General features: G+C 43.2%; 1 protein-coding gene across 1 annotated transcript; it reads left to right on the forward strand.

Moving 5' to 3' along the window:
- The first annotated feature begins 18,633 nt into the window (after positions 1-18,633).
- On the forward strand, positions 18,634-107,733 carry LOC145398471 (uncharacterized). The gene is made up of 3 exons (XM_080271347.1): positions 18,634-18,901; positions 21,858-21,962; positions 107,648-107,733. The coding sequence occupies exons 1-3, from the start codon at positions 18,634-18,636 to the stop codon at positions 107,731-107,733; spliced, it is 459 nt and encodes a 152-aa protein (XP_080127473.1).
- Positions 107,734-144,179: the final 36,446 nt, after the last annotated feature.

The raw sequence follows: 144,179 nt of genomic DNA on the forward strand, positions 1-144,179 counted from the left end.
CGTAACCTGAATTAAATCATTTGGTGGGGCCAGGAGAAAAATAAACATGTTCTGCATACAGCGTCATGGTACGGAAGGGGTTAATGGACATTGCTTTTTAATCCCTTATCTCAATAATATCTGTTGTACCGCAAATTGAACAAAATCGCCTGAGCTCATCGTGAATAATATGTCCAGGACTTTTAGGATTCTGATAAGGGATTAATGGAGGCTGATTCCAGCATCTTCAGTATACTCTTTTCACTTTACTTGGTCCAGATTTTCGTCCTTTCGCAGCTCATTTCACGTAGTTCTGGACGCATAACCAAGTGAAGTATCATACATATGGCCGTACACTTGCTGCAATATGTGAGGCGTGTGGCTGTGTGAATATTTTACAGTCAGGCCAAACGGCTGGGCTGGCGTGAATTATTCATGCCTCTTGAGAACCACTCATATGTAGAATAGACAAAAATGCATTTCAAATTGAGGATTTATTGACTATCCGTCGAATACGTGAGCGAGGCTTCGTATGTGATATAAAACCGTACGTGAAGGCAGGCTTTTACGCTCTGTACACTCTTATACCTTGGCAGTAAATGTTGGACAGCTCGACTTCAAGCATGGAAACGTGGAAGGGTTCGAAAGGGATACAGGTGGGTGGGGAGGAGTGGAGGGAAGCAACACTACGCGGAAACAGAAGTCCTACGCCCTCCCCCCCCCCCTCTCTCTCTCTCTCTCTCTCTCTCCACTGTCACCTCATATTACCCTCAATTTCAAGACTGCCCCTCCATCCCATCCCCCACCACCCCATCTTACACAGGCTTTCTCATCTCAAGTTCCCAGCATTTTCTTTCCTTACATTCCTCTCAATATTCTCGCCAGTATCTCTCTCCCATCGTCGAAAGCTCATTCCAGTATCTTTCACCTCTAGTTACCAAAGTTTTCTGCATTCACATTTCCTTCGTCACATCATATCTCTATCACTTTTTATATATTTTCTCTTTTTCACCTCAAGCTTCGAGCATGTTGTTTATATTTTGCTTCTCTCTCATCATTTTCTTTACTAAGTTTCTCTTCCACCATCTGTCGCGCATCCAGAGCCTTCTGTATTCAGTCATTTTCGTGTTACTCGCCTTCAGTGTTATGTTTTACAGCTCCTACCAGAGTCCCTCTTTTCATCCCTTGTCACCAACATTTGCCGTATTCCACCTTCCCCTGGTCATTCGTCTCACTTAGTTTCTCCTTTACTTTCTGTAATTCTTTCCAGTAAATTTCTTTTCACTGTTAGCCTCCAACTTTTTTATTGTACCCTTCTCTTCTCATCACTTGATCTCTCTCCCACTTTCTGCAGCACGGCTCTTCCTGGTGTTTTTCTGTCTCTATCGTCTAACATTTTCTGCTAGTCCATTCCGCTTTCCTCAGTTCATTCTCATCAGTCTTTTTCTCTGTCAGCATTTCACAACTCTCCCCGGTATATTTCTTTCCACTTCCAGCCTCCTAAATTTTATATCCTCAACCTTCCTTTCATTATTTTGCTCACTCTGTTCCTATCCATTTTCGTCAAGTAGACAAACAGACATACTGACAGAGAAAGACAGAGGACGGAATAAGTCACAGGGAGATAATGAGGGAGAAATAAAGAAAGAACGAGAAAGAGAGAAAATGAGAGGGAAGGAGGGGAAGCCAACAGCCTGCCACTCGTGAGAAGTTTTGCTGGACAAGTACTAAAAAACTGTTGCAAAATTTCTGAAACGACGCATTTGTGGTGGAGGTGGTGGTGGTTGTGATGGCTGTTGTTGTGGCAGGTGTTGTGGTGGTTTGGTGTGGTTGTGGTGGAGGCTGTGGTGGTTATGGTGGCTGTTTTTGAGGTTGTTGTTGTGGAAGTTGTGATGGCTATTGTGGTGGTGGTGGTTGATGTGGTTGTGGTGGAGGTGGTGGTGATTATGTGGTGGAGCTGGTGGTGGTGGTGGTAGAGGTGCTGGTGGTTGATGTGGTTGTGGTGGAGGTGGTGGTGATTATGTGGTGGAGCTGGTGGTGGTGGTGGTAGAGGTGCTGGTGGTTGATGTGGTTGTGGTGGAGGTGGTGGTGATTATGTGGTGGAGCTGGTGGTGGTGGTGGTAGAGGTGCTGGTGGTTGATGTGGTTGTGGTGGCTGTTGATGTGGTAGTTGTTGTGGGAGTTGCGGTGGATTTTGTGATGGTTGTTGATGTGGTTGTAGTGTTGATGGTGGTTGCAGTTTATTGTTATTGTTGTTGTGTCTGCTGCTGCTATGTTTTTATAAATAATTGGAAGCGGCAGTGATGATTATGGCGCCTTTAGTTCCCTTGATGTTGTTGTTGTTGCATTTGTTGTTGCTGTTAGTGCTTTGTGTGTGTGTGTGTGTGTGTGTGTGTGTGTGTGTGTGTGTGTGTGTTTTTATGTATAATTTTGAAAGTATGTTTGTATGTCGGCGTTGTAGGTATGTATGTTGCGATAGTGTAGGTGGAAATTGTATTCATATAACGTACAGTTCCCGCGGTGGCAATTGAGGGAAAGTTTATGGCAGTTGTTGTGGCGGTAGTTACGAGGAGCTGCTGTGGTGGCGACAGTCGTGGTGGTGGTGTGGCAAAGGTGTTATCACCATCAAAAGTTCCCTCGCACTTCCCACCCGCCTGTGACAGTAGAAAATTTTGCGTTGTTTTTAAAGCACACACACACACACACACACACACACACACACACACACACACACACACACACACACACACACACACACACACACACACACACACACACACACACACACACACTGAAAATTATGGACGGGAGGACGCAATGCTGGAAGGGGACTTTCCGTGAACATTTTGCTCGTGATGGTGCAGTTGCGACTTGTTTTTTCCTTTACACTTCAAACGCTGTGCCAGAATTCACTGTGCCCTTGCTGAGATAATTATTAACTCCTTCAGTATGACGATATCTTTGCAGTTTGTTGTTGCCGCCCCCAAGAGAATCGTAAGGATGGGGTCGGAATTATAATACAAACCTACGGCTCTCTTAAACTCAGTCTGCTTACTGGTGTGGGAGTGTCCTGAAGAGCGGAAACGTGACTTTGACTCTGAACCGCGAAAGTTGGCCTCTCAAAGCACATGCATACTCCCCACTGCATACTGAATAAGCTGAGAACTCCACTGAATAAGCTGAGACCCCATTAAGCTTGTACGGAATGCTCATTACACCTCACTGGCAAGAAGTTAAATAAATATATGAGAGAGAGGGATGTGAACTAGGTATAGGGCAGCGAATTGGCAGGAGACGGCGACATGGAGGCGATTTGTTTGTGACCACCCCATACGGTATTAAGGCGTCAGGCTACAGCTAGATAGATAGAGAGGATGGATAAAATTTGTTTGTCTATCTGTCTGTCTGGGAATAGATGAAATAATTCTCTCTCTCTCTCTCTCTCTCTCTCTCTCTCTCTCTCTCTCTCTCTCTCTCTCTCAAACACCACTGCAGTTCATCCCGGGTTTATCATGGCCCTCATTCCAGGTCATTATCCCTCATTCCCTTGGGGTCGACTGGGGTCAGGGAGGGAGTGGAGAGGGATATAAGGGATTTAGCGGGGGATTTAAGGGAATGGGAGAGGTTGAGAGGGATTCAGGGAGTTTTATGGAGTTTAAGGGAGTGTGGGAGGCATTTAAGGGAATGTGGGAGGAATTTAAGGACGTTGATGAGGGATTTAGAAGTGTGGGAGGGATTTAAGGGAGAATGGGAGGGATTTAGGGGAGTGGAGGAGGGATTTAGAGGAGTGTGGGAGGGATTTAGGAAATGTAAAGGGATGTAAGGGAGATTTAGAGGAATTTAGGACATTTTTAGGAATTTAAAGGTGTGTGAACAGAATAATATAAGGGAGTTATGGGATGGGGGATTTAAGGGCGTGTGAGAGAGATTTAAGGGTGTGCAAGAGGGATTTAAGAGATTGTTCGCGAGATTTATGAGGCAGGGAGGAATTTAGGGAAAAGAAATGGATTTGGGGAGGTATGATGGATTTAAGTGAGTGTGGTAGAGATTTAAAGAGTGGAAGGATGAAGTACGGGAGAATGGAAGGAATGGAGAGCGAAATAGAGGAAAGTGGGAGGGTACGGGAGAGGTTGACAAGAGGAAACTGGATTGGGAACGTTCGGGGTTTTATGAGAGGCAAAGAGGAAGTGGAAAAAAGTGGCCGGAGTTGAGAGGGAAGAAGGAATGGGGGAGTATGGAAATGGTGAGATGAAGTGTGTAGCGTGAGGGGATGGAAGGAGATGAAGTGTGTAGGAAGTAGGACTGCAGACGGAGATTGAGGAAGAAAAAGGGAGTGCAAGAAGATATGGAAGAAGCCGAGAAGGAAGGGAGAAATTGTATGAAGGAGGGGTACTGCGCAGGAGGCCAAGGAAGTACAAGGAAAAGTGAGAAAGAAAAGGAAAAATCGAGAAGGAAAATGGGAATTGGTTGAAAGGCCGTGGAGAAGGAGAGGGTCGCTGGTAAGTGGGGTGGAATGAAAGCATCGTGTTGGGGAAAATGAGTCAGATGGGAGGCAAAATTTCCATAAACTGAGAAAAGGGGGCTAGGGAGTTGATGGAAGAGAGAGAGAGAGAGAGAGAGAGAGAGAGAGAGCAATACAAAGGGAGGAAACTGGCGGTGGAGAGAATAATTTTAGAGTGAGTGAACCGAGCCAGAGGAAGAAGCAGGTATATTAGATTACAGCAGCATCAGCCCTCTCCCTCGCTCTCACTCACTCTTGCACACACACTCTTGCTCATTTCCCTCACTCTCACTTACTCTCACTCATTCTCTTCCTTACACACTCTTACTCACTTTCCCTCGCTTTCAATCTGTCTCACTCACTGTCATACTCAAACACTCACTCTTTTTCACTCACTCTCTTGCTCATTCACCTTTATTTTTCCTCTCTTTCATTTACTTTCACCTTCTTTTTTGCTTACTTTTCCCTCGCTCTCACACTTACCCTTTCGTGCTCACGTACTCTTACTCTTGCTCACCTTCCCTCGCTTTCACTCTCTTTATTTATACTTTCTTCCCGACTCTCCCATTTACTCATTCTCATACTCTCACTTTCCTTCGGCTTCCACTCTCATTTACCTTTCAGTGGTCACTCATTCATTCGCATTTAGCCTCCTTGTCTTTTTCTCACTTTCACGCACTGTCTCACTCCATTTTATTAATTAATTGTTAGTCTCTCTTCCTCCCGCTCACTCTGCATCCACACTCGCTTTCATTCCCACACACTTATTTTCACTTATATCCACTCACTTTTGCATCTTGTCTTTACAACTCACACACACACACACACACACACACACACACACACACACACACACACACACACACACACACACACACACACACACACACACACACACACACACACACACACACACACACTGTAACTCATGGTCGCTTGCTGTCATACATTTTCCCAAATTCTCATGCATTTTCTCTCATATCCTCTGACAATTTCACCTGGTTTCTCACATATTCATTCAGATACATTTTACCTCATTCCCAGTAGTTTTCTTACACTCTTACACCGATATCTTGCTCTCATTGACCCTCTTTTCCTTTTTACATGCACTCACCCTCCTCACTCACTCAGCCTCCCTCTCTCAGATTCTCGTCAACACCCTTTCTCACACACTCACCTTACTTTTCATTTACTCTCTCTGCTATCCCTTTCATTCTCTCTTTCTTCCCTGTTCGTTCTCAAGCCTCCCTCTTATGCTCACATGCTCTAATCCCCTTCCTCGCTCTCACGGAAGCTGTTTTTTTCTCATTCCGTCTCAGTTTCCCTTGTTTTCATGAAAAAAAAAAAAACTTTCATTTGTTCACAGTCTCTCCCTCAGGCTGGTTTCTTTATTTTTCCTCTCTCTCTCTCTCTCTCTCTCTCTCTCTCTCTCTCTCTCTCTCTCTCTCTCTCTCTCTCTCTCTCTCTCTCAATATCGCCATTTATCAGTTCATCAATCAATTCTGTTCCTCTTCCCTACATGTACTTATCGCTCCTCCATCTCTCTTATGCTCTCCCTTCCCATCCCAATCTCCTTCATCTGTTTCACGCTTCTCCTACACTCATCTGCCCCCTTCATCATTATTTCCCACCTGCTCGCCCCTTTCTCTCACTCCCCATCTCCATATCAACCCTCTTCCTCCATGTCTTGCACATTCATTTTCCATTTCCTCCCTTTCGCCCCTCCATCACAGTCTCCATATCCATTCCTGTCACTTCCCCTGTCACATTCCCCCTTTTCATTTCCACCCTTTCCTCCTCTCATACACTTCCTCTCTCTCTCAAACTCCGTTCCCTCCTGTCTCACACTCCCTGTCTCTTTCACTCTATCATACTCCCTTTCCACCCCTTTCTCTCTCATTCTCACAGATTTCCACTCCTCCCCCTTCACTTACACCATTCCTCCTCTCTCACACTCAGCCTCTCCCACCCCATATCAACCCTCTCCTCCTCCCCTTCCCCAGAAGAGGTGCTCATAATAGAGTTTGCATAACGATGTAGGGCATACATTACAGCTGTCGCCACCAGGTTGTAATATTATGTGTCTGCTGCCGCTGCTTCACTGCTCTCTCTCTCTCTCTCTCTCTCTCTCTCTCTGTCTCTCTCTCTCTCTCTCTCTCTCTCTCTCTCTCTCTCTCTCTCTCTCTCTCTCTCTTGCACCCAGAATAACAAAATACATAAATAAAGCGTCCCCAGTGCTAGGAATTCAGTCTCCCCCACTACGACCGGATCGATGTGTGCGAATAATAGATGGCTGGACGGAAATATTGACATCGGCATCACTCGTTTACAGTGCTTCACAATTTCCTCACCATTTTCCTGTACGTATCTCAGTATTAACCCAATTTCCCATTTCATCACTGTCACCTAATCTTACCCAGCTCTACTAAGTGGTAAGTGGAGGCGATCAATACCCATTCACCTAGCACAATCGTTGGTGGATCTCCAAAGAATGATAAGGCAATGATGCCCCGTAACTCTAGAAGTCAATTACTGCCTTGGGATTTAACTACAATATATAGCTATAAATTAGACGTTCTGGGGATCATGTGAGTCAGGGTATTCGAAATGGATGTTGCTCTTATGGGTCAAAGTCCGAGATATGGTTTGCATCTTTCTGCTCTCAGGGGTATGATCATCACCATCATCTTCTTCCTCTTCACCATCATCTTCTTCTTTTTCCTTCTTGCTCTTCTTTTTCTCGTCTTCTTTTTCCTCACCTAAGATGCGATGTCTCCCTTACATTTTAACTGCCTAGTCCTGAACACCTACGTTCATGGTAGACAGGGGCAATGGCGATTTGGATGATAGATGGTTGGTCAGAGATTTCATTAAGTAATACCTTTTCTAAGTCTGTTCTGTTTTCTTTTTTCCACGCCTACCACCCCCACCCCCTTCTCCAGATAGGTGTGCCTAAGTCATAACTCTTCCCTCTGTGACACTATCGCCTTGACCAGCCTGCCTCTCTCTCTCTCTCTCTCTCTCTCTCTCTCTCTCTCTCTCTCTCTCTCTCTCTCTCTCTCAAACACCCAGTAATCTACGCTTCAGGCTTAATTATAAACGCGATGTAATGGAGTTTCCTGCACTATCGCTTTACTCATGAACTCTCTCTCTCGCTTCCCTTCCTGGTAATTTATATGTGGCCCTGTTATTCAGCGAAATGGCATTCAGATATTGCCTAAAACTCACATACATTTTACCATCATCATCATCATCATCATCATCATCATCATCAAAATTATAGGCGTCCGAGGCGTGGGGTTAGGGGTCGCTCAGCTCCTTAAGACTAGGAAGATGTGTCTTTTTCCAGGCAAAAGTTGATTTTTCTAGGCAGGTCCTTCTGATGGTACACTGGTACTTTTAAAATGATTTATTGTTAAATCTCTTATCGTCGTATTATTAATAAGGTAGCCTAATATCGTTAATTTATTTATGTCAGCTTGAGATTTCAACCATATTATTCACGTTTGTCTTACATATTTAGTAGTCATTATTAAAAGATCTAGGCAACTTCCAGTATTTTCAGGACAAATCCCATCCTTCCTCATAGTGAAATGCTTTCTTATGCTTATGACCATCATACTGACTTCTTTTCATACCTGCAGGTGGGGTGAGGTAGAATTCAGAAACAGGTAAAACCTATAGAAGTGAGGGAGCTACTAACAGGAGCACAGAGCTTTTAAAAATGAGTGCGATCCAATTCTCGTCGTTAGCGTTTGGAGTGTATTTACTGTGGGTGATGGAACGACACTGCCGAATTGTTCAGTGAATGGAAAAAGTAATTATGGATATACAGTTTGTCCGCTGGTATACACAGTTATACTGTACTTGGCTTACTAATAATTTTGAAAACTTTAAAGAAATTATGATACGAACCAGAGAATAGCAAAAGAGTTTCATGGGGTAATATGAAGTAATATCGAATGAAAAAGAAGAAGGAGAAGAAAAGAGAGGTGAAAGTCAGATATATTTAGAACTGAATACACAGACCTTGGCTTTATTTAGGCCTAGCTTAATGTGAATATTTCATTAATTGCTTAGCTCCAACTTTTTCTGTCAGTCATTAGTTGTAAATCCATCCCATAGTTCCGCATTCTGAAACATTCGTATCGAACATCTTTATCTAATTTATATGACTGGTTCTCAGCCACGAACTGAATACCCAGCTATAGTGCTTTTGATCTAGCCTGAAAGGATCCCTACCCCTTTTCACTCAAGTGTAGTCAGGATGAGGGTTGATTTAATTAGTAACCAGGGAGACTCATTCCTTCCTCTTAACTATGATTCATCGGATTTTATGTTAACCACTTGCTCTTTCAGTTGTGAGAGTGACCGAATTTCGTCAGGTGAAAACGAACGAGCTATGATAATCGTAACCCTGTAAATCAGTGAACCACGCTAGTAAATTTATCCTGTGTCCTTAACTGTAGCCTTACTTTCCTGTATATACCAACCCTGGCCCTCATTCGTATCAGACAAGAAAGCTGACGGCCACCTCTTCCTTACTATTTTATTTTTGCATCGTGTCTGATATATTTACAAAGTATATCATTATTAAAATAATATACATGCCATACAAAAGGATGCTGAGGTTTATTTTACAGGTACAATAAAAAATGCTAAGGATGAGGTGCTAGGAAGCCATCTAAACTCGCGAGACTATCACCCCTTGTCACTGTGATTTATGCCCCAATCTGTAATACCAGCCTGTAGCCCTAAATATAGCCCGGACCTTCACCACATGCTGCGTCCTACTTCTGTACTACACAGTTTTATCCTTCACCTGTCATTCTGTACCACACTGTTTTTTCCTTAACCTGTCGCACTGTACCGCACAACTTCATCCTTAATTTGTCGTCCTGTATCACACAGTTTTATCATTAACATGCCTTTCTGTACCACACACTTTTATCCCTAGCCAGCCACTCTGTACTACATATTTTTATCTTTAACTTTTCGCTCTGCTGTGTACCCCCAGCCATTACCTACAACCTGTAACCTCGACTAGAGCCTGGATCGTGTTGTTAGGGGATCATAGTTTAGTCGGTACGCCATAATGTTTATCACGGCCCACCTGAAACTACCTTGGCTGGGGAGAGGGGGATGGGAGAGAGGAGGGGATGGAAGAGGGGACAGGGCAGTGAGGACGGCAAAGGACGGAGGGACGAGAGAGAGGAATGATTAGGAAAAGATTGAGCCTGAAACCGGGCAGGAGAGAAATGGAAGGAAAGAAAGACAAAAGGAAAAATAAAAGGGGGAGGGGGAGTTTAAAAGAGTGTCTGGGTGGGAGGCGAACGCTGTGAGGAAAGAGAAGGACGGAAGAGGAAAACAGAGGAAAGATGTAACAGAGAATTGTTACAAGAGTAAGGGGAAAAAAAGAACATCATAATCATCCTGACTCCTTTTGTCACCCAGTGATGGAGAGTTATTAAATTCAGTAATGCGGCCAGACATTTACAAAACAATATCGAAATTAAAGAATGGCCTCCATCTCACAAACAATGCTAAAATGATAGTCTTATGAAACACGTGCTTGTGCGTTCTAGTTCTGGATGATGGAACTGAAATTCGGTGGATCTGAATGTTGAGTAAATGGATATATAACCAGTTTGATTGGGAATTGTGCCGATAGTCTGCCAGTTTTAGTTTGGTTATCCTACTAGTGGAACCTGACAACTCCAATATTAATGAGAAGTATGGTTAAAATGGTAATGACGGTGACAATGATGATGAATATAATGACGATGAATACTCCAAAGTGAACACATAACTCACAGAGATACAAGCCTAGTCGATGATGTTCCGCAGCTGGGAAAGAGACGTCAGGAGGAGGGATGCAAAAGCGGCCACGGTCAGAGGGACAGAATTAATGAGGTTTATGAAGGAAGATGGAGGAACAGAACAACGAAAAGCAAGGGAGAAAAGGTAGGGTAAAAGCGTTCAGTACCAAAGGATGAATGTAAGAAAAGATGCAAAAGATATTACAGGAAGGCCACCAAATGGACTGTGAAAGAAGATGGAGAAGAAGTGACGAAAGGCATATTAGAAAGAAATGGGGAAACGACGCTTGCGAAAGGATAAATGGAGAAAAGAGATATTTTATGGATGCAGAAGATACACAGTCAGGCCGCCTAGTGAAGTTAATGAAAGATGGAGAACAGAACGACGAAAAGCACAGGAGAAATGGAAGGTAAAACGTTGTATACGAAGGGATGAATGGGAGAGAAAGTTTATGGGGGGAAATGTTTAGAAGTGTGACGGAAGCGAGGCTGTTTATGACCGGGTGGGAAGGGACGGGAAAGGTGGAGAGGAGGACATACAGCTTCGGTCTGGTGTCTTTCTATCTTTCATCCATAAGACAAATAAACACATGGACATAAACTCTCATAAGTACATACACAGAGAGCCGTATAAAGACCTATACTCACGCTCACGCCGACACACACACAAACACACACCCTTATAAACATGCACTGACACAAGTACACATACAGAAATACATTAACACCTTTCTTCTTCTTCATGTTTCTCTCTCTTTCTCTCTCTCTCTCTCACACACACACACACACACACACACACACACACACACACACACACACACACACACACACACACACACACACACACACACACACACACACACACACACACACACAGAGGCAGGCCTAAACATACACAGGTATATCAGTAAGGCGTGAAGCAGTGTGGGAGCCATAAACCTGTGGCTGGCTCCCTGCGGTGTCAGGGGTGGCCTTAATATGATATAGAGCCACAGGGTGAGAGGCATGGGAGTCGAGGGAGAAGTGGGGAGATGGAGAGCGGGAAAGGTAGGTTGTGGGAGAGAGAGGGAGAAGCAAGCTGTGAGGGAGACAGAGTATGGAAAAAGCAAAAGGAAAGGGGAGACTAGGAAAGACGAGGTGAGGGTAATGCAGTAAGAAGGGAAGGGGAAATGCAGGGTATACAGGAGAGTCAGAGTGACAGAGGGAGAGGGGAAAGAAATGAGAGGATATAGAAGCCAAAAGGAGACGGCGAGGAGAGAAAAGAAGGAGTATGGCAAATGAAAAGATAGGTAGAGAGTGAGTGGGGAAAAAATATCGAATATTGGTGATCGATGTAGGTGGAGGTGAGAGGCAAGACTTTGGAGAGGGGATAAGGGGGATGGGATGGGAGTGACGTGGACTTGGTGACAGGGCAAGGCGAAATGAGGGAGGTGCAGAGGTGGTGGTGAGAGGTACAGAGGTGGTGGTGAGAGGTACAGGGGTGATGGTGAGAGGGGGATAGGAAGTAGGGTGAGAGGAAATGGGAGTTGAGAAGGTCACTGGTGTTTACTTAGCAATGGTGGACGCGTGGGCACTGTGGATCTGTAGACACAAACATCACTAGCACTTCTCACACCACACTCCTTGCACCCAACCACACTACACTACCACACCCTCACTTCTCCACCACCATACCACACCACAACCACATACAATCACATCATACCACAAAACACCACCGGATTCAAACCTCATTACATTCATACCACGCCATCACACTCACCAACATACACCTTATCACCACACTCACACCACACGACAGCACTCACGACTCATCACACTCACACTACCATACCACATCACGCTTGCACCACCATACTTAGATCTCATCACCACACTCGTTACACCTCACCACGTTCATCACTGCACCACACGCACAACTCATCACACACACACACACACACACACACACACACACACACACACACACACACACACACACACACACACACACACACACACACACACACACACACACACACCTCATATTTCACCTCGACTCAACCGCACATTAAATTTACACCCTACAGCGTACATCACCATCACATAAACACGCACCACACGCCTCACCTCAATCAAATTATTCCCCCCCCCTCTCTCTCTCTCTCTGACACACACACACACACACACACACACACACACACACACACACACACACACACACACACACACACACACACACACACACACACACACACACACACACTTATCCCTTCACACAACCTTGCGTCTGGGTTAATGGATGTGTAACGAGTGACAGGAATAAAGCGAGTCCTTGCTTCTGCTAAATCTCTCCTTTATCCTTCCCCCCTACATCCCTTCTTTCCTTCCACATTTATTCGTCACCCTTCTCTTCAACATCCTTCTTCCATCCTACGCATCTCCTTCGTCACTCCATCCTACATCCCTTCTTTTCTCTACCTTCCTCCTTCATCCCTCCCTCCCCCCCACATCCCTCCGTCACTCGTCTGTCTAATTTCCCATCTGTCCTCCTGCATCCCGCCTTCATCCCTTCCTTCTCCATCCTTCATTCACCTCCCTCTCTTACTCTTCTCTTCCACTCCTCGCTTCTGCATTTCTCCTTCACCTCTCCCTTCTACATCTCTTCTTCCTTCCTTCACCCCTCCTTCTTTAAACTGGTCTTCCCTTCTTTATTCTTTCTTCACCTCCTCCTCTTACTTCTTTCCTTCACCTTTCCCTTCTGCATCTCTTCTTCACTCCTTCACCCTTCCTTCACCCGTCATTCCTTCCTTCACAGCACCCTCATGCACTCTGTCAGTCCCATGCACTCTCCAATTTGCCTGTCTTTGCATTTTTATTGCTTCATTCCACCAGTCTTTTCTTCTTTTCCAGGCCAATCTCTCCGTCCCTTCATTCTCCCCAATCCACTTTCCCTGGCCCTTTCTCTCTCCCCTGTTCTCTGCTATATTCGTCTGTGTCCCATTCTCTTTCCCCGTTCAGTTCTCTGCTGTCTTCATCTCTGCTTTATTTTCAACGTTTTTCGTCTCTTTCCCATCCCGATTTTCTTGTCGTCTCTACCCCTTTCGTTTTTCTCTTAAAATTCTGTCTCCTTCATAGACACTTCATTCCCTGTTTATTTCATCTCTTGTACCTTCTCTCCTTCCTTTGTCTTCTTCCTGTTTCCTGCTTTCTTCGTCTCTGTTTTATTCCGTGCTTCTATTGCATTTGCAACATTCCCTCCTTTCGTCCTTTTGGCTTCGTTCTCTTCTTTCTCCTTCGTCAACGGCGTCCCCCCCCCCTCTCTCTCTCCCTCTCTCTCTCTCTCTCTCTCTCTCTCCCCCGTATATATATACTTTTGTCCCGTATATCTTCTTTCCTCCAGTCTTTTCTTTCCTCTTCATTTGCACCATTTTTTCCTCTTTCTTTTTCCTCCTATATATCTTTTCATCTTCATTTCCACCATATTATTTCTATTTTTCTTTTCTTCCATTCACTTTCTTCTTTCCTTTCTATTTCCTTTAGATTTTCCGTATCTACATCTTCTTCCAGTCCTCTTTGCACTTCCATATTTTATCCTTCAATATTTCTTACCTATCTATTTCCTCTACTATTATTTCTAATTTCCTGTTTCCAACACACGCTTCCTTCCAGATTCTATTCTCCCGGCTCTTTCTTCTTCCTGTTTATTTCTCCTCACTTTTTTTCGTATTTCTGTTCTCCAGTTCAGCGTATTCTGCTTTCTTTCTTTCCTCTTCCTTATTTTCTCTTCTCATTCTCCGCTTCTCTTTATCTTCTTTCCATTATTTCCTCTTCCTTTTCTCATCTCCTTATTCCCTTTTCATTTTCACTCCCTCTTCATTTCTCTCCTTTTCCTCATTGCCCTTCATTTCTCCCCTCCTCATCCCCATTTCCTCTTCTTTTTCCCTTCCTTATTTTCTCTCCGGTTCCATATATCGTCTTCACTTTCTCTTCTCCTAAGACCGTCATCATTTCTTCCTCCTTCTGGTCCTGCTCCTCCTCGATTTGATGTGCATTCGGTTTAATCTTTTCCTCAGTCCCCCTTGACATTCCCGTCATGTCTATCAGTTACTCCTTCCTTCCCTCCTCAGATCTTTCATTTACTCGTCTTTCATCTGCCCCATTACTGCTGTCTCTCTCTCTCCCTCTCTCTCTCTCTCTCTCTCTCTCTCTCTCTCTCTCTCTCTCTCTCTCATTCCTTCAACATTCTTCATTTCCTTCTCGTTCTATTCTTTATATATTTTTATTTCCTTCCATTCCTTCTGTTATCCCTTTACCCTGTCAGTTACCATCCTCCCAATATTTCCTCTTCCTGTTAACTGATCCTCTCCAGACACACCGACTGATTTCTCTTCATTCCCAATATATTTTCATGTCTTCCATATTTCCCTTTTCCGTCCTCTTTCTTCCATTCCACCATTCTGATTCCTTCTCTCCTCTTCTCATTGCCATCAGTATCTTCTCTCTTTCCTCCAATTGTCTTTCTCTTCCCTTCAAATCCTCCTCCTCCTCTTCATCCTTCTCGTCTTCTTCATTTGACTTGCTTCATTTTCTCCATATTCCTTTCTTCTTCCTTCTTTCCTTCATTTTTTTTTTCATTCTCACTTACTCCTTCATTTTTCAGTTCTCTCCAGTCTTTCCACTAGTCTCTTCCTTCTTTCCTTTTCCTTCTTTCCCACGATTTCACATTTCTTTCCTCTTTAATTCAGCCACATCATACTCCTTCATTTTTCACCTCCACACAACTTACCTCTTTCCACTCCACACTCCTCCCTTCTTTCCTCTTCCCGTCATAGAGTTTCTTCTTGCCTCCTCCTTTCACGTCTTCCTCAAACTTTTCCTCAACTCTTTCACTTCCGCGTCTTCCAATATTTCCACGCCACTATAAATATATTCCTTTATACTCCTTTCTTCTTTACTCATCCCAGCATTTTGTTAATTCATCTCCTTCAGTATCTTTCTTCGTTTCACATCCTTTCTACAATACTCTGTGTACTTTCCTTCTTCTCTCTGTTGTCTTCCTGGCTTCTTCTTTTTCATCTTTACGCTGCTCCTCCTATTCCTCCCTACCTCTTCTTCCAATTTCTTCCTCCCTTTCCCTGGATACTCCATATTCTTTCCTTTTTCTTTTCTTTTTTCCTTTCGCATCATATCTTCCCCCTTCTCACTCCCCGATCCTCCTCCCTTTTGAGCTGTCCAGCCGCCCAGTTTTTCCTTCCTTCCTTCCTCATTTCTTATCCTTTTTCCTTCTTGTCCTTTCCTTTCCTGTTCATATCCTCCAGCTCATCTCCCACCCTTTGAACTGCAGCTTTTCCTTCCTCCATTCCTTGATTTTTCTTCCTTCTTTCCTTCCTCCTCCTCCTTCCTTTTCTCTTCATATATCCCCCAACTCATCTTCCACCCTTTGAGCTGCCCGCCCCCCAATATTTCCCCGCCTCTATAAACAGATTCCCGAGCCGTCATTAATCATTCCAGGCCCCGGGATTTATGGGATCAGATTCTCTTATGAAGGATTTATAGGCGGCTGGAGTGGGTTGGGGTGGGTTGGGGTGGGATCGGGGTGTCTTCATACCTCCTTTCTGCCTGCATAATATAGTACAAACTTATTATTACTACTCACCATTCAAGAGTGAGAAATGTCAATTTAAGGCCAGGTTTGAGTCTAAAGGGCTTAATAACGATATTCATAGGCCCTTTGACTACGAAATGTCTCCCCCAAAGCTGAATAAAATCGTGTGGCGGTAACAGGAACAAAATAAGACTTCACCGAACTGAAAGAGAATCAGTGCACTAAGATTGTTCCGTGTATTTAACCCTTTCATTAGCGTCTGCTTTTATATGTAACCACTTCAGAGTATTACATATTTTACTAATTAATTATTTCTACCTCCACGCCACTATAAATATATTCCTTTATACTCCTTTCTTCTTTACTCATCCCAGCATTTTGTTAATTCATCTCCTTCAGTATCTTTCTTCGTTTCACATCCTTTCTACAATACTCTGTGTACTTTCCTTCTTCTCTCTGTTGTCTTCCTGGCTTCTTCTTTTTCATCTTTACGCTGCTCCTCCTATTCCTCCCTACCTCTTCTTCCAATTTCTTCCTCCCTTTCCCTGGATACTCCATATTCTTTCCTTTTTCTTTTCTTTTTTCCTTTCGCATCATATCTTCCCCCTTCTCACTCCCCGATCCTCCTCCCTTTTGAGCTGTCCAGCCGCCCAGTTTTTCCTTCCTTCCTTCCTCATTTCTTATCCTTTTTCCTTCTTGTCCTTTCCTTTCCTGTTCATATCCTCCAGCTCATCTCCCACCCTTTGAACTGCAGCTTTTCCTTCCTCCATTCCTTGATTTTTCTTCCTTCTTTCCTTCCTCCTCCTCCTTCCTTTTCTCTTCATATATCCCCCAACTCATCTTCCACCCTTTGAGCTGCCCTTTAATATTTCCCCGCCTCTATAAACAGATTCCCGAGCCGTCATTAATCATTCCAGGCCCCGGGATTTATGGGATCAGATTCTCTTATGAAGGATTTATAGGCGGCTGGAGTGGGTTGGGGTGGGATGGGGGTGTCTTCATACCTCCTTTCTGCCTGCATAATATAGTACAAATTTATTATTGCTACTCACCATTCAGGAGTGAGAAATGTCAATTTAAGGCCAGGTTTGAGTCTAAAGGGCTTAATAACGATATTCATAGGCCCTTTGACTACGAAATGTCTTCCCCAAAGCTGAATACAATCGTGTGGCGGTAACAGGAACAAAATAAGACTTCACCGAATTGAAGGAGAATCAGTGCACTAAGATTGTTCCGTGTATTTAACCCTTTCATTAGCGTCTGCTTTTATATGTAACCACTTCAGAGTATTACATATTTTACTAATTAATTATTTCTACCTCCGGACGATTGTATTCAAGTGTGGAAAAAGCTCTTGCAGGAAAAGGATAATCGAAGGCTGTACTTCACCCCTCCAGTTCAGAAAGTTTGTATCCTAAATGCAATACACTAGGGACAGTAAGACTTAAATAGAAAATACGTCGTTGGTGAAGGGGTTAGAAAATAGCTCCCTTTATACCTTTCATTGCGAGAGGGCTTTCCTGCCCAGAATAAAATCGTCAGATGTTGGCGAGCATACGCAAGAGACGTCACCATACTGAACACGTTAATATTATTGAAAAATTAGTGGTATATCAAGTCTTATGAGAGAGAGAGAGAGAGAGAGAGAGAGAGAGAGAGAGAGACAGACAGACAGACAGACAGACAGAGAACTAAGATGTAAATAATGAGTCTGTGCCGGGATATTCTGTCGCAGTTTTTAAGCACTTTTGCATTTTTTTTTCCCAGCAGTTTTCAGCAACTCATGGGGCGTAATCAGCTGGTATTGACACTTCGTTAAGTCCGCTAATTCGGTGACGTAATTCTTTGGTTCATACTTTCAACCTCCAGTTCATACCCTAGACGTGAGACTTGATCGTGGTCATTACCGATTTATGATAGAAGTGTTACAATGAAAAGTTGTTTTAATTTTTAAGAACAGGTCGTATAATGCATGAAAATAATCGGCACTGAAAAATTACCGACGTTTTGTGAATTTATCCAGCTGAAGAAACTCACATCGTTCAGTGTTGAGGAAGTTTTGGATAGAGTGCTGCTTTTCTGCATCCCTCGATGATGTCCAACAGTATACATGTGACGAAATATTACACTAATCCTTTCCTTTTTGTTGTTTAATATAGGAACACATACAGTAAGCTGGTGACACTCTATGTATGACAGAATGTACCGGTAAATATGTTGCTATGATGATCCTTTTTCTTTATCCAATACAGGAACAGATAAAATAAGAAAGTGACCGAGACAAAAGTATGTGTATCAAAAACTGAGACTGATGGTTGGAGTGGCGGGACAGAAACAAGGGGACATGTGAAGCTCTCTAACACACCTCACCCGTCCCACCTTACCCTGCATACCCTTACCATTGTCATAACTACCACTGACCTAGCCTAGAGCTACCTTTCTTCAGCCTAGGCCAGGTCACCGCGAACTTGCCAGTGGTACAGAGTGAGGGAGAAACAGTGTACGGTGATGCAGGGGGGCGGTGGTAGCGTGGTGAGTATGACTATGACTTGAGGTGGTGTGGCGTGGTGTGGTCACAGTGATGACATAATTGGTCACCGAAGTGACCACCCTCACACAGTTACACCTACACACACATACACACAGGCACACATACACACACAGAGGGAGGAGACCATCCCACCCAGGCGTTAAGGAGGTTTCCATTTGCCCTGACACGACACATAGCAGCAAGGAAATAAGGTGAAGATGCCTAGAAGCGAGATCTTCTTTTCTCCGGAGGTGACGACGAAGGAATCACTGGATTACGGCAGCCTGAATGAAGCGGCGATCCACCCACTCGTACATCGCGTGCTGGAAGAGGAGGAGGAGCTGGGAGGTTCCCCTGCCAATTCACCCAGGTTCTCTCGGCGGGGCAACAGGCGGGAGCTGAAGAAGTTCCGGGAGAGCACAACACGCCGGAACCCACTAAGGGGTCCTGGCTCATGGTCCCCTGAAGTCACACTCCGCTCCACCAGTAAGTCTTATTCCACCAGTGCTTATATCATTCATCAGCACCGATGCGTCATTTTAACCTTCTTATGGTCGGGACAACTCTGGTATTTTATTCCAGCATAAATCAGATATTCTTAATAGCCGAGTGAGCAATTGGAGCCTGAGTAAGTTGGTATCATTAACTTTATCGTTGCCGGGGCAACTGTAATGTCCTATTCCAGTTAACTCCAGATGATTTTTTTTTTTTAGCTGAGGGGTAGTTCAACGAGCCTGAAAGTGTTAAGTGTCAATGTATATGCAGATGGTTAGGTCTGAGGTGCTTAATTGGTGTGTCTGGTCGACTTCACTGGGCATACTGTTGATGGTCCTTCCTTTTCCACACTTTCTCATTCCTTGTTTTTCTGGACCCATCCTTACCCTGTTTCAGATGGGAATAAAAGAGGTCATGATGATGATGATGAAGTGTATTAATATCTGTTCTCTCATTTACAGAACTACATCCAGCCCTTGGAATTCGATGACGTATTTTTTATTTTATTCTTGCTATTTCCAAATGACTTTCTCCTTAGGACAGGCTTCTCGAACTGGAGTGGTTAAATGACTGGCCTTCTATTACACCTTCAGTGCTATGATGTTCAGTTGAGCTGAATAAGAATGTCTGGAAGCAGGTAGAACAGAATAAAAAATACGTCCTCGGGTAGACGGAGCCAACACTATGCGTTACCATGTACCATTTTAAATTTGATAGTATGTGCATTGCCTGTACGTTCTTTTACAGAACAACATTGAACTATGTTTGAATGTTCATGATACTGTTAGATTTGTCCACCTATTTCCTTTTTTTTCCGCCTCGGCCATCAAGCCAAACTATCTTTCTCGACATCAGTGTGTTATGTATGCAAATTGCTTGATATAAAAATCATAAATGAGGTAAAGTTGTCTGCCATAAAAGTCGAAACGTGAGGTCTGGAGCTGGGTCAAATATACAGTAATCGTCGCTGAAAAGACTCGCCATACATATTCGTATTTTTGTACGAATTTAATGGTGTCTAAATTCAGTATATTAAGATTACATCCCCAATAGTAAAAATCAGCAAGACTTCGAATATAGACGAAAAATTTAACTTCTTTTAAAGTTAAGTATGCCATTAAATACCTTAAAGAATGATTTTAGGAATAAATAAAACGTGTAGCAGTGTCATTACGATCTTCACACTACGGTGCAGACCATGCTGTGTTGTACTCAGTTCCTTTCATATTTCTTTTTTCCAAACACTTTTCTGTTTAGTCCCATTCCTTCAGTTCTTCACTCATTCTTTTTAAACTTGGTACAGCTGATCTTTGGGCAGATACCCGCAAGGCATCTTTTTTTTTTTTTCCCCCCTCCAATTTAGGAATATTAAAGGGCTTTCAGGGGAATCAGAGATCAAGCCATACAGATGCGTACTTTTTTTTTTTTTTTTTTTTTTTTTTTATGTGTCCGACTCTGGGCATAGGCTTCACAGCCTGCTATCAAGGCCCAGCAGTCCTCCTACATACCATACACCTCTACATGTCACCACTTCGGCGCTAACACTTAGTGAAATGTGACTACACGAACCCGTAGAGCGTTCCGACTTTCGCGTAGAAGGGTGGGGACAGTCACTTTAAGCACTAGAGATTTTTTTTTTAAACATCGTTCATTCCCTTAGGAATTTTGAGAGTAATTATACTGAAGACAATTTACTGTTCATATGGAAGTATCTGTCACTTATCATTTACCGATTCTAAGCTTTTAGTAACTTAAATTTAAAGTAACACTACAAAAGATCTTACTGAATTATTTCACAGAATAAAGACCATAACAAATCGTCTTATAATGATTGATTCCAAGTCATAGGGAAGGCATATTATGTTTTTCTTGCCAAGCGTATTTCTTATGTGCTTCCCGCTTTCCCATTATAGACTTTGATCATATTTCTGTGGGGTCTTGCACGCTTCGGCCGCTTCGACCATTTAGCTTACAGCTAAAGTGTAATAAGCATAATAAGTCGCTTGGTAAGAGGTGCTAGAGGAGCTCCTAAATTGACGAGAATACGGCAAAATAAATAGCCAGCAAAAGTAAATCGCTAAGGATGAGGTGCTAGCAATCCGGCTGAGCTGACGATAGAGCGGGAAGAATAAATAGGTCAGGAAGAGTTGTTAGCTGACGAGGATACGAGGCCAGGTGTGTGGGCGAGGACACTCCCAGGCGGCCACTCCACACCTGCTCTCAGAATAACAAACTAGTCTAGTTGGTGACATAGCCGCACCCCCCCCCCACATACATACTTACTCGAACACAGACACACGCACTCAAGCATGCACACCATCTCTCTCTCTCTCTCTCACACACACACACACACACACACACACACACACACACACACACGTCACTCACTCCACCTTGCTACACATATACACACACCGAAACACATGCCCACGTCTCGTCTCCTAAATTCAGCAAAGGTAAACATTACCTTTTCCTCGATTACCATTTTACCTAATGTTTTTTCATCCTCACCTATCTCCACATCTCCTTTCCTCTCTTCATGTCTCTCTTCGTCTCTTTTCTCGTGCTCCATTCCCTCAGCTCCCTTCCCTTTCCACCTGCTAATTCGGTCTTTCTCAGCTCGTTGACGTGTTCTTTTCTCTTGCTGCTACCTGATGACCATTACCAAAACCATTACAAATGAAAACTAAGTCTGACAAAGTACCAAAATTACCAAGATTCTCAGGTCATGTTTGTAGGAACTGTTAACGTAAAAATCAACAAACAGTCAACAAGCCCAAGAAAAACACTCGAAACACAATATTCAGATTAACATACTCGTAGTGCAGCCAAACGGGAATAACTTCGCCAAACTCCTCAGTAACTCTTGCTATGGACCTCAGCAGTTGACACAACAGATAATTCTCGTTCATCAATTTAATCACTAACTCTCTCCTCTCCCCCACAGGCCATGACAGCGAGGCGTGTGAGGAGGGGGCGGTGGTCCCCTCTGCTCCTCCGATGGAGCACATGGACCATTTCACCGGGTACGAGCAGGTCTCCTTTGAAGCAGGTATGTAATTTGAATTTTTCTTTCTTATCCACCTGATCTCTCTCTCTCTCTCTCTCTCTCTCTCTCTCTCTCTCTCTCTCTCTCTCTCTCTCTCTCTCTCAAGCTGTTGCTAAACTAAAATGTAGTTTTGCAGATTGGGCTTACTGTTGTGTTATTAGAGGCTAACCTGAAACTTTTGCTTTGAATTCCAAGATGCTTCCTCCCTCCCAAAGGACGGTAATGCAGCATTAATCTTTATGATGCTCATTCCAGTAGGATCTGATGTTCCATAATACTAATCGTGAACTTAACGTACATCAGTGAAGCCAGTACATTTTAGATTAACACGTTGATAATAACCAATTGCACTTTAACAACGAGTAAGTTAGCCATGTCATCTACATCAAATGGTAATACTGTTCAGTAAAGCGTACATGTTCATAGTACCACGTTTCTCCTTCCACGTGTATCCATGCACGTTACCATGTGCAAACCACTGAGCTCTGTAGTGCAACACTGGCATCGGGTGGAATCTTTTGGTCCCTGCTTCCCCGGCAGCGGCAGTGGCCCACCCGTTTTCTCTCTCATAAGGCTCTTACAGAAACTGTAGCTGCCAACCCATTTTTAGGGCAAACTAAGACGTTCCAACCTAAGCCAGCTTGTACGGTAGGACATTTTTACTCGTGATAAAACTATCACGCTGAAGTTTAGCGTCTATATGAACATAAGGCTGCGTGATTTAGATTAATGAAATTTTATCACCTAAAAGATAAACGAAGCAGTTGCCTTAGTTGCAGTAAGTATAATATGAAAAGCTGTATCCATAGGTTTTCAGTATATATACGAAACTGCACGGTACTGTTGTAAAGGTAATTCTTGTTCTTGGAAGCCATATATTGTCATTATCATTTGCGCGCACGCATGCACGCACGCACACACACACACACACACACACACACACACACACACACACACACACACACACACACACACACACACACACACACACACACACACACACACACAAAGCTTTTATCATATTTCAAGCAAGCTTGGTGGAAAGGTGGAAGGGTTAATGGTTATAAGTTAAACAGAAGATTGTTGTATGTTACTTATGTACCACCATCAGTAATTCTTCCATGTGCGCATTGGCCTACGCCAAAAAAAACCTATCTCTGTTAACCTATCTCTGTTAACAAAATACATACCTATATTTTCCAAGAACCGCTGACTAATAAATAAGCAAAGTTACGTGTAGCAGAGAACATTTTAAAAGGCATTCTATTGCGATGTAGCTGTTATGAGAACTACATATGAAAACGTTTTCTGTGTAAGCTATGAAGAGAATTCCGCAGCGTTCGCAAAGGTGGCGGGTTCGTTTTCTCTCGCTCCCTGGAACAGACGCTGAAAGAAAATGCCGCCGAGAATGAATAGTAAGGGGAAACAACACTCAGCCCGGAGGAACCTTGAAAGTGATCACTCTACACGAAAAAACTGGTAAAGTTCGTTAAACTAAACACGATAAAAAAGCATGCATGGTACAACTCCTCCAGTGACGATAAGCTCCTTGAATCGTAAGTTTAGCATTATCAGTAGTTACAGACATTTGTGCAGGGAAGGGCTTGGCGATAGCCAGTACCTTTTTCTCGCACAAGACAATCCACGGATTGTTGTTGTTTCGTGGCTAACTCCTGTCTGTGTGCTCGAATAAATTCTAACAGGTTAGCAACTGCTTCCTTTGGGCCGTCCAGCGGGTGCAGTACAGTACATATTGTACACCGTGTAGGGATCCGACGGCCCCTTGAGTAAGGGAACGCCTCACTAGGGCGGCCAAGATCCTTCCCACAGCGAAGTGCAAGGAAATATGAGGAGGCGTGACTCGGGATGGATTCCCTACCTTGGGTGCACAGCACCACCAAATGTAGGCTTCTCGTCAGGGACTGTTCCGCAGGTGTACGTGGCGAGTGATATGGAGGATGGGAGGTGATTTCGAAGAATGTAAGGCAGTGGCTGATTATGTGGATATGGATGCTCGAAAGAGGATGTTTGTGCTTGGTATGAAAGTGTGTAGAGGTTTGGAAGTGAACTATCTGACCACTGCATGGAAGACAGATGCAGAGGGGATGGGTGAACAGAGGTAGAGGACTACACGAGGAAATAGTTCCTGTAAAGAGTAGAAAGGCTGCAGGAAGGGGGGGGGGGCGATGCAAGAGAGGAGTAAAGAAGCTACTGGGTAGGTATGTTATGGAGCAGATAGAGGAGCTGGAAGGCATGTGTGAGGTATTCACTGAAAAAGTCTGTGCAGCATGTGATGTTGTGTGCGGGATGAAAAGAAAACGAGAGTCAAAGGAGCTGTGGAAGAAGGAAGAAAACATATAGAGACCGAATGGGAAGTAAAGGATTGGAGGATGTGGAGAAGAGAGTTGTATGAGGAGACGCGGAGAAAGGGTAAGCGACTGGTGAGTGCGAGTATGAAGAGAGTGAATGAGGAGTTTCGAGGAAGTCTGAGTGTACAATGAAGGGAATGTAAGAAACTGTTTTGGAAGGAGGTTAAGAAAGGACGACTGTGTGATAGGAAAGTCGTAGAGGGATGAAGGATAAAAGTAGCCCCCCCAAAAAAATCAAAAGAAAAACTCTCACCGGCATAACGTGGGGCAGTATATCAGATCACATTCCTTCGCCTTCACTGATTCACTGAATAAAAATAGAAAGGAATCCCCGTTGTGGTGTTGGAGGGGAGGGATTTATGGGTGATGGAGGATGATAAAAAATGAAAAAAAGGTTCTTTTCACATCAAGGCTGAAATATCGACATCCCTCCATCGCCAGCTCTCACACAAACAGCCAATAGGAGCTGTCTTTATTTATTGATTTATTTACGAGAGCGCTTTTATTTGTGGAACATCGTCTATATGTGGGTCAATGTTCACGTAGGCTTAAAGTGATATATCGCCGTGTTTTTTCCGTCATTATATTTTCTTCTAGTGGTCGAATGGCAGAGCTCTCAGATCAGGGATAAAGACCTTGCCTTATGCTGAACGTTTCGGACTCTCAGGAAGTGAAGATTTTTTTTCTTTCTGGCATGTAATATTCTGCCGGGGAAGTAGGTCGGTTTCCTGCCATTATTCCCTTGAATCAGCTAAGGCGTGAAATTTATTCTTACTACGTCCAGGCGATTTTGTACATCTCAGGGGACATCTGTAGTGAAAGGGTAAGTGAAAGCTGTATCTGTACTTCTATTCCGAAAAGTCTCTCCATATCTGAATATAATTATCTGGAGATGGTAACATGATATAAAGAAAAAGAAAAAAACCGTCAGACTGAAAAGGCTAAATGATCTGTACATTACTACCTACTGCTCCCCTCCACCCTTTCCCATGCCCCTAAAGGTAGTACTGTGGATATTATTTTATTATATTCCATCATTCATCGTAGTGACGACGATCTCTACGCAACTTTTTTTGGGATTGATTTTTTTTTTTTTTTTTTTTATACATGTAGACCTTTCTTTTCCCTGAAGGCACTCCCGTTCTCCCTTAGTAGCTGCCCCACTTCCTTCTCACTCATTTGAATTCTCTCTTTTCCTTCCACCGACTTTCCTTCCTGACATTAATTCACTTTAACTCACTCGTTCCTCCCTACTTCTATTCTCTCCCCACACATCGCCTCCTCTTCCTTCTCCCATCCTCTCCATACTTACCCTTTCATCCTCATACCTTTCCTTTTCTCTTTCTGCCTCTTCTCTCCTAGCTTCCCCATTTTCTTCACATCCTTATCATCCTCTTCCTATTTCTCCAGCCCTTGTATCTTATCCCCGCCCTACCCGACCTCTCATCAACTCAGTCGTCTCCTCATTTCTCCTGTTCCCCTTCTCTCTTTTCCTCTCCTCTCCTTCTTTATCTTTTTCTATAAGTGTTTCCTCACCCCTCACCCTGACCCAGTATCTCGTCTACTCCTTTTCTGTCCATCTCTTCAAACCACCTCTCTTCTCCCAGATCTTCCACTCTTCCCCCGCTCCCTCCTCTACCTACCTTTTCACTCTTAGTCATTTCTCTTCTGTCCCTGTCATTCTGTTTCTCTCCACTTCGTCTCCTTCCTCGCAACACCATAACTCAATCTCTCTTCTCCCCCACCCACCTTCCATTCCTTCCCAACCACTCCCCCTGCCCCGCCCCTCCACCCCGCTATTACCATAGTGGTGGTGGGTGTGGCTGCAGGTAATGACCCCTGGCGACCTGATGACCTGTGGAGGGGGGGAGCTGAGGCCAAGTTAATTATGCTGTCACCCTTCCTACTTCATCCATATGGTCCCTGTTCGTACTCTCTCTTATCTATACACTTTGTTCCTTGCTCACATATTTCCTTATCTGTGTACTCTTTGTCAGTGCCCTTTCTGACTGCCGCTTCCTAAACACCTAGCTTCATCCATACTCCCTCACCCACGTCATCTCTGATCCACACCCTCCTTTGTCCATGCATCGCTATCCGTATCCTCCATCGTTGTCACTTCTTTCCCGATCAGCCAGTGTCATCCGCATATTACTTACCCACATCCTCTTTCATCCACACCCATCCTCACACACTTCTTTCACTTCCTTCTACTCTCATGCACACATTGCTTGCCCAGTTTCTCCATCATCCTCCCACTCCCTCACTGTCACCTGAAGTCAGCATTGGCGAAACGTTGAAAAAACTGGGTCTCTGTTCTGCACTTGGTGTTTTCTCTATACAAACTGTCACAGCCAACGATGGATTCAGTCTTCCTGATCCCTTGCCACCAATTCATGTTTCTTTCAAAATTTCATTGTTTGTCTCACGTCCCTGCCACTTACCCGTTCCGCGTGATTCACCTGTTTGTTCGTTAATATTGCTGATACATTCTCTCTCTCTCTCTCTCTCTCTCTCTCTCTCTCTCTCTCTCTCTCTCTCTCATCATTCATACCTAGTGTATCTGAGTTCCACTCACTCACTCCCACGGTTTCTATTACGTCTTTTCATTTCCTTCCAAAATGTCTCTCACTCCTCACTTCCTTCTACAGCCTCTGTCACTCCTTACTCATTCCCACGGTCACTTCCAGACACGTCACTTCCCTTTCAGTTCTTTTCCTTCCTACAGTTTCTTTCATTCTTTCTTCCTCCCTCCCAGTTCCTCCCAAACACTTCTTCCTCCCACAATCTCTTTCTCTCCTTTCCTCTCCCTCTCATACTCACTCTCCATCTTTGCATCCACATTCACTCTCACTCCGTCTCATCCCCTCCCACACTTCCATACCCCCACTCACTCCCACCGTCTCCCTCATTCATCGTTCATCCTCTAACTGTCTCTCTAGAAACCTTTCCCTTCCAGTCAGTCTCTTCCCCCTCCCTCCTCACTCCCTCCACGTCTCTCGCTCTCGCCTATAGTCTCTCCTTAGTCCTCCCCCCTCCTTATCTCTCCCCTTCTGCCCCACCCTTCCTCTCTTTTTCTCTCTCCTCCCCCTCCTGCTGCCCACACACATTGTCTCTCAACCCCCATCCCCTCCCAACCCCCCGTAAACTCACCTCACTATTGGCTGCAGAGAATATATTGCCTGACATAAACTCTCAGGACATTTTCCAACCGGATATATTCCCAACTGACATATGGCAGCCGCAGCGTGCAACTACAGTACATCCCACTTGCCCAGAAATATTGCCCAGAGTGGTTAGCAGAAGGAGAGGGAGAATGAGAACGAGATGTAGAGAGATAAGTCGCCAGAGTATGAGTTGGTGGTCTGTCGTGGGAAGAAAGTGGAGGAAATCGAGAACGGGATGCGAAGAGATAAAGTACTTGAATCCTTTATATCCAAGTCAAGCTGAAATATTGCTTCGTGGTATTGGCCGAGGGGGAAGGAAACTGAGAGCGAGATGTCGAGAGAACCAACTGATAATGTCATCGACCTAGTGAAGGAGATAACCACAGCTATACAACTAGCTAACACCTGCACTTGTCTGGTTCAAAATACTTCAGGTAACTTAGCCGTCAGTAATGCTTAACACCTTGCCTCCAGTGACGTCTCCTGCAGTCAACTCTTGCTACTTGCATTTGCTTTTATTCAAAATAGAACGAACCTGTTTTGATGAAGGGGTTTATGAAGCCTGTCTCTATCCCAAGGTGATTAAAATTATTTGAGGATGGCAAGAAGGGGTAATCCTTTCAGTCTGAAGGCGTTATTATTTTCTTTTTGGTACCTCGAAACAATTATATTCAGCCTAGGAGAGCCCCGTGTAGCGAAGAGGACAGTATGGACCAAATCTAACTCACCTGGTTGGAAGAAAACTGTTCAAATTCTTATAACGTCGTCCTGAGAGAAGAAGAAGAAAAAAAAAAAGCTACTGGACTGGCTGGGTTAGAGTCAGCAGGTGCAGGTTGAGGAAGCCCGGCAGTGAGTCAGGTTGGCAGCCTCTTTCTCACAGAGCTTGTTGCTTCCGGTATCTCGACTTCCGTATTCCAATTTGTTTTAACCTGGGGAAGCTCCGCCACACCTCTGCTGAATACCAGACCTTGACTGGGTGAACCTTGACGGGGCCTCAAATGGCAAGGTTTATTGCTTTTAATTTTCACCATTACCGTATTCAGTAAGCAATTTTATTTAATAATTTGTTATGCTTAGTTCCCTGGGATGACAGATTTTATTCGAGATAGTGAACTGACTATGACACGAGGGAAAATATAGTGAAGTATGCAATTTGATCGTCTTGTTTTTTTTTTTTTCTTAAGAAAATCTGTGATCCAACATAAGTTTCCTGTTTTACCTTGCTGCATACTGTAATTAGCTACACTTGTCTTTCTGAACTTGATCACAGCCTTTATTTGACTGCTGTATTACACAGCACTTCACTCCTTTTCACTAGCTGCATATCCAGACCACTCATTTCTGCCTCTACATCACTTACACTATTCCCACGCACAAGTTTTTCGCAATATTCCTTGTACTGTTTGCAGGTTCGCGTGACATTGATTTCTTCTGCACTTCATCCCTCTTTTGTACATTTGCAGACCTAACTATTAACCTTTCCTTCGTTTTTACTTTTCTCATTCGTCATTTCTTACAATATTCCTTCAACTTGTAAGTTTTAATGGCATTGATTTCCATGTGTCCAGATCATTTCAGTCTTTGTCCTTTGTGCACTTTTAGACCGAGACATATTAACCTTTACCTTACCCTCACCTTCCACATTCTTCAGTTTTTCAGCTTTTTTTTTATTATTCTGTACTTGATCATAAGTTACCATGAGGTTGGTTTCCTTGCATTTATCACTTCTTTCCACGTTCATTAGGCGCTTTTGAACTCATTCGTATTAAAATTTAGGTTGTCATTTATCAGTTTCCCACACTTTTCATTCTACTTGTGAACTTCTATGACGTTGATTTCCACGCATCCCGGGGCAACATATTTATGTGCTAGTCAGAACCCATGGGGCCACTCCCTCTTCTGCTCGTTTCTGACTGCCTCCGTAAACACTTCAGTATATTCAGTCTTCATCCTTCTAGTGGGCACGTATAGTCACTCATATTTCCGGTCTTAGGCTCATACACTCACTCCCAGCTGAAGAAGATCATCTGGCTTTAGTTGGAATGAAATATTAGAGCGTTCCCAGTCATGAGAGGGTTAATGGTGATATATTATTAGGTTGAGGTTTATATGACTCACTTTAAGCTAAATAAAATCGTGTTTCTTTAGGTAGAATAGAATACTAGAGTTGTCTCGACCATGCTAGGGTTAAATCATACATTGCTTTCACTATTTCCACTTATTAGTTTATTATAAAATTTTCTGCTTGTTTGTGAGTTTCCATGACGTTGATTTCCATGCATCCCGAGGCAATATATCTGCTGGTCAGACTCCGTACGGCCACTCACTCTTCTCCCTCTCTTTACATTCCCTTATTCTTGCCTGCGTAAACATTTCCATTACGCCAGATATATTTTAGGCGAGATTAGAAAGGTAATGCGCATAAAACATGGGGTGGATAATAGAACTGGAAGCAGTGCTGAAAGCCATGAATATTTTATGTTGGACAACAGAATTAATGCAATGACCGTAGCTGGAGTGGCAAAGACCATGGCATTAATTCGCAGTCTCTAGTATTTTCATCACCAGTGTTACCCGCACATTCTTGCACTTACCCACATCTTTATTCGCCAGCACCCAAACCCTTACTTACATATACTCATACTCACCCACAATCACACCCACAGTTATGCCTACCCACACCTATACTCACTTACACCTATACTCACACTCACACTCACAGTTATGCCTACCCACACGGACACTCACCTACACCAATATCTACACTCATTCTCGTTGATGTACTCAAATTCTCCCACCTGTATAGCTACACTTACTCATATTGACATTCACACACTCATCCACACTTACATTCATCCATACTCACACTCACACTCACAGTTAACCACACCCGCCTCAATCATGCTCATTCACGTCCACACTCACACTCATTCACAAACACACTCACACTTTCAACACTGTCACGGGGAATCAAATTACTAGGCGAATAAGTGTTGTCTTGGGTGTATCAGTTTCGACGTGCCATACATCAAACGATGTGGAACGACGAGCTGACAACGATGGTGTAAATTATAACTGTGCGGTCACTTGCACGCGAGCCACGCCACTTTTGTGAACCCAAGTATGAGTTTTGATCCGGTCAGACTGGTGGAGTCGGTCTGCTTATCCCTTGTCCCTGTTCACCAAGCAGTGCCACTGGGAAGCTAGATGTAAACTGATTCCTGTGGGTCGTGTTTCAGAGGAAGACTGGGATTACGTGAATAATAATTGTCTGCCTTAATGTACTCGATACGCATAAAGTGTAAGCCACATCCACTTTCACACTCACATCCTTTCCTCCCCCATCCCCCTCCAATTCCCTCTTATGCTTGCCCACTCTCACACCCACTCATACCCAGTCATGCTCACCCACATCCACATACACACCTACACTCAGATCCCCTCTCACCTACACCCACACTCATCGCAACCTGCATCCACACACTTTCACCTGCAAGGGAAGGGAGGGGAAGGAAGGGCCGCAGTGACGTTTTAAATCCGGAGCAGAAAACATGTAAGGAATGGTGGCAAGTCTGTTTCCAAGATAAAGTAGGTAATCTGAAAGGGCAGGGGGAGCTGAGATGAATGTGTGGGGGCAGGAGGGGGAGAGGGAGAGGGAAGGGGAGGAAGAATGAGGGAAATAGAGGAATGGAGATGAAATTGAGGGAGAGGGAGAGGGGAGAAGAGAGAGGGAAAGAAAAGGAGGAAGTGGAGGGAATGGGAAGGAGAGGACAAGTTTCGGAGAAGGGAGATGAGGAAGAAAGGGAGATTCGATAGGAATAAGAGGGGGAGGTGAGGGGAAGGAGGGGTTAGGAGGTATAGAAGAGAAAGAAGGGGAAATGGAGAGGATGAAAGGTGAAAAGAAGCAGGGGGTTGGAGGGAGAGAGGAGGGAGAAGTGGACATGGAGAGGGGGAAAGATGAGAGGAGGGAAAAGGATATAAGAGAGATAAGTAGAGGGAGGGACGTGAGTGTGCTTGGTAGGAGGAGAGGGAGACGAAGAAGAGGGAAAAGAGGAGAGTAAGGGAAGGGAAAGGTGGGAAAAGAGAGGGAGAGAAGTGGGAGGGAAGACAGATAAATAGGAGAGAGATAAATGTCTGTAGAAGGAGGGGGGAGGAAGGGAGAGAATTGTGGAGAGAGGAAGGGAAGGAGAGACTTAAGAATGACATTGATGGGGAGGGAGAGTAGGGATGGAATGCGAAGACGGAAGGAAGATATTTTGAAGTGACGAGGGTTTGTGGAAGAAAATGAAATAGAAAGAAGAACGTGGGAGGTGGAGGGGGGCGGGGGAAGGGAGTGGAGGGGGAACTCTTCTCATTTCCCTTCACTTCTTTCCTACTTCTCTGGCCACCTCCCCTCCCCCTCCCCCACCTCCGTCTCCAATTAATTATCAACCTTGTCCTTTCACCTCCCTCACCAGCAGCACCCCAGTTCCCTACCCCCTGCCACACTTCTCACGTAATGCACCCTCCTCCTACCCCTAAACTCTCATCTTGATACGGTGTGAAAGCCTGGCCTCCTCTACATGACAGTGTGTATATCTCCAGTTCCCTAGATCTCCCTTTAGCCCATATAGATCGACTTTATTTTTACAAGGAGTTCTGGCATAATTATTTTCCATCTTCACTTTCCTCAGTGTTTTACCGTACACTCCAGGTCTGTCCTTCGCCTTACTGTCTTCCCTCCTTTCTTCTAACTCAACCATATCACTCTCAGTGTAGTAACGTCCTTGTTTATTTTACTCGTGCCTCTGTTAGATGAAATTATTCAGTTTAAGACAGCGCCCTAATAGTAAACAAATTAACGAAGGCTGAACCAAAACCCTTCAGTTCGAAAAGTCTACCAAAGCAAATAAAACCGCCTGTTGATAGCAGCAGTAAAGTTAATAAAACAAAGTCACCGTGCAGAGGAACTGATGGGGTTAAAAATTAATTCAGAATGCCATGGGGGATTATTCGTGAGGGATTTTCGGTAGTTTTACGATAAACAAATCTGCATAGAAGTTAGATTTTGTGCTTGGATGTTTATGCCATCATTCACTCTAGTCGGATTGCCAACTGTTCAATATCTGTATAAATAAAAAAAACAAGTGAAAAATAATCGATCTTATTCGCAAGTATTAAAAATCTTATCTGCAAAATAAACAGTTTTATTCACAACTTTAAATAAAAAATATAAGAAAGATCTTCTCCGCAAAATAAACGATCTTGCAACTTAAGATAGAAGTATTCTTAAAAAACTTATCGTCAACTTAAGTTAAAAATTTTGGCGCCCTGAGCTCAACGTCACAACTTTAAGTCTCACACCCACACAACTGTCCCGGCGTCACCTCAGCCCGTCACCAGGGACACTTCACTTCTTAACCTTTTCCCAGCCACGAAATTAAGTGATGACAATTCCCTTCAGGCGAGTTAGTTGACATGTGTCTTAATTTTTCATTCGGTAGTTAAGTAAGAGAGTGGAATTCAGCAAGAAGCCCCTCATTCTGCTTCTCTTTATCCATTTTAGGGCAGTTGTACCCCATTAGTTTGTTCTTATTACAGCCAGGCGGTTTTGTCCAGCTGCGGGATTACCGTCCGGATCTGAATGGGTTATATCTCAGTATATCCAGTTAGGTTCATTATATCATTATTATTGTGCTCTTTCCACAGGCAGAAAGTTGTTTCTAGCTGCAAATAAACCCCTGGGTACTAGTGGCAGGAGTCCAGTTAAAGTCACAGATTCATCTGAAATGTGAACCCGCTGGACTGCAGGCTTAAATTGATCTGCAGTTCATCATTCTCCTCTCAGGGTATAGGGAAGTAGTTAAGGGACGCTTGTATAACCTGGAAGTTAAGCGACCTGGTTATATCGATAGCACCGCATGAAGGCTCCCCCCTCTTGTACCAAACCCTCGGGGCTGAATAGGATGCCAATGCTTTTCTGTTTATCGGTAGAAGCATGTTGAGTTACTTTCTCTCTCAATAACAATCTCGTTACTCTTATTTACATTCTCTTGCAGACAACGCATCGCCGCTCACAGTCAATCACAGAGCACTCAGTCAGAGATACGGTTCAGAGGTAGTAAGTAGCATAGTATCATCTGCATACACTGAGTCTCAAAAAGTGCACCATTCACCATCCGTCACCAGCTTCATACTCTGTTATTCTTCTCGTATCACTTCATACAGAAAGCGTAAGGGCCGCTGGGGAGAGGTAAACAGGGGAGCCAGATAACAGTAATTGGCTTCCGCATATTTGAACATGATGAAATATAAATGACATTGTTTTAATTAGATATAAAGTGTGATGCTGGATGGATGTGTTTAATTTGTTTGGGCATATAATGATCCGTTGAGACTGTGGTACCTCTAATTATCCAGATTCGTTGACTTAATATTAATTAATTAGCTTATCATCTGTATTTGGACAATTCCCATTCCAGATGAAAACCTATAGCTTTTTTACGTCAACCTCCCACAAGGATTCGTTGTCGTACGTTTTTGAATCGTAACTTTGCTCTCTGATATTTATAACGCTATTATTGCATCCAGTCACCGTTCACCTACTTCACTTCTCTCATAAAAGTTCGCCACGGTATTCATTAGTTTTCAGTCCCCACCATACACGTAATAATCCCATAATCCCTCCTGTTCACCATGCCTTGTGCATTTACCATAGCTATAAAACCCATCAGTTTCTTGCATTGTGTCTTTCATTGTTTTTCCTTTTTTACAGTCTTTCCTTTACATATTTTTTCTACAGTGTATCTCACCGCCACCATTCTCTCCACACATTTCCTAAAGCTCATTTAAGTTTCACATGGGGTCAGAGTTACTTCCTCTCACCAGACTCGTAAATGTGCAATGGAGGCGAGTGGTCATGGGGTTATGAGAGGTTCAAGGGTAAGTGGATGTAAAGTTGAAGTGAGGTTAGAATTAGTGAGAGGCTCTGTTGAGTAATAAGTGATCTTTTGAAGTGAGATGAGGTGAGATTAGGTGGTAAGATGAAGTGAGGTGAGATGAGGTGAATGCAAAGAAATACAATATTAAGGACACAACAACAGTACTCAGAGGTCTTGTTGAGTAAGTAATCTTTTTGAAGTGGGGTGGGGTGAGATGGGATGATAAGATGAAGTGAGGTAGGTGAGGTGAATACAAAGGAGTACAATAATAAACAAACAGCAACAGACCCATTGGACCTCTCCAGGATGTTTGTTTTACGGTAAGTTATAACAAAGGTATTTGTCCTGTGAATCAAATGCAAGGACAGTAAAGTAGGAAGATGAGGTAAGAAGTGTAGAGAGGTGAGGTGAGTTGAGGGGAGGGGAGGGGAGGAAAAGTGAGGTGAGATGAAGTGAAGAAATGTGAGATGAGGTGAGGTGAACTGGGGTGAGGTGAGGAGAGGTGAGATGAGGTGAGGTGAGGGGTTGTGAAATGAGGTGAGGTGAGGGGAGATTAAGTAAGGTGAGTTAAGCAAGGTGAAATGAGGTAAGGAACAGTGAACTGGAGAGTGGCGAGAAAAGGTACGGTAAAGTGAAATTGGGTGCGGAAGGTCTAATGCCAGGAAGTAGGACAGGAGTCAAAAAGGTCAGGCGGTGCCAAAATTGTTAAAACGTTTCCGGAAGAGGCCAATTGAGGAGTAAAGGGAAGATGAGAGAAAGAGGAGAGAGAGAGAGAGAGAGAGAGAGAGAGCAGGAAAATGACACTAGTGGTGAGATTTTTAGTAAGATGAATGCATCGAGAAAAAGAGGCAGGTTCTAGGAAAAGCAAGTGAAAATGAGAAAAGCCGAGGTGAAAAAAATAAAATAATAAGAGAGAGAGAAAGCCAAAATAGCCAATGAGAAACCAGTTGTATTGAGAGAAGGAAAAATGCGGAAGCGAAAACGGAAATTAAGAAAGAACTTTGTGAAGACTGAAGCAAATGAAGAAAATCGCAAAAAATAAAGCGCTAATAAAAGATGCGATCGAGAGAGAAAGCAGTGAGAGAGGCTGAAGAAAGAAATATGAGGCTAAAAAGAATATGGAGGTCAAGAATGGAAAGAAGTGGGGAGAGGTGGAACTGAAGGAAGGAAAGAAAAGTGTAGAGAAAAGGAAGAAATCGAGGAGAGAGGGAGAGAAGAGAGGTCAAAGTGAGAGAAGGAATGAAGTTGAGAGAGATGGAAGCGAGGGAAGGAAAGAAACCTAGAGAGATGAAAGTAAGGGAAGGAAAGAAGTTGAGGGAGGTGGAAGTGAGGAAAGAAACAAGTAAGGAGATATGGAAGTGAGAAAGGAAGAAAAGAAGTAGGAAGAAATGGAAGTGAGGGAAGGAAAGAAGTAGATAGAGAGAGAGAGAGAGAAAGAAAGAAGAGGGGGGCAAATATAACCAGTGAATATCAGCATCCTTGAGGGAATATAAGCAAGTGAAAAAAAAAAAAAGTTACCTAATGTTTCATAAGTGACACCATGAGATTCACAAAGATCGTGACGAAGTAATGAAAATGAGGCCTGAGCTAGAACGAGAGCAAGGAAAATTGCAAACTAAGCGATTACGAAAATAAGAAAAAATTCGAACAAGCCAAAAATAATACACACACACACACACACACACACACACACACACACACACACACACACACACACACACACACACACACACACACACACACACACACACAAAATAAGCGATCAAAGTGAAAACGAAAATTGTGAAAAATGGGTCCTAAACGAGGACTAAGTTTTAAAAAATGCCATCTAGACAACGACAAAAGTGTGACAGAATTCCGCCTGTGAGATAAAGAAAACTGAAAATAATAGCTACCGGTGCCAGTACAGCGAAAACAAAATAAGAAAGGCGATCAAACGACGAAAACCAAGAAAAATGCAACCTCATCAGCGACAGCCACTGAGTTACTATCCACACGAGGAACACGAGGACGATTAGGTACCCGATCATGGCATAAGCTTTTCCTCAACTTTCAGGAGACGAGTTGGGAGGGAGCGAGGGATGAAGTGAAGGGAGAGGACGTAGGTGAGGTGTGCTGGGGACCAGGGGAAGAGGATGGTCGGTCTTATGAAGTGGCCTTATTAACACAAATGAGGGAAAGATGAAGGGTCATCGAAAAAGCTAATTAACTGAGGCAGGACATATACAACGACGACTATCAGTCTGGAATTACGCCTTTAAAACCCTGGAAAGCCCAGTCCGTAGGAAGGTTCGGGGTTAGACTGCCGTAGACCACATCATCTGAGTCATAGGGAATTATCCTACGTTCTTATAACCTAACCTTGTCTGGGAAAACTGTGCTCAGACCTAACTTTAACAGACTGAAGTAACATACTAATCTAACTTCACCTATGCTAACCCCAACAGACTGACCTAGCCTCACCTAAACCTTCCTGTAAAAAAGAAAGTGACCAGATACAACAATGAAATGTACGAGAGTTCACTGCGAAGAACCCAATTCCCTTCGTCTGAAATTGGAAGCCAGGTTTATTGATGACGAGGACAGAGAGACGGGTGTGTTGCTGACTGGGCCACCGCGGAGCATCACCATGAAATACAAATCCAGATCTGATTGATAACAAGTGGCAGATAAGAAGATAAAAAGATAATGTAATAGACTAGGTGACTTAGAGCAAAATATGATATAAAACCGATTATAAGGGCTACATTAAAAGATGGACGAAAAAGGTGAAAATTGTACAAAATGTCCAGGCAAGACTGACAGTATAAGTAAGAATTATCACACACATAATCAGATGAATTACTCTGCGGATGAGTTTGAGTTCAAGTTCATATAAAAAGCAATATAAATGATTAGTACAAGCTCACATTAGATAGTAAGGAATACATTTTTAAGGACAGCTTCATCACCAAAGTAAAACAAACTTGATGTTCGACCGTGAGACTTGCACCTCGCCAGGAAACCGTCAAAGAGGGCTGCGAGTACAGGAATGGGCGTGATGAGCAAATGGATGAGCAAGATAAACTGGAAATTCGGTTGGTGGTGTTGCAGCGGCAGGAAAGTACACGATATGAAAATTGGACGTTGCAGAAATAGTGGTTTGAGCGCAATGAAGGCTTAATTCAAAATATCCTGCAAGAATGAAAGCGTCGCGGGGAGGGGGGGGGGGGTTCTTACAAGAAATGGGAATTGGCGAGAAAGTAATTCATGGGATAAACTAAAAGCGGAATACCCTGTGATGATGTGTGCCATAAGACTACTGCTTTGGAATATTTCATGAAAATCATTCATCGTGCTACTGTAAACATTTCCCAGCAAATTTAAGATTATAAAGAATCATCATATGAATTAGTCTTATATCTAAAGCGACGAAGATTACACTGTATAAAATAAAATTACCGAAATAATAGTAAAAAAAAAAAATGCACAAAACTGTAAGTCATCTAAAGAGACTCCTACACCCTTCAGTCCTCCAGCTCTAAAATGTAATGTGTAAAAGAGAAGTAAAATGAATAAAAAGAATGAGACACACTGCATTTTAAGTGCCATCAAAGGCTATCCCATTTTATTAACATCATTCGTGTCCGTAATTTTTAAGTGCAAACTATAAAAGATATAACGTAAATAGAGATGTCTGCAAATAAAGCAAGAGAGGGAATAGAAAAAAGTCTACAAATACAGCTTGAGAGAGAGAGAGAGAGAGAGAGAGAGAGAGAGAGAGAGAGAGAGAGAGAGAGAGGCCATGAACTGTAAGAAGTATCAAAGACTTCCTCGTTTTACCCCCACATCCTTCGTCTCTCTTTAAGTCCCCACAAAGTTAAAGTGTAAAATAGTGAAACGAATAAGAAAATGAAAACAAAGGGTGACACACTGACCTATAAATCAAACATCCTACACACGTAACTGATGAAATGTCTTAATTCTAAACTGCAAAGTGCTAAAAAGGAGAATGAAAAATAAAAAAATCATGGAAATAATGTGAGAAAGAAACACCCTTCACTGTGAGAGACATCAAAGACCAGCTCGTTTTATCTCGCTTTATCTCATCATTCTGGTGTCTTGCTAAATCTCCACATTTTTTCTCGGCGGATTAACGTTTAACTGATAATGGCGTTGGATCCACTCGAAAGATTTCCAGCAAATTTAGCCTCGGCCCTCAAAGACCACTGGCAGGATATCAAAGCAGAGGCGGAGAGAGAGAGAGAGAGAGAGAGAGAGAGAGAGAGAGAGAGAGAGAGAGAGAGAGAGAGATGAAGAGGAGGGAGGGAGGAAGTGGCAGCAAAGAGGAAAAGGAAATGGGGAAAGGAGGAGGGAGGAATGGAGGGAGAGAAAGAGCAAGGGGGGGAAGGGAAGGAGACAGGGAGAGGTGGAGAGAAGGGGGTAGCGGAGGGAAGGAGCGTGGGAGAGGAGAGGAAAGAGAGATGGAGGGAGAGAAGCTGCTTTTTGAATAATTCCAGACCGCTTCGTTTCCCCTGCTAACGACTTCCTCTGGCCCGCCCTCTCCTCTTACCCCTTTCCTCCTCCCCCTCTTCAGATGTGTCTTATTTTCCTTCCTTATCATCTGCCCTCGTCCACTACTCCACATATCAGTTTTTCTGCCTTTTCCATCCAGCCCTCCTCTTACAATTTCCTTTATTTTCGTCAGATGTATTTCCAGTGTCGTCCTCCATTCCTCAACTTATATTTTTCCTTTTTCCATCCAGCTTTTCTCCTGCCCCTTTCCTTCTCGTCATATGTTTTATCTTCTCTTTTTCATATTCTATTGATATTTTTTTCGTCTGTCTTCCATTTTAGTGTTGTTTTTACCGTCTTTCCCATCCACTTTTAACCTGAGTATCTCGTCCCGTTCGTACGTCAGCTCTTTCGCCTCCTCTTCTTCTACCCACTTTCTGCTCGAAGCTAATAATAATAAATAGAAATATGCCATCCCGTCGAAGAAGTTAATCCCTTCTCTACAGTGAACTTTTATTTTGCATTATATCAGCCACTACACAGCTCTGTTATTTTGCTTCAGGTGGATCTCCCTTTGTGGAAGGATGAAAAACAATATCCATTAAAACATCAACTTTGATCATTTTATATCGTTTTACTTTGCGTACCACAAGATGATTTTCATTCAACTCAGAATGAACATTTCACACCGATGATGTCAGCTGAAGTCCTTGTACTGAAGGATTCACTGAAATGCTCTGACTGAAGATGTTCAGAATGGTCTCGGCACGAAGACAGAGGGTGTAAGATTGTGTGTGTGTGTGTGTGTGTGTGTGTGTGTGTGTGTGTGTGTGTGTGTGTGTGTGTGTGTGTGTGTGTGTGTGGTTGGGTATGGGTGTGGTTGTGTGGTAAAGGTGAAAAGGTCAGCTCCAAGGAGGTTATCCCGAGCATTATCCTTGCCTTCACTTCAGTCACCCACGTAATGGAGGACTTTTCGTTTCACAGTTGTTTAGGGAAATATTATAAATGAAAACCCATCCGTCCTTCCATCATCCCAGCACTATTTTACTCGAAGATGTAGGAAAGATTAAGAAAAAATAAAGAACGCTTAGTCGTAAAAATATCAGCAGAGCACCTTATCTAAAGAAGAGAAACGGATGATGAACGTTGTGAGAGAAACAAAGGAGAGAAGTAGATAGGAAGAGATATTATAGGTCTGTAGAGAGGGAGGAAGAGGCTGTTGTTGATAAGGAAGAGAAGCTGGGCCGGGAAAAGTTTGATTATATCCTAGAAGATTACAGTCCTACGGATCTCCCCGCCCCCCCCCTCTCTCTCTCTCTCTCTCTCTCTCTCTCTCTCTCTCTCTCAATAGCAACATTTCTCTCTGTATTTTCTTGCAGCCTCCAAATCCCCTCTTCCCTCCCTCTCACTCGATTCCAATACCTCCATTTCTCTCTTTTCTCCCGACTCAGTATTCTCTCTCACAATACATGTATTTCTCTCTCTCTCTTTCCTTATTCTTGCTTCCAACATCCAATTCACCTCCAGTCTACCCACAAACTCTCTCTCTCTCTCTCTCTCTCTCTCTCTCAGCTCAGTCCTAATTATGAGCGATACACAGCCCGGCCCCATCCCAAATTGTCGATTCTGCAGTAGCCTTCCGGAGAGAGAGAGAGAGAGAGAGTTAAAGGGGATTGCAATATCAAGTAGTGCCTTAAAAAGTCTTGCGACTTATATCCAGTCGAGACCAAAGGTGAAGATTCAGGGTACACATTGTTGCTTTAATGTTGGGCGTATAGCAAGGATGGAGAGAGAGAGAGAGAGAGAGAGGGGGGGGGAGGGAGGAATCAGATGCACGGGTTGTTGAGTCTGAAGCTTTACTGACGAGCGTAGGCGGGGCGGAATGAAGCCAGGTCTGGGTGCTTCAGTGTGTCGGGGCTTCGAAGCTGAGGATCTGAAAGGCGGGGTGGGTTACGGTCATTGAGAAGACGAGTGTGCAGGTTTTAGGCACGAGTAAGTGGGAATGGGAGGAGGAGAGAGGGGGGGGGCAGAGACAGAGAGGGAACTGGGGGAGGGAGAGAGGGAGGCAGAAAGTGAGGGACTTGGAGAGAGAAAGTGAGAGTGAGAAGGAGGGTAGGAAGGAAGAGAGAAATGAAAAGGAGGTATTACGACGAGTATGCAGGTTGTAGGCACCAGTAGCGTAGGAGAGAGAGAGAGAGAGAGAGAGAGAAAATGGTAGTAAGTGTGTGAACAATAGGCTCAGAATCGAAGGGAGAGTACATGAGTAGTGTGAAGCAGTAGTAGGTCAATCCCCCCCCCCCTCTCTCTCACTCTCATGCTCTAACCCCCCTCGTTCACCTACTCACTCCCTCTCTGACGTAGTCACTTTTCACTCCGTCACTCTCTCACTCCCCAACTCTGTCCTTTATTCGATCTGTACCTCCGCCATTCATTTACTCACTCAGTCACTTACCAATTTATTCATTCCCACTTTCACTCTCCACTCCCTCCCTCACTCATATCTCTCTCTCCCTCCCTCCATCTCTCACTCATTTCTCTCCCTCCCTTCTTCCCTCCGTCCACGCGGTTCTTATCTCTTCCACTCCTCCTCCCACATACACCTAGTAATTTCGTCACATTAATCCTAAAACGCTTCTTGTTCACTCTTTCACTTTTATTTCTTGCTTCCTACCTTCCTTCCTCGCACTCTTACATTTCCATTTCTCTCTCTCTCTCTCTCTCTCTCTCTCTCTCTCTCTCTCTCTCTCTTGCCTATGCATTGTATTAAGGCATATTAATATTAAGGCCGGAACACCTCGTATGGACTGTAAGGTCTGTGTGGTCTGTGTATCTCTGTAACTCTGTGTAACTGTCTCTCTCACTTCGTATATCAGTCATCTCACACTTTTTCTCCGTCACTAACACCCCTCCACTCACACCCTTTCACCCTCTGCTTCCTCGTTGTGCTTATGACTCCCTCCTTCATTTTTGACCTCGTTCCTTCCCTTTTCTCCTCTCCTCCCTCCCTACATTTTTTTTTCCTCACATTTCTTCCCCGCCTCTCAATCTTTCTTTCATTCCCTGCTTCTCTCTCTGCTTGTGTCCTTCTCTCACTTCCACCCATTCTTCCTCTCCCTTCTTTCTTTCTCATTCTCTTTCCTCCTTTTCTTTCTCCTTCCCTCTCCTATCTCCCATCTCTCTCTCCCTCTTCATCTTACTACTTCCCTTCAACTTTTTTTTCTCCCACACTTACCTCTCCCTTTCCATGCTTTCTCTCTTACTCATTCCCTTCTCACTTTCGTCGTGTATCTCTCCATCACTTTCTTTTTCTCCCTTTCACTTTCCCCTTTCCTTCTCTCCCACTCCATCTTATTGGCCACTGACATCCTTTCCTCTCTCCTGTCTCCCTTTCCCACCTGCTTCCTACCATTCTTCCCTCTCATTCTCCATTTCCCTCTACATCCTTCTCCACGTATTCCCATTTCTCCTCTCTTCTCTTTCCTCTTTCCTTTTGTCATTGTTTCTACCTCTTTAACTTTTTCGTCTTTCAAGTTCCTCTTATCCTTCCATTCGTTACTCCCCCTCTTTCCTTTTCTTCTCTTTCCCCCCCTTTCCTCCTCTCCTCCCATTTTCTCTTTTTTTCCTCCTCCCCTCTCCTTCTATCTCTTTCCTCGTATCCTCTCATTTTTTTTTTTGCCTCCCACCTATTGCCAGCGTCCTACCCAAGTGGCAAAATTTTTCGACTTTTATACTTAGGCTGATGGGGTTGACAATGACCTCTTCTCAGACAAGCCAGTTAATGTGTCCCTCATGCCATGCACTTTCAGAACCTGTTCCCCCCCCAGTCCCTTCCCCTGTCTCTTCTTTCTCTGCCTCCCTCACCTTCTTGCCTGATTTATCTCCTTGCTTCACCTTTGCCTCATCTCTCTGCCCCATTTCCCTGCTTCACTTGCGCTTAATCTCCTTACATTATCTCTGCTTCACCCTTCTACTTCGTCTCCCTGCCGTACCTTCCTCCCATATTTTCTTTTTTTACATCTCTGCCTCACTTTCCGGCTGAATCTCCCTGCCTCACCTCCCTGGCTGCCTTTTCTTTTGACTTATCTGCCTCACCTCCCTGGCTGCCTTTTCTTTTGACTTATCTGCCTCACCTCCCTGGCTGCCTTTTCTTTTGACTTATCTGCCTCACCTCCTTGCTTCATTTCCGTGCCTTAAGTTCATTCCTTACCCTCTGCTTTATTGTGCATCCCATTTTCCTCATCTGTCTAACTCACCTCTGAGTAATCCAGAGTTTCTTCTCCCTGTCCGATCTACCTTCCTCGTTACTGCCTCACAGCTCTGCCTCATGTTCATGCCTCACGCTCCTGACTCACTTCCTTGCCTCAACGCCACTCTTTCTTCTCCTAGCCTCATCTGTGCCTCACATGTTTTCTTTAATTTTCCTTCTGCCTCCTCTACTCTTCATCTCCCGATCTCAAATTTTCCTCATCTCCTTGTCACATTTCCTTCATTTCCACAGTCATATTTTCATGTCTTTCCAAACTCAATCACTATCCATTCCAGTTTGTTTCGTTGTCTTTCCCAGCCTCCCTGCCTTATCATCCTGCCTGTTTTTGCTGTCTCTTCTTGCTTCATTTTGTTATCTCACCTCAGTGCCTTACCTCCCTGCCTCACCTCTTTGGCTCTCATCTCTGCCTAGTTCCTCCGTCCCTTCTCCGGTTCCATTTTCCACTCTCACCTCCCTGCCTCACCTCTCTAAATCCTATCTCCTATTCCTCCCTGCCTCATCTACTTGCTTCAGTTTTCTGTCTGATCTTCCTGAATATTTACTTGTCTCTTTTCTCTGCTTTCTCTCTCTGTTTGCCTTGCCCCCTTTTTTTTTTTTTTTTTTTTTTTTTTTTTTTTTTTTTGTTGTTTCATTCGTACATTTTTTGTGTGTCTTGTTTAAGCTATTCTACTCGTCCGTCTCCCTTTTCTCATTGATTTCTTCATCGTCTGCCTGATTACCTATCTTTCCAAGTGCGTTTTTTTTTTCTTTTACGTCTTCGCGTAATTCATATGTCTTCGGTATGCTTGCCTGCTTGTCTGTTTTCCCATTTTCATCACTCTTGTCTTTCTCATTCCCTCCCTCAAAACTTCTCCAACTTGCCTCCTCCTGGTCTGTTTCACACTTCCCACCAAATTTTCCTTGAATACCATCATGTAGCGCATTTGTGTCTTCAGTCATGCTTCCCTACTGCCTGTTTACCTGATTATCTCCCACACATTTTGCACTCTTGTCTTCATCATTCCTTTCCTTCCGACCTTAACCTGCCTCATTACCTGCCTCCTCCCAATCTTCCTCACCTCACTCCTTGCATACCTTTATGTGACACAGGTATGCTGTATATCATCATTCCTGTCTGGCTCCATGCCTATCTGCATAACTTTCTACTATTTTGCCGTTCACATTCCTTTCCTTCTATCCTACCTAACCAGCTTCACTACCTGTCTTCTCTCAACCTGCCTTACCCTTCTTTCTCCCTGTATACCCTGAGGGAAGCGGGGGAAAGCGAGAGTGAATTGGAGGCAATTAATTAAAGGTAAGGAGGAGGGAGAAAGGAAAGGCGTAGAGAAGGAGAGAAAAGAAGAATGAGAAGAACGGAGGAGTGTTGAAGAGCAGGAAGAGAGGAAGACCGAAAGGAATTGTGTATGCAAGAGGACCCTGAAAGAAAATGAGAAAATATAAAGAGGTTGTATTTGAAAGGCTTGAGGTGCATAAATTAGCTGCAGGTGACTGAGGCAAAGTGGAGATGAGGAGGACGGATGTGAAAGAGTGAGTGGGATTTGACTTAATGAAGGCAGAAAGGATTGAATGCAGATGAAAGGGTTTTAGGAACGATGGAAAGGAGCTGGTGCTGAGTTTTAAGGAATTACAGTCTTGAGCACTTACAAGAGATAAAGACAGCGCAAAGGATTTCATGCAGAGTTTTAAGGAATTACAGACTTGAACATTTACAAGAGGTGAAGGAGATGCAGGGATATTTATACAAATTTAAGGAATTACAAGCCTGAGCACTTACAAGAGTTGAAGAAGATTACAAAGGAGTGTTTGCAGTTATAAGGATATACAGACCTGAACACTGACGAGAACTGGGAAATTACAAAGAAGTATTCGTAGAATTTTAAGGTATCACACGCCTGAGCACCTACAAGAGCTGAAGAAGATTACAGAGGGGTGCACAGAGGTTTAACGAATTACAAACCCCATCAGCTATAAGAGAGGAAAGAGAATACAGGCAAAGTGCTGAAGCTAAAATTGTAATACGTACGGTACTTGTTAACTTTAATCCCATCACCTAATACACATTCACCCTAATACACTACCATCCTGATACACTACCACGCTAATACACAATCACCCTAATCCACTAACCCAGAGAGCCCTGTCACCCTAAGAACGTTTCCCTATTTATCGTCACCCTAACTATGCCCCCTTCCCCAGCACCCTTTTCACAGCCTGATCGGAACATCTACGTATTCTATCCAGATGGGACTCTCTCACCTTCGGCTTCCTCCCTCGCCTTTCTATTTTTTTGCCCTTCTTCTTCTTCTTCCTTCTCCTCTTCCTCATTCCTCTCTCTCCCTTGTTCTTCACTCTTCGTTTATTTCCTCTTCTTCTTTACTGCCCTCCCGTCCTCTTAGTTTTTTCTCACTTTCCTTCCTCCTAGACAGTCCTCTCCTCCTTCTCCCTCGTCTTAATATTTTTTTCGTCCTTCCTCTTCTTCCTCCAGTCGTCTTCCTCATTACCTCCTCTTCCCTGCTTCGCTCTTCGTTTCCTTCTTCTTCCTCCTAACACACACACACACACACACACACACACACACACACACACACACACACACACACACACACACACACACACACACACACACACACACACACACACACACACACACACACAGCCCTCATACGTATTCCTTTAGAGAGCTTACATTATGGCAGTCCTTTATGGTTAACGTCCTATAATATTATGCAGCAATATTTCATTATAAAGAGCCATTTATAACTGTTAAGAGGGTGTGACTGTTTCGCTGCTAAGTTTATTGCAAGGCTCCTGGCTAAGTCGCTCAATTCTGCATAATGAGAGAGAGAGAGAGAGAGAGAGAGAGAGAGAGAGAGGAATATACTGATAGGCAGAATGGTACATATATATAGACGTACTGTATTAGGAAACAGAGAGAGAGAGAGAGAGAGAGAGAGAGAGAGAGAGGAATACACTGATAGGCAGAATGGTACATATATATAGACGTACTGTATTAGGAAACAGAGAGAGAGAGAGAGAGAGAGAGAGAAGCAGGTGGAATAACAAGAGGGGGAGACTTACTCAAAATTCCCACGAACAACTCTTTATATCAAGTGGAAAATCCGACTTGATCGCCCTCCTCCATTCCCGTTCCCATTCCCATTCCAGCCCAGCCCCTTACAACACCATTAAAGTTACCAGCTTGTGTTGTGGTCCTCAGTTCATCTCTCTCTCTCTCTCTCTCTCTCTCTCTCTCTCTCTCTCTCTCTCTCTCTCTCTCATCACCTGGAAAGAGCAAGGACACATGGTAAAGCCTGTCATCGTATCGGATGGATGTAACTGGACAGAGTTCATAGGACTGAACTGATTTTATCCTGAATGACAATTGTTTTAGGCATTTTCGAAAGTGTGCCATACAGAGAGGAAACGTGCGAGAATTGGAAGGGTTAAGAACAAAATACAAAATTAAATTGAGAACAAAGAGCAATCCCAGAAAACGGGTGAAAATATACAAAACATTTAAAGAAGTAAATAAGTAAGTGATTAGATATTACACATTTCAGCCGAAGCGACGAAATTGGTGTTGTATTAGACATACTATTACATGTAAATTTTATTCGGCACATCTCTAACCCAAGCAACCTTTCGAACGAGATGAACATAATTATGAGCCTATGATCATGTCGTTCGAAACGTAGTTCGAGTCTGAGGTACAGTTGGCCAAGCCTCAAACTTGAACACTTAGCGTTGCCAATGCTTTCCTTGTGCGAGGTCTGAACTGTAGGAGTTTCGACACAGGGATCGATCATTCGCAACTGAGAGGGATGAAGTCCAAAAGGGATGCTCAGAGATGAGAGGATAGCTTACAAATATATCACGACCTTGCAGTGAAACTGTGTAACTCGTCAGCTCCGGTCATCCCCTCTGCACCCCTCCACTCAGTTGTGAATGATTCGATCCCTGTGTAGAAGCTCATAGGATTCAGACCTCGCACAAGGAGAGCATTGACAACACTGAGTGTTAGACTGATGCTTGGTTAACCGTGCGTCGGACTCCGGTAAAACGCGTGGAAATGATTACTATTATGTTAATATCGTTTGCTTGTCTTGGAAATTGGCTTAGGCTAATGTTTTAAATGCGTAAACATTAGTAAAGAAATATTGTATAGATGAGAGAAGCTGATAGCATAAAGAATTTTCATAGTGTGATACAGGGAATGCTATTAAAGAAACAGACTCAAAAAACTTATAAGCCAGAAGAAAACCGAAGTACTGTATCAAGAGTTGAATATCAAGGAAGAGGTAAAGGAACAAGAAACATCACTGTTTAAGGAAGTTTACAGTAAACTGGAGATCGGAATGAGGCAAGGGAACACAAATATCTTACTTGTTTCGGTGTTGCTCATATTCATTTTCACGTCCTCTTGTTTTGTTATTCTATTTTATTTTATTTATTTTTTTCATTATCGTTTCATTAATCACTTCGGTACGATGGCTTTGTTAGATTCTTGCTGCTACCAAACGATATTATTAAGCTTTGAGGAGCCACCGAACATGTAGGAGTTAATGAAGTTTGTATCGAAGTCGCCTAGGTCAGAAAGTCTAATTTACGCAGAATAAAATCGTCGTGAGATAGTAAGCGCAAAAAAAAAAAAAAAAAAAAAAAAATATATATATATATATCCGGACAAACATCAGGATAAAGTTGAAGTAGGATGTTAGATTAGACTGTTATGTTAGGTTAGATTGTCATATTAGGTTAGATTTGCAGGGACGAAGGATTAGTGATGGATTGAGCGTGGAGCTGAATCAACCTATAAATCCAATATGGCGAATTGGTGCCTGCCAGGGTTTACATGTTAAACTGATGAGGTTGTATGCTGAATATCTTAAAAATTAAACATTTCCGCTAGTTATTAATCTATCACAAAAATTATGTTATAGTTTATTGAGGGAAAATGACAACTGTAAATTCCATGCATGGGAGCTCTCTTGCAGTTTCACCAAAAATTACGTTTTAAGGTTCACGGGATTACGTGGGGGTAATGGTTATGGTGCTGCTGCTGCTGCTGCTGCTGATGATGATGATGATGATGATGATGGTGACGGTGGTGGTGATGTTGCTGTTGATGTTAATATTCGTTGTTTTCGATGCTCCATTTCACCCAGCATCATTCCCTCTCCCCATATCCCTGTCGGCTTGTGCATCTTTCTTTTCCATCCTCCTTCATCATCTCGGTCCATTATCATTTATCACTCATCTATCGCCTCATCACCTTCGCTGTATTTCTCCCTCTTCTTTTCCACCCCCTTTCATCATCATAAACCACCTTCCCATTTTTATTCAGTTTTTATAGTCTGTCTCATACATTTTCCTTCTCGTTTTTTCAGCCTGTCAATATCCTCCATCCTTCTTCCTTCCTTCATCAACTTTTTTTCGGCTCTCTTGTCCTCCATTACTCACGCCCTAATTTTCTAGACTTGTTTTTCCATTCTTTTGTTCGTAATTAATTTCTTCTTTTGTTTTCCTTCTTATCTTGTTCTTCTTTAGCGTCCTTTTCTACTTCCTAGTCTGATTTTCTGTTACTGTTTCGTTTTATCGCTCTCTGTCTTCATTTACTATCATCTTCACCATCTTTCCCTTTCCTTACCATCCATCCCATCTTTTAATTCAGGTTCTTATCTTTGACTTTACAGTCCACCACTTTTTTTTTTTTTTAATCGTCTTTCCCACCTCTCTTCCTTTCTTCATTTCCAACCATTCTTACTCTTTTTATTTCTTGATATCGTATACTTGCTGTTAGCCTTTCCTCTGTTCTTGTTCAGGTTAATTCTCCCTATCTTCTGTACCCCTTTCTTCCCATTTTCCTCGTCCTTCCTCTGCTCCTCCTATTCATATGCTTCCCATACTCCAATCACTGTCCATCACAACTCCATTAGTCTGTATCACAACTGCTACCATGCCCATAAAAGCTATTCTTCCACCATCATCACCACCACAGCATCTCCACACGAACCTACCAAAGCTTACCATTTTATCTCCTTGTTTACCAGCGCCGTTACTCTCTGAATCCCTGTAGACAGATTCCCGTACCACACTTAATAAAGCCATGAAGATCTTTGTTATCGTCATCACAGCCCTCAGAAAAGTCCCTAACTATAGTGTGTTTGTTCTAACCTGACAACGAGCCGCAGCCTTTTTCAGCGCGGGTGAAGGCCAAGTGAAATTAGACAATACTGTAGGGCCGATTTAGCTAGGATACTGTCATCTGCTTCATAGATAAAGTTAATTGAATTGCACTCAGACATGACTGGGAGTGACCCAGCTCCATCAGGTGAAAACAGACTATACTTAAAACCTTTGTGATTCAGCCTTCACATCCTCCCACATTACATACTCTGTCATTACCCGTGCTAAGAGCTATTGCTGGACATGATTTTATCTCTCTTCCATTTTCGTATCTTCATGACACTAGTCATCTTGAAACTTGCCATGGCTACTACTGCTTTGTACTGTTGTGCTGCCCTTTACTGGGACGAACAGTCTACTCGGCTGTCACACACACACACACACACACACACACACACACACACACACACACACACACACATATAGAATGCTGTCAATACCATGAAAAATGGAAACCTTACCAAGACCACTTATAACGGCAGTCACTACAACATTACTACCAGCACTGTCCCAACCAGATCTATAGTGAATATTGCAATGATCAGTCTGTTACCTTCAGTGTAATTAGAGGAGAACTGTTGCTGTCATCATTCACCATTATCATTTCAAGATATGCATACCACAAACTCTGAGGTTCAGCCTCGTTCTTTGCAAGTTCCATCATCACCATTACTGACACATTCCTACATTGACACCACTAAATAGTCACCACATTCATGATAGTCCCAACTACTAAACTAACACTATCGTCATCAAGAGCAACCACCATCACTGTCACCACAATTACATCACAGCCGTTAACATTACCATCATTAATCTGCCTCTACCATCATCACAGATACGACCATGATCAACCAGCCATGTGCCAGCCATTAAACTACCATTATCGTTATCAGACACTACCGTCATCGCCATCGCCAAAATTTAACTACTGTTACCATCAGCACAGACACCTCCTTCATCTCTGTACCACACTTCTCTTATCACGTACAATTACCACTACCCTCATCGAATACTACCATCATCACCATCACCACACGTTTATTATCACCCTTACAATTACCACCACCATAATCAGAGACACCACTGCCACCATCAACCACCATCACGTTCCCAATCGCCACAGACCTCCTTAACGACCAAGCACTGGCCATTCCAACCACCACCACTTCCTACGTCTTCTCTCAACCCCTTATTAACCACTGCCGAAATTAACCTTCATCATCCACCTCTCTCCTACAATTCCTCTTTAATCTAGACTGACAGAGATTAACAATACACCGTGTTTCTGTTGGCTTGATTTTACGCGAACGGGGATAAAACACGGAAGGCTGAGATGAGATGGGACTGTTGTGGCGGTCGCAAGATGAAGGATAATAATTGTCAGATGCGACCCCTGCTATTTCCTCTGATTACAAGCCATTTATTTGTGACGGTGATGATTTTAGAGGAAAGGTTCATCAGTGTTGATAAGATTCGTGGGTGTGGGGTTGTGGGATGGGGTTAGGGGTGTTGGCGGTGGTGTAATAGTGAGCACACTTGGCCTGCAACCAAGAAGTCCCGAGCTTGACTCCAGGGCCGGCCAAGAGACGATGGAGGATTGTTCTTCAGGCTGGATATAACTAGAACCGTTGTAGGGATTTGGCCTCTAAATTCGACGGTTGCATGTGAAGGAAGACTGGGGCTTACCAACAACTAAGTCTGTCATATTTAACTTCGTGCAGTCGACAAATATCAAATATATATATTTTTTCTTTGGAGAGGTTCATCAGGCGTGCAGTGTTAGTTTTGGTGTAAGACGTAGGCTAGACACACACACACACACACACACACACACACACACACACACACACACACACACACACACACACACACACACACACACACACACACACACACACACACACACACACACACACACACACACACACACACACACACACACACACACACACACACACACACACACACACACACACACACACACACACACACACACATATAATTACATCGGACTGCTGGATAATATCGAGTGCTTCTAGTAGCGTCAGATATAATGATCACTATAAATCCTTTGCCTTGGCACGGGTGATAGAATAAGCAATAAAATATCCGATTACGCCACCCCACGAAGAATAGGTGGCGGAAGGTATAAGATGGAGAGCTGGGTAGGATTTACGATGCCCCGCCACTGCACAGGCCTTTCATAGTCCTGGATCTCTTTCTAAGGTATCATTCTTAGGCCTGGATCCCGTGCTAAGGCGTGGATCCCTTTCTTAGGTTTGAATTCTCTTTAACGGAATCTTTTTTAAGCATGTATCCCTCTCATAAATATCATTCCTAGGCATGGATCACTTTCCTAAGTCTGGATCCCTTTCCCAGGTATTTTTCCTACACCGAGAGCTTGTTTTATGCCTGGATTCCCTTTTTACACCTCTCTCTCTCTCTCTCTCTTTCTCTCTCTGTCATTAATCTTTAGTCATTCTCCCTCTTTTCACGTTTTCCTTTTTACCCTCTCACAATAGGCTATACATGTTTTCTCCTCAATTGATCATCATTCATTTTCTCCTTCATTCTATTTTTCCATCACTCACATTCATTTCTTTTTTACTTAATTTCATTTCTGTGTTCACTCGTTTATCGTTAGAATTTCTTTCACATTGTCCCTTCATTCACATTCACTTATTTATGCACATTCATTTGTATGTGTTCATGAAATGTTATCTTTTACGTTACTACTTACTCTATTTCGCTTTATACATAATTCATCCACTCATTCATTCATTCGTCCATCCATCCATCCATCCATCCATCCATCCATCATCATTATCATCATCATCATCATCATCATCATCATCATCATCATCATCATCATCATCATCATCATTTTACATTTTCTTACCTGATAATGTAAAGTTATATTTTCTTACTTCAGATATCACTTCTGATTTACATACTTGGCTATCCTCTCACTTTCTCCCCAGACTCACTCAGTTACTCTCTCATTAACCACTAATTATCCTTCACACTCTGCTAACACATCCACTCAGTCGCACGCCGCACACACACACTCCTGGCACCTACTCACTCCTAAGTCACTCACGCTTTCTCTTAAATTACTTACATACTGTCCGAAATAACTCAGACTCCTGTACCACTCACTCAATACTCAATCATTGGCTGTCTTGTACTCACTCACACGCATACACTACATCACTAACTCTCTTACAGATTCTCTCACACGTTTCTCACTCACAGTACCGTAATTCACCTGTTCATGTATTTACGTATGGCTCACTTTCCTGACTCTCTTTCTCATTTTAAAAAGTCGGTCACACCTTCCCAAAATGGCCCAAAATATTGATGCCGCTCTCTATAATTCTTTTAAATGGTCTTTTCCTACCAATCTGATGACGATTTCAGATGACTTACTACTCTCTCTCTCATTCACACGCGCGCGCGCACACACACACACACACACACACACACACACACACACACACACACACACACACACACACACACGTCAATGCAAGCGTTTAAGACATATTATTTTTGTGAGCGCATAAAGCGTCTTATGTGTGCAGTTTTTTCCTAACAGTCTTTCAAATCAACATTTACCACTTAACCTCAACTTCTTCTCAGGACATTTCTTGCGGGTCCCATTAAAAGAGTTTTCCAAAGTTAAGTACTCTTGAAAACATTCCTCACCTGTTTCATATCGCCACAACAATCCTCATCACCATCATTTCAAGTATTATTTTCACAAGCCTCGTCATATCTCCAATTTTCATTACCACAGGCCCTCCCCCATCATGCCGCCACTGTCAGAACTCTCATCGCCATTTCACTTGTTACGATCCAGGCCCCGAAGTCCATCACCACGCAGCCCTCATCACCACAAGCATCAGCACACAGCCCATGCCAATATCATCACATTACTCTCAGTGTCATTATGCATTCCCCGTAAAACCACAGAAATTATCACCACCACAGTCATCATCGCCATCACCTCGGTCATCACCACCACGTTCATTGCACAGCTTTTATCACCACCCACATTTCTACCAACAGTCACGCCAGCTATCACAACCTTCACCGTCACCACGATCACAGTACAGCCTTCACCATCATCATTACTCATCCTTTATAATCACCACCTTCAAAACTTCATCCCTCGAACCACCACCATATTCTCAGTCACTAGACCAACCCTAACCATTATCACCACCACACACTGCTACAATCCTCATCACCACGACTATCACCATACAACCCTGATACAACATAACAAGAGGGTTAGCGACGCAAACACACCATTTTTTTTTTTTTTTTTAGATCTGAGGAGGAGAGGAGAAATATGAAGGAATAAGGAAGACGGAAATGACAGAAAGTGGAGGGGTAACTAATCCGAACAAAAATGATTTCACCGATTTCCCAGTAAATATGTGATAGAGAAGGGGAAAGGAGGACCGAGGGGAGAAAGGAGAAGATCTGAGGGGAGAGATATAAGAGGCTAATAAACTTGAGGTGAGGGGAGAAGCTGGGACACCTGTGGGATAAGGGGAAGAGGAATAATGACACGTTGGTTAAAGGCACGATGAGACAGGTATGTGAGGTGAGGGGAGAGGGATGTGAGAGTGACAGAAGAGAGGTATAAGAGATAGGGGAGAGGGAAGAGAATGGCGAGGGGAGAGGGATGTAGGGGTGGGGAGAGAGAACTGTACGAGTAATGAAGAATGGTTCCGATACAAGAGTGTGGGTGTGAGAGGGATGGAGGACGGAAGAGGAGTGTGAGAGGGATGGAGAAGGGAAGAGGGATGAGAAAGGGATGAAGAGGGGATAATGGATGTGAGAGGCGGGAGGAAAGGGAGGAAAGAGATGATAAGGGAGTAATGCAGGAGTAATGTAAGATGAAAGATACGAGAGGAGTGTAATACACAACCAAGGAAGGAGAGTGAATGAGAGGAGAGGGGTGCAGGGATGTAAGGAGAGAAGTGTGCGAGGTGAGGGAATAGGACGGACAGAATAAGGAAGCAGGATGTAAGAGTTAAACGATGGTAGAAGAGAAAGAGGTAAAGGGTATGAGAATGAGGAAGGCAGGTAGGGAGAAGAAGGAAGAGATATGTATGGGAAAAGGAGAGGGGAGTGAAAGATAAGAGAGAGGGACATTAGGATAATAGAGAATGGATAAGAAAATGAAGAAGGAAACAAATGCAAGAAGGAGGTGTGGGGAGAGGATTGAAAGAATAAGGAAGAAAGTTGTACTGGGGGAAAATGAAAAGAGGAATTTAGAAGGGAGAGAGAGAGGTGTAAGGGAAGAAGAGAGAGGATTGTAAGAATGAGGTGATTGAAGGGGTAATGTAGTGATTCATAAGATAAAACAAAAGGAAATGGTAGTAGAGAGGAGAAGGAGACAGAGAGGAGGAAGAGAGAAAGATGAGTAGGAGGAATAAGGACAGAGGAAAAAGGGAAGAGGTAGTGGGAATCAAAGGAACATATATTAGGAAGAGAAGACAAGGGAGCTACGAATGAGCAAGAATGGAACAAAAGAAAAGGAGTAAGTGAAGACATAGGAAGAAGGAAGGAGAGATAAAGATGGGAAAACAGACACTGAATGAAGAGGGAAAAAGGAGGAAGAAAAGAGAAAGGAGGAAGAAAAGAAAGATTAGAGTATGAAAGAGAGAAAGAGAAGAAGAGAAGAAACGAGAAAGAGAAGAGAGACAGGAAAGAATGTGAGTAGAGTGAATGTAAGAGAAGAGGAGGACAGGAAGAGAAGAGTCAGGGAAAGGAGAGAATGAGCGAAGTGAAGAGAGGTAAGGAAAGGAGATAATGAAGGAAGAGAAGAGAGAAAGGGAAAAGAGAGAATTAAGGAAGAGTGGAGGGGAGGAAAGGAAGGTAAGAGGGGAAAGGAAAGGAGAGAATAAAGAAGGTGAAGAGAGGAGGCAAGGAAGGGAAGAGAGGCAGACCTTGTGAGGGGAGGTGGGCCGGCACGCAAATCTCCCCATTTTTCTTAATTTCCGTGTATTTTTATCAGCGATGACACCCTAATCCCCTCCACCCCACCCTCCACCACTGTCTTCCTTCACCACGATCCACCCTTCCTCCACCACACCCTGTCTTCCATCCCTTCACGTAACCCTCGTCCTCTACTCTCACCGTCCACTACTTTTTTCCCCCAACCACACTCTACCCGTCCTGCCTTCACCACTCCCTCTCTTCCTTCCCTATACCTCACCCTCGTCCTCCAGTATCAACCTTCACTACTGTCATCCTCCACAACGCTCCATCCTTCCTTTAATGCCCTTCTGTCACACTCCGTCACTCCTTCTGTCTCCACCTAACCACCACTCCGTGCTCTGGGTTGGGAAAAAAAAAAAATACTCAGGTTGGAAATATAAGCAGTGGCCATGTTTAGCTAGGGATATAAAACCCAATACTTGTCCAAGACACTTATATATTAGTACTTTATACTTTATTGCGGACTACCACAATACAAAGTAATTTGTTTTAAATATCTGGAAAGCTACAGTAGAAGAAATAGATTGTTTTACTTGAATGGAACTTTTTGCCAATAAGTTTACAGTCATCACCATAACCCCGTAAATCCGGTAACCTTTTAAAAATTCTTGGTATATTGAAAGGATTTTATTTAGTTCTTGAGACACTTTTCAGATTGGATGGGTCGGATATACCCCTCACTGCTAGAGTTCTGAATGTTAGCAGCAACAAAATATAAATGCGTCCTGGGAATGGTGAGGCATACTGTAATTAGGCCAGTCTGCTATAAAATATTTATCGACATTCATATTGTAATTTCCTTTAAACGCATTGCATATTTGGATTAGATTACCTGATAATGTTCTGTTAGTTAAGGTAAGTACATTCAGCTCATCCAAACGATCCTGGTGTATTTTTTTCTTTGATTTATTGTAGATATATTGTAATTATTGTAAGTCATCCATTTGTGAACTCAGTTCACGGAGAAACACACAGATAGATAGACAGATAGATAGACAGAGGGGGGGGGTGGAGAAAGGTGAACGAAAAGCACAGAGAGGAGTGACGGTAAAAAATATAGGAGAGAAACAAATGAAGATGCTAGATAATGGAAAGGGGAAGGATGACGATGAAGAAAGTAGAAGGAAGAGTGAGAAAGATAGGTGAGGGGAGCGAAGGAGATAGGTCATGGGTAAGAGATAGGGAGAGGGGGAGGGGAGAGGAAAGGGGATGGGAGGGAGGACTAGCGTGACTTACCTCCATTCCTCCTCCCCTTCGCTCCTCCACTTCCTCTTTGGCTATTTTTTCTCCCCAGTGCTGTGAGAAGTATGTAGGCTTTCCCTCTACCCACCTCGCTCACTAATTCCTCCCTCCATTCCTCTGTCCCTCACTAGTTTCTCTTTCCCTCCCTCTCTCACTATTTCTTTCCTCCCCCCCCCTCTCTCTCTCTCCCTTACTAGTCCCACCTTCCCTCCCTTTCTTCCTCGCTAACCCCTCCTACTCCATTCCTTCATGCCTCCTTCACCAGTTCATTTCTTTCTTCCTAACTCACGACCTTTCGTCTTTTCTCCCCAAATGACTCTCCCTCCCTCCTTCGTTAACCCTTTCCATCCTTGCCTCTCTCTTGTCTTCTTCTCCCTCACTTCCTGTTTCCCCAGTAAATTTCCTCTCTTTCGGATCCCTGTCTCTTCTGACTCCTTTCCTCTTTCTTGTTTCTATCCTTATCTTCCTCACTCCCTATTCCCCACTAGATTTCCTCCTTTTCTGACCTTCCCTCCCCCTGCCCTCCGACCCTCTCCTTCACAAGGAAAAGGATTAGACAAAGAATAAGGCAGGAGTAATAAGTAGATAAGGCGAAAGGTAAAAGCAGTAAAATAAGGTAAAAGGGTAAAGGAATCGAGAGAAAGGAGATAAAAGGTAAGGGTTGGGAATAGAAGACGTAAATGGTAAAGAGATGGGAGAGAAATTTTTAACGTTAAGAGAGAAATGTGACAGGGGTTAAAAGAAGGAATAGAAGGTAAAGGGAAGAACAGAAAATAATAAGGGATGAAAGAATGGAGTGAAAAAGCAAAAGACAGGACAGGAAAAGGTAGACTGGATCAAGGAAAGGGTAAGAAAAATCAGTGGTAAGTGACTTTCGTGAACGGAGAGAGAAAAGGTAAGGAAATGGGTAGGAGAAAGGTGACAAAAGTAAATGGGGAGGCGAGAGAGGGTATCAATACAGAGAAAGGACAAGGGTGAAAGGTCAAAGGAAATGGCATAAAAATGTAAAGGGGTAGAGAAAAGGTAGCATTTCTTTCATGGCGACGTAGGCAGTAGTGTCGCCCAGGCTATTGTTAGGTGGGATCAAAGGGTGGGTCCTGCTGTAATAATTCCCTCTCTCACCCCCTCCTCACCGATATACTCACCTCCTTACTTACCTACCTACCTGCTGAAGGTTAACGTTTTCATCAAAATTTAGAGTTTTTAAGCTTTGTATTTTATTCTATTTAACGTAGACGACTTGATTAATCTCGAGGAGTTAACAGTTCAAGCTGAAGCTACTTAATTATGAAGGTTCTTAAAGGAGCTGTTGTAATTTTTCGTTTATTCTTGCTGCTTCCCGGATATTCAGTTCAATATAGGGAAGGTCTTTTGCGGCGACAGGGCTAATGAAGGCTGCATCTGACCCTCCATTTCGAAAAGTTTTCCTGAACTGAATAAAATCGTCTGAAGTAATAAGAATAAACAAAAAAGTAAGTCATTGCGCTGAAGGATTTAAGCCTCAGCCATGTGGAAAATCAGGAAAACGAAGCCACGTGAAGTAGGAGCTGAACCAGACATTAAAAATATCACGAAGTTCCAGCACACACCAGCCACTTGGAAATTCAAAGTTGAAGGAAAAATGACCATAGTTTACGAGCCTTGAACCGTCACCACCACCACCTGCCTCCCTCTTCCATTTCATCTTACAATTTTGTATCCGACCAAAGTCCAAAATAGTGACGTAAATAAACTGGCATTTAAAACACACACACATACACACACACACACACACACACACACACACACACACACACACACACACACACACACACACACACACACACACGAGCATTCATGAAGTGCAGCACCTCCTCTTACTGACTCCCTTCAACCTCTGTCTCTTCGCCGCACTGTTGCATCTTTATCTCTTTTCTATCGCTACTTTAATGGTCACTGCTCCTCTGAACTGTCTGCTTGCATTCCTCCACCTCTACGACGGGCGCGTAGCACCCGTCTGGCAGCAAACTCTCATCCCTTTTCTGTCCAACTCTCTAATGCAAGAGTTAACCGTTACTCCCAGTCTTTCATTTATGCAACAGGTCAGCTCTGGAACTGTCTCCCTCTGTCTGTATTTCCTGCTGCCTATGGTCTCCAGTCTTTCAAACGCAGTGTGTCCAGGCATCTCAAAATGATCGGATCTTGAATTTGGCTCTCTATTGTATTTTGTTTTTCTCTTGGAGGGAACTGTTACTGCGGGCTCATGGCCTTTGGTTCCTTCTTCCTCGCATTAAAAAAAAAAAAAAAAAAGTCGATATTTGACATTGTTCTGTGACGACCTTCAGCCGATTGTGATTAGCGGTATGCTTGTCTGTTTATATGCCCGATATTTAAGTTGTTTTTGCATAAGAAGGCAACAATATGTGATTAATAATTGCTGAGAGCTGTGTAATTATTCTTCATGATTTTATGCTATATTTGCTTTGATAAAAGCCTACTATACTGTCCTTTCACCAATTCCAGATAAAATGAGTAGTCACATTCTTGTCAGATATTGAAAAAAAAAAAAAAAAACAAGGTGAAAGGTCAAGGTCAGTTATTCAAAGGTCTTTTTTTTTTCCTTGGCGAGGGAGTGCTTAGGGGGAAAGGGAGGCTGTGTACACTGAAAATACATCTGTTTGTTCTTACTGAAAGGGAGGCTGTGTACACTGAAAATACATCTGTTTGTTCTTACTTTCTTTTTCTCGAATTTCCATTTTCCTTCTCTCCTTACTACACTCATACCCCCTCCCCCCGTCTCTCTCTCTCTCTCTCTCTCTCTCTCTCTCTCTCTCTCTCTCTCTCTCTCTCTCTCTCTCTCTCTCTCTCTCAGCCAGTACATTCCCCTACTCTCTTTCCTTCACTCTTTCCATCCATGTTCGTCGTTTCCTCCCTCGGCTTTCACACTCTCCTCCATTGATTCTGCTAACGTACTTCTCCTTCCTTCTCTTCCTTCTTCAGCTTCCACTCCTCCCCTCCCAGTCCCCATCCTTCCTCTCTCCATTCCTCTTTCTCTTCTCCCATCTCTTCCCAGCCCCTACCCGCCCCACCTGACAAATGATGCCCCTCCACTGACCGGCATCTAGGATCAGCCACTCGCCTTCTTGATCCCTCTTTCCCAAACTCACTCCTCCCACTCCTCCGCGTGTCCCCTTTCTCCCTCTCTTTTCTCCCCTCCTCTTGCCTCACTCCCTCTCACTTTCTTTCCATATTTCCCTGTCCCTTTGCGTCACCACTTCCTCCCACTCTATCCTGCTACCCCTCTCCCCTTCGTTTTACTTCTTACGCCTCTTCCCGGTCCTTGTTGCCTCTCCTCCTGAGGCAGGGTGAAGATAGGGGAATTAAAATGGGTGAAGCAGGATGAGGAACGCATTTTAAAGTAGGGTGAGACAAACTTACGAGTAATTAAGAAGGACATGGCAGGGAGACTAACTCAGGTAGAGTAAATCACGGTGAAGGAGATCTACAACAGGGGGCGAGGCAGGAAGGAGGCAGGGAAAGTTATGTAGGGAGAGGCAGGGAAGGTGAAGCAAGACGAGGCAAGTAAAGAAATCAGGTCGAAGCAGGAAGAATAAGGCGGAAAGAGAAGAGAGGATTAAGGGAGAGGAAGTAGTACGAGCCAAGCAGTTCAGGATAGGTGAGGAACGAAAGGTTAAATAGATATGGCGAAAAGGAAGGATATGGGAGAGAAGGCAAGCAGAGCAGATTTGGGCGAGGCAGTGAGGATGAGGTTGGATGAGGAAGGACGAAGTAGGAATTGTAGTCAGGCAGTAGGAGCAAAGTTAGCTGAGGTAGTACAAGACAGGTGAATAAAGTAAGGTGAATGATAGTTATCCTGGAAGGCTGAGAAAGGGTGAGTAAAGTAAAATGAAGCAGATGAAGTAAAGTAGGGTCAGTCGAAGGTTAGAGTGAAGCAGGAGGAGTAAATTGGGCTAAGGCAAGAAGAATGAAGTAGGGTAAGGCAGGGTAAGGCAGGGTTAGGCAGGTCACATGTGGGGGCCAGAACACATCCAGCTGTTGTCTGGGCAGGAAGTCTGGGAGGGAAGGAGTCAAGGCCACCCAAAATTGGCTTAATCTTGCCTTCATAATAAATCGTAAAGAAAATAGAATATAAATCCTATTAATGTCTAATAACCAAAGAAAATACGGATGCTGGTTATTTGGAAGCCTCTGTAAATTAGCACAGTCCTCCCAGGTAATGACACTTAATTATGTTTTTGTCAGCTGGATAAGATTGTATTTCCACCTTGTAAACACGGAATCTAAGACCTCTGTATTTAACAAGTGTGAAATGGAGTGTGGTTTGTTCTTGTGCTGAGTGAGAGAGGTGGAGGACAGAAATGTACTTTATTGTAGGGGGTCTGGGGAATCATCTTTATGTATCATTATCACTAGGATCTTTATTACCATCAGCTTTATACTAGCGTCACATACATTATTGCCTTTGCACTACGTCACTTTTGCCAAGAATAACCATAATTTACCGTAGCCTATACAGGGTGGCCTATATATTTTGCTTCCACTCTCCCCGATGATTTCTGGTATGTTGGGGAAATGGCGTTATCAGTGTCTGCCATGCATCATTTATTCATTTCCTATTCCATCTGCCACACCCACTCCCACACCTGCAGACTGAGCCGTCCTCAGAACACATAAGATACTCTTCAGTGAGGTTCTGCTAGAGCGATGTTTATGGATCACCCTCAGTATTTCTGCCATCACACTTTTTCGTTGTCACTGTTATCACACTCCGTCATCATTAGCACCACAATTATCATCACCATTACCATGTACTTCAACACACATCACACGATCACTCTCGTAATTATTCTCCATTCGTCACCATCAACATAAGTTGGTCATTATCACCATACATGACCATCATGATCATCAAATATTACTGTCACCACACATCATCAACAATTTTCCAGCATAACAGTCAGCAGGGTGGGAACACTATCACTATCGTGGCACCATATTCCATAAGCATCACCCATCACCATCACTATCACTACACAGCACTGCAATCAGTACATCATCATTAGGTCTACAATCACCCTAGCATTACTTTCACCACATATCACCATAATGTCATCACATCACACCAGCACCACCAACACATTACCTCTATCACCACGCATGACCATTACTATCACCGTACGTCACCACGATTAACACCATACACGATAACTATCATTACACCTCACCATAACTATCACCAAACACCACCGTAACTCCCACTGCACACCGCCATAAATATAACCTCACACCAACCTTGCAAAACAGAGCAAGGCAGGGCAGGGCAAGATAGGGCAAGGCAAAACAAGATACGGAAGGGCTTGGCAGGAGAAAATGGGAAGGGAAGGGCAGGGCAGCACTTGTAAGGGTGGTACAGGACAGGACAGGATAGGACAGGGCAGGGAAGGGGAGGACAAGGTAGACCGGGGCAAAGAGGGGTAGGGCAAGGAAATGCAGGGCGAGGTAGAACAGGGCACAGCAGGGCAAGACTGGGCGGGGCGGGGCGGGGCAGGCCTACTACACCTTTAAGGATGCTGCTGCCTCTGGGAAAGTAAGTTAAACCTTCACTTTTTAAAACTTTTGGAAGGGGGGAAGAAGATTTATTGATCACATTTTTTTTTTCTCGATTTTCGTTTTTTACGACTTTCTCCACAAGTTTCAGGAGTCCCTCATTTCCATATTTATACAAGGTACTTCCCGCTCGGCTAAGGCCTTGCGAGGAGATTAGGGAAATAAATCATCCCTCCGTCTTTCAAGTGAGAGTAGTGGTGACCTGAAAGCTAAGTGAAAATGCTGAGGCGGCGATGAGTCGCATTCTCATTGTTCAGCCAGGCTAAGCGAGCCAAAAGGTGATATATCAACCGAAAACAGGTGTGCAAAATTTTTGCTCCAGACGGCTTATAAAACTTCCCTGCTTCAGAAACACTTTTTTTTTTTTTTTTTTTTTTCTCAAACTCTGTACCAGTCATTATGTCATAGCATTTTGAAATTATCATGAAAATTTTCATCCATTGGAACCAAACTTTTCCCCCTAAAAGAGCCAAATGTAGATGAATAACATCCAAAACATCTCCAAGTGGCAAGAAGAGAGCACATTAATTTCTGTGTTTTTGTAATTATACCAGTCATGGCATATGCCTTTTTGAAACTGTCTTAAAATTTGCCTTTCATTCGTACCAGTAATGTTCGGAAAAGAGTCAAATGTAGCCGAAAATGCAAAAAATACAACACGGACATGATTCGCGTCTGTGATGTGTACCGTACCCTATTTCTTGCCTGGTATATGAAAGTTTGTATAGCACTTTTCCCTATCTATATAATCTGAGTGTTGCATCTTAACCACACATCATCATCATCATCATCATCATCATCATTATCAGCATCATCTTTTTACCTACCTACGGTTGGAGTGAGGTAGGATCCACACACAAGAAGGGATTAAGTACAAATATGAGTGAACTACCAACAACCTGGTACCATACACTGATATAAAATAGCTTAGTCAGTGTATAGTGAGGAGAGCAGTCACCAGCTTTGCATTAACCGTAACTAGCAAGGCAGGCCAAGCAGGATGAAATGAGTATGAGCGAGTGAAATATTCAGTGAGTCAGTGTGCGGAGATGAGTGAGTGTGTGGGTGTGTGTAGGTAAGTTATGGGGTAAGGGAATAAGTGAGTGAGTGTAAGTAAATGAATGTAAGTAACGTAGTTAGTGAATGTGTGCATGAGGGACAGAGAGAGAGAGAGAGAGAGAGTGTGTGTGTGTGTGTGTGTGTGATTATGGTCGAGTGTGCGTGTGTATGCCTTCCAGCTTGTGAGAGTAAACTTAGTGTTCTACAGCGAGTAAGTTATCTATAAGGCCGAGCAAGTGAAAGGTCTAAAAGAGTAAGTGAGCGAGTGAGTGAGTGATTTCAAAATGAGATAATGAGTGATTTTAAAGAGTAAGTGAATGATCTAAGAGTTCGTGAGTAGTTTAAAGAGTGAGTGAGTGAGTGATGCAAAAGAATGAGTAACAAAGTATCGGAGAATGACTGTGTTGGCGATCTAACAAAGTGAGGGGGTATGTGAAAGTGAGAGAGTGGGCGAGTGATTCAAAAACCTGAGCAAGTGAATGTATGAAAGCAAAGGTGAGGGAGTGAGTGAGTGATCCAAAGGAATGAGTGAGTGAGAGAGCGAGCGAGAGAGTGGTGTGAATGGAATGAGTCTGCCACACCAGCGCCTCTCCCCGCCCCACATTCGTCAAAAACGCCCACTAAACTTTCCAGGCGAGGATGTTTCCCAGGAAGGCGAGAGGACGTGTGTGTGTGTGTGTGTGTGTGTAAAGAGGGGAGGAGGCGATAGGGGGGGATATCTATTGGGGAAAGAAGAAGGAACAGTAGAGGAGGAAGATAGATTTAAGAGAAAGGGTAGTGGGAATGGGAAGGAAGGGAAGGAGGGGTGTAATAGGAGGGTATGTGAACGAGAGGGGAAGAGTAGTAAGGGATCTCTGTAAGGAAGAAGGAAAAAAGGGAGAGGGAGGAAAGGGGAGAAGTAGAAGATAATAGAATTTATGTGAGGGAAGAGAGGGGTATCTGGGTGATATCTGTTTTGGGAAGGGAAGGGAGCAGTAGGGAGTGTTTCTGAGTAAGGGAAGGGGTAAGAGGGTATTACAGGTATACACTGCTTATGGATTGGGGGAGGGAAGTGGTATACCCTTTTCACTTTAACCTGTCCCAGATTTTCGTTCTTTTGCAGCTTATTTCACGTAGCCCAGTGGAGGGAAAAGACATTACTACGGCATTACATCCTTTCCATGGCACTTCTTCATGACTAGCACTGTATTTTAGTGTCAATTTATATTACATCCCAGCATTCAAGATGGAGAGATGGCTGCTTTATGCCAGGCTATAAAAAAAAAAAAAATAAAACTATTGTCGAGGGTATGTCTGTAGCGGGAAAGTGAGAGGAGCAATTGGAAGGAAAAGGGCGACAGAATTTGAAGGTATCTTTGCAGGGGAGAAATGAGGGTGGTAACGGAGTACTAGGAGTTGTTTCTGTATGGGGAGAGGAGTAAGGAATACCTGTGAAGGAAGGAGTATAGAGGAGCGTATCTGTAGTGATGGGGAATGGGCATCTGGCACAGGGAGGGAATACATCTTTATTGTGGGAGAGAAAAATTTCAAAGGAAAATAAAGAGAGATTGAAGGTTCAGCTTTTGAGAGGGTAGTTATGATAAGGTTACCAGAAGACAGCCACACAGTTATCCCGAGCTGTTTCCTAATACAGAGACTACAGTAGAAAGGAGTATTTGGAAGGGAGTAGAAGGAGATATCTGTGGATGGGAAGGGAGGGAGCAGTTGGGGGAGGGGTAACTGAGGAGAGGGAGTAGGTATGTATCTGAGAAAAAGGAAGTAGAGCAGTATGGAGAGTTGGAAGAAATATCTGAGGAGGGGGAGATGATGTAATGGGTAAAAGGGTAAGGGAGTAAAGAAGGGAATTCAGCCTCTGAGCACGCAGTCATGATAAAGTTAACACCAGACGGCCACACGGTTATCCCGGCACGTCTCTTGGTAAATATGTCAAAACATTGCTGGCGATGAAGAGTTATGTGAGGGAGCAGTGCCATGAAGTTACCACAGTTGGTCGCTGGCTTTGCTTTTCGGAATTTGTGTTAAAGCAAATTTTGATGAGATATCGCATGATATTTTAGACATTACTATGGTCATATCAGAGGAGATGGTGATTTCTGGAAGATGTGACTGACTATATAGTAACATACTTATGCCTTAATTTCACAGTGTCATCATTTATTCAAGTGGGAGAAATATTCACATACACTAACCATATATTTATTGAGAGGATAGAACAGTTTTGGCCCAGCTTGAACCCTCTCCAGTCCCAGAGCCGAAGCTGTCGTATCCTTGCAATATAGACCATTTCAGTGTGTGGGTAAAAAAATAATCTAAGTGACAAATATGCCTGGAGGTTCTATCGTCTATCCTCCCCTTTCAGTTGATACAGTTACAGGGATTAGACTTATAGATACATTTTATATCTTTAACGTTATTCATATCTAACGAGACTAGATCAGTATTTTCAGTAACACTGAGTGCTGTTTGATTAGAAATGTAACACAATTGTATCACACAGTCCGGGAGAGTTCACGGAGAAGGAAGTAAAGCAGTTAATCTTTGTTATAGTTACCTACAATAAGAGAGAGAGAGAGAGAGAGAGAGAGAGAGAGAGAGAGAGAGAGAGAGAGGGAGAGAGCGAGAGAGAGAGAGGGAGTCAATTTGCAATGTCAGGTATGTTATTACTCCCCTGACAATCATCAAGCCAGTGAAGACACAACTCTTCTCTTACGACGTCCTTGTAACCTCTCCATCCTAAGTATTTATTGCTTATATCGTTTATGCTGTCTCCTAATTGTCATCTTCAGGTTAGGAGAGAGATTTCGAACGGGGAGAGGTAAATACTGCTCCCAGACTAACACCTTCATTAAAATTAATCTCTCCTAAATATCACTGCATCATCTGAAGGTAACAACAGTTGTAGTAGTAGTAGTTGTTGTTGTTGTTGTTATTGTTGCTCTTCTTCTTGTTGTTCTTCTTCTTCCAACCCCAAGCTCGTCTGAAATGTGAACCCAGTGAACTGCAAGATGGAGTTTCCCTCTTCCTTCACGCCATTACCCTCCTTTTGGGGAATAGAGATGGAACTGAGACACATTTGAATAACCAAGCAGTGGAGCCACCCAGTTATATCTGTGTATCCACGTGAAGGCGTCCCTCACTACCATCAGCATTAGAAGAGAGCCGAAAAAAGTTATCGTAGTGAAATTATTTATCCTTACAGACATCCTTTTTTATTTATTTATTATTATTATCATTTCTCGTAATAAGGGGGACCAAGAGGTTAATGGAGGCCACATCTAACTACTTCCGTTCGAATTCTCTCCTAAGCTGAAAGGAAAGTCTGAGTGTAACAAGAATATAAAGTAGAAGAAACAGCGACGTATTGATATGGTCAGTCAGGGAAAGCAGCTGGAAGGAAGTTAAATGTTTTTGCCTACCAATTTATTCCCAGTTCCTCGTCAGTCGCAGTAGAGACAATAAATCACCCATGCGACTATATTCCATCCCATTCCTTTCCAGCCAGTCTTTACAACCTTCTCTTATATCCTGTGCATTTCGGTGGCAGGATTCACAGACACTCTCAAAATCAAATCCATCTATTCATTCAGAGTCGTAATATTAAACTGGAGGTCGTAAAGATGCGAACCCTAAATTTCTAACATCATTTTGTCTAGTGGAATGAAGTCCAATAATTCCCAATCCTTACTTGTATGCTAAACTTGGATGTCATAAATTTTTGGCTTGTCTACGCCTCCTCCGTTTTGATAATGTGAAGTACAGACACGTGTACAGGAATATCAGTAGGCATGGGAAGACTCCACCATCTCCCTGTCCTTCCTGGAACACACACACACACACACACACACACACACACACACACACACACACACACACACACACACACACACACACACACACACACACACACACACACACACACACACACACACACACACACACACACACACACACACACACACACACACAAGAATAAATCCATGCTATTCACCTCGTAACTAAGATATTTGCAGAGGGAAAAAGAGACTTGGGGAAATTTCTACACCAAAGTCTTCTCTCCTCCAAAAACAAGTTATACCTTACAATGAGTTTCCACGCGTGAATAAATTTTGCTTCTGCGGAACAACAACACATGTTGGAAGGTTTAACTTTGTCACTGCCTTTCCTGGAAAAAAAAAAAAATCATAGTTTGCCTTGATTTCGCATTGCCACAAGAATGTAAGAAATATTCGCACATAAATAGTCTTATATAATTCTCTCACCAATTATAGTTACGAAGCGGAAATTGCTGTATATTTGTGCATTTCGAGTCACATTGTTTTTCCATTCTGCTTCAGTGCTTGTTGTTTCACCGGAGTAATAAACCCACGGGATAAATGGAAATAATCCTAATTAAGAAAACCATCCAGGCGAATATTTGTTTGACCCGGAAACCCAACTACAAAAACGCGTCCAGACTTTTCCTTCCTCGCACCGCTCCCCTGACTTCAAGATCAAGGGCTGGGCACGTGAAACTCTCTCAGAAGCCCCCTTCCCCCTCCATTCTTTCTCTTGCCTCAGTCTCACCCCCATCTCCTGCCCGTTCTTCTTCCTCCTTCCCTGGTTCCTCTTCCTTCTTCCAAGTCTGATTGCTCCTAATTTCCTCCTTCCTCCCTCCAATTCATCCCTCCCATCTCTCTCTCTTCCAGTCCTCCCCTTCCCTTTCTCACCGGGTTTCCCCCATCCCTCCCTTCATGCCCCTTTTCTTCTCTCCTCTCCCCCATTCCTTGTCCCTTTTCCTCTGGCACTCTCTCCCCTCCGTCAGTCGCCTTCCTCCATTCTTCCCAGTCATTCTCCCTCCTCTCCTAGCTCACTCCCTTTCCCTATCACTCCTCTCGTCCCTGGTCTTGTCTTCCACCCTGTGTCTCTCCCTCCTTTTCTGTCTCTCTGTTCCTTCTCTCCTTTCTAACTCCTCCTTTCTTCGTCGCTCACTTCCCTCTCTCCTCACCCATCTATCCATCCATCCCCCTGCTCTCTTCCTGGCAGCCTCAGATCTCTGACTTGAGGGTCGATAAAATTCAGGATTCATAAGCCACGGTGGGTAATGAAATCTGGAGATTGGTGTGTGTGTGTGTGTGTGTGTGTGTGTGTGTGTGTATGTTTGTGTGTGTGTGTGTGTGAGTGTGTGTGTGTATGTTTGTGTGTGTGTGTGTTTTGTGTGCATGCGTGTGTGTTGTGTGTGTATATGTGTGTATGTGTTGTTACGGAACAGAGAAAGATAACGTACACTTTAAGTGAGAATACTAAGAGTCACTACTGTCCCGTAAAGTTCCAGGTTCAAAACAAAAGAGTTAGGTAAAATTACAAGTTAAAGTTTAATGCACAAACTAACAACAAAACATTCAGAACTCATAAGGATAATGTAATGGCAAAAACAGGTTAAATATATGGTTAACTGCAATAGCCTCTATTAACACGAAATTAGCAAGAATAAATTTATCTAAGTCAGCCCTGATAAAATGAGATACCAGATAATACTCAGTGAATGCCAGATAAATAATTACAGATACAAACTATTATCAAAAATGACTGACATAAAGAACCTCACACGAATTACAAAAACTTCACTAGGCCTACAAATTAAACTTATGCTACACAGTACAAGAAAAAATGCAACAACAGTTATACTCAAATTACACACAGCTGCTAGATGGTTGGAGATTTCTTGAGCACTCACAATAATAATATCTGTACAGGGGAGGACAGAGATGTGAACAAAATGAGGAGCAGATCTAAGTGGCAATGATGCAGAGACTGAGCTCATTATATAGGGGCTGGCAGAGCTTGATACAACTTGTAAGAGGGACGCGCAAATGAAGCCATGGGGACAGAGAGCTGAAAATCCCGCAAAGTATAACAGAGAGAACGACTTACTCTACTATAACGGTGGAAGGGGGGGACTGAGGCAGAACACGCTCGTGATCAAACATGCAGCATACTGTGCGTTAAAATTACACAAAGGATGATGAAATCATAGGCTATGTAACACCTCCCCACAAAGAAAAAAGAAATTTACTAAGGAAATTTCTTATTACTCTAAAACAATCTGTACATGGCATTACAGAACATGCAAATGACTTTCCTAATGTTACAAAACATGAGATCTCCCTAGCACGTTCAGTCATAGGTACTTGCCAGTATCCCTTTAACAGATCAAACTTACTTATGTACCTAGCCTTTCCGATCTTGTCTATGCAATCTTCCACACGAGGGAGAGGGTAAGTGTCTGTTTTGGATATTTGATTAACACGTCTGTAGTCAATGCAAAGCCTCTGTGACCCACCTGGCTTAGGGACCAGAGTGACAGGAGAACTCCACTCGCTCTGACAGGGCTCAATCATCATGTGGTCCAACAGGTAGCCAAGCTCCTTCTCGATGAGAGGAACTTTCACTGGGTTCACACGGTAAGGAGGCAATTTAATTGGCTTTGCGTCTCCAACATCGACATCATGCATCAACACAGTAGTTCTTCCTGGAGTGGCACGGAACACTTGCGGGTACTCCTGCAGTAATGCCGAAAACTCCTGCCTTTCCTTGGGTGGTAGATGAGAAAGCTTAGTCTGGAGATCATTCATGATATCAGGATTCTTCCCCAAACTATCACTCAGGCTCATACTGCATGGGAGAGCTTCACTTGCAGACTCGGGTGGAACAGCTACAGTGCAGACTGGATTATTTTCGTCCCGCCTGTGATATAACTTTAGCATGTTGATGTGACATAGTTGCTTGCTGTTTCTACGATCTGGTGTGACGATGACATAGCTGACATCACTGAGTTTCTTCTCCACGAAATAAGAGCCACTAAACTTGGCTTGAAGAGGTTGCCCATGAACTGGTAGCAGAATCAAAACCTGATCTCCTGGCTGAAAGTGGCGTAACCTGGACTTCTTATCATACCAAGTCTTCATCTTCTCCTGAGCAGCTCCTAAATTCTCTCTCGCCAGCTGTAAAGCAGTGGACAGCCATTCTTTGAAATTCATCACATACTCCAGCAGGTTGACGTCATCTTCCTCCGACAGCCAGCATTCCTTGAGTAGCTTAAGGGGTCCTCTTACTTCATGGCCAAACAGTAGTTCAAAAGGTGAGAAGCCCAGTGATTCATTTGGAGATTCTCTTGCGGCAAATACAACAAATGGAAGACCTTTGTCCCAGTCTTTCTGATGTTCCAAACAGTATTTCTTGAGCATCGATTTGAGTGTTTGATGATATCTCTCCAACGCTCCTTGGGTCTGGGGATGGTAAGCTGAAGACGTGATCTGGGTGATGCCCAACTCTTTCAGAGACTGTTTGAAAACATTTGACATGAAATTACTTCCCCGGTCTGACTGTACCTCCTTGGGCAGACCAAACTTTGTGAAGAACCCTAGCATTTCCTTAACCACGTTCTTTGCTGAGATGTTTCTAAGTGGAATGGCTTCAGGATAACGAGTAGCCATATCAATCAGGGTCAACACATAAGAAAATCCTGAAGAAGTCTTAGGAAGAGGGCCCACAATATCCACCAACACACGGGTGAAAGGCGCCTCAAAAGGAGGAATGGGAACTAGAGGTGCAACCTTTTCGGTCTGATTACAGTTCCCCACAACTTGACAGGTGTGACAAGACTTACAATACCAGGAAACATCCCTGAAGATACCTGGCCAGTAGAAGTGTTTCAAAATGCGTGCCACAGTCTTCCTCACTCCAAAGTGTCCTGCCAAACTGGAATCATGAGCCACTCTAATGATATCCTGCCTACATACACGAGGGATGACAACTTGATGTACAACCTCCCATTCACAGTCGGCTGATGCTGTTGGGGGTCTCCACTTCCTCATAAGTACTCCTGACTTTACATAATAACAAGTAGAAGCACCGGCTGACTCTTCTTCACTGTAAGCAGAGTTAGCTAGACCTTTCAACTCAGGGTCAGCAACCTGCAACTCAACCAACTCTTGACGAGACAAATTATCAACACTACGGGGTACTGCCTCATCTGGTGAGTGGTCCAAATTAGCAAGAAAAGTGTCAGCTAGGATAACATCATCATCATCATCATCCTCTAAATCACCAGTAACTTTAGACTTAGCCCTAGTGACAGCACATGCAGGGAACACATCAGGGACATCGCAGTCCCGGGTCGCAGCCACTGGCTCACTAGACAACTGAGGAGCTGGACACACTTGACTTCCACCAATATCATTTCCAAGTAAGAAAGTTACACCTGACATTGGGAATGTCTCAACCAACCCAACCATAACGGAACCATTAACAAAACCAGACTCTAAATTCACTCTGCACAGAGGGACAGAGAAGTAATTATTCCCTACACCTTGTAAGATTACAGTTTCATCAGAGGAATTAACATTAGAGCCTAGAACACTGGTCAGCATAAGGGATTGGCAAGCACCTGTGTCACGATATATTTGAACTGATTTCCTGTCATTACTGTCCAGAGGACTGACAAAACCATCAGACAGGAAATTAGCACATGAACTCTTGAGAGTGTCACCCACGTTACTGCTCAAAAGAGGAGCTCCATCATGAGAATTTAAGTTACCCCTCAAAGCAGGTTCAGTTAACTCAGTTAAAGAATTCTGGGAACTCTCAAGGGTGGACACTAGACCAATTGACTGAATATTTAAAGACTCCTTTTTGTTCACATCACGCTGTCTCCTGAAACATTTCTCCGTAGTATGACCAAGCTTACTACAATAAGTACATTTACTTTTCTGAAATCTAGAGGTGAAGCTGGTATTTACTTCCTGAGAAACATCATCCTTATTCTCTTTCCTGTTACCTGTACTCTGAGTAGAGGCAACGTACTTACTCTCAGCTTTCCCTTTTTCTCTAGAATATCTCTTGTGAGTGAGAACATACTCATCAGCTAAAACTGCAGCATCAGACAAATTATCTATTCTTCTCTCATCAAGATATAGGCTTACATCTTTACTAATACACCTTTTGAAATCCTCCAGCAAAATCATCTGCTTAAATTTACCAAAATCAGAATCCACATTCTTAGAATTTAACCACTGCTCCAACAAATCTTCTTTGATTTTTGCATACTCAACATGGGATTGCTTATCTTGCTTGTAAGTTGTCCTAAATTTTAGTCTATAGGCTTCAGGAACAAGCTCATAGGCCTTAAGAATCAAGCTCTTAACTACATCATAATTATCAGATTGATCCTGAGGCAAAGATGCATAAGTTACTTGAGCTTTACCGGTGAGAACAGTTTGAAGGAGTACTGGCCAATACCTTTTTGGCCAATTAAAACCTGTAGCTACCCTCTCAAACAACTGAAAATACTTTGTTAAATCAGATTCATTAAAAGGAGGGACAAGCTTAACATTTTTAGCCACATCAAAATCATCAGAGCTAGATGATCCAGTTCCACCTTGTTTCATGCGATACTCATGGTCTGCCTGAATCCTAGCAATTTCAACTTGTGCCTCAGCCTCCCTAGCACGGGCCTCCTGCAGGGCTAGCTGTAACTTAGCTAATTCAATCAGCGTTTGCTCATTTGGAGGAGTTACATTAAACAAGCTTTCATTAATCATGGCAACAATTTGATCTTTAGACTGATGAGAGCGAACAACAAATCCCAATTGTTGAGCAACAATCTTAAGTTCATTCTTTGTTCTGTTTTCTATATCACACAGTGTTTGCACATTTGACAAAAAATCTTTGGCTTCATCAAGTGTAGTAATAGTAGACATCATGAATAAATCACAATAACAAAATATCAAACAATATCCTGATGATAATATCCTGAATATCCTGATATGAAGTCGCCAAATTTATGTTACGGAACAGAGAAAGATAACGTACACTTTAAGTGAGAATACTAAGAGTCACTACTGTCCCGTAAAGTTCCAGGTTCAAAACAAAAGAGTTAGGTAAAATTACAAGTTAAAGTTTAATGCACAAACTAACAACAAAACATTCAGAACTCATAAGGATAATGTAATGGCAAAAACAGGTTAAATATATGGTTAACTGCAATAGCCTCTATTAACACGAAATTAGCAAGAATAAATTTATCTAAGTCAGCCCTGATAAAATGAGATACCAGATAATACTCAGTGAATGCCAGATAAATAATTACAGATACAAACTATTATCAAAAATGACTGACATAAAGAACCCCACACGAATTACAAAAACTTCACTAGGCCTACAAATTAAACTTATGCTACACAGTACACGAAAAAATGCAACAACAGTTATACTCAAATTACACACAGCTGCTAGATGGTTGGAGATTTCTTGAGCACTCACAATAATAATATCTGTACAGGGGAGGACAGAGATGTGAACAAAATGAGGAGCAGATCTAAGTGGCAATGATGCAGAGACTGAGCTCATTATATAGGGGCTGGCAGAGCTTGATACAACTTGTAAGAGGGACGCGCAAATGAAGCCATGGGGACAGAGAGCTGAAAATCCCGCAAAGTATAACAGAGAGAACGACTTACTCTACTATAACGGTAGAAGGGGGGGACTGAGGCAGAACACGCTCGTGATCAAACATGCAGCATACTGTGCGTTAAAATTACACAAAGGATGATGAAATCATAGGCTATGTAACAGTGTGTGTATATTTTATCATACGTATGTGTTCAAGTAGGAGGAGGTAATATACCAATATCATACAGTAAAATAGTCAGTCTCTCCAAAATTGTCAGACTAATACATTACATCTATAAAATCGAGAAAGATTTACTACAACATAAAACTATTTATGTCATGGACAGTTACGGTAGCCATTTATTACATTGATTTTTCATTTACCATCATTGTTACTCACTCAGCATCTTTTTATTTACCTTTATTGCCATTTATCTTACCCTGATTTATTGACATTGTGGACTAGTGCATTCGCTTCTTCACTTGCTGTCATCATTATTTTTATCATCACTAAAGTGCCTTATTACTCACCACCAGTTACCACTCACCACTACTTTATTCCACACCACTCGCAACCAGACTTCACCAACATCACATCAATCACCATCACACCCGCTCACCACCACACCTCATCACTCACTCACCACCACACTTCATCACTCACCACCACACTGCACCACACACCTCATCACTCACTCGCAACCACACTTCATCACTCACCACCAGACTGCACCACACACATCACTCACCACCAAACTGCACCACACACCTCATCACTCACCACCACATTGCACCACACACCTCATCACTCACTCACCACCACACTTCATCACTCACCACCACACTGCACCACTCACCACCATGCGTACCACTCAACACCGATCTCACCGCTCACCACCACCACCACCACCACCATCTCCAGGACACGCCTCTTCTTATGCCGCTGTTATCTAATTAATGAAAGTTTAGGCTTGGGGATATTAGCGACGCTCTTGAAGGAAATGACTGGGTTTGAGGCAGAGTGAGTGCCGGGAGAGATGGCAGTGTGTGTGGGGTGGAAAGAGGGTGTGAGGGAAAGTGCTAGAGTTTGAGGTAGAGTGTGTGAGTGTTAGGCAGAGTGTGAGAGTGTTTGGTAGAGCGTGAGTGTGAGGTAGAATGTGAGAGTGTTAGAGAGAGTGTGAGGTACACTGTGAATGTCAGGTAGAGTGTGAGGTAGAATAGAGACAGAACGTCTGGAGGCCCTTTTATCAAAAGCCTCCTCTCACAGGAAGCAGTGTTAGTAGTAGTAGCAGTAGTAGTTGTTGTTGTTGTTGTTGTAGCCCCAGGTTCATCTGAAGTGTGAGTCTAGTGGACTGCAGGCTGAAGTTGCCCTTGGGGATAGGGAGGCGGCTGGGGACTTTTGTATAAGACGGCAGTGGAGCTGCCCGGGTATATCGGTGCCACTACTTGAAGGTATCCCTCTCTGTGTGATGGCGTCCAGTTCTTGTAGATAAACAGATGAAATTCCATGCAGCGCATTTAAAATTTCTAGTGTTCCCTGCGTGTATTCTTAATCTATTTTATATTTGTTTTCCACAATATCACCTGCCCCTCACTTCCATTGCACCCATTCTTCATGCTGCGTTCACTTACACTGACCAAACAGAATCACGTGGCCGTAAAAGATAACATCTATAAAATAAATCTGAGGGCCAAAACCAATTGTAACCAAGCCAAACACAGGAGAACTAATGAAAGAGACCAATATTGCTGGCCCCTGTAGCAAGCAATGGCATCCTTCATCACCGAGGCTGGCTGATTGTCCCTCATAAAACGGCTGAAAAGAACCATTTGGAGTGATTTCGCCCATCTTACGACAGGTCAAGGGCAGGATTATACTAAGTTGTCCCGTTCATATATATATATATATATATATATATATATATATATATATATATATATATATATATATATATATATATATATATATATATATATATATATATATATAAAAATGTTTCCAAACAGCCATGCCTACATTCATGCCCTCTCTGTAACTTCCACATGCATGGACAGATTATGATATAACTTCACACAGTTGTTCCTCATACCATGACGGTGTTTCGTGCGGAACAACCAGCTATCTACTCCCAAGTTCAGGTACATATTCAATGTTATCATCCGGTAGGGGACTTTACATTGCATCGTCATTCACTGTTTACCTTATTTCTTCATGGGCTATGATTTATACTGTAAAATAGTATCAGAAAACAACCACCGGGCATCAAGATATTCTTTTGCATCAATTCTCTAAGAGAAAAGCAGAGTTACATTTTTAGGAAATAATGAAATGAAGTTTTATGACATAGTTTCGTTTTGCTCAAGAAAAATTTGGAGTAATTCCTGGAGGCAATATCGGCCATTGGTTTACATCAGTATTTAGTTAGTTGTTTCCTTGCGAGGAATATAAACAAAGCATTTTAAAGATTAATAGAATGATAAAACACATCTGACATTGCACTACGGCATACATGAGGTATGTTTTCCATCTCAGTCGTTTTCATGCACAGTGGCGGAAGACGGAAAAGTGATAGAGCAGAGTAGGGAAACCAAGTTATTTTTGGCAAGCCAGATGGAGAAACACCGAACTTTAGTGTGTTCATACTACAAATAGTTTTTCTACGTTTGAACTTGAGGCAAAGAATTTATCTAAAAGAGTTTGGGGTTAATTGAAACATAAGAAATTTCTACAGCCTGCATCCGATTCTTCCCATTGAATGGGTGTTTTTACTTTACAGTACACTTCTCCATCCAGGTTCATCCTTTGCTACCCATCTTGAATCGCTATCTTGATAAATATTAAGAAAGACAGGAAACGTAAGAAAAGGTATAATAAGACTTGAGTACACATTATTTCACTATTATTTCACTATTAACCCTTTTAAAGCAGTATCGTCATTTATTATTTATTCTCGCTACATCTTGCTACATTTAACGTGGTGTAAAAGGGGGACAAAAAATGTAACTTAACCAGAATGTAAAAAATAGCAAAGTAAAAAAACAAAACAAAAGCAATAGAAATATAAAAAAACAAAATTAGAGAAAAAATAAATTGCTAATCTCAAAAATCGTCGAGTGTTTAGAGGGTGTCTTCATAATCCACAAAATGTATAGAATTAGTAAAGACAGTGTAGGAGAGGGAATAAATAAACAATATAGAGAAAAACATTGAGAATAAAAAGATAGAGTACAAGATTAAGAGAATGCAAACCAAAAAAAAGTGCAACGAAATTTAGAGTAGTAAAAAAAAGGGAAAAAAATCAAGGCTACAGAAATACAGATGACATCCAAAAATAGGAGAAACGAACGAAAAAAAAAAAAAACAGAATTAGAGAAAACTGTATATTGCAAATCTGGAAAAAAGGCGAGTGATGAGAGGGTGTGGCCCCATAACCCTGGCCGTAAAGAAGAGCGGCCCCGGGTTTACTGCATCTTAAAGGCCAGATTTGTATTATAAGCAGGGGAGTTTATGAGTCTTAGTGGGTGGGGGAGGTTTTGGAGTGGTGGCTGGGGAGGAAGAGTTGCAGGGTGTGTGTGTGTGTGTGTGTGTGTGTGTGCAGGATTAGGGCGGCATGCTTGGGTGTGAACAGAGTATCGGATGTTTATACACAGGGAGGAAGGGGATAATATACAGAAGGGTGGGTGATGGAATGTGTGCAATGGGGGAGGCGTTTACATAGAAGGGAGCAGTATGTAGTGGGCGTGGGGAGGTGGTATGCAGGGAGGGAACTGGAGAATTTGGGAGTGGATAAATTGTGAGGTATATTGAATCAGAGAGAGGGAATAACATACAGAAAGGATGGTTAGGGAGTGTATGCAAGAGGAAGGCGTTTCGGAAGGAGGGACAGTAAGTAAGGTAGTATGTCAAACGGAATAGGAGTGTGAGATAATGTTTAGATTGAGGATAGGGGAAGGGAGAATATGACAATGGGTGAGAAGATGTATTCAAAAGTGAGGTGTAGAGGGGGAATTGGTAATATGTGAAGTAAGAAGCTGTATGCAAGGTAAGAGAAGGGTGAAATGGCGGGATGGGGGTAGAAATGGTGATACTGAGAGGGTGTTCGGTGAGTTTACACAAGAAAGGGTGGAAGTATGAAGGAAGGGGATTGAAGAGGTGTGTGCAAGAAGACGGTGTGTAACGGGAAGGAATAGCATTGTATATAAGGAAGAGGTATATGAACGGGGGAAAATGTGTGTGTGTGTGTGTGTGTGTGTGTGTGTGTGTGTGTGTGTGTGTGTGTGTGTGTGTGAGTAGACGGGGGTTGGGGTTATACAGGTGGGGGAGGGGAACTCTAGGGTAGGGGTGGGGGGGTTTGGATGAGGCCCTAGGGTGCGAACCTTGCAAACTCCATCAGGAAACTCTTAAATCATTCTCCCAGCCTTCCGCCTACACTCCTTATCATTCTCAGCGATACCGCACACTCATTCTCCCCACCCACACCTCACAGACTCTAAACTCACACTTTTTCTCTCGTTACCCTCACCATCCCATAATCTCATCCCATCCCCTATTCTCTCTCTCTCTCTCTCTCTCTCTCTCTCTCTCTCTCTCTCTCTCTCTCTCTCTCTCATTCCACAGTTATATATAATCTTTTCTCCTACCGCATCTTACCCTTTTCCCTGACCCCTTCCCTACTCACCCACCATACTGCGTGTCCCGTAAGTGTACCAAGCATCAGGGTGTTGTTTTTAGGTTATCTTCGAGTAATTGCCGCTATATCAACATGGGTCCACCTCTAAATCGTTACAAAGCTATAATTACCGATGATCTTGTGGGCGAAAATAGCCTCCCTCATAATTCATCCGTAAGACCATGAGTAATTGCAGCTCCGTAATGTTTGAGAATTATGTCCATATTGATATATATTTTTAAAACTCGGAATTACCCCTAAATTACCCCTGATAGTTGCCAAAGTATACACTAGACACCTTGTATATTGTCTCCCTTTATAAGTATCCCTCCCTCCTCCACCCCTTTTCTTCTCTCTCTCTTTCTCAGTTCCCGTCCATGGCCTTCAGTACCCCACCTCCTCTCTTCCTTCTCTTCGCTCCCAACTCTCGTCGCCTTATCTACTTTCTCTTCTTTTCCCCTCTTGCAACTCCTCCTTCTCCTCCCTGCTTTCATTAACTCTACTCAGCTTTCCTGTTCACTCCCCTCCCTTCTCTTCCGCACTTCTCCTTCCACGTACTTCCCTCACTTCCTCCCTTTTCTTCTTTCCCTCCTCCCTGCACCTCTTTACTTTCCCTCACTCCCCTTTCCCCTTCGTTTTCATCCTCTTTCCACCTCTTCTTGCCTTCTCGTATCTCTCATTCTTTTTTCTCCATCATTACTTTCCTTCCTTCCCACCTTCCCCAGCTCCTCGTCTCTCATTCCTCTCCTTCCCTCCCCCTCCTTTCACAACTTCTCACTCAGCCTCCGCATTTCCTGAGCCCAGAGAGGTTGTTTGATGGGGGAACGGGAGGAGGCCAGGGGAAACGGATATAGGGGGCGAGGGTTCAGAAAAGAGAGGGTGGGGTGAAGGGCAGAGTGAAAAGTGGCAGAAAGAAAAGAAATGATGGTGAGAGTGGGGGTGAAAGGCGAGAAAACGGAGGGTGCGCAGGGTGAAGCGAGAATTTGAAGAAAAAGAATCGAGTGGTTAGAAGTGACGGATGAGAAAGGGAAGGGTGTCGGGTGAAAAAAGGGAGGGGTGAGGGATGAGTTGAGAAGTGAGAAAAAAGAATAGGAAGAAGAGATGAGGAGTGAGAGATGAAGAAGGAAAAAAATGGGGGACGAGAAATAGAAGGGGATGGGGTGAGGAGCTGATGAGAAATGAGTAAAAATGACGAGAGGCGAGGAGGGCGGGGTGAAGGGAAATGGCAAGGGATGGGAAAAGGCGTGAGGGGAACACCAGAGAGGGGATAAAGTTAGATGGGGTAAGGGGAAGTGGTATTAGGGATGAAGGCTAAGAAAGGTAAGGAGGAGAGGTGAGAAAGTGGGGATGACTGAGTGAGGCAAGAGGATGATACTGTGGGAAAGGAAGGGGCGATGGCTGAGATATATGGATGAGGTGAGGGGTGAGGGAGATGGGAAGGGACATAGGGGTTAGGATAGGGAAAGGGAAGGGTTATGGGTTGGAAAATGGAATCATGGGTGAGAAAAGAACGGATGAGAGCGAGGAGTTAGGGCAGAGAGCCAAGAGGAGCGTGTAGAGGAGACGAGAGCTGAGAGAATATTGTTAAACCCTGTGAAAAACGATGAAGGATAATAAAAACAGGTGAAGGTGAAGAATGTGGGCAGGGGAGTAGGATAGGGAGGTATGAGAGCGTGGGGGACTGGATGTGAGAGAAAGAAATCAAGGCTGAGAAGCAGAAGTCAGGGGTAAGAAAGGGGAGTTGGGGGTGAAAAGAGAGGGAGGAGTACTAAGAAGGGAGGGTGGTAGGTGGGGAGAGAAGGAGTCAGTGGTGAATTACAGGGGTCAGGAGGTTAGGAGGCGAAAAGTGAAGAAAAATATGGGTTAGATTTATGCTTGTCACCTGCGCGAGAGTAATTAAGGTAGACAATCAATTTTTGGTATGTCCTAGTCAGGTGAAGGGAAGCAGGAAGTAAGTGTGGATTATTGAGAGAGAGAGAGAGAGAGAGAGAGAGAGAGATGAAAAAATGACGAAGGAGCGAGACTGCTGAGAGGGTTGGTGTGGGTTGGTGGGGCGGGCTAACTAATGGAGACTGATTGAGTGGCCCCTAGCCGGAGTGCGGTGTGTGGTTCATATGTGAGGCGGTATGGCGGTGTGGGGAGCAGCCTGGGAAGGGGGGAAAAAAAAGGAGAGGCGGAGGAGGAAAAAAGGGAAGGAAAGAAGATTAGGAGGAGGAGAGGGAGAAGAGGAAGGAAAAAAAGGAAGGATATATGTTAAGGGAAGAGGCAAAACCAAGGAAATTAGAACAGGGTGGATAAAGGGCAGCAGAGAAGGAAGGAGGGAAGGGAGTAAGAAGGGGGTAAGACATGGAGGAAGAAGAGGGAAGAGGGAAAGAAAGGTTTTAAGAAGGAAGGAAGGGAGGAATGTAGAAAGGAAAAAAGAATGAGGAGGAAAGACAGTGAAAAGCTTTGTTGGAAGAGAAAGGATAAAGGGGAAAGGAGGAAGTAGAACAAATAGGAAGTCAAGAAGGAAGAGGGAGTAGGATAAGATATGAATAAAAATGAGGAAAGAAAAAGAATGGAGAACGACTGTAAGAATGGAGGGCGGAAAACGAGCAAAGGCGAAGGAGATAAAAAGGAAAGACAAGGAGGAGCAGAAGGAAAAATACGAGTATGGAGAAAGAGGAGAGGATTATGAAGATGTGGCTCGGGGGAGATGGAGGAGAGCGGAGGAGAGAATGGAGAGCTGGAGATTGATGGCGAGAGGAGGTGTGGAGATAAGAGCTGAATAAAGAGAGCAGAGAGAGGAGCTTTGCGTAGACATATGTGTGAAGATAACTGTTGACTGAAAAGAGAAGAGAGAGGAGAGTTGCATAGATAAACGTGTGGAAGGAAAAACTGAGGGGAGGGAGAGAGAGAGAGAGAGAGAGAGAGAGAGAGAGAGAGAGAGAGAAATGATGTGTCAAAATAAATCAGCTGGAAGAGTAAAAAGATAAGTGGGAAGCGTCAGGGAAAATTAAATAGGAAATTCACACACACACACACACACACACACACACACACACACACACACACACACACACACACACACACACACACACACACACACACACACATACTGTACACACACACACACACACACACACACACACACACACACAAAGAGGACATAAGCAGAAGATAAGGCAGGGGATGAAGGGGAGACGATGCTAGATAAGCGAGAATGGTAAACAGCGAGATGGTAGATAAATATAAAATGAGAGGAGAGAAACAGATGAATCAGGAAGAGGGAGAGAGGAATGGAGAGATGAAGAATGGAGGGGAGATGGGAGGAGAAGATGAAACTGGGAGATAGGAAGACGGAAGAGAGAGGGAAAGTGGTAAGAGATGATAAGACTGGGAGGTACAGGAAGAACGAGGAAAAGGATAAGAACAAGGAAGAGAGAAATTAAGCAGTAAGACATAGGCAAATGATGAACAGTTTGGAGCTGAATGTAAGTGAGAAGAAAAAAGGAGAGGAAAATAGATGAGGAGGAGACGTACGGAAAGGGGGAAGGGGAAAGAAAAGGAGAAGGAGAAAAGAAATGCATGCAAGGAAGATGAGGGACGACCAGAGCAGGGAGGTTAAGGGAGCAAAAGAGGAAGCAGAAGGAAATTGAAAGAAAGGAGAGGAGAAAATGGACAGGATATGGAGGAATATGGGAGAGAAGGAGGACAAGGGAAATATATGAATGAGGGAGAAGTGGAGAAGCGGGAGAGATCAAGGTACTGGGGACGGGAATGTTTGTTGATGCAGAGGAGGTGGTGAGGGATGCTAGAGAGGAGTGGAGGAAAGAATGAAGAGGGAAGGATGGAGTGAGAGGAGGAGTGTGAGTGGTGATGGAAGTGATGATTGATGGTGATGGGAGCCGGGAAGAAATATAAGGTGGCCAGTGGGGGAGAGAAGTGGAGAAGAAGTGGAGAGAACATGTGGAAAGAAGTAGAGAGAAATTGAGATGAGAGATGGAGAGGAAAGTGAAAGGTGGGCAGAATTGGAGAAGAGAAGAAGGAGAGAAGAGGTGGAAGTGGATGGAATGGTGAGACGAAGAGTAGAGATGAGTCAGGGCTGGAGTGATGTGGAAAAGAAAAATCCAGTGATGAGATGAAACAGCGAGAAGTGTAACGGTAAATCGTGATAAATAGAGAGGATTGGTAGACAGATGTGAGAGGAAATGGAGAGATAGGATGAAAGAAGAGATAGAAAGAGTAATTGAGATGGAAAAGAGGCGAAAAGTAGGAGGGATGGAGACAAGTGAAGAGACAGACCGAGTGAGGTGAAAGCACTGACTGAGAAATGAAGTGAGACGGGGCAGTACTTTGAGAGGAGAGAGTGGGGAAGGTTAGGAAGAGAGAAGAAATGGAAAGAAAATGAGAATTGAGAGAGAGAGAGAGAGAGAGAGAGAGAGAGAGAATGAGAAAGGATGACCGGGATAGAGAGGAAGAATGAGGAAGGTAGATAAAGGGAGACATGGAGGAGAGATAGTAAGGACGAGAAAGACAGAAAGGAAAGATAGAGAAGGTAGATTAGGGAAGAGAGACAAAAGAGATAGTAAGGATGAGAAAGACAGGAAAAATTAGGAAGTCTGATTAGGGGAGTGGGATAGGTAGGAGAGATAGTGAGGACAGAAAGACGAGTAGGGTAGGGTAGAGCAACAAGAAGAGAAAGATAGGAATGGTGTTTAAGGAAGATGAGAGAGAGAATTAAATGAACGAAAGGATACACACTAAAAAGACAGGAAGAAAAATATAAAAAGGAAAGATAACGAGGGTAGATCAGGGAGAGAATTGAAAAAGGACAGGTATGCAGCCAAGGAAGGTGTGGGTGAGGGAAGGAAAGATGCCAAAAGGTAAACAATGATGGTGGGGGCCAGGTAACTTGTCCACAACACCCAATACTAAACATAAACTTCCCCAGGAAACTCCACTTTTGTTGACACCCACGGACGCAACGTACACACAACGTTATTTACACACACACACACACACACACACACACACACACACACACACACACACACACACACACACACACACACACACACACACACACACACACACACACACACACACACACACACACACTCTCTCTCTCTCTCTCTCTCTCAAAACCTCATACGGTATATCAAAAAGTCGAATCGAAAGTAATGAGTCAGAGCAACGAGTCAAAATATCTGAGAGGATGGTTATGTAGGCAAAATATTCAACTCTTTTCTGCAGCAACAAATCAGAGTAATATTCTTCAAGACCTGCTTGTGTTTGAAGAAAAGAAAATTTCGACGCCTTCAGCGGGGATTTCTTTTCAATCACGCCGACTTAAAAAAAAAGAAAAGAAAAAAGGAAAAAGAAAAAGGGTAACCTCCAGGAAGGCCTAAGTTCAAGGACTGGGGCGTCTCCTTATTCCCAAGTATAGCTTCATTTTGCTACCACAGTGCCGGAGGATACTAGAGAAACGAAGTGATGCTGAAAAAAGAAGAATGAGGAATAGACTGAAGCGATTAAAGGCTGAAGCGAGGTGATAACAAGGAGACTGAAATGGAAATATACTGAAACGAGAATAAAATGAATATTAGGTCACACTGAAACGATAAGATACTGAAGCGAGAAGATAATGAAACGGGAATAAAATGAGACAAGGAGGCAGTGAAATGAGAAGATACTAACAGGATAAGATTCTAAAATAAAACAAGACAAGAGAAAATACATTGAAAAAAGACTGATTAACGGAGACGATACTGGAACAAGACGACTCCACGGTGAGGAGAAACTGAAGGGAGATGAACTTGTGTGTATCAAGGTACATTTCTTTAGTATTCTTGCGTTCTCCTGGCGATTTTGTTTTGCTTAAGAGAGACTTTGGAAACCCGACTAGTTAAATACAGCCTACCTTAACCTCGCCCTCCTTAGCACGCTAATAGTCCATTGTTTGCTATTTTTGTCATTTTAATATGGACTCAGATTATATAAACAGCATACGGGAGAATATTCATGTGTCATATGCAGAAATAAACATGTAAAGAAGAGGTGCATCGAATTCGACGAATATACAAACCTAAACACTGCACATGTCCCCTGAATATTACACCGTGAAGCAGCTCAACACACATCACAAGGAAGGAGCTTTGCCTGGAATACAATAGCAAGAGACACCTTTAACACCCGCACATTAAACACCAAACCTCAAGGTGCATTGACAGACAAACTTTCAAACTATCCCTTCTCGTAAGTAAGAATTATATATGCAGAAGATACAAGGAATGGGGAACATAAACTCATTCCATGTCTCACGTTCTTCCTGCAAAAATTGTCTTAATTACGACAGGGGATTGTTCGTCTTTTTGTGAGTCTGCCCCCTTGGCCTTTCCCTGAGAGTCGCACACCCACGCCTCGCAGCAAAATAAGTCTTCTATTTTCGCCACCTTATGTCGTAATTCCTCAGGACCAAGAGTAAGTGTTGGTCTCTCAGCCTGCATAATAAGTCACGCGTCGGGTTTAGAGGTCAAGGGTCGAGAGTTTCATTGTAATGCGGGAAATGTCTTCCTTATACAGTATATATATATATATATATAGATAGATAGATAGATAGATACAGTATAACCATGCGAACACATAATCACTAATAAATGTACTGTTTTAGTTGGTGGTGGTAACAATAGCCTCAAGTTCTCACGTACACCAGAGGGAAAAAAAAAATACAAAGAACATCAGTGTCTTTTGATCGGGCTTACCCTCGCAGAGCTAATTTTGCCTTACAAATGGTTTTCTACAGAGCTAAAAGGGTCATTTGTGGGTGAGACTTTAACCCGTGCCACACCAGTGTTGAATTATGGTGCCCTCAAGCAAGTTACGTCTCAGTATCCTTTTCTGTGAACTTGCATCCAGTGATCGCAGAGTAAGAATATTTTGTTCTGTCCCCAAATGGTTATATGTACCTTAGAGAAAGCCTCTTATCCTGAAGGAGTAAATTTAAGTTACATTCACCTGTAACATTCGGAAAAAAATTCTTCTAAGTGGAATATAATTGTCTAATGTGACAGGAAGAAAATGATACGTACGTTATACTGTAATTCTGAGGGACTGCATATACCCATACCCTCACCTACCAACACGTTCATACACATACCCACACTCTCACCTACACATACCAACACCGTCACCTACACATATCCACAGTCCCACCTACCAGCACCACATCTTCACATATCCACACCCTCACGCACTAAACCCACACTTTATCGGGATAACTCTGGTACTTCATTTCTTTAAACACCATACAACTTTACCCAGCTAAGAATGAGTATACGAATCTGAAAGTATTATTACACCACTTGCACCTGGCCTTTTTGTAATTAAGGTGCCCCAGAATTTGAACCAGGCTAGTTATTTTGGAGTGGGGGGTTAGTTTATAAATCATGGTTCCGGCAGGACTTTGGCAAAACAACAGGCAGGAGGAGGAGGAGGAGGAGGAGGGCGCGTTATATTAACCTGAATACAAAAATATACCTTTCATAATTTACCACTCCCAGTTATAAAGATTACCTACCTGGCCTTAATTGAGCGGCATGAGAGGTGAGATATATTAACTCCTTCACAGCGATGACTTTTTAAATATATTTTTTTTATCTTCTACCTAGACCTTTTTTTTTTTTTTTTTTTTTTTTTTCCAGGGGTATTTGAACTGGAAGGGTAAGGTATTTTCTTCTTTAACCCTTTCAAAACGAGATGTCTTTCGGAAGCTGCAAAAACCCGTGTGGGGACAGCAGAAATAATGTACAGAATGGCGTCCTAAGGCTGCCATAGTTGAGTAATGAAGTCTGAATTTGTTTTTGCTTGTCATACTCAGTATTTTTATTTGTCTATCTATATACCATCCCTTCATCTCATCCTCGGCCTCTCTTTCTCTCTCTCTCTCTCCCCCTCCACTTCACCCACATGCACTCTCCTCGTCAGTCTCTCGCTCTCCATCCTCTCCACATGGCCAGACCACCTCAGTGTATCCTAACGCTTTCTGTCGCATCCACACCACGGCGTTCCTTCACTTCCTTACTTGTCAGTCTGTCCCTCTATGTAGCCCCACATGATCCTCTCAGATAACTCATTTCCACCACTCTCACTCGCGAATTGTGGCCTTCCAACAAGGTCCAAGCTCTGCATCCATAGGCTACGTTAGATTTGGTATTACAGTACTATCATGCAGCGACTTCTTTACTTCAATGCTCACTTCCCTAAATGCATTCAAGGAACCAGTAACCTCTTTTCCCTGTTGTACCCTTACAAGCACTTCATCTTCCAACTTCCATCCTTACTCGTGACACTACCCAAGTACTTAATTGCATTTACATTTTTGTAATCGTGTAATTTCTCCTCTATAATCATAAAAATATTGTATATGACTGTGATACTTTAGACTTGCCGGTAAAATCAGCTTCTTCTCGTAAACTGTCCAGTAAGTGCATAATAACTTTCAGAGCCCGGTAAACTTTGCTAATCCTTAAAACGAGAGTATCGATCAACAACAGCGGTGTTGCCGAGGGAAGCAGGTAAATATTTCTCTTCTCTGATTAAAATGTTTAACCATTTAAATAGCAGAATCTGTTTACACACACACACACACACACACACACACACACACACACACACACACACACACACACACACACACACACACACACACACACACACACACACACACACACACACACACACACACACACACACACACACACACACACACACACACACACACACACACACACACACACACACACACACACACACACACACACACACACACACACACACACACACACGTCTTTTAGGATTCTTCTACCGCAAGTCATCCATTCATTATTCATTCATCTTGTTCTTATATCCGTGCATAATAACTCGGATCTTAACGCTCTGTAATGTTTCGTCATCTTTTCTCCAGAATGACCACTTCCAGAACACCACTATTTTCCCCCCACTCTTCTTTGAAACTGAAATCCTGTTGCATCAATCTTTCATGTCCATTCTGACAGAAACACTAAAACGTACTGTACAGCTCCCCAGCAACGCAGCGTTGTATTGTGTGCGTGGCATATATATACAACTTCTGTCCCTTTCCAAAATTCTGCACCACATCCCTCAGGTAAACAAGTGACTCACCCGCTCCAACTCTGACGGCTGATCTTCTCATGATTCATCAAGTGATGTGGGTTTGATATGCTACTCAGTCTTCACCTACGGTTTGCTCACCTTTACAGCTTACAAAAAGTGACATTGTTTAGTTGAAATGAAATTGAGATATCCCTTTACAGTATCCTTTCAGACATACAGTATCCTCCTCAGGACTCAGTGATATGCCTAAACTTGCCCGAAGTTGAGCCCTGTTTTTTTCTTTGTCATCTCTCACGCATTTTTCATTATCTCATTAACTAATCTATTTTGCGTCCGTTTATGACTACAGTAAATAACTCACTTCAAGAAACACAACTTTTGACTTCATTATTTCCACTCGCTTATAAGCCTAGCAACCTCTGGAAAAGTAAACTACTGACAGAAAATGATGGACAGAAGTGAAGTTTACAAGCAGCACACACTGAACTTTCACGAAACCCAAACAACAACTGGACAAGCATACCAAAGAAATCGTGTGAATCATCTCCCGAGCCAGGGAGGTGAAGTAATCTTGGCATGGGATGGGAGGGCATGAGTCCAGTGTGTACAGTGAGGCCACCAGTCCATTACAGAGCGTAGGGGAGTGAGGGTGATGCCAAAGGGTGTGTCAGTGAGGCAGCGGCGTGTGTAGAAGAGGTAGCGAAGTGTGTGTAAGGGATAGTGACGTGACAGTATGCTTGTTTATGGTTTTGGTATGGTGATTGTGGTGATGGTATTAGTCTGGTCGTATACTTGGTGGACAATGTGTTAGTGTGAGGTGATACAGGGTGTTATTAGTGCAGTCGCCTACTGGGTGTATATTGTGGAAGTGATAGGTGGTATTTGTTTTGGTAGTGGGGGTCATGCATTGGGTGAATAGTATGGTACTGGGTGGCATTAATGTGGTGGTATATTGGGTGGATGTTATAGTAGATGCTGACAGTGTAGTGGTGTAGTAGGTGGATATTGTGGTCGTGGTGAGAAGCAGTAAAATGGGGGTACCAGAGAGTATCCAGCGAGATAGGTCAGTGAAATATAAGCGATCAGTGGACAATGGACGAACAACACAAGGTGGACGGAGGAGCATTAGGAGCACAGAGAGAGGGACGACATTCATGACTGCAGGTAAGGCCAAGATTGCTGGAACAAACGAGGAAGATTATGGAGAAGTTATGTTTGAGTTACATATTGGGTTCTGGTGTGTGTGTGTGTGTGTGTGTGTGTGTGTGTGTGTGTGTGTGTGTGTGTGTGTGTGTGTGTGTGTGTGTACATTTACTTATTATGTCAAGTAGAAAGGCTGACTGGAGAGAAAAGATGCCAAGCTGACGATTAGAGGGAGAAAGAGTTCTACGGTATATAAAAGGAATGCAAAGCACAAACAATGCAGAAACCTGCGGGTCTGGCAAGTTGATGGGATTCTGATGCACAAAAAAAACAGGTGTTTTGATTTGATATATATAAAACTCTGCAACACTGACAGCGCAATTCTTCCTAACCCTGACTTCTTACATCCCTTCCTCCCTTTCTCAGGTATTCTTCGTTCCCATCTCCCTTCCAGCCCTTTCATTTGTTCAGGTTATCTACCTTTACATTTCTATCGCTTTTCTGTTTCTTCCTTTACGCCTTGTACACTGTCTCATCTTTGTGTAGCTTATTTTTATTTATTACCGGACGATCTTAATAGCAAAGGAGAGACCCTTGGTGGCAAAGGGTTAAGCGAAGGCTGCATCTATCCCATCCAGCCCCAATAGTCTGTTCTTAGCTGGATTTAATTGTGAAGAGATAGCAAAAGTGAAATAAAATTTGTCTTGGTGCTGAATGGGTTATCACTTTCGGCCCCCACATACGTCCTGTTTACCCTAGTCTTCATTCTTGTCCTATCTTTCTCACCCCTCCTCCCACACCTTCATACTTCCCCTTCTCTTCCTTATTTGGTCTCCGCATGTACATCAATTCATGGACTAGAGCCCTTTTTATCCACATCCATTAGATCGCCTTAAATTCCTTGGACAGTAGGCCTCATGTACAACTGTACAGAAAAGTATCATTACTCAGGGGTCCGATAGATACGTAACGAACACTACGATGGCTGCTGTTTCCGATTGGTTGATACATTCATATCAACGCATTTAGTACCTCAAACACAGGAAATGCCTCTTGTATCTCATACATAACCAACATTGTTGGATATGCAGGGATACCAAAAGTTTTTCTTAGCCCCCTGCCTGTTTTTCCAAACCCATCGTCGTAAGTCATATTGTTTAGCACAAAGTCGTAACGATACTTTTTTGTAGAGTTGTACATGCTTAAATGTCTCTGCTTTTTAAAAATAGTTTGATGTTACGTCACTTATTTGTGGGTGTGTTTGTACATATTGACGGTAACAAATTTTGTGCTAATAAGATATCAGACGAAAGAGCAAGTTAGTGCTTCGATAACTTAACAAATTATACTCATCTTCAGGCTTATAATTGTGTAGGTTGGATAGGACAGCAGATACAGGGAATCGAGAAAGATTTGGCGTAAAGAAGAAGAGTGATTACAGGGTAGTAGAGTATCTAGACAGTACACTTACATAACGAGAATGGATATGAGTAAGGTGGTGAACAGGTTATTATATGAGAAGGCTGAGGGGAAAAGGGAGACGTGGAAGACCGAAAGAACGTAGGTGAATATGAACGTGTGATCTAGATGTCGAGGTAGCAAAAGACTTGACAAGAAATTAAAATGTACAGATGAAGCATGTATGGAGATGAATGTGAGAAAGACTGTACCCCCTCCCCATTTTTTACACTACTGTCGATGGAACGGCTCTTTTCCACAGTTTTTATGAATCTCAGTTTTGTGTGGATCATTTGGCTTTTGAGTTGGAGCTGAGAATATCATAGGCATTTATTAGGAGTGAATGGATGTGGCGCTCATTTCTCTTTGCACTTTGGCTGATCATTCTCCATCCTTTCTGTTCTCATGTTCCTGTATCTGGAAAAGAGGGCTGGGACGATTATGGTAATGGTGGTGATGATGATGATGACAAAATATGTACGAGTATTGAAATGCTCATGATGAGAATTAATTTTTTTTAACAGTGCACAATATAATCTTAAAAGGATTTATCACAAACATTACTGCTTAGGTCATTTACCCTCTTAGTTGGTGTCTAAAATTATGAGATTATGACTTCCATAGTGTGTGATGATTTTGTCCCCAGAATATAGGACCCTGGGAAGTTTCAGTCAACAGGATGCAAAATTGGATAAATTAGTTTCAAGATAGGCTGACATGATATGGTTCCAAATTCAGTAACTGTTAATGTCAAGATACACAGCGTTCTCACTTTCCCCTTCGCCTTTTTAATATCTTTTTTCTCATTCTTACTTTTCCCTGCCCTTTCCTACCACCCCTTACACCCTGCCCCATATCCTCCTCCTTACATGGTCCGTAAACAAGGCGAGGTGGGCATAAAACTGTTTACCCCGGAGCCGCGGTGCACTTACTCATTTATTGCCTCATCAGGGCCCTCACCTCACCACAAAGGGGGTAGTGAGAAATGTGGGTGAGAGAGGTAATGAGGGATGAGTAAGGTGGGAGTAGCAGATGGGTACTTTGGAGAGCGAGGATTACTGAGGGGTAAGAGAAGTTCTTAAGGATGAGTGGAGTAGTGAAGGCAGGGGCAGTGAAGGGACAAGCATGGGGATGAGAGTAGCGCTTAGGAATGAGTTGGATACTGACGGGTGGTGAGAGGGAAGTGGGAATGAGAGGGATAATTAAGAAAGTGAGTGAAACTGAGAGGTAAGATTGGTGAGGGGAAGAGAGGGTACAAAGAGGAACAGTGAAGAATGAAAGATTAGTAAAAGAAGATAGGGGTTAGACTTGTACTAAAGCGTAAGGGAGATTCATTGTGGTTAACGTGGAAAGGTGAGAGGGATATTAATTATTGTGAGAGGCATTGAAGGACTTTGATTGTACGTGTGAGAAAAATGAGACTGGAATGAGTAGGCAAAAATATGAGAGAGAGAGAGAATCATATAACCTAAAAGACAAGGGAGATTTGTGAAGCTAACACAATAAATGTCGAAGGGAATTACATTACGGGTACAGGACAGTGTGAAGGATCGGGTGGATTCGAAGGTCAGCAGCGAAACGAGGTCAATTAACCAAGGGGGTCAATCAGTTTACCCAATAAGCACGTCAGTCAGAGGCCTGAGGCAGGTTGTGGAGATGATTTGGGGAGAGGGATAGGTAGTCAGGCGGTAAATGTCCGTGAGGCAGATCAGACCAGCAAAATATGTAGGTTTGCATGCAGTCAGGAGGCTGGTCAGGCTGCTGGTAACGGATGTACGTCAGGAGAGGGCGGTGAGATCAGGAAACTGCAGACACGGCAGGGCAAGAAGGAGTAGGGTAGAGCAGGGCAGAGGGGGTTGGTGAGAGGCAGGACAGGATAGAGGTCAGAGTAAACGATGGACCAGGTTTCAGTGTGGAAAGCAGATTCGGATGCAAGTCACAAGAGGGAGGTCAAGGCCGGGCATAGTGATGAGAGATAGGACAGCGGAAAATCACCTCTCGGTCTTTTTGAGGCTGTTTATTACGAAGGCTATGATTGTGGTATCATCTTTGTGTCGAAAGTGGATAATGAATCTAGAATGCAGCCGTGGCTTAGTGGGTTAGAGCGCTCCGCTCTGACCGAAGGGTCGGAGGATCGAATCCACCCAAGGGTCATTGGTAGACATCAGGAAGGGCATCCGGTCATAAAATGCTACATGCTCCAGTCCAAAAGTCCTCTACCCAGGGGCAACGCCTTAGCCCTTCGGGGATACCTGGCGTAAAACCAAATTATTATTTTATTTTTTATTTATAATGCACCCCAATCCACTAATTTCTCTGAGAGATAGGACAGCGGAAAATCACCTCTCGGTCTTTTTGAGGCTGTTTATTACGAAGACTATGATTGTGGTATGATCTTTGTGTCGAAAGTGGATAATGAAACTAGAATGCACCCCAATCCACTAATTTCTCTAGACTTCCTCTGTCATGGTCACGGACTGTTGTGTGGGTTAGGCTACAAGGCAGATCAAAATACTGTATCGTGAGTCGCAATTCTGGAGACAGTGAAGTTGCTGATGGCCAAGGAAGACCAAATTACATGTTAGGCCAAACATGGGGTCAGACCAGAATGCACTTCAAAAGCCAGTGTGAGGGACATGACAGTCTAATGGTAGCTGGATACGGTACACTGATGGCATTGTCAGGAAGCAAGTCAAGCCATTAGGCTTGCAAGGGTCCAGAGAGAGGAAGGTCAGGATAGTGGGAGAAACCAGTCAGGGCCATGTATGAGGACGGGGCCGGGCAGGGCAAGGTTCAGTGAGATGTCGGGACAGGGCAGGGTTCAATCAGATGGCAGGGCGAGGGTGGGGCAAGGCAAGACAAAGAAGGAGACAGTCAGTGGGCAGGACATGGCAGGGAGCAGCCAGAGAGCAAAGTAGGGCAGGTAGGGTGGGCAATACAGGGCAGGACAAAGTTCAGCCAGAGGGAAGGGAAGGGCGGGAGAGGCAGGACTAGTGAGAGTGACAATGGAAGAGACAAGCCTGGCTCTAAGATTGGGAAGGGTGGGAACACCAGGTCATGGTCCAGTCAGAGAGCAGGGCAGGGCAAAGCAGGGTCCAGGGCGGGGTATGGTAGGGTCTGACGAGCGAGGGCCGGCCATGGCTCAACAACCTCCAAATACAAATTAATTGTTTAATGGAATACTGTGCCTGATAGTGCCGCTGATAGTTCATCCGGAGCCTCTCTCGCTCAGACCATGGTGTTCAGCCTGCTGTTTGTGGTAGCGAGGGTAGTCATGGTAGTACGAGTAGTAGTAGTGGTAGCGATTGTGGTAGTGATTGTGGTGGCTGTAGTGATATAGTACTAATGGTAACAGCGATGTGGTAATGGTGATGGTAGTAATGTTAGTAGCGCTTCCTTCCTTCCTTCCTTCCTTCCTTCTGTCCTTCCTTCCTTCCTACCGTCCTTCCTTCTTTTTTCTTTCATTCATTTCTTCTTTTTCTTTCTTTCTTTCTTTCTTTCTCTTTCTTCCTTCCTTTCTTTCTTTCTTTCTTTGTTCTAGAGTCCAAACAGACACATTTGACATGAGGAAAGTAACGACAAAGTACTCACCGAGGCAAAAATTGGATTTTGATTGATTCCAAATTCATGAACTTTCCTGTATCGTTCAAGAATTAATCTGTGAGCTGTATTGACTCAGTACTCCAAATACAAATCTCTTGCTATTCCGAACAACTAAGTAATTTATTATGTGATAGAATCTGCAACCTCTAACTGATAGTGGGCTAGCGTTTTCCTCAGCTGAATAAATAATTTTGTCGCCAGAATGAAATACATACGATTTAGCGAAGTGCTTTCCTCTATTTTTTTTTCCTTATACTGTAGTAATAATTAGTGATATGTGACCCTGTATGACCTTAAATGTTCAGTGACCTTTCAGTGCTCCCAGCCCTAATCTGTCACCGGAAGTTGACTCCCCCCTGCCCTTCCTCCCTCCCCTTTGCCCTCTTCCCCTTATGCTCCCCCCTCCTGTCTTGCCACCAGAGAGAGAGAAAAGTTGGTCTAAGTCCCAGGGATCAGGAAACTTTGGGAGAGGGCAGAGGGGGGTGAGGAGGAGTAGGAGGAATAAGGGATATCAAGGAGGGGGGAGAAGAGAGGGGGAGGAGGAAATAGAGGAAAATGTAGTAGAGAAGGTGAAGGGGGAGCAGAATGGGATAAGGGGGAAGGGGGAGAGGGGATAAGAGGAGGAGAGACAAAAAGGGTCATCAAGAGGGTGGTAGCCGATGGGTGGGAGGGGGGAAAGGAGACTGGGGACATAAAGAGATTGAAAGAGGGACAGGAAAGGGGACTAAAATGATGCAGAAAGGGCGCAGAAGAGCTAAAAGGAGAACGTCCCTATAACTTTCTCCCTCTTCTCTCCATTATTCTCGTTTCTTCTCTCCTCATGCCTTTCTCATCACTCCCACAGTCCTCTACCCCTTTCTATCCTTTTTCATCTCGTCTTTAGTCCCTATCCTCCACTACACTACACATCTGTCCCTGCTTTCCTCTTCTTCTTTCATTTGCTCCCTTCACTTATTCTCCTTTCGTTCCTCATTTTTCTTTTCTCCCCTTGAATAATTCTCAACTCCCCCACATTTCTTCTCACTCTCCTCTCTCTCTTTTTTTTCCACCCTATCTATCACTCCTCCACGCATCTCTCCTGGTTGCCCTTCCCTTCTCTCCCTTTTCCTATTCCCTTCTCGCCCTTTTCCATCCCCCACTTTTCTTGCTCTCTCTTTTCCCTTTCATCCATCCTTCCTCCTTCCTGTCGTTTCGTCCCTCCCTTTTTCTCACTTTTTCCCGTACGTCTCTCAACCCCTAACACATTTTCACCACCTCTCCCATTTCCTTCCTTCCTTCCTCCTCTTCTCCCTCCTCCCTTTCTCGCCCTCCCTCTCCCCATTTCCCTCACCCGAGGAGGAGAATCGAAGAAGAGGTACAACTTTAGGCCGACGAAGATCAAATTACGACTCAGTGGGATGTCTTGCGCTGTCCTTCTGTCCTACCTTGTTCTGCTTGTCCTTTCCCCGTGTATGTCCTGTCCTGTCGTCTGTCCTGCCATCCCTCTGACTGTCCTGGTGGTTGTAGATGTCTCCCTGTCTGTTATGAGAATCGGGTAACGTCTTGATAGTTTTGTATTTGTTTCCATATCGCTCTCCGTCTGCCATGTCTAACCTCAGTCCCGTATGTGTCCTGTCGTCTCTCCTGCCATGTGTTTGTTTGTCCTGATACTTGCGTTTTTCTCTCAATTACGAGAACCATTCTAAGCCTATCCTGTCAGTTTTGTTCATACTTTTTGATGGCTGCCCTTCTGTTCCGTCCTGCTGGTCTCCTGTGCATGGCCTGTCGTCTGTCTCTTACTTGAACATAAACGGCTGCGTGTTATAGTCTGTTTGAATATTTTTGGATGATTTCTTTGTCATATAAGCTTGTAAATGTTTGTGACTTCCAGGAAAATACTGCCTCAGCATGATGGATTATGCCCTGACTCTCATTCAATCCCTTAAAATGTCATCTAATTTCTAACTGTCCCCCCTCCCCATTTCTTTCTAACCTGGTGGCGAGCCTCACAATTTAGGTACCTTGCTCAACGTATGCCTGTTCTACCAATGTTTACCTGCCCTGTCTGTCTGTCACTGTCCTGCTCGTCATACTGTGTCACCCCTACCCCCTTACCTCTTCTTGTCAGTCCTACCAATGCTTGTCTGCTCTATATGTCTCGGTCGCTACTCTGCTTATCAAACAACCTCTCTCTCCTCCATACCCTGTCTATTATATCTGTCAGTCAGCCTGAGTAGGACTTCCAAAAAATCTTATATGTGGAGAGGACAGGACCAGGAACACGGACGAAGAAAAGTGGAAATCTTAGACCGGAAGAGAAAATAGGATGAGAGAGAGTCTAGTATTAAATCAGAGATTACGGGAAATGGAAAAATAGATTGTAAGGGATAGAAAATAACAGGACATATATTAGGAGAGGAAATCAGAAGGAAAAATAAAATACTGGACACAGCAATTCTGAAAAGGGAAAAGAAAAATTTTATGAGAGAACATGTTACTGAAATAGATTTAGGAGATAGAAAAGTAGATTATAAGCAATGGCGAAAATCAGAGAAAGGAATAAAGAGAAATGAGGAAAGGAAAGGAGAAATAATGAATCCAGTATCTGAGAACGTGGAAACATACAGAAAATATTAAGGGCTGAGTTGCTCATTTATGCCAGGACAAAATCGGCCACATTGTTCGACCCCTGTATTGCAAGAGGCACATTCTAAGTTGACAGAAACGTCTATGATGTTTGCAGAATAGAATGTGGAAGTCGTCACAGTGAAAGGGTTAACGAAGAGTGTTTCTAGCTTCTTCAGTACGAGAGGGTCTTCTTGACCCTGTGACGATGACAAAAATTGTAACTTAGTTGATTAAGGTGGTTAGATGGTGGCTAGGCAATAGGTGGTTAGATGTTGACTAAAACAAAATACTAGGATCGTCATTTTGAATAAGATCGTTATCGTAGTGAGTTGCACATTGAATATTGCCAAGACCCTCTCAGTTTTACTCGATAATTAGAAACCACATAAAGAATTTCACAGACAACCAACACAATATCTCGACCATAAACGACTGATATAACCAAGAAGTTTGAGTGGGTCGTTTGTGAGCCTCTGCAATCATAATAATATAATAATCTACATCTATATGCAGCGTGATGCATAGCTTGAAACAGTATAATGAATGAAATCGAAGGGTGAAAAGAGAGGAAAATGGGATACAAAAGAAAGGGAGTGAAGATGAAGAAGGGACAAGCCAGTGTTCAGGAAAATATTTGTACAGATAGAGAGATTAATTCAAAGTAAAGAAAAAACAAAGACAGACGTAAGCTAGAAAAGGAGGGAAGAATGATGGGGAAAAGTATATATATGAATAATGTTTGTAAACAAGAAATGGGGAAAAAGACTGACAGATATAATGATAGAAATATATAATAACACGAACAGAAAAAGAGAAGATATGACATAAGGAAGATTAAAGTGTAAGGAAAAGAATCAAGCTTATGACTAGAGTAGCGGAGATAAATGAAGAGGTAGAAGAGGGGCGGGGAATAGACGAGACAAGTAGAAACAGAGAAGGAAGAAGGAGGTGTGTAAAATGAGAGCTAATTGAGACGTATTGTTATGGGTCTCCGTCCTGACCATTACTCTCGCTTCCGCCACAACCACCATTACCACTACCATTACCCAACACTACAACCACCATTATCCACTACTACCATTACCATCACCATTACGAACCACTACGTACGCCATTATCGGCCATTTCATAATATCGTTATTCACCAGCTCAGCAACTATACTCCCTTCACCTAAACTTGATCCAGATTTTCGTCTCTTGCAGCTTATTTTCCATAACTGAGTGGCAGAACAAGACAGTACTAGGGCTCTACATCCTCTCCTTAGCAAATGTTCCTGACTAATGTTATATTCTAGTCACCATTTTCTACACGACAACCAGCACTGCCACCACATCTACCACCATTGCCACCACAACTACCGCCATGTCACCACAGCTACCACCATTGCCACCACAACTACCATCATCTACATCACAGGCCATCAACCACCATCAGTGCCATCACGTGCAGTCGTTACTCTCATATACCACGATCTACACCTACTACCATCCCGCTGCCATCATTGCATCTATTACCAGCTAGCCTACCACCATCATAATCTGTCACCATCACTATAGTTTTCCACCATGATTATACCACCACCACCACCACCACCACCATCACAAACACTTCCCCCTTCCACACGCATCATAACCTACTCGTCTCTTCCCCCCACCAGCACCACCACAATTACCACCACCACCACCACCACCACAAACTGCCACAACTCAGATTCCCATAAATATCCATCCTCTCTAATCCCGATAAAAAGCTCTCTCTTTCCAAATTACTTTGTTCTTATCGTCTACACCATCGTTCCCTCCATCTTCTTTTAGTAGGAGACGTGACGTGATTATTCTTGCTACCAGGAGACATTTTTTTTTTTTTTTTTTTTTTTTTTTTTTTTAGGTTATGAGTAGTGTGTCGTCATGTTAAGGTAAAAAATAGTCTCCATTAATTATCGGATGGCGAGAAAAAAATTTATCTTTTATTATTGCCATGAACAAACGATTTTATTTACCTTAATCCCTTCACTCAGATGACCTAATATTCTGATGAGGGAGCATCTTTTGGAGCAGCCTTATCTGCCAGTCACTCATTAATGATTTTCGACTCTCGGTGCTTCACTCGTACACTTTCACGAAGTCCCATATTCCGGCCCTAATGATCTTGCATCTATCAAGTGATTATCAAGTTATGTTACTGTTGCTGGTACCAGACGAATTTATACAACTTAGGAGAGCATCCAAATAGTACAGGGGTTAATAAGGGGCATATGTAACCCCTGCTTGTGGAAAATCTCTCTTGGTCTGAATAAAAATGTTTAGAGACAGCAAGAATACAATCGAAATTACGTCACCGTAATAAAGTGATTAAAAGCAAGGGGAAAAGTATTAAAATAAAACTTCCATATAACAAGAAAGTTCATACAAAGAATATAAGGTAAAAAATGCTTTTTGATTAGGGTCCTTCTACACATTGTTATTAATCACATTTCATGCTGTTCACACCACCAGACGATTTGGATGACCATAAGGGGCGATATCAGGTAAAGAAGGGATAATGGAGACTGCCTTTACCCGTTCACTTAAAAAAAAAAGAATGTGGTCTGGACTGTGCTTAGTGAAATCGTCTGCCGGTAGCAAGAATATATAAAATAAAATAGTTTCGGTTAAAGGTTATCACATTTCAGCAAGGTAGGATGATTTAAAGTAACGGGGTTAATTAGTAAGCAAAGGGGTAACTCAGCCAGGCATAGTTTCAGTCTCTGCTAAACAACACCTGGTTTTTAATCAAAGCCACAGAATTATTGTAATTAACTTTTGAAATACAATACACCTTTCTATCGGTCTCTGTTATATGACGCCAGTTCCTGTGAGAGTCCCCCCCTCCACACACACACACACACACACACACACACACACACACACACACACACACACACACACTACTGTCATTTCTGTCCCTCCTGGGAAACGAACCCTTTCTCACGGCACACCGCCCTTCACTTTATATATTGTCGTCATTATCTGTGCCCAAGAGACTTATATATACTCCCATACCACACACTATTTTTTTTTTCCTTACATCCGATAAAACTTATGCCCCATTTTGTTGCCTTCACGTCGGGTCTCACCTTTACCTGTCCCTGGAGCTCAATATTGTTACTCCCTTGGGATCCATTTCTACTCCCATACTTCCCTTCCCCTTGTTCCCTGTATTACTCTCCTGGTGCCGAGAGAGAGAGAGAGAGAGAGAGAGAGAGAAAAAATAAATAGTGAAATACTGGAAATATATAGAGTAGAATGGATCTCTTTCTCACTCTCTCTCTCTCTCTCTCTCTCTCTCTCTCTCTCTCTCTCTCTCTCTCTCTCTGCTTCCCTTTATAGTTTTCCCTTTCACATTCTTACGTTCTTTTGCCGTCATTTTTAAACATATGCTAGTTTCGTTTTTATTCTTTTTTTGTCAACAAAATTATGTCAAGTTAGTGTAATGCTTGCTAGGTGGCGCCAGGATCTCTGTGGCATATATGACTAGGTTCAATGGGCTTGTTCTTGATATTTCTTCCATTTATATACTCTCTCCTTTCTGTCTTTCATTTCTGTCACGCTTCATTTCATCTACGTAGGTGGGAACAAGGGAATTCTTATTTTTTACATGCCGCCTTTTTTCTTTTCAGTTGCTCTTCGCGATGCCATTACTCTGCAATTCTTTTTTTTTTTTTTCCGTCTCACTAATTCCGTTTTTCTTAAGCCACGAATGCCGTCTTCTTCTCGGGTGGACTGAGATAAATAGTGATGGCAATTACACGTTGCTCCAGTATTAATGGACCAATTAGTCTGCTGACCTTAGGGGGTAACGCTTCATTTATTGCCGTCTAAATTAAAGTTCGGTGGTTGCATCTGAGGTGGGAGTGAAACAGAGATAGCAAGAGTAACAAATGGTGTGGCGCGGTTGTTTACTCCGGTACTTCGTTGTCGGGGCTGTAATTAACTCTCATGGACAGTAACCACTGTATTTTAAAAGCTAATGCGAGAGGGTACGAGAGTTACAAATGCTACAGTGGCTTACCCGCAGATTGTTTTGATGAAGTTGTAATGATCTTGTGTGGAGCCCTATTGCCTTTGCCTTAGGAGAATTTGCGGCACCACTTTACTTTACGATATACAAAGTGGTTTATATATTACGCATCAGCATTCTCGTGTTTTGTGGGGACGGCTCGGTTCACTGGGGAGAGGAGTGCAGATATTTTGACCACTTTGTGAAATTACGAATCAACAATGGGAACACAGGATGTAAGGAAGCAGGCATGATGAAGTATGATGAGGTATTTACGAAGCAGAAAATTATGTAGGACAGACACTGGTAACACTGACTGAGCTGTGCCCACATCATCAGAACTGAGATGCATCATACGTGTACCACCCTGCATCGTGTTTAGTACATCTGAAGGGGCAGCCAAAAAGGATGGGAGGGACGGCGGGCAAGAGTTGCGAATGGAGGCGTCAGGGCACTAAGGTTTTGGGTTGGAATTAACTTGTGTCGACTCAGTTACATTAACACAGGCTTCTGCGACTCACCCTTAGCTGTATTAACTTTTTGAACTTGGACATTATGGGTCGTTTTATGGCTGGCTTAGAAGACTTTGTAGCGTCTCTTCCCAAGTGATGTAACCAGCATATTACATCTCAACACCCTCAGCCCCCTATGAATTACTCTCAGTTGAATGAAATCGACTGGTGTTAGCTGGGTAAAATACAAGAGTTGTGTCGACCATGAGAAAGTTAATATTCATTTGTATGTGTTTCTCTTTCTTTTAATATTCAGTTACTGGCATAGTTTACATCAGTTATAAACTACAGGATATGAAGATGTAACAGGCAAAATAAAATGTCGAAGAAGACTTGGCACGAAAACTCCAAGGCTAACGAGAATCCGGGCCAATAAGAACTAATCTGAGTGGATGCCAGAGTTATGAATGGTACAATTGCTTACCGTGGGCGAAATTCACAAGCGTATTTACGATTAATCTCTTGTCGTAACTAGGACTGATTTTACAGGAACAAGCATTCCGTTTGCAGGAGGAAGATTTGCATTTACAGGAGAAACTAGAAATATTGGAAAATGTTGTATTTCCATTCCTTTTCCCTCTTGCAAAGAATTTAGTATGATTTTCTTCTCCTAACTAGAATTTATTTTTGCAGGAAGAATGAAAGACACTGGAAGATATTGTCGTTTCCTTGTCCGTGTTGCGTAAAGAGTTCAGCTAGGACAGGAAATAGATCATATGTTATTTTGGTGTGAATCTGTGCGGGGGGAAAGCATTCTGTTAGAACTGTAATTTATGTGGATTTAGACAAGGGAGTGAAAAAAAAGCTATATTAAAGGGATAAATGTTTTAATTCCTCGTTCACTAATATGATTCCTTTTTTCCTTCAGGTAAGACTTGTTCCCCGATTGGCTACTGGTGGTGGTGGAAGGCGATGGTGAGTGTTAATGCGCGTTTTCAGTCTTTCTTTCTTTCTTTTTTCTTTTTTTCTATTTTTACCCTGACAAAGATCGCTAACCACGTTCAGCTTAGTTGGTGACCAAGTGTAGTCTGACTAGAGGGGCGATTTGTCTTGCAACCAAGGAGGCTCTTTCTTACCACATAAATTATATAAGACATCAAATTTCATGCATCCAAGACATAGGGTTCAAGTAGAAAGAATGACCCAGTTCTAGTAAGTGAAAGCACATCGACTGTTGACCACTAGACTTTTGGTTAATACAGAAGTGAGCGATGCCAGGAATGATGTGGACGTAAACAAAAGGTACATCACTAACATCACCTATTCGGCACACTTGTTATACAGTAAATGAGGATAAAAAATAATCATAATATCAGTTTCATACAAAGACCACAGGAATCCAAGCTGCGGAAGTACGAGTATTATAAGGTCTGGTTACGTTTGTTTCTAAATTATGAGTTGATCTGACTGTGAGATGAAAATGGACCGAAGTAATGAGCGTACTTGAGGTGAGAACACAGGTCGTACATTCTGGACCAGCTAAGAAACTGTACTAATACAAAACCGCAACATCTGACATGGCCTGAAATGCAGACAACGGCAATTAACTCGCTTGGAAAACAGATGAAACGCATGGCAGACAAACAGCCCGACTCTGCACAAAAATTACATGCAAGTGAGATGCTAACTGCATAAACGAGGGGGAATTACTGTGGACATAAATGCTGTAGGTTAGTTTACTCCCAATTTACGTAGTTTCCATTGCGCTACGGAACAGGAAATTTTGTCACTAGGCCTTAATATTTATAGTCGCTCGTTGTTGTTGGTGGTGGTGAGGTGTGTGGTGTGGTGGTGACGGCTTCCCTGGACGTGAAGGTGGTGGAATGCGTACTGCAACTTCCCTTTTTCCTGACGTCCGCCATCCTCCTTTCAGGAAGTAGGGAGGGAATTGAAGGATGTTTGTCAAGAGCTGCCCAGTTCTATCAGTGCCACCCCATGAAGGCGTCCCTCTTCAGCATCACAGCCGAGCTTAATATTGCATATCTCATTCATACCTGCTTTATCTTCATTACTTTATTCTTTTTACCTTGAGGCGATGTTATTCAGTTGCAGAAAAAGTCCCAAATCTGAGTAGGATAGGTATTGATATAGTACACATAAATATCGGTATGTCATAAAATTATATAAACTAGAAAGAATAATCTCAATACGCCTGCCGCTCTCGTATCCACAATCATCTTCCTCTCCACGGGGCAAGACAAAAATAAGTGGAGGCAATAAACAAAAATCAGTCGTAATTGCTCTTCAAAAATCACCTGAGCAAGCAGTATTGGAACCCGCTATTATTTCTGAAGAGTTTGTGGTACCCGGAGAGATCAGCTGGGGAGGAAGGGCGGTGCGTTCCCTTCCCACCAGCGTTGCGTTAAGGAGCATAATCTCAGGCTCTCGCACTCTGAGAAGGCTTTACAACACCTCCTCTATATTAGTTTGTTCCAGCATGCGCCGCTCAATCATTTACTTTATGCTATTTATGCAATAAAATTCGAAAATAATAAGCTAGGAATGATGAAAAGGAAAATGTAAAATAAGCAAGAAGTGTAAGAAAATGTCTCATCAGTTTCATTCTACATAATATGTCACATTAATAATCTACTGCACGCTATTATTCAGTGTCGGTATTAACAAGACATGAATTATATACCGGTAAATGTTAAGGTATAGTCTGTAAAATAAATCGATTAAGAAGAAATGTAAAGAAGCTTTATATCGATAAGGCTACGAGAACTAGTTACAGGACCGTATTCTCGTCCTTTACGGAGGCTCCAGTCCCTAGCACATCATTCTAATTAAATTTTTTTATATATCTAGAACGTTAATATATTCTGTTATGTTATTTATGCAGTCCATATCGATGCAAAATATAAATAACATAAAAGAGAATAAACTGTAATACGAACACTGAACAGGAAAGAAGAGGTATAAGAAAACCCAAGCCGACATGAATGGAGGCTATAGAGTCGTCAGTCCTACACAGAGGCGAGGCAGAATAGAGCTTTAGGGGCGACCACAAGGCGAGACGGAAGGAACTCTTACCTTTTTCCCTCATTAGGGCCTGACCAATAGGGCGTGAGGCAGAGGCGGGGGTTGGAGAATCTTAAAAGTATTATCGGGGGGAAGGAGGGCCCGGGTCCAATATTTTTGTCGATCTTGGCCGACCCTGTGACAACCGTGGTATTGATGGTGCTGGTGGGGGGACAGGGGGAGGGGTTAGGTGTAGGGGGAAGTGTGTGGAGGGGAATAAAGGATAGGGGGAAGGAGTGGTCAAGAGGTGTAGGGGAATAGAAGGATAAGCGTAGGAGAAAAGGAACAGAGAAAATAGGAGGAGGGAGGAGTAAAGCGTCGAAGGGGATGGAGAAGTAGAAGAGAAAGGAGAGAGAAGATGGTGGTGAGGTAGGGAGGGAGGAGGATGTGGAAGGGGGTAGGGAATAGAGGTGGTGATGGTGGATAGGGATGGGTGGGAGAGTAGGGGAATAGGATAAGAAGAGTGGAGGAAAGAGGAGAGATTGAATAGGTAGGAGGGACAGGTGGAAGATGGAAATGAAAGAGAATTGGGAAATCAGGAGAGCAAGAAAAAGGGGGCAGGAGGGGAGACGGTTTTGGAGTTGGGTAGGGGAATATGGGGAATGGGTGAACAAGGGGAAATAGGAGGGCAGGAGAAGAAAAGTATGAGAGAGAGAGAGAGAGAGAGAGAGAGAGAGAGAGAGAGTAAGTATTCAAGTTACTGACATACTGTGAGCCGAGGAGCAAGAGTGATTTACTGTGAGATAAAGTGAGCAAGTTACTGTAAGCGGGAGGGTAAGAGCGAGTGCGTGAGTTAGGGTGAGCGAGAACATGAATGAGAAAGTTAATGTGAGCGAGAGGCGGAGTGAAATAGTTACTGAGAGAGAGAGAGAGAGAGGTGGTGACATTCTCAGGTGCTCAGGCCAAGGACGGTGTTTTGGCCTGGTACTTTACATGCAAATGCCGGGCTCAGGTGTGGTGTAGGGGAGAGGGAGAGGGGGACGGGGAGGAGGGGGATGGGAGGGGGAGAGAAAAGGAGAAAGAAAGGGAGGGAGAGAGAAGGGAGTAGCATTGGAAGTGAGGGCAAGACGAGAGGGGGGGCGATTCAGGGAGAGGCAGGAAGACGGGAAGGAAGAGAGGAGTACGAGTAGGTTGAAAAGCGAAGCCAGAGAGAGAGACAGACAGACAGACAGAGAGAGAGGGAGGGAGGGGGGGCTGGAAGAAGAGGGGAAGGAGCGTGATGCAGGAAGAAGTAGTGAAGGAAAGAGGGATGGAGAGGACGTGAAAGACAGGGAGAAGCTAGGGGAAGGAGAAACAGTGATGCGGGATGAAGGAGAATAAGGAAGGGAGGGAAAGGGCAAGGAGGCAGGAGAGGGGAAGGGGAGGCCGGGAGAGTAGGAGAGGGAAGTGAGAAGACGGAGAGGCAGGAGGGGGGAGGGGAGGAGCGGGAGAGAAAAGGAGGGGAGGGGAGGCTGCGAGAAAGTATGGAACTGAGGGCTGTGAATGTCCAGATGGAGAATTACTACGGGTGGAGGAGGGAAAGGAGATGGTGAGAGGGAGGAATGTACGGAAAAAAGACAGAGTGGTGGAGAAAGAAGAGGTGTGGTAAAAAAGAGACAGTGGAGAAAGGAAGTGTTGGAGAAGAGGAGGTGGAGGAGATGCGATATACGACGATGGCGGAATGATGAGAGAGAGAGAGAGAAAGAGAGAGAGAGAGAGGTGATACAAATGCGTGATGTTGATAATAAAGTGCTAAGAAAGGGGTGCTGCTAAGCTTGCTAAGTCTACAACAATACGGTCCCAAAGACAACAATGTAGCCACACAACAGGAAAACAGCCTCAACAATAGGGGCAGTCAGAGAGAGAGAGAGAGAGAGAGGGAGGGGGGAGGGAAGAGAGAGTCGTAGAGTTAGGCACCCTCTATGTTTTCTAATTGTTTGCCGTGATAGGCCTACAATACTGGTCTGTGTTAGGGGAAGTGGTGAGTTGGAGGTGGTGGGCGGGGGTGAATGTGGAAGGAAGGTAAGAGAGAGAGAGAGGGAAGAGTAAGGGGGATAAGAGATGAATGGGGAAAGGGGGATGAAAAAAGGAGAGAGAGAGAGAGAGAGAGAGGGGGGGGGAATGAAGTTTCTGGAAAGATGGTCAGATTCGGAAGATGAAGGTAGACAGGAATTTGGTAAATATACTGTATACAAAATAAGGAAAACGGGGGGGGGGGAGGAAATGTGTAGAGGCAAGTGAGGTAAGAAAAGTGGAAAGAAAAAACGATATATTGACTTAAGAAAATGAAACAAATGCCAAGAAAACAGTTAAATTATTAAGAGAGGAAAAAACAAAACACAAGCGGTACACGAGACGACGAGAGAAATAACAAAATAAGAAGGAGAACTTAAGTGTTGAAGAAAATAAAAATGGATGAAAGGGAAGAAATTACGTGGAAGAGAAGACAGGGAGAAAAAGGAAACTGAAGGAAGGAGAGGAGGAAGACTAGGGTGACTGGAACAAAGGAGGAGGAGGAAGGTAGGAAGTGGGAGGGGAGAGGAAGAGATGGAGGACAGAGAGAGGGAAGGAAGGAGAATGGAAGGAAAGGAAACGAAGAAAGGTAGTAAAAAAAAAAATGTAGCACCAAAGGAGAGAAAATATATGAAAGGTAAAAAGGGAGGATCCGGGAGGCAGATCAGATAAAGGGGAATAAAATAAAAGAAAAACAGAGATGGACAGATACACAGAGAGACAGAAATAAAGAAAAAAGGAAGAAAGAACGAAAGACAGAGAAAGGATAGGGAAAAGAAAAAGGAGAGGAAGAATGAGAAAAGAAAGAGTGAAAGAAAGGGAGAACAGAAGGAGCCAGTGGAGGGAGCCTACAATGTCTGAGGCAGAGGAAGACTAAAAGAGAGAGTAAAAAGCCTAATTACCCAACACGGAAAGAAAATAAGACAAATCAAAGTCAGGAGCAGGCACTGAAAAAAAGAAGAAAAAAGAGGGATTCAGGAGTTTACTTCCTTCCCCCAAGGACGTCTGTTTCAACTTACTGTAGTTAAAGTTAGGGTATATTTCTTAACTTGGGACACCCGCCTGGTAAAGAAATGGTTACTGAAGGCTATATCTAACCTCTCAATTTAGAAAAAAAAATATCATCCCAGCTGCGTAAAGTTGTCTGGCGGCAGCAAAAATAAAACATCTTAATAAAGACGGGGTGGTATTGTTGTACTTAATGAGAGAGAGAGAGAGAGAGAGAGAGAGAGAGAGAGAGAGAGAGAAAGGGAAAACCTGTGTTGGCCACGTTTAACCACTTTCGTCTGGTAATGTGTTTTACTGTTTTTAATTCCAAGCCAGTTTTTAGTTTCGAAGTGTGCCATTGTAGGGAAAACGATAATTAATCGGGTTCAAGATATCTTTCCTAAATAGAACTGAACTATATGCAATTTATGGAAAAAAAATAAAGTATGTAGACACGTTATTGAGCTACTTGTCTAGGTAATAAAAAATAGTATAGCTGACTAACTTCATAAATCCATCATCATCATCATAATCATCATCATTATCATCATCATCATCATCATCATCATCATCATCATCATCATCATCATCCTGCTTCCGACTGGCATATGAGGTGTGAAAAATTTCGCAATTGGTAGAGGAAAACTAAAAAAAATACACTGGTCCTATTTTTTGAAGAAAGAGAGAGGGAAAGAAAAAGAATGAAAGATAGAAGGAAGAAAAACCAACAAAACAAGAGTAAGTAAAATGTAAATATATACGACCGTAGATTTTATTTTCAGGTATCGAGGCTTTAGAAGATCCAGGAAACAAAGACACAAAGGGATGCAAAGGAAAGCCAGTAGCAAGAGACTCGTTTGACCTGTAGAGAGTGTTACAGAGGAGAATTGGACTGTGGTATCTGAGCTATGAGTCTAAAATAAAGAAAGCAGAGAGAGAAGACGTGAGATACTTCAGAAACACATCCCACTGAGAAAACCCATTAAGGTGATGTTTTTTATAGTTTCCTTTTGTTCTTACCAGGCGATTTTACATTTTAGGAAAGCCCTCAAGTAGAAGAGAAGCTACTTAAGGCAATATCTACCCCTTGTACCTCATAAAGTGTCTCCTGTGCTATATAAGACCGCTTAGAAGATAGTAAAAAATTGTCAAAATACTGCATGCTAACCAAGAAGTAAGAGAAAGGAAAATGAGTAAAATAATGCAAAAGACATCTGTAGGTACTGAATGAAAAGGAAGGTGTAAATTTACGATGAAGTCTGGTTGCTGAGAGAGAGAGAGAGAGAGAGAGAGAGAGAGAGCGTAAAAATGGGTGCAGGAGGGCGAGATGAGATCCACTAAGAGAATTCGGCAAGTTAGAGAGAGGGACGAAAAAGTTAGTGAAGAAAGGAGAATAGGAGGATGAGAGAGAGAGAGAGAGAGAGAGAGAGAGAGAGAGAAAGAAGGAACGGTGGGAGAAGGAGGGAGAGAGATGTGAAAAAAGTGATCGAGAGGGGAATGGAGGAGAGGAATGACGGAGTGGGAGATTGAGAGGGAGGAAAGAGTGGAAAAAAGAATAGGAGGGGTTGAAAGGATAGGGAAGAAGGAAGAATGCAAGAAGTAGAGGGGGAGAGAGGGAAAGTACAAATAAAGGAAGAAGTAAAGTAAGAGGAGTTAGAAAGTGCAGGAAAGACGGTAGAAGAGGGAGAAACGAAAGTAAAGTGATATTGGAAATAGATGAAAGGAAGGATGATGTTGGAAAGGGAAAAGAGGAGAAAAAATCGAGGCAAAGAAGAGGAAAAAGGATGAGTGAGACAAAGCAACGGAAAAAAAGAAAAGAAAAATAGGTGCAATGGAAAGCAGGAACTGGAGAAGAGAGAAGAATTGGGAAATGGAAGAGGGGAAGAAAAAGGTGAAATATGAAAGAAAAGAGGTGCCGGAGGTAGGAGAGAGGAAGGAGGGAGAAGGAAGTGAAAGTAAAGAAAGAGGAAGAGGAAAGTAGAGAGGAAAGAGAAATGAACAGTGAAAGAAAAGAAAGAAGAAAAAGAGTAAAAGAGGAAAGAAGGCAGGAAGAAGAGGTGGCGATGGAACATGCTGGAAGTGGAAGTAGTTAAAGAGGAACTAAGATATGGCGATGAGGAAACGGGAAGTCTGGGGAGAAGGTGTAAATTGAGAGGGAAAAGAAGGTGTGAAAGTGGAGGGAAGGAAAGGCGGGAGAAGGAAATGAAATAATATAGGAAGCAGGAATTACAGAGCAGAAAAAGAAAGTAGGAAGTGATGGAGGGAACAACGACAGTAGTAGAAATGAAGACAAAGAAGGAAGACGGTAAAGCAGAACAAGCGAGGAATCAGACAATAAAGGAAGGGAAAGAGAGATTAATAAAAATAAAGGTGAAGTTTGACAAGCAGAACACATTGGAGAGAAGGACACACGAAGAAGGATGTGAAGGAGAAGAATAAAACACGAAAGAAGGAAAGGGAAAAGGAAGAAGGAGCTAAAGAGAAGAAAGGAGGAAGGCGGAATAAAGGAAAGAGGGACGCATGAAGAAGGAGAGCGGAAGAGGATGCCGGAAGTGGATGGAATTAAAGAGGAAGTAGGATTTGGCAGCCAGGAAGCAGAGAATGGGACGTGGAGAGAGAGAGAGAGAGAGAGAGAGAGAGAGCATGAAAACAAGTGCACTCAACATCGAAACACGAGAGAGCACTAGGGTTAGGGAAGGAGGGTCAGTGAAGGGAGGCTCAAAATAAAGGGAACAGCTAGAGTGAGATGGATATATTTAGGGGGGGGGGATGAGATACGAAAGGACATGTATATATTGATCTATGTGTATTTACGTATGTATTCTTATGGTGTTTGCAAGCGTGCGATATTTACGTTCCCGTGTATTCTGTATATGTATAGTTTATGATCAAGAGCTTAGGAAATTAGGGGAAATATGTATGCCCTCATTTCCCTCCTCCTCCTCTACCAATTTCCTTCCTCTCTTCCTCCCTCCCTCCGTCCTTGTCTCCACTTCCCTCACCTCCCTTTCTCTCTTCCATCTTTTTCTCATTTCCCCTCTTCCTTTCTTCTCCATTCATTTCTTAACACTCTCAGACTCTTGTCCCTCACTCACAGCCGAATAAAATCGTCTGAAAATATCTGGGAGAGAATATAATATTTTTCCCGACCATGAGAAATCAGTACCTGCATTGATTCATCCCATGCACGGAAAAACTCAAGCATTTTATTACAGCTTAAGCGAGACGAATTAACTCAGTTGAGAGTATATGATAGGACCTGAGATATTTGATCTCATCAGTCGGCTGTTGTATATTGTTCCTGCCATTAACTGACGATTTTATTCAGCTTATGATGGACCTTTGTCAAGGAAGGCGTTAATTAAGTCTCTAACCGCTTCAGTTCGAGATGTCTCTAAAGAACTGAATGAAATCGTCTGGAGACAGTGAGAATATAGGAGAAATGACCTCTTCGAATAGCAAATGTTAAAACGCTACTTGTCACCATCATTTTCATCTCCCCATTTTTCCATGTCATCTGATGTCCGCAAGTCTCTTCTTGCCTTCCTTCCTCCACGTCCCTCCTTTCCTTGATGCGTCTTTCCCTCCTTTCTTGTGTTCGTTTTTCCTTCCTCCCTCCTTCCTTCGTACTTCCTTATCTCCATCTTCCAAAAGTTTTTCTTAAAGTTCAGATTCTCTACCGACACATTCAGCATTTCTTCTTATCGTTATTCCCCCTCTTTCTCTCTCTCTTCTTTCGCCTGCCCCTCATTCTCATGCTCGTTTCCCGTCGCGTTTATTCTTCTGGTCTTTCGTCTCATTTATCCTCCCATTATCTTTTCTTTTAAACCTTTGATACCCACTTTCCTTCCCTGCCTCTCCTTAACTTTCTTCTTCCTCCACCTTCTCTCTCTGTCTTTTCTCTTGTTCTGTCGTGTTAATCTTCTTGCTCTTAACATTCTTTCATTTTAATCATCCTCTCTCCTCTCTTCTTTTTCTTTCTCTGCGTGACTTTATTTTTTCTTCGTTTTTATATACCAGTTAGTGTTTTCTTTCGCATCCCTTTTCATAGTCATCTTTCCTGTCGTTCAAGATCCCTCTGCTCCTGCATGACCTACACTCTCTCCTCCTTTCTTTCCTTTACACATCCCTCCCCTCATCCCTTTCCAGTGGCTTGTCTTCCCTTTCTTTTCCCTCTTCTGTTTTCCACATCCCGTCTTCCTTCCTTTTCATCTCCCTCTCTTTTCTTCCTACTAAGCTTCCTTTTCAGTTCCCATTCTGTATTGTCCCTTACTTTGCTCTCTTCTAGTTTTTCCCCTTCCTTACTTCTTTTCCAGTCTCTTTCCCTCCCTCTTTTCATTCGACGTCTCTCCCGTCCTCCTTTGAAATACATTCTTTCTTATTAGCTCGAACCCTCTCACTTTTCAGATATCTTCCTTCCTGTCTTTCAGGTCTGTCTCCTCACCTTCCCGTTACCTTCTTCTTTTCAATACATTCCCCCTGCCCCCTCCTTGTCTACACCCTTTCACGCTCTCCTATGCATTTCCGTCCCCTCTTACTTTTCTTTTTGCATATTCTTTCCCGCTCCTTCTCAAACCCCTCCTCTCCCCTCCCGGTCCCAGAACTCCCCCTCTCTTTCCTCCCCTCCCTGCAGTGTAGGGGGAGGTGAGAGGGGCCTGCGAGCCAACTTCCCATGTAACACTTTGTAAGCTGACGATCTCCACGCTAACCACACTTGTACCCTCACGCTCCCTTCCACCCCTCACCCCACTGCCCCACTTCTCTCTCCACTGTCTCACCCCTCACCCTACTGTAACACCTCTTACCCCACTGTCTTACCCCTCACCTCACTGTCCAACTCCTTACTCCATTATCTCACCCCTCACTTCTCTGAACTACCCCTCACTTCACTGCCTCACCCCTCAACCAGCCTTCCCACCCCTCACTCAGCTGTCTTACCCCCTCACCCCCCTGTCCCACTCCCCATCCTGGCTCACCCCACACCCCACTGTCCTTAACTCCCAGTCACTGTCCTACCTCTCACCTGACTCTCCTACCAGCATATGGAGGAACGAATGGGAGGGAATAACACGAAAGGACATCAGTTCTTCTCCAAGTTTTCGAGCCAAACAATACCCATTCTCAGAGGGACTATAGTAATTCGAGACTTATAATCCAGCTTTCACATACCCTGACGTATCTCATCGCCGCTCCACAGTCGTATCTCGTGTCATCCATCGCTGTCCACACCTCACTTAGTCATACGTATCTCGGATAATTCATATATAACACCCCCCTCCCATATGATGTCCCGTCACCTAAAGAAGACACGTATGACAGCGACTAAATATAAGTTTATAAATAGGAAGATGATCAGAGTCGTATTACATTGATACACGTGCAGCATGAACATTATTATGTATTCAAAATATAAATCACTGATCGCAGCAAGACGTACGGAGCAAACTTAAAATATCAGTAGAATTTTTTGTGGACTTTGTGAAAGAGTCTACGGAAACAAAATCAAACTTCACCAAAGAAAAAGAATGTGCTCAAAGACAGTTGAAGAAGTAGGTTTACTGAGCAGGTAGGTAACCCAAATGGATGTCTATTGTTTTTCTGTGACTAATTTTTATCCACACACGCACATCTCTGAAATTATCCTGAGTCAAAGCTACCATAGTCAATATGTATTATGGTTTGTATAAATACGTACATGCATGTATGATTGTATTTACATATACATACATATAATGACCTGTTTTGTTCACAATCAAAATACGGCTGCATGTGTTTCACCATTGTCCTGTCAGAAATAAATATTCCCCTAACTGTTTCATGATGATGTAAATAAAGATATAATCGACAGAATACTAATTGAAATACATTTCATTTATGAAATTAATTTGCAGTGTGATAGACAGCGGGTGACTGATGATGATGGTATGATAATTGATATTCACAGATAACAGATAAAAGAGCAGAGGATAACTACTGCTGTATTTTCGTTAATTTATTGTATACAACTTCTTCACTACAACCACATATTTTAAACATTTTTCTTGCCACCACCAGTCGGTTTTTTTGGGGAAACCTCTAATTATGGAATACTTAAAGGGGATCACCTTTTTTTTTCATGAATTCTATTGCTCCTCTTTGAGATAAATATAATCGATTGGTGGTGGAAGAAGAAAGTATAAATACTTCCCTACAGTGGAGGGCTCAGTCAATTACAAGGTGATCTTATTTGTTTATTCATTTTTTAAGGATTGAGAAAAAGAAAGAATCGATTTCCATTGACATCTAATTCGAGTCGTATTTGTTCCTCGTAGTATCTAAAAGTTAACACACACACACACACACACACACACACACACACACACACACACACACACACACACACACACACACACACACACACACACACACACACACACACACACACACACACACACACACACACACACACACACACACACACACACACACACACACACACACACACACACACACACACACACACACACACACACACACACACACTGGTATTATTGTCAATTCTGTGGAGGTGCAGGAAGGCTCGTTGCAAGTTATGAAGGCCACTTAGACTTTATGGAGGTACAAAATGCGCTCCTAAAATCGCACACAACACACTGCCGGAGAAAATCATAAGCACTGAATTTCGCCCATATGTCACTGAACTGTTGTCATTCCACTGCTGTCTTGGAGGGCTTTAGGGAGTCTGGCAGGTGTATAGATAGGGCGTAGACAGGTATTGTACTTATGATTTTTTTTCTTCAACCCGACGACGTATTATATTTTTGCCATTTTCAAACTTTTTTTTTAACCATAACAGATTGACCATAATTGAGTTAAATCGTATGGAGGTAACCTGACTGAAATGAATAAGACGTGGTCATAATGAAAGGCGCTCGGCATGACCAGGCGTTGTGCCTAGGATATGGGATTAGCTCAACTAGGGGAGAAGAGAAGGAAGGGGTGAGAGGAACGGGGCGCGGAAGGGAGACTAGTAATAGGGAGGAGGAGGAAGTGGACGGGGAGAAGGGGGGCTGCCAAGAGGGGGACAGAGGAGAGGCTGACACACACACACACACACACACACACACACACACACACACACACACACACACACACACACACACACACACACACACACACACACACACACACGCACGCACGCACGCACGCACGCACGCACGCACGCGCACACACACACACACACACACACACACACACACACACACACACACACACACACACACACACACACACACACACACACACACCTATCTTCTGCATGTAATCTGGTGTGAGTGGGCTCTGTCTTGCGATACCAGTTTTTACACCAGGAGCAGTCGGTATTGTTCTTCCGGGGTGATGGGGGGAGGAGGAGGGTGTAGGGGTTTGGGAGCAGAGAGGGTGGAGAGGTGGATGGCGAGTGGCTGAAGACGATAAGGAAATAGATGTGGAAAGGAGGGTAAGGTGTATTGGAAAACAGAATGAAAAGGGAGAAAGGAGAGGCTGAGTGGAGTATGGAAGAGAGAGAGAGAGAGAGAGAGAGAGAGAGAGAGAGTAGAGGAAATGAGGGAGGGAAATGGAGGGAATGAGGAAAGGAGGGAGGAAAGTTGGAAAGGTGGGTCGTGAAGGAGTTTGAAGTTAAGATGAAGGAATACCTGGGTCACAAGTTGTTGGTCCGTGGCTACACACTACACCACATCAGGCTACACCACTACAGCACTCCGGGCCCAGGCTACACCACGCTATACACCACTAAACCACACTATATTAGGCTACACCACTATATCACATCAGGCCTAGTCTTCACCACGCTACAGTACTATACCACACCACACTGCTTTAGAATACACCACTACACCACTCCAACAGCATATAAGAGAATGATTATGGTGTAACATGCAAAATAAATCGCATGGAAGGAGGTGTTATTGGCGTTTCCTGTGCCAGCGAAAATAAGACACCTTTTACTAACTGGCTTCTGTGGTTGGTTGGCTCTCATCTGAGGGAACTGCGTCACTCTCACAACCAAGAATCGTAATTTGTGGTTGTTTGAAATTTCTTGAGTCTTAGTTACGAGGTAGGAGTGAGTCCCCTTGGTTATGAGTCAAATTCATTTTTTTTTTTTTTTTTTTTTTTTTAATAACAGAACGGAGGAAGGAAAAACAAATGGAGAAAAAAAAATAATCCATACACCAGATTACTGGTGTCCTCTGTTCATAAAATATCTGTAACAGTTAGACTTGAACAGTTGTAGGTTGAAATTTGGAGGAAAACAACTCTGGGGAAGCGAGTTCCAGAGAGATGCAGTTCGGGGAATGAAAGAATTCTGATAGGCAGAAGTTCTGCAATATGGTTGAGTGACATTGTCATGAGCGCTACCAGATGCCCGTGTAGCACGAGGGAAGGCATGGAGAGGTGGCACCATGGACGCAACTTCGTCTGAGCATTTGCCAAAAAAATATCTGTGAAACAATGCAAGGGAGGCAACATTCCTTCTTACTTGCAGGGGAGGTAGTTTATATGTAATGGCAGGGTTGTTAATGATTCTAACAGCTTTATTCTGAATTTTGTCTAGTTGTCTTAATGCAACCTCTCCACAACCATTCCACAAGGGTGAGCAATATTCAAGCTGAGAGCGCACATGACTCTTCTAAATTATAGCTAACTGCTCATCGGCGAAGAAGTTACGGACTCTGTACAATAATCCAAGTTTCTTTGAGGCGGTTTTAGCAAGTGATCTGACGAGAGGTCCAGCTGAGGGCACTGTTAAGTGAGTCACCAAGAATTTCAATACTTTTGGAGATGGGAATATTAGTAGCACTGAAGGTAATGTACGAATCTGGCAATATCTGTCTATTAGTAAACTGTATATATTTAGTTTTACTAGCATTAAAAGAGACAAGGTTGTTTTGTCCCCATTCACTGATTGTAGATAGATCTTGATTTATGGAGATGGCTGTATTGAGTTGAGAGGTAGAGATATTAGACTTTGTAAATGGATGTCTGAGTGTGAATGAACTATGTAGTGTTGAGTCATCTGCATATGAGTGAATGGGATTGTGAGTGACAGATAAGAGATCATTAATATGAACCAGAAATAGGGTTGGCGCCAGAACTGATCCCTGCGGCACGCCGGCGTTAATTGAGTGGAAATTCGAATATACATCATCTACTTTTACTCTTATTTTCCTGTCACTAAGATAAGAAGAAATCAAAGGAACAAAAGACGTTAGTCCATAGCAAGGGAGTTTGGACAGCAGGGAACGGTGCCATACTCTGTCGAAAGCTTTAGAGATATCAAGAGCTACTGCATGAGTTTCTCCAAAAAGATCAATTGATTGATGGATGGTATGAGTTAAGAGATTGAGTATGTCAATAGTGGATCTTTCGTGGCGAAAACCGTATTGTCTATCATTAATTAAGTTGTTGGATTCAAGATGTTTAACATTATGCTTATTAATTAAAGTTTCAAATACCTTACCAAGAGAAGATGTGATAGCTATTGGTCTGTAATTGGAGGGGTCAGACGAACTTCCTTTCTTCGGAACTAGGTGGATATTGGCTTCTTTCCATGAATTTGGGAATAAAGAAGTACGTATGCATAGTCTGAATAATTTAGCTAGGACAGAGGCAAGTTCAGGGGAACACTTTTTCAAAACAATTGGCGGAATTCCATCTGGACCTGGAGCTTTGTTGGTAGGTAAAATGTCTAGGATGGATTTTACAAATCTTGTCTGTATTTTAAGTGGGTCAATTTCGGGAGAATCAAGTTCCAGTACTGAGACATTCTGGCTGGTATCATCTATGGTAGAGTTTCTTGCAAAGGTACTAGCAAAGATATCCGCTTTCCCACGTGGGTCATTTGTAATATTGCCATCTGAAGATTTTAGTGGGGGAATGGAAGATGACTTGTTAAAGTTATTATTGAAAGAATTAAGAGTTGACGAGAATATTCTATTGTCATTAGGGTTGTTAAGTAGTTTTGATGCTTGCTTTTGAAGAAAGTTTGATTTAGATAGATTTAATACAGCTTTTGCATGATTTCTAGCAATTTTAAATTGGAAGAGTGATTCAGGTGTTTTTGATTTTAAGTAAGAGTTATATGCTAATGACTTTTGGGCTGTTGCTCTGGCACAATTGCCATCAAACCATTTTGGAGAGTTTGATCTTTTAGTGAATTGTTGACTTGGTATGAATAAATCCATACCAGCTAGTATTAAGTCACAAATGTGGGACTGGGTAGAATTGGGATCACTAGAGAAGAAAGACTGCCATGGAACATCAGCAAGATAATTTCTAAATCCATCCCAGTCTGCCCTGTCAAAGTGCCATCGGGTCACCCTGACAGGTTCGGAATGGGGAGGTGTAGGAGGGTTAACTAATGAGGCTTTGATGAGATTGTGGTCAGAGGATCCAAGTGGTGACAGTACCTCTATCCTGTATTGATCTGGATTATTTGTCAAGAATAAATCCAAGAGATGGGCATTATGGTCAGGATTATCAGGTATTCTGGTTGGTTCCTTCAGTCTGACTGCTTCTAGCCATTAACTACGCTGAAAAATGTGTTAGGGATCTTTGTCAGGTGAAAAAAATAATGATACTTAATTATGATACTTTGGGTATAGATTTTCTTTCTATTCCTCTTTAATCAACACTGCCTTACTATTTCATCCTTGAGTCGGCAAAAAGATGACACAGTTTTTCATCGTGTTTGCCCAGGTTTTTCTTGTCCAATTTCTTTAATACGGCGAGGAGTCACACAGGTAGACGCAGCTGGAAAAAAAAAATCTTTCACATTCATTCAGTCTTTTTATTGACTTCATTTTTTAGGTCAGCAAGAACATCTCAAGTTTTCATCATAATACTTCAGCCAGTTTTCCTGTAATCCATTATACAGACAGACAGGCTGATGGACAGGGATGGTAACAATCTCCTACTTTCACTGGCAAAGGTAAATGGTGTACTGTTGACACCATAAAATCATATAACTAATTTCAAAGTCTAGGGAGAGAAATGCAAGCTAGGTGACATCATTGAACAAGGCATTTGACCATATGACCCTACTCATGACTACACTACACTAAACCGCCCCATGCAGCACCACTCTACACGACTACACAGTACACTGCCCACCACTACACTAACTCTTTTTTTTTAAGCTTGCGTTGGAGAGGCAATTAGTACATCAAATATAATGGTCTCTGTGAAAGCATAATCCCTTACTAATCTCCCGACCCCACCACCTCCCTTTCCAACACCAGCCAGTTGAGGGACTGTGCAGCGTTCCCTCCCCATCCCCTTTATTTCCAACCCTCCCTTCTAAACTTCGCACCGGGCCTGTTTCCCTCTAAGCCTTACACTAATAATTCTGATCCGAATTTCTGATCTCTTTATCCTTACAGTATTCATTTCATCTCCACCCAGCATCATCTTCAACATCATATTCCTCCCCATCACCTTTATTCCCAGCCCTCCCTTCCAAGCCTCACTGCAGCTCCGTTTCCTTCACTGTTTCACACAAGTAATTCTGTATCAACTTTCAGAGTTCTTTCTTTCTTCCACTGTTGTCCATTCTATCTTCATCCGTCATCATGCTGGCTACCGTCTTCTCCCTTTCCATTCTTCTTTCGCAATGGAATTCATCCTTGGCCACACCCACTCTCATCCACTTCGTCGCAAGCCACCTCATCCCTGTTCTGTTCATATCAGTCGCAGTTACTCTTTTCCTATCCTTTCTATTCCCTAGCCTCCATTCCAAACCACATACTAGGCCTGTTTCCCTCCCCGTCTCAAACTGTCAACCCTGTACCTGCTTTCACATTTCTCAGTCCTTCCAGCGTCTGTCTATTCCAGCCATGACCAACATCATCATCCTCTTCTTCTCCTCCATCCCCTTTACTCCCCAGCCTCCCTTCCAAAGCCCACACCAGATATTTTATTTGTAATGTCTCAAGCCACCAGTTCTCTGTTATTTTCTCTTTTATTCACTGTCTATTCACTTCTTTGCAAACAGCTGCTGTCCCCATTCACCACTCACGACAAGTATTCTCCAGACAAGTAATCTCTCCTCTCTTTTATGTTCCCAGCTCATCCCCATTTACACCTAACTTCCTCTTATCCACTTCGTCACAAACTATCCCATTCCTCTGTACCTGCTCACTTCATCCATAACTACCACTTTCTTCATATTCTCTTTCCTTGCCACTCTATTTTCACCCGCCAGACGTCTCGCCTTTCATTCACTCCACCTGTCTAGACCATCTCCCAGACCATAGGCATCATTTCTTTGACAAACGCTGTTCTTTCTTATATATTCGGACATTATGATGGCACAGTTTTAACATGACAGTTGATCTTTCTCACCATTTCATAAGAGTTTTAATTATTCACACTCCTACCTCTCAGTCAGCAAGTTAAAGATAAATAATCATGCTATTTTCCACTTCATATCTGTTTTTCTGATACAAAAGAAAGTCGTCATTGTGCGAGAAATCCACCTACTTGTTCTAATTTTATTTCCTTGTTCGAAAAACTTAGGTAGAAAAATAAAGGTGTCGTTGGCTGGTTGAAATTCCTAGGAGTCCTTTTGAAGCAACACCACTACACGGGCTACACGACACTGCCTCCCGCCACACACCACACCTCACCACCATACCACTCTCTTTGCCACTTTCTCTCCACCACACCACACCCTTACCACAGCAACACGTCTTCACCACCACAACGCATCCTTACTTCTACACCACTTTCTTACCACACCTACCACACCGCACTCTTACCACTACACACTTAACATATATGTACACCAGTCATACTAACAAATAGTAAATCACACCACACACTCACCACACCTTCACTACAGAGATACATCATTATCTTACCACCATTCCACTCCGTTACCACACACACACACACACACACACACACACACACACACACACACACACACACACACACACACACACACACACACACACACACACACACACACACACACACACACACACACACAATTATCTTCCTCACCCTAACCTACATATACCACTGCACACTAGACCATCACCACATTATCACACGCTGCACCACAAAACACCACGATCGCATCCACATCACATGCCACCATCTCGTCATCTTTTCTTTGCTTATAAACTCTAAAAAAAAAAAAAAAAAAGAAAAAGTGTCTCCTTGCCTCAGTCGGTCGTTTGGAAAGACGCTGTTCCTGACTTCCCGAAATTTTGTGAGACGCTGCTCGAAGTCTTGATATTCCAGGTTCAGCATTTTCTGGTAACCGAGTTTTCGTGGTATTTAGCATCAGAATACACGATGACAGGGCGAGGAGGGAGAGAAGAGATGCTGGGAGAAGAGCAGAGAGGATGTCGGAAGAAGAGGAATGAAAGACGAAGCTGGAGTAGAGAGATGAAGTTGGAGGAAGAGGAGGTAGAGGAAAGAAGAAAGAAAAGTTAGACAGGAGGGAAAAGATGATGGAGGACGAGGAGGGAGAGAAGAGATGCTGGGAGAAGAGCAGAGAGGGTGTTAGGAGAGGAGGAGGGAAAGACGAAGCAGAAGGAAGGGGAGGTAGAGAAAGGAAGTGAGAAATAAGAGTAAGACACAAAGAAAAAGATGACGGAGGACGAGGGGGGAGAGAAGAGATTGTGAGAGGTGAGCAGAGAGGGTCGGAAGAAAAGGAGGAAAAGAGAAGTTAGAGGAACAGGAGTTAAAGAAAATAAGAGAGGAGAAAGGGTAAGTTGGAAGAGAAACAAAGGATTCAAGGAAGAGATGAAGTGAGGGAGAAATGAAAGAAAAGGATGAACCGCACACAGGACGGAAAGGGAGACGAAGAAGTGAGAAAACGTGAACGGAAAGGAGAGAATAGAGATAAAATTAAGCAATAAGAAAAACAAGAAAGAAAAGATGTAGATGGAAGATTGACAAAAATGCAATAGACGAAGAAAAAAAAAATGGAAGAGAAATGTTAGAAGAGGAGGAAGGACACAGGGGGAAGAAAAGTGATGTAACAGGAGAATAATAGACAGAGGAAGAGGAAAATATTTAGAAAGAAGAGATAAAGGTAGAGAAAAAGAGAAAATAAGGACAAGCAGAAGAGAAACGAAGATAAGAAATAAAGTAGGAGGAGGGGGATAGGAAGAGAATCCGGAAGAACAAATAGAGGAATGACAAAAAAAGTATAGAGAAAGGTGGCAGGGTATGAGGAATGAAATTAATAATAGGAGGGAGAGATAGGAAAGTGTAGAAGGGAAGCTTGAAAGTAAAGATGGAAATAATAGAAAATTGATCCCGAGAGATGAGAGGTATCAGAGCAGGAAGGGAGAGAGGAAAGAGATAGTGAGAAAAAGAGGAGGGGAAAGTCACTGACAAGCATGGAAAATTGAAACATGAAATTGAAAACTGAGAGAGAGAGAGCGAGAGAGAGAGAGTCAGTAATGGTGAACTAGCCTTTGAAGAGGGAATAAAAGACTCAGCAATGCAATGAATGTGACCAGGAAGTAGGAACTGACATGGAACTAACAATACAAGAAGCTAACGAATGAAGGAGGCAACACTGCAGGAGGATAAAACGACCAAAGAGTTAAAAAAGCCATAAAAGGATGAAAGCCAGACTAATTACTTTTTTTTCTTCTTGCTTACAAGATGCTTATCGACAAAAATGCCTGTAAACGCAAGGAAGTATCAAAAGAGAGTCGGGGAGGTACGTGGGGTTCGTAAGATCTTGGGTGTGTGAGGGCAGTGGTACGTAGGATCTGGCACACGTGTGGTTAGGCTTATGAAAGATCTGGGGCACATATGAATTGAGATACGTAAGAGCTGGGATACCTAAAGGCTGAGGTACGTAATATGGGTCACAGAAGTATCGGTACACAGGGGCTCTGATGCCAATCGAATACATTCGACCACCTGCTGATCATTACCAACGTCTCATTGTGTATGAACAGTGTCTGTTTATATAAACATAGCATTTGCTATGTGTTTGCAGGAGGATATTGCTAGTTTTTGCTACGTGGCATTATATGACACCTCCCGATATCAGAGCTACCAATGTGTGGTAGGTCGGACACTAATATTTCAGGGACCTTTGTTCAGTGGTCCCCAATGTTTCACGCATTTTGTGCACCGATACTTTTGTGACCCATAGTACATAAAGACTGGGGTACGTAAAGAATCGGGTACGCAAATTTAGGGGTACGTAAAGACTGAGGTACGTGAAGACTGGGGTACGAAAAAACTGATATTGGTAAAGACCGGGGTAAGTCCAACATGGCGGTACTCCCTAGGTGGATGGCAAGCTGGTGGCAGGGAGAGCTGGAGCTCCCGTTTCTTCAGCCCTCAGGACCTGTTCCTGAACCTTTTCACTGTTTTCATTAACAGAGAGTAGGCCAGCATACTCTCATCAACCTCTACCTCGAAGTGTCTACACCACACTACATGGATGATAGATATCACACCATCTATTTCCATTCCTTCTTATTTTTAAGAATGGAGGAGACCTGTAATCAGGCGTATAGATTATTTTTGTTTTAATTTGCTTTTCCTTCCTCTGTTCGTCTTCTTAAAGGAAAAAAATAAGAATTGTTAGAACTATGGTACGTAAGACCCAAGTTACATAAAACTGGGGTACGTAAGACCTGGTGTACGTGAGGGTGAGCATTACGTCAAGCAACAAGTCTGGAGGAGTAGGTCTGGACCCTGCTGCGTGGACAGGGAGGCGTAACCAACCGACCAGAGCCAAGCCAATCTCATCCTTCTGCCATCATGGCCACTGAAGCTAATATTACCTGCTTTGTTTGAAGTTGGGGGCAGCAGCACTCCTCGCCTGGCTGGATGTATGTGTGGACTGGCCGATTGCTCCCAGAAATTAATGAATTACGTCGAGATTAGATACGACGTAATCCTGGGTGAGTTAGGATCGTCTCTCCGGCGCGGGTGCGGGTGAGGATGCGGGTGGTAAGGTTGCTGATTCACTCTACCCCATAAAAACTGTACAGTATATATTCTTTCCTTCATAATATCCCACGAATTGTATGAGAGAGAGAGAGAGAGAGAGAGAGAGAGAGAGAGAGAGAGAGCATAAAAATCAACCTTACGTGATGTATTGGTTGTGTTGGACATTTTAGCGAAGCTTTTAGAATATATGGTAGATTTTTACCCATAAAAATTGTTCTTACTCTGAATTTAGTGTTATATTCTCACAATTCACACAATTTCAACATATACCTCGTCGTAATTCCACCATCGGAATAAGTCACCGTCGTATCAAATCAACGCACTTTTAATGTAATACTGGTAAGGTTAAGATGAATAAAGCTGCATGTGTTGTAGTGCTTTTTTTTTTTTTTTTTTTTTGTACTCTGATCATATTTGTTCACCATGATAGTCGAAGTCTAAAAATCGAGAATTGTGGTCAGCTATTAACATTTGCCGTTCGAATATCTGACACAGCAAAAAATATTTTTTGTTGGACAAATTCCTTAGTCAGCCACAAGTGAGTGGCAGCTGGGGTGGAGGTCCCGTCCCCCCTATCCTCCCCCCCACACTTTTTCTCTCCCACTCACCCCCCAGCCTCCTGCATTATACAAGAACCCCTTCGTCCCCACACAATAACTCCACCGCTTCAATTTGCGAAAGTGACGTGACCTTTCCTCTGCCGCCTAACCAGAAAACGCGACGATGCTCGATAGAAACGCATTGGAATACTTGGAAAACTGATCGCCAGATGAGACGACAGCTTAAGAAGGAAATCTTTAAAGATAGACGATTTCCGGCTGACAGACGCAGAAGCAGTTGATTTTACAGTTGAAGAAAGGAAATCCGAAAATATATGATCTGAGACTAACAGGTGCAATGATAGTTGACTGTTACGTTGACAGTGTTGTGATTATTGTTCTTATTCTAAGTGTCATATACATTTATTGATCCAGATGTTGAAGTAAGTAACTGATCAGTACAATGACGTCTTTCATCTTTGGTTGTTGTTACTGCCAGATAATTTTATACAACATCGCCGAGAAGACGAAAGTGAAGGGTGTTAGAAGCAGAGAGCACTGATCGTTCTTATGACGATGGTTCTCTCCTAAGATGAATAAACTCGTCTAGTGGAAGAAGAAATAAAACATAAAAGACGTTCCCTCACTGAAGATAAGTATTATTAGAGGAACTAGATCAAAAGTACTCAGAAAGAACGACTCCGCGCTGTAAGTTGACCTTCATCCCTGACCTTGACTTCTAATGAATGTGCACCAAAATCAAACTGCGTCTTTCCATCATCACATACAATGTATGTGTCAAATTCAGATCACGCATTCATGAAACAACGCCGCTTCCTGAAGTTTGACCTTGACCCTTGACTATGACTTTTGATCGGTCTGCACCGAAACCGAATTAGTTCTTCCTAGATCTACACACAGAGCGTCTGTGCCAGTTTTTATCTAAATCCCATCAGACATTCATGAAACATTTTCTCAACATAAATGCACAGAGACATATATTGCAAGGGACTCAGTCAAAAACGTTGCATTTTTGGCGTCGCCAAGCAGAAGTTAATTTCTTACCGCTACAGGGTGTTCCGTAGAGGTAATAATGCCTAATGGATACGGAGACCCCCCATTACTTAGAATTGGTCTGCCTGTAACTCAGGCTCTGTCTGGAAGTTTAATTAAGCGTCCTACAGTCTACCGCAAACGTCTTAGTAGGAAATAATTAGGTAGATGGTCTGTTAATTATGAGAGGTGGGGAGGGGAAGAATAGAGGGGACAAAAGGCCTAACCCCAACTGAGCTCTTCCCTGTATCATCACCCTACCACGCTCCTCCCCTCTCCAGTTCGTCCCACTCCGTCCTACTGCACTCCACCCTGTCTTTGCCTCATTCCCAGCCGTACCCCTCTTCACTCCACACCACTACATTCCTCCCTTCCCTTCCTTCCCCGTCTCGCCAGTCCCCTTCTCACTCTTCTCGTCGCACCCCCTCCTTCCCCACCTTGCCACATCCCTCCCCACATTGCACCTCACCTCATAATTTCTCTTCCCTTAGTGCCTTTATCCTCGCGTCTCGGCACCCCCGCTCCTTTATCCTTCCAGCCCCACGAGACTCTACTCCTCTCCTCCCCTCATCACCCCACCACACCCCTTCACTTCCCTCGCTGCCGCTCCACACCCCTCGCCTTGGGCACTACTCCTTGCCACGGTAAACACTTCTAGCCCCAATAGGCCTCTCCCTTTCCCGCTTCTCAGCATTGCTCCCCACCCTTCCCAGCACAGCAATGGTTTATCTTACCCCGCTCCAATACACCACACCCCTTCCCTCCACACCTCAACATATCCTCTCCCTTTCCTGATCTACCTTAACATACGAGCACACCTCCTCTCCCACACCTTCACGTCCTTCCTTATTCCTCCCCACATTACCACACCCTTCCCCTACTCTTCCTACATCATCATACCCTTCCCTTTTCCTCCCCACACCAACTCACCTACCCCACACCACCAAACAGTTCCCTTCTTCTCCCCTCCCCACGCTAACACGCCCTCCCCACACCGCCACACACTTTCCTTCCTCTCCCCTTTCCCGCAATACTACACCTTTCCCCTCCTTTCTCTCCCCTTACCACAGAACCTTTCTCCCCCCTCGTTTTTCTTCCCAGCACAACACATTTCCCCTCCCATCACCATACCCTTCCCCCCCCCTATCCTCTCCCCTCCCGACACCACCAAACATATCCCTTCCCTCCCCACTCCACCACACCTATCCCTTCCCTTCCCACACCACTAAACTCCTTCCCCTCCACTTCCCACCTCACTACATCACCTTCCTTACCCATCTTTTCCTCACCACACTCCTCCTTTCCTTACCACATCCCTCCTTTCTCCCTGTCACTCCCCTCCACACTTCCTCCCCCCTCTTCTTTCCCCGCCACACCCCCCCTTCTCCCTGCCACGCCTTTCCATACTCTCCTCCTCACCTCTCCCCAGCCCCACACCACTCCGCCCCGCCCCACCGCTGATGTCAGGATTATGGGCGACGGGGAGATAATTTACCAGGAGTCATTAACAAGGTCCAGGTTGATCTCTCTCCATCTCTCTCTCTCTCTCTCTCTCTCTCTCTCTCTCTCTCTCTCTCTCTCTCTCTCTCTCTCTCTCTCTCTCTCTCTCTCTCTCTCTCTCTCTCTCTCTCTCTCTCTCTCTCTCTCTCTCTCTCTCTCTCTCTCTCTCTCTCCGCTACCACAGAGAAGGATGGAGGGGGATTAGTGGAGAGGGTAGGAAGGGAATCAAAGGGGGAACATGCTAGAAGAGGAGGAAATGGAGAGATGTGATGACGGTGTGGAGGGAAGGATGAGAGAAGAGAGGGATGGCGGACGAAAACTGAAGAGAAGTAGCGGAAAAGACTGAAGCAAGATGGATGGCTAGGATGACCGGGGGAAAGAGAGACAGTGAAGGAAAATGAAGAGAGACAGGGATCAAGGAAGAGGGGGGAGGGGTATAGTGCAGTGGTAAGATGGGGAAATGATGCTGCGAAAATGAAAGGCGGAGTATAGTGACAATACAAGAGTTGGAAATGATGCCGTTACAAAAGAAAAAAAAAAAAGAAGGAAAGCCATCCAGCGAGAAGAGAAGAGAGTAAAATGATGCAGTAACAAGAGACGATAAGGGAAGGAAGTGATAAAGTGACAAGAGAAGACAGGAAAATGATGAAGAAACAGAAGAAAAGAGAAGGAAACGATACAGTGACAAGAAAATGAGAGCGGCAAATAATACAAAACCGAGAGAAGAGGGGGAAATGATGCAGTGAAAAGAAAAGAGAAGAGGGGAAATGATGTAGTGACAAGAGAAAAAAGAAGGAAGAAATAATAGTGACAAGGGAAGTGATAACGTAACAAGAGAATAGTAGATGGGGTAAAGATGTATTAACTCGTGATAGAGAGAAGTAGAAATTAATGGAGTGACAACATAAGTTAAAGAAATAATGACAAATGTTGCTGTGACAGAGATGAGATGAGTAGATAAACGTGGGAAATGATGCAGTGACAAGAGGAGGAAATGATGGAGTGCCAAGGAGAGGAAATGAAGCGGTGATATGAAGAGGAAATGATGGAGTGCCAAGGAGGATAGGGGATGATGAAGGAGGTGGGTGGGTGAGGGAGTGATATAGAGGCAACACAACACCACTAATGACTTCCCAGAGATGCGTTTCCCCTCATCATCACTACACACACACACACACACACACACACACACACACACACACACACACACACACACACACACACACACACACACACACACACACACACACACACACACACACACACACACACACACATGGCCTTATCATCGTGTGTATGTGTGTGTGTGTGAATGGGATGGCAGATTATAATGTCTGTGTACGTGAGAGAGACATTACTTTGTGTGTGTGTTTTGTGTGTGTGTGTGTGTGTGTGTGTGTGTGTGTGTGTGTGTGTGTGTGTGTGTGAGATAGATAGAGAGAGAGAGAGAGAGAGAGAGAGTTAATTAACCCCTTCACTTCGAGGGATCTTTCTTAAGGTGAATTAAAATCATCGAATGGTGTCGAAATTAATTTAGAAGTCCATTGCACTAAATGACACCTTGATACTCTTAAAACCCATTCACTTTTAAAGGTTCCCTGGCGATGACTAGAAAATATATCACCTCCAGATTATGGCCCTTTTTCAGGTGTATGATATCTTTTGGTGTTCGCTTAGTAGAGCGCAAGAGTTCTCCCGAGCATGAGAGCGTTAAGAGTCACAGCATCAATACTCTCTGATTCCTGTGCTCACTCTTAGCTGAGGAAGATCGGTTGACGTAATCTGGAAGAGAGTTCTAGAGTTGTCCCCAGAACAATGGAGTAATGAAACGAAATCATACTGAAGGAATATTTTTTTCATATCAAAGTTTGTGATGCTTCATGTGAACTAATGTGATTTCTTTTCTCTTCCCTCAGGTAAGGCTTGTTCCCTGATTACCTGCTGATTGTGGTGGAAGACAGTGTGAGTACAAGTGTGCATTGTCTTTTCCTTCCCCCTCCCCCCGTTTATTTTATTTTTACTTTTTTAATACCTGACGACGATTCCTAAACCCGTTCCGTTCAGTTGATGGCCAGGTGTAGTCTGAATGGAGGGTCGAATTGATCAGTAACCGAGGAGACTCATTCTTGCTTTTTAAGTAACAATCAAATTTCATGCATCCACGACTCAGTATTCAAGCTGGGACAGTGACTCAGTTCCGTTAAATAATAATAATATTTAAAAAAAAACTATAGAACGTATTTGGATGAGTGATTATCCGTCTTTGTGCCAGCTCTTTTGTCGTCTTTCTATGCCATGGGTGTCTGGTGAGGAGTGCTATATGGGACAGAGTTTAGCTCATCCATCAGTTACAGTTGTTCCACGAATGATGGTCAAAAATTTGGGGCTTGCTCATCTCATGCTCTCGACTTTAATAATATTGCACTACGATACAAAGATGGCCTAAAGTAGCCTGTGTGCTTGGAAAGGCCCGAAAAAAAACATTATGTGCAAAGAATTGCCTAGTAACATACTGGAAGGCTGTTGTTCCCACGTACCACATATCGGCTTTGTTAATATGAGGTAATAGATATTGAAAAAATGGGTATTACTTGTTTAAAATTTTCAGTGGAACGGAAATTAGTGACACCTATTCAGCCATGCAGTCGATGATGTAGTGTATTCTTGTCATGCTTATATCAGACACGTATATAGCTTGGAAGACAACGTGGTGAAGAGTTTATCCACTTGTTGCTGTTCCTAATTTGATTATATTCAGGCTTGGAGAGACTTTTCAAACTTTAGGAGGTAGATATGGCCGTCATTAACCCCTTTCACTACTAGAAACCTGTCCTCACTTGAATTAAATCGTCTGGTAGTGGCAAGAATAATATTAATAAATACGACATCGGACTGAAGAGATAGTTCGAAAAAGTCTCCCTATTGCTGAGTTAGGCCATTTGGAGGTAGCCAGAATAAAATGAAGAAAGATCAATAGAGAATATGACGCTGTGAAACATATATATAATGATTAGTGCTCCAGCCTCAGCAGTGTCTATTTTGGGATGGTGCTGGTTTAATGAGGGGATAAAGTGCTCTAAAAAGTATATCAAACGTGCCACACCAGACTCGGAATTAACATTTGTGTGTGTGTGTGTGTGTGTGTGTGTGTGTGTGTGTGTGTGTGTGTGTGTGTGTGTGTGTGTGTGCGCGTGTGCGCGCGCGCGTATTTGTATCTGCTGGCATACATTCTCATTGTTAAGCTTTCGTGGTCTTTGGTGCATGCGTTCATTTTCATGTTTATATTTACCCTCGTGCCTTTGAGTTGCCGCTTGCGTGTGTGTGCTTATCCATGGCCAAAAACAATCTGAAGGCCGCCTCGGTGGACCATGCCATAAATCAAAGGCCAATTTTAAGGCCAATATCCACCACCGTCCAACATTTCGCCGGGAACAAATGCCTGGAAAAAGCCATATTGGACCTTCCTCTGGGGGGCACGGGAGAAGCGCCCCCCTCCACCACCATGCCCCCTTCTGCCATACCCCCTCCCTTGCCCCCACTAATACGACCGCCTTACCAGCCCTCTACCACGCCCTCTCATCTGCCTCTCTGCTACGCCCCCTCACTTGACCTCCACCACGCCCCCTCACCTGCCCCTCTCTCACATGTCCTTTCACCTGCCCTCTCTGCCACACCCTCTCATCTACGCCTTTCCACCACGCCTCTTCACCTGCCTTTCACCACCACGCCCCCTCACCTGCCTTTCTCCACCACGCCTCCCCACCTGCTCCTCTTTACTACGTCCCCTCACCTGTCCACCTCAACCGCGCCCCTCACCTGACCAGCTCCACCACGCATCATCTGCCGCTCTTCATCACGCCCCCCTCACCAACATTTTAGTGATGTCGCGTCGCGCCCGATTGCAAATTTTTTTTCGTATTTTTCTGACACTCCCGGGCATCACCAACACCAAATGCAAAAAGAATTAGGTCGATATCTAGTACCGTTCTCGTGAAAGAAACGAACAAACGCACAGACAGACAGACAGACAGACACACACACACACACACACACACACACACACACACACACACACACACACACACACACACACACACACACACACACACACACACACACACACACACACACACACACACACACACACACACACACACACGCGCAACTTGACTTTATTATTTAGATATATAATTTTTGCAATATCAGTGCGTAGTGGATAATTACTCCATGAGACTGGGTCAAAGCCTCTTACCTGCATAATACGTGATAACAAACTCCGACTATGGAGACACTTAGCTACATATCCCTGAGGACAATCCTGCAATAACGAGGTATTTGAGAGAGACAGTCTGGGGTGAAGGAGACCAAGAATAGATACGAAAAACTCAAGCTTGAAGCAAGCCGAAAGTTCTTGCTGGGAGTTGAATTGGATGGGAAGAGTTACTGATGAGTCTCCTTAGGTCGAATCGGAGAGCGAGTATCCACCATGGCGTCCGCTCCGACTGAGTGAATGAGCGCAAATACTGGAGACATTAGTAATATTTTGTACTGATTCGTTATGGCAGGTATCTGTACCGAGGTCTTCATTGTAAACTCTTTTCTGTAAACACAGTTATAGGGAAGTAAAACTGTTTCCCATGCCAGGGTAACAGATATAAACATATCTCTTCACGCTATGGTGATTATTATTTTGCTTTGCACATTTCGTTTTTTGGAAGTCAGCAAAATGGCCCTGCAATATTAGTAAATGCTGTTTTTCACGCCTTCACCCTCTTGAGATTTGTTTAGGACGTCATAGTACAACTGAGAATCTTTTCTTGTTCATTCTCCATGTCAGGACACTGCTGCATACTTATCCTGACCAGCCCCATGACGTTTTCTTTTACTTTATTCATTTGGTTGCGCTACCATTTTACTATATGTTTTTCCTCGTCGTCGTCGTCGTCGTCGTCGTCGTCGTCTTCGTCCTCCTCCTCCTCCTCCTCCTCCTCCTCCTCCTCCTCCTCCTCCTCCTCCTCCTGTGAAGACGTATTCTGTTTTTCTCTCGTTCCCATAAACTTCTAATACAGCCATCTTCCATACCTTATTCTCTGTTTTCCTCCCTCCCTCCCACCCCTTCATCCGCCTTCTCTCCTCACATTTACTCCCTAGGCCTTCCTCTAAAATCTCTCCTTCTTTGCCCTACCTTTTCACATTTTCCTCCACGTTATCCTCAATTCTTTCTCTCCACTTTATTCTCTTTCCTTCATGCCCTCCCACCTCCTTTCCTCTTCCTTGCTCTAGGGCCTTCTGCATCACCTGCTCTCTCTCTCTCTCTCTCTCTCTCTCTCTCTCTCTCTCTCTCTCTCTCTCTCACCTCCTACGACACCACCTTCAGCCGTATACTCACCTTGCACACCCACCATCACTGCCCCCATCAGACTCTCTCTACACAGCCCTTCTTAATGACATTCAAAGCCTTTAATAACATGCAAATCACCTAGGTCGGTCCAGCATTGACACACACACACACACACACACACACACACACACACACACACACACACACACACACACACACACACACACACACACACACACACACACACACACACACACACACACACACATTCTGGTAATCATTCTCAATTTTCTTTTATTACAAACACACGTGCTGTCTCTGTCTGTCTCTCTCTCTCTCTCTCTCTCTCTCTCTCTCTCTCTCTCTCTCTCTCTCTCTCTCTCTCTCTCTCTCATGATTGTTATTATTACAATTATTATGATGATGATGATGATGATGATTATGATTATTATTGTGCAAAATTTTACTCGTTATAAGGATATCACCGCTATCACAAATGTTAAGACAGTTATAAAGAAGACTGAAGTTGATTGGAGTAGATTTAGAGCCCTATTATTAAAACAGAGATACGAGGCTTAGACAGTTCCTTATTTTTTTTTTTCAATCATTTCTGAAGCATGCGATAATAAACTGACGTATACTCTTCCTTACTAATCTCTGTAATGTGGGAGGCATGAGAATCAGCAGGCTGTAGATGAGGCGAGCCAGCGTGTAGCAAGGGATCCGATGCTTTAGGTCAGCTAACATCGGAGACACCAGCCAAGTATTATTATAAGTCAAAGGATGTCATGGAAATTAGTAGGCAGGCAGGCATGCAGGAGGCGAGCGAGTCAGCATGTGATTGGGGAGCCAGTCAGTCAGGTAGTCAGCAGGCAACAGTGACAGCCGACAAGGGCGTCAGCTTGGCGGGCGAGCGTGTCCTCTTGATTAATACAATGTTAGGCTGGTATGTTGCTGGATCGCTGATGTTGCGTTTTGGACTTCTCATGGTTCTGGTTTGTTGTGTGTGTGTGTGTGTGTGTGTGTGTGTGTGTGTGTGTGTGTGTGTGTGTGTGTGTGTGTGTGTGTGTGTGTGTGTGTGTGTGTGTGTGTGTGTGTGTTGTCATCTGTCTATGTATGTGTTGTCATAATTATCATACTCTCTTTTTTTTTCTCTTTATCCCTCTCTCTTTCCCCCTCCCTATACATTCCTCCTCTCTCTCCTCCTCCCTTTTTTACCACTTTCCCTCCCTCCCCTTTCCTTATTCCTTCTTCCATGGTCCTCCTAATCCATTAGCCCCTTAATTTCACTCTCCCGCGCTATCCAACGTGTGTCGTATTATTCTATTGATTTGTTATGTTGTCATCTCCTTCCCTTCTTTATTCATTTTCACTCTCCCCCTTCCCCTTTCCCTTTTCTCTGTTATATGTGTCCCCCTCCACTTCTCCCTTGTTTGTTTGTCAGTGTGTGTGTTGCTGGCTTGCTTTTTTTTGCTTGCTTTCTCTCATGCCTTAGCTTTGTGTTTGCGTTTATATTTGTGAGTGTGTTGTGTCGCGTGCAGTATTTATTTGTGTGCTGTGTTGCATTCTTCCCTCTTGTACTAGTTTGATTATGTGGTTGTATTTGTATGGGAGTGTGGCGTGTTGGGTGGGTTGTATGTGAGTGCATTTTGTGTTCCGTTTCTCCCTCTGCCACGCCGCATATAATTATGTTCCCCTGTAGTTATGTGTTCCGTATATTATTGTGTTTGTGTTGCAGCCTCTTGTCATGTGTTACTTTGGGTCATCCTCTGGCCACATGTGTTTATCCATAGTTATGTGTCTGTTTTTCTGAATGGTAATATTTGGGGGTGCATCTGTGCATGTGAGTCAGTGTGTTTCTTTACTTGCAAATATGGATAGGTCGTATATAAGGATTGTGTGTGTGTGTGTGTGTGTGTGTGTGTGTGTGTGTGTGTGTGTGTGTGTGTGTGTGTGTACTGATGGTGGAGACGGTACCCATTAAATTAAAGTGGAGTCCTGCTCCCCGTGCGCCCTAACGCCAACCCATTCACCCAATATCAAGCAGTAAAAAGAGCCTAAGCGTACTCTTTTAATGAATATTTTTGGCGTATATATTGCACAGTATTATTAGACAGACGGAATGCCTTAAAGAAGTGTAGTTTAATAATTTGGCGTCATCAGTCTTCTAGCTTAGGAGGAAATGATCTCGAACACAAATACAGTTAACTCCTCCCTCCTTCCTTCCTTCTCATCCCATCATCACCAGCCCTTGTACAGTAATTTTGCTTATCTGTCTCGTTCTTCCAACTACCAGACAGTTCCGTTGAGCTGAGAGAAACATATACCATATAAAGGGCTGTATTGCGACTTCATGCAAGGTAAAAGCCCGAATCCTAACATTCCCATATTGTGCTTACATCGGTTTGTATCTTTCTGTACTTATTCTGATTACGGTCGCCCACTGTTTTATAGCTATAGAAAGAACCCTATGTCTGAATGGATTATGGCCTATCTCACTTCATATCTTTCACTATTATTTTCTGATTGTCGCCAGACGATTTTCCCGTCTACAGTAAGACGGCCACAGCTGAATGGAGTATAGTCTTATTTAATTTATCTGATATATAATTTTGTGTTGACTGTACCTAGACGATTTTATTTAGCTACAGGAACCCACCAGTGTCAATGAAATGTGTGGTAACCTAACACTAAACACCTCATTACCCATCCCTTTGCCCTACTTACTCTGTGGCCAGTAAAATATCAAATATCACTTTCGCTCTTAAATACAAAGAGGAACACATTAGTAACTCCAAAATTACACTGTATAAATATGCCACTTTTTCCCCTAGAGCTTCATCCCTTTAATGAACACCACTCCAAATACACACACCGCTGCCATTACAACAATACCTCCGATTCGCATACTGAACACAAACGCTGCATATTTTTCTTTTACAACTTTATATTTTTTTTCCCCTGTTCCATTTCTTTTTCCCCTAACTCTGCACAACGCTCGATTCAATTCAGTTGAGAGCCCCTCTTGTCCCCGCAACACATCCCCGTACTCTAACCCGCAACACCACCATTAAAAAGCCACACTGTTACCCCCTCACCTCAGCACATCCCCACCACCACATCGCTCTCTCCACACTAGATTCTCACTTCATTCCCATCGTCGCCGTTTCACTGTTTTGCACTTTTTCCAGTGAACATACTGCACTATCCGCACATCTTTTACCCACAACTCCGATGACTCATTTTGTACTCTGTTCTTGCCACTTACAGATGGTTTTGTTCTGTGCAGGAAAGACCTCGCAGTGAAGGATATCATACACAGCTTCTACGGCCTTCACTCTGGCGGATCCTTCCTAAAACGAGTAAAATCACGTGTTCCTGGCAAGAATACAATGAGAAAAACGTCATCGTAGTGAAGGGCTCAATACTGGGGAGCCGGTGGTGTAGTGGTTAACATGTCCAGCTCACAACTGGAAGAACCCGAGTTCGATTTCTGGGTTAGACCGGTGGGCTTTGTTCCTCTGTAGTCCCTGTTAGTGTTCCTTTCAGCTTGTAACTGGCGGGTCGTGCTGTGGAGAAAGATTGAGTCATAGTAAAAATTCATTGTCTACCTTGATAACCCTTGTGCAATCGATAGGCATTGATCGAAGCCTTCTCACTTCACTGAACACATCCCCACCACCAGCTTCCTCTCCTATTACTGACTCCCTTCAGCCTGTCATCACCGCACTGTTGCATCTTTTTTTTTTTTTTTTTTTTTTTTTTCTGCCCCTACTTCTGTGATCACAGCTCTTTTGAACCGTCTGCTTGCAGTCATCCTCCATTACGGCAGGCACGTAGCACCTGTCTAACAGCAAACTCTCATCCCGTTTCTATCCAACCTCTTTAATGCAAGGGCTGACCGTTACTCGCAGTCCTTCATGTTTGCAACAGGTCAACGCGCAGTGTGTCCAGGCATTCCGAAATAAACGGATCTTGATTTTGGCTCTCTGTTATCTTGTTTTTATTTTTTCACGGTGGGAACAATCATGCGGGCTTCTAGCCTTTCATTCTTTCTCCATACACATCACCCCGTTCCACTGTCACTTATCCATTTATTCCTCCTCACTGCCACCGTCTCGCTTTCCTGCGTTTCAATGCTTGACTTTAACTAATAGAATAGTTTTGTTAGATGTTACCATCCCGATACCAAACAACCGCGAAAGGACCAACAGGTCTGTTGCTGTTTGCTTTCCTGTGTATTCCTTTGTACTACTACACTCTTCCCACACTTCCCACTTCCTCCAATCTCCACTCATTATCCATTCCAACCCTCCCCCTTCGTTTTTCCATTCTCTAACCACATTTCCCCTCACCCTTACCCATCATTTCATTCTCCAAACCTTAATCCTCTGCCTCTTTTTACAGTTGTCTGAACTTACCTTACTTCCGCATACTTTTTCCTGTATCACCACATTCAGACATTCTGCCAGCCCTGCTACCATCACCCATCATTTCGCTCTCTTAACCTTCACTCTCTCGCTTTTTTCACAATTGCCTTAACTTTCGCCCTACTTCTGTCCATCACCATACTTACACCTTTCCTCTAACCCTTCATGTTCCCCCATCCCTACTTGCACAATTTTAACTTCTCTTAGTTTCCTTTTCAGTCCTTACAAATGCGGTATCCCTTCCTTACCTCCATAACCCCCACTCCGAACCACCATCCCCTTAACTTACCCACGTTCCCCCAGCCTCCCAAGCCTACACAAAGGGGTCGGGAGGGGAAACTTACCAGCCAAGTGAACGTAAGTCCAAGATTTCATTAGAAGTTTGTACCGTTCTGGAGATGTAGGGGCGTGCGTGCGTGGATATGGCCGGTATCTGCATATGTGGTGCGTAGGGCTGGCTGCAAAAAAGGTGTATGTGTACATAATGAGTGAGTGCATGCTGGGCTCTGTGTGTGTGTGTGTGTGTGTGTGTGTGTGTGTGTGTGTGTGAGAGAGAGAGAGAGAGAGAGAAAGAGAGAGATTTTAATAAATTGGAGGGTCTGATTCATTGGTTTTATTTGTGGGGGGGATGGGGGTGGATACATATGTGTGTGTGTAGATTTTAATAAAAAGAGGGCTTTGGTTCAATAGTTGTTTCAGTGCACTACTCGTTGTACTCTAATATCAGGTTGTAGAGCACAAGGAATGGTATAAGTGAACATCCATATAGGCACAATGCTCATGATAAAAAAGAAAAAAAAAATAGGCAACGCTACGCTGTTGCAACCCTCCATTTGACCAAGCACATACCCCCCCACCTCCCTGCACACCTAACCAAGCGCATAACTGCCGTCACCCCCCCCCCTCCCAATCTTTTCTTTTAAAGATGGACGTAAGGGAAACGCCGTGAGGACACATAACCTGGGCCCTTCAGATTCCTTGCGCAGGTCGCATTGAAACCTCTGGAAATAATATTCATATCTGCTTTTTAATTATATATATATATATATATATATATATATATATATATATATATATATATATATATATATATATATAAACTACTTAATACAGTATTCTGCCTATCAAAAGGCACCAGTTCACTATAGGACACATAACTACATGAATTTCCTTGACTCATTATTGAATACTTTCTGAGTTCTGGCCAGGAAACAAAATCTCTGTGCCCGGCCAGCCACCCTGCCACCCAGCTTTACGGATGGACACCGGTTGACCCCACAACACCCTCCTCTGACTTTGTCAGGTGGAGGGTACAAAAATACCTCACATATTCGGGTCAAACCACTATTGCCATGTTTCCATATATTACTGCCTCTGAACCTTTTTTTATCCCGAAGAACTCACTTTTTCCACACCCGATCGACTCATACACATATCAGTCACCTCTCCAAAGATTATCTTCTTTAATGTATCACACACATTAAACAAATGTTTGTTAATAAAAAAAAAACATGGATTGCCAGTTATTTGAATTTTGAATTTGCAAGTTTAGGCATAGTTATACAGCTTTTGGCATTGGGAACGTAGGCTTAGTCTACATATTCATTGCTGTGCATTCCTATTCAGCCCATCAGTCATTATGAGTAATTCAATTGTGCTGAAAACTTTTATACATTGTGCTGTGTTACCAGTATTTGTGGTGCATGATTTGAAAAATTTCGCATTAATTTTTACTGTTAATTAACGTCCTAACTTTAGTCTGTAGCATCCTTAAATCCATAGAGGACTCGTGTTCCCTGGGCAAAAATTGGGGGGCGGAGACCCCAGATTGAAAACTAGTGTCCTAAATCACTGTCGGCCGAACTGCCCTGCCAAGAGATGTTGCTGAGACTCGGCTGGTAAGACTGATAAATGCGTATGTTGCGAGAACCGCCCAGAGAGAGATCAGTCCAGGCCTCCTCCTGCACTTCAGGGACTGACCTGAGAGAGCCTGATGTATGTCTGGACCCAACTTCAACGTATTGATTCCGAGCAGGCGAGAGCAGAGGCTGAATATTTCTTCACACATACATTTCAGACCACGATCCGATAACCGAGGGAGTACCGAGAACGTTCTTCCTTCATTACACACTTCAAATAAAATGTCCTAAAAAGCTGGAAATATACGATTTATGTTTTAAGTGTAAGGCTATAAATAACAGAGCATATAACTTATCCTCCACATTAGCACGATATCAGTAAATCCCATGGCCTTAAAAATCTTTGGACATACCGGATTTCTCGGTACTGAACTAACCCACACAAAATGCCTGGGTGTACTGATTGCAGGGACGGCTTATCTGTTGGTGTGGGCGTGGGTGTGACAGTGGGAGTAGGAGATTAAGAAATGATGCAAGACTGACATTGTTAACGCTGACTGTGCTTTCCCCACTACACACCAGGGATCACCAGGTGGAGTGAAAGAAGAGCATTATATTTGGACCACCCAGTACACCCAACAACCACCACAGTCACCAAAGCCCGTCATTCTATTCGCAGGCCGATTTTTGTCGCACCCTGATGTATTGACGTGATTTTGCATCGTTTTTTTTTTTTTTTTTTTTTTTTTTTTTTGCCCGAGTTGGTACAGTCTCTTGCCCATTGTCTCGTAGCGTGGATGAGTAGGGAGAATATTTGCTGGTGAAACAAAGGAGGGAAAAGAGTTGCTGTTAGTATGTGAAGATGTGGTGTGTGTGTGTGTTTGTGTGTGTGTGTGAGAGAGAGAGAGAGAGAGAGAGAGAGAGAGAGAGAGAAGACAATGAATAAAAAAAAATACCTGTAAGTGCTGAAAACATAGGCTGATGATGAAGAGACGAGGGACCAAAGGGATAGAAGAGACAGGGACCAAAGGGATAGAAGAGACGGGGCAAAAATAGAGAATATTAAACGCGCAGGAAACAATGAGGGTAAGAGAGGCAGACAATGGATGTGTGTCCGGGGGAGGATTGGTAGGGCAGAAAGAGAGAGAGAGAGAGAGAGAGAAGGTAGTACGCGGTAGGAGTGGAGAGAGACTAAGGGAGAGAGTTTACTGGTGGTGATCAGGACCGGGCTGATTGGTGGTCGAGCCTCGGGTGATTAAACAGTTAAGGATCACTCCACTCGAAAGGACTGGGTGTGGAGGAAGGGGGGAGAGAAATGAGAGGAGATAAGGAGGAGGGGGTGAGAGGAGGAGAGGGAGAGGCTTTTGGGGAGAGAGGTAGAGAGGCTAGGACTTGAGGAAGGAGATGTGATACAGCAGTAAGGAGTGGGGGAAGGAGACTGCTGCAAAGATACAGCAATGTGGAATGAAACAAGCACAAAGGAATGAGGATCTAGGACATTTAGGGGGGAGGCACAAAGGAGGGGAATTTGGGGGAGGATTGCTTAAGCTAGAGGGATTGGGGGGGCTTGAGAGAAGTTGACCACAAAGGACAGGGGGACGCACGGGTCAGGAAAAGAACAGAAAGAATGCGAAGAGTAGGATTAGAGAACTCCGGACTGACGCAGAACACGACACTTGAAAGCGACTGAGGACAAGGAGTGGGGTGAGTATTATAGGAACCTTCTGTGTGAATATGATGGTTTGAAGGAACAGGGACGACATGGCAGGTTCATTTGTCCAGTCATGTAACGCTTCATAAACAGGACAGAGGCTCATTTCCACACATGACATAACAGACAGCATACAGAACAGTCAAAGGAACAGAATAGAAACGGAATATATAGGCTGTTTAGTACAAGATATGGTAGTTACAGGTAGTTTTCAAAGATTCATGGTTATCAGTTCCTCCATTACAGAGCCATTCTCCTGAGTTTGGAAAATTTCTGGTATCAGCAAGAATGAACTGTTAAAAAACGTCACAGCAGCAAGTTTTTTTTTTTTTTTTTTTTTTATAAATAAAGAATACAATCATGTAAATATACATTCTGAATCCTATATCTATACTAGTGCCCTTCAACAGCACATACACTTGTAAAATACATCTGTGTAGGTGTAACTGACACTCACAGCGGCGCAGTTACACAGGCACGGATCGGTCGTAGGAGACTCGATTTGTGTCCTACGAGACTCATCCGTGCCAAAAGCAATTAATTCGGAAAGCATGTCGTGTGTGTGTGTGTGTGTGTGTGTGTGTGTGTTGCACGGGCGCACGAATGCTTTCTTGCGTAGGTTTGTTTTCTTGTATGGAAAGGATGTGACAGTTACCCTCAGTCCAACTCTAGATACCCCTTGAATTAGGTGACGCCTATTTATGCTCAAATTCTTTTTCCTGCTTGTGATTTTATTCAGCTTCGCAAAGTACTCTTTCTGGAGTTAAAAGAGGTCCTTTTTAACTTTTAGCACATTTTTTATTCAGGATGAGAAAAATTGTCGGACGAATAAAATCGTCGGACGATAGCAAGAAAAAAACGAGTCCTCCTTATCACCTCTAGCACGATAACGTCTTGTAGTAACTTTATTCTTGCTGCCTCCAGACAATAATGTTATGACATTGAACCGACGCAACTCACATGCCTTCCTAAATAACCTATTCATACTTCTTTCACTTATACTTTCGTATGCTCGTGCTTGTCTCCATCGTAAATTCTTCCAGGTACCCATGGTCAGTATGCTTTACCGGGGGTATAATTTGAATTAGAGAAAGTACGTAAGTAAATAAGCTACTCAGTGATTGCAGTTATTCATGTGTAACAACTTCAGCGAATTTACTTTAACTATGAATCAGTTCCATATGATATTGGCAGATTCATGAGTAACTGCCGTAGTTGTGATTGGAGTCAGCCGAGCTAGAATTACTTGTTTCATGTATATCACCTACTGAGTTACATTTCATAACGCTGGGTCTTCATTCTCCATTTCAGCAACTGGCGGAATGTAATTTCTTTTGCATCGTCTCGAAACTGAATCAAAACCCGACGTGATCTTGCAAAAATTGCCAGAAATATCCATTGTGGTTGGAAGGGAGGGTTATTATACAGTTTTACTAATTTAGAAGTGCTGGTGACAGGCGCCTTCGTGTGATGGCATCGATATAACTGGGTTGCTAAAGGACCTGATTATATAAATTCCCCTCAACTACTTCCCAGTCCCCTGAGAGGAGGATAGTGGTCTGCTGGAGGAAGGCAAATTAAGCCTGCAGTCCATCAGGCTTACGTTTCAGATGAGCCTGGGGCCAGAATAACAACTACTAGTTCTGAACCTGTGATGTGTACAACAATTATTGACTGTATATGTGCGACTGTGGCCGATATTCATTTTAAATGTTTGAAGTTCAGATTTAATGGGGCCAGATTCCCACCTTTCCAACACGCATGATTATTCTTGTCATTCGCCTTAATTATGAGATATTTTCTTTTTGAAGTCTGTTTTCCCGTGACTCAGTAGCATAATAAAACAATAATGCCTCACGCCATCCTTTTCACAGCATTTTTCTTGACTAGCTGCATATTCTGTTATTGAGATCTTGCTATATCTCAACATTATGAAAATACATCAGTTTTGCATGTAGTTAAAGTGAATAGTTCGACAAGATTCCATCAAGTTTTGACGCAGTTTTGAGACTACATAAATGAAGTACAGCTTTCATCTTCGTATGCAGACCACAATTCCCGTGGCTGCGTAGGGTTTCTCTGTATCGAATAAAATCATCAGGGTATAACGTAAATGAAATGTCGATGTTCCAGCATACTGTGAAAGGGTATGGAGATTAACCCTCTGACTACATATGACTTTGCTCAGCTGAATCAAATCGGTCTGCACGTAAGAATGAAATACCTAACTTTAAATATCACTGTGTAAGGTCAAACAAGATCCATCTAGCCTCGTAATGTTGATGCTGTTCCTCGACTCTTTTGCTTGTAAACTACCTTGATGTATTATGAATCGCATGTCATCAGACGACTATACTATGATCATTAGATAGATAGATGGATGGATAGACGGGTTGACAGATGGATAGATAAATATCTGTTTCAGTTAATGTTTCGGGCGTTAATGAAAAACTTCGTATCATATTTCAGCTTATAACGGATGATCTTAATTAGCCCTTTGAAACTCACCGCAGCAAAAGGTCACATGCATGATTCAACGCCATTTTTAAAACAGAAGAAGGTATTGTTCCATCATAAAAAAGCGTGTAGGGCTTAGCTGTCAGACCTCTATTATACGAACAACGAATCATGTATTCTGTTATTTGATCTTGGTGTTTGGGGAATACGCAGTGCATTGTACAGGTATACTCTGAAAAGCAAATTCACATTTATTTAGTACTCCGTCGTTATTTGCACGCATTCTCTCTCTCTCTCTCTCTCTCTCTCTCTCTCTCTCTCTCTCTCTCTCTAATTAGTAAATACTGTGAACATAAATATAATGATGTCGCCATAATATTAATCAAATTGGCAATCATGGCTGGAAGATAATGGGAGAGGCAAAGTGCAGAACATACTGGTGCAGAGGACAGAAAACTTCCTAAAGCATTACCATCAAAGCCCAGGAAATTCGCCTGCCGTGGAACACCTCTAAGTGAACATTTACACCTAATTCACCACCCTTGCCTTTAAGCCCACCTAACGATGGGTTGAGGCAAAATTCAGAAACATGGCGTGCAAAAGTAGTAAAGTGTGAGAACATTTAAAAGGATGTCCAGTGAAGCAGACCACACAATCATTCTCACATCATGCAGGCTCCAGGAATCCTAGCTCCACCATGGTTAGTGAAGGATTTACGGTGATTTATTTACCAAGCGAGTATAATACGCTGGAATCTTTCACATGGCCATTGACTGGTTCGTAGAATAAGTGAATAGATGCATTGAACCTCGGGTGTTTGCCAGTGTGTCGTTACGACGCCTGAAAAACACCATGACAATAGAGATTATTTTTTTGCATAGTTAACGAAAATTCCCTTCAATCTGCATTTAATGGAGGGCATTAAAGCTCTGAAGATAAAGAATTAAACTATACGAAAGACTACGTTATGAGCATTATGAAGTGCAACATGTGTCCAGAACGGTCTGTTTCGTAAAAAGATTTTCGAACCTTGGAAGGGGATGGCGTTCATTAGCTTTTATGATTTTTTTTAAACGGTATATCCTTATTCAGTCCGACAATTATTTTAGGTGGCAGAAAATCGGCAAGGAGTTAGGCATTTAGGCATAGTTCACTTGGTTAGGGCACTGTGCCACCCTAATGGGAAATATGTGCAGCGGAACAGTTATTTATTTGCTAGTTACCCCTTTCACTAGGTAATTAAATCTCAGTGTTCATTATTTTGTTACAAGCTATTCACTAATCTGATAAAAGGAGGTGTGTGTGTGTTTACATACAGTATGTGTCTCTGCGCGTGTATCTATCCATCTATCTATTACTATCTGTCTGTACAGTACATCTATCTGTCTGTCTATCAGTCTATATATATATATATATATATATATAAATATATATATATATATATATATATATATATATATATATATATATATATATATATATATAAATCCTCAAGGCCACACTTTCAAGGCCTTGGCCTCGACCTCGGCCTTGAGGCCAGATGAACATTGTAAAGGCCACATGATTGTTCCGAGGCCAAAGCCAGGTGATGGATGTATAATATGATTCCCCCCTCCCCACACACACACTTTATTATAGACTAACCACACTTGTGGATTGGTAATATACTGTGCACGACATCGTGGCCTGTAAACTCTCATAGTGCTTTATCATTCTGCCCACTCCCCTCTCACTGCTCCTTCCTCTTCCTGCCTCATATTTCCCCTGTCCTTCCCGACTCAGCAATTAATCCTAACTTCTGAACCGCGTTGCATATTCATAACTATGCTAATGAAAACAAATTAGCGTGTCACGATAACTCCCCAGGATTTATGGTACAATATTGGTGATGGTAATTAGGTATATCTGTGTTGCAGGTGAGTGACTTGACGACCTCGGCAGATCAGTGTTGCTGCAGCGCCTCTAGTGGTGAGTGCCTCAACTACTACGCCTTTTATTATAATGTAAGGTCCATCAGTGTTCTTTACCACCTAATGTTTTGGAAAGCTTACGCGTCATCATCATCATTATCATCTTGTATTCCATGTCAGTAAGGGGTCAGGTAATCTAAATCACGACATTCGTTTTTTTGGGGGGGCGGGGGGTGGGGTGGGGGAGAGCTTTATTCAGGGGGGAAAGGAAAACTTCGACCTACTACGAGAAATGCATAAAATTGTATTCAAGGGATGGTATTGTATGGAAGTTTTCTGGTTCGTTTGTCTTTCCCCTCGTTGAGTACTGCTCTCCTATTGTCGAGTCGAACTAAAGGCTTCTAGCCCGCGTTTTTAAACAGATTAGTTTTCTGTTTCTTGACCTGAATCTGGATCTTGAATACCAGCGTCCTGTCGAGTATCTGACTCTGTTTCGTAAGATATTTAGTAAAACGGACATTCGTTTGCATACTAAA

Source organism: Coenobita brevimanus, chromosome 45, assembly GCF_032717465.1.
Source record: "Coenobita brevimanus isolate Jiangsu-jjx chromosome 45, ASM3271746v2, whole genome shotgun sequence".
In the NCBI taxonomy this organism is placed as follows: Eukaryota; Metazoa; Arthropoda; class Malacostraca; order Decapoda; family Coenobitidae; genus Coenobita; species Coenobita brevimanus.

Coding starts and splice junctions, on each gene's coding strand:
- LOC145398471 (XM_080271347.1), top strand. CDS start 18,634: ATGCCTAGAAGCGAGATCTTCTTTTCTCCGGAGGTGACGACGAAGGAA. Junction 18,902..21,857: donor AGTCACACTCCGCTCCACCA/GTAAGTCTTATT, acceptor TCTCCCCCACAG/GCCATGACAGCGAGGCGTGT. Junction 21,963..107,647: donor GCAGGTCTCCTTTGAAGCAG/GTATGTAATTTG, acceptor TTTTATTTTCAG/GTATCGAGGCTTTAGAAGAT.